This window comes from Neoarius graeffei, chromosome 24 (assembly GCF_027579695.1).
Source record: "Neoarius graeffei isolate fNeoGra1 chromosome 24, fNeoGra1.pri, whole genome shotgun sequence".
NCBI classification, from domain to species: domain Eukaryota; kingdom Metazoa; phylum Chordata; class Actinopteri; order Siluriformes; family Ariidae; genus Neoarius; species Neoarius graeffei.
In genome coordinates, this window is record NC_083592.1 from 47805573 (window position 1) to 47949751 (window position 144179).

Here is a 144179-nt window from a genome sequence, read left to right on the forward strand (position 1 = left end):
TCCTTGTTGACGTTTGGTTAGTTCAAGAGATGATTAAAAAGAAGAATCAATTGAGCTTGAATGCTTTGAGCAACATTTATGCTTACAAAACTCATTTCAGTCATCATTGTCTGTTGTTTTCTGCATCTACGCTGCTTCCTGGAAGTTAGAGCAGGTGTTTTATCACCACACTACGCCTGATGCATTGTAAACGTGTACGTGTATGTGGTTGAATGCACGGATAACCACAGTATGGAGTATTTGTCGTTGTTTTCCCATTCACACTCACACAAAAATGTTTTCTCAAAGCTTCATTGGAGAGTGGGGCAATTCCATGTAAATGTCAACCTCACCATGCAAAAATAAAGCAACATGTAATACATCAAAACCACTTCCAGAGATATCACTTAGGCCTGTATTTTACAGATGTGAATAAGTTGAACCGATTTGTAACCAACCTAATATGTCACTGTCAGTCTTTCTTTCTTATAATGTAAACCCCAAGCTAAAATCAACTTTGATCATGTACAATTCTATATTATTGCCACAAGCCACAGAAATGTATGCAAAAATCCACAAAACAGCAAAACAATAGCCATCCTAAATATTATTTAAGAACTTTGATAGTTTTAGCTGATATTTAGAGAGTTTTTCAAAGGGTTATGGTGGTTAAATTGCTGATTTTCTAAACATATGCCATGTCTATTTCAGACGCGTCACATCCGTAACGGAATTTCGTCACATCCATAACGCTGACTTTTCCTTCCGAAACTCTGCATGAAATACAAAATATTTTAAACAAAGATTTTTTTAATATTCACCTTGGACCCCTCTATCAAACGGATATCTCCATTTCGACATTAGGTTTACAATTTCACAGAGTTTGATAAAAATGTACAGTCACCCAAGAAAAGTGATACTTTTTCTGTCACATCCATAACGCATCTTTTATTGGCATTTTCTGGCATGTCCTAGATGTACTATGGGAATTGTTCTTGTTCTATCAGTTCTCCAGTATGGTACAGCCTTAAAATATGCAACACCTGTTTAAATACTGGGAGACAATAAAACATGCACTGGGTCATTTGTTGCCATTTTGAGTTCAAGTGTCACGTCCATAACGCTGGAATTGCTCAGTGGTGGCATGGCGGTGTAGTGGTTAGCGCTGTCACTTCACAGCAAGAAGGTTCTGGGTTCGAGCCCAGTGGCTGACTGGGGCCTTTCCGTGTGGAGTTTGTACGGTATGTTCTCCTTATGTTTGTGTGAGTTTCCTCTACAGTCCAAAGACATGTCGGTTAGGTTAACTGGTGTCTCTAAGTTGACCGTAGGTGTGAATGTGAGTGTGAATGGTTGTTTGTCTCTATGTGTCAGCCCTGTGATGACCTGGCGACTTGTCCAAGTTGGACCCCGCCTCTTGCCCATAGTCAATTGGGATAGACTCCAGCTTGCCCATGACCCTGCACTGGAGAGTTAAAGGGTTTTACTTTTAACTCTTTTTTTTTTTTTTAACTGTACATTTTAACTTGTTTCTGATTGTTTGGTTAAAACTTAAGTAAGGAATAAAACACTTCAGGGCATGCTGTTATAAGGAACTCATCAACAGTGTTGATTACTATACAATAACAAGTGTTCTTACACTACAACAGTTATAACACTGATAATTTGCCAGTGCCAAAGGTTAAAGAGTGACACTGTCTGTTAGATCTGTCTCTAGTTATATGTTTTGGAATATCTGTGCAAAGAAGTTAGCTTGGGTGGCACGGTGGTGTAGTGGTTAGCGCTGTCGCCTCACAGCAAGAAGGTCCGGGTTCGAGCCCCATGGCCGGCGAGGGCCTTTCTGTGTGGAGTTTGCATGTTCTCCCCGTGTCTGCATGGGTTCCCTCTGGGTGCTCCGGTTTCCCCCACAGTCCAAAGACATGCAGGTTAGGTTAACTGGTGACTCTAAATTGACCGTAGGTGAATGTGAGTGTGAATGGTTGTCTGTGTCTATGTGTCAGGCCTGTGATGACTTGGCGACTTGTCCAGGGTGTACCCCGCCTTTCGCCCGTAGTCAGCTGGGATAGGCTCCAGCTCGCCTGCGACCCTGTAGAACGGGATAAAGCGGCTAGAGATAATGAGATGAAGAAGTTAGCTCCTGTCAGCACTTATGGTGTAACAGCAAAAACCAGTCATTTCCTCACTAGCCTCTCGGTCTCTCTATGAGTTACTAAGCAAAAATGCAGCTTGTCATGATGTTACCAATTCCTAAGTTCTGAAGACATTCCAGAGTTGTAAAGCAAAAAATTACAACATCTTCACCTCTGACTGTTACAAAGCGCTGACACTGGAGACTCCTTCCAAAAACGCTAACCAAATGCTAATCTCATTCCAGAAAAAGTCACCATATGAACAATGACACATTTTCCAATCTGTTTATTGTAGTGTCTGCCATACAAATCATTATGCATGTTACTATTATATAATTGATAATGTATAACAAATAAGTGCATTAATATAAACCTATGAGTTGCCTTGCGGAAGGAATTACTGTACTATCAGAGCTGCTGTTCTAGAAAATTACACAAGGAGCAACAATATCTGACCATTCAGAACCAAGCACTGGCACCGAACAGAACTGGGGCATAGCAGCATTTAAAAGTTCTAGACTGGATTCATGTTGTACAAAGGTGAAATCAACCTTCAGCGCTCTTCAGTTTGTCCCTCTGGTGGAGGTGTTATAGGTTCTATGTAGAACCCTACATGTTGGGTTTCCAAGTGGAGTCCCTATAGTAAGCAAATGACCATTATCTATTGAAAGAGCCCTTGAGAACCCTTTCTTCTTTGAGTGAATATCATTTGGATCGAAGCATTAACCAAATAAATGAATGAATGAATGTAAATGTTGACAAAAGAGCAGCACTAAAATTTGAGAGGAGTGATATCATGAGAAACTGATATATTCCCTTCTTCTGTCAAAGTAATAAAGGCATTGTTTGGGTCATCTTTGAGATCCTTTTGGCGTGTGGGATGTGCTCATACTGTTGATACTGAATGTTGTACACATGATGTGGACCTCTGCGAAACAATTTATTCCCAAGTCTCGCCATGGCTTCAGTGGATAATTTCACCTGCTTACTGTAGATTTGTACCGATGACCTGCTGCTGTGATCATAACATCTGTTCTTTGTTCATCCCAGAACTTTTATTGATAATATACTCATACTGAACATCCTTCCAACACTCTTAGTACTGTTTGCCTTTACTCTTACATGCCAGTATACTGTAGTGATTTATCATCAGACTATTGGGTGTCACTCCAGAAGAGGATAGGTTTTATTTTGCATCTGGTTCCATGAAAGGTTTCATCTTCATGTCATCTCAGGGAGTTTTCCTCGCTGTTGCTTCTGGCTTGTTCAGTAGGGATCGAAATATAAATCTTCAGAATTCTATAAAGCTGCTTTGGTGCATCCTGAGAGACTAAAATCTCAAAACAGAAAATGTCTTTCTCGATCCATTTCAAAAGCATCTTTATGTCCTTTTGTTACACTCCATCGTCCTGGTCTTGGCATATTCCTGTGACCATGAAGCACTGATAGTTCCACAGCAGAAGCAGAACCATGACCAACAGAGCCAGCAGGACCAGAAAAACCACCAGGAGGCACTGTTTGTCCAGAGGAGAACCCAGACGTTTGCATAGCCAGAGCCCTGTTTTAAGTGGTGACTCAGAGGGAGGAGGTGGTAAAGTGTCAGAGATGTCTACAGCATGAGCTGAGCTCTGTGGCTTGTCCATGGTTTTCAGGTTTTCCATCTCACCTGCAGAGAAATCAAGAGATTATGTAGGCATATCAGGTGGAAATTCAAATTCAATCCAAATTGCTTGAAACTGCTTTCATTGAATTCAGAATTGAATGCTAAACAACATACTTTTTACAGAATTAAAATGTTTTTCCGTTCTTGAGATATTACAAATCAAAGATTGAAAAAACGACGTAATTTAAAAAAAAAAAAAAACTGCCGTAATATTCTGTATGAGGATCACATGGTCCAAAATGGGCCTCATTAACCAATGAGATCAAATGTTTTTTTCTTACTAACTTTTCTATTTTTCAAGATATTGACATGGAAATTGGCAGGCACATACATGGTTGTATACTGAATACAAAGGTTGAAAAATTAATAAAAACAAATTATGCAAATTAGTATTTTATTAGTATTAATTATGCTAATTAGGTAAACACATTAAATCTGAACACTCAAAAAAGTAATAAAACGTTATTTCTAATACCCTCTTTGTGCTCTGTACACCTTTGTATTTCTCAAAAATAGGGCCTACTCGTGTTTATATGAAAGAATATAAATGATAATATTCACAGCTTTCAAGATGAACCTCAAAAAAACTGCGTGAGCCACGTCCAGTAAACAATTCACATTAACTGAATTGAAATTGACACTCGCTATTTTCATCAAAACAACTACAGTTATATTCTAAAAGTTATTTATTTACAGGAACCAGTTTGATTTGAAAAAAAAATAAGTAGGTAAAGCGCTGAAAACTCACTTCAAAGTCTCCCATAAAGCATAACATCAAAACTAGGTGACGGAAAATTTTGCGAAATACTTCATCAGAAACAGTGAGAGCGAGAGAACATCCCTATACGAGTTATCTGATTGATATTCATGAGTAATCCAGTCAGAAACCCATCGAGAGAGAGAGAGAGAGAGAGAGAGAGAGCGAGCCTGACCGCTTTCCCGTGACTCAAAAATCACCGGCAGTTTCCCGACGTCCCGCGAGCAGAGAGTGAACTCTGTTGTACCAACTTCAACCTGCCGTTACTCCCAAAGAACTGAACAGATCTTAACAAGATAAATTTCTTTGGAAAGCAGAAATTATAAGCTTTTTAATGATAGTATTCACAATAGACAATATTCAAGAGTTAAGCAATGACAAATCTGGAAACTTTCATGAGCATCTGCATGCACCTTTTCCAGTTCAGTCTCTGATAATTTTTTTTAATGGCTTTTTTTTACTACTATAATTATTTTTAGGGAGATTATTTCAGTTTTGGGGCGGCACGGTGGTGAAGTGGTTACCGCTGTCGCCTCACAGCAAGAAGGTCCGGGTTCGAGCCCCGTAGCCGGCGAGGGCCTTTCTGTGCGGAGTTTGCATGTTCTCCCCGTGTCCGCGTGGGTTTCCTCCGGGTGCTCCGGTTTCCCCCACAGTCCAAAGACATGCAGGTTAGGTTAACTGGTGACTCTAAATTGACCGTAGGTGTGAATGTGAGTGTGAATGGTTGTCTGTGTCTATGTGTCAGGCCTGTGATGACCTGGCGACTTGTCCAGGGTGTACCCCGCCTTTCGCCCGTAGTCAGCTGGGATAGGCTCCAGCTCGCCTGCGACCCTGTAGAACAGGATAAAGCGGCTAGAGATAATGAGATGAGATTTCAGTTTTTCTGTTTTCTGTTATAACCTTTCTCTTTCATATATTTCTTCTGATATAGTCACAGTGTTCGTCCCAGATATCAAAGTCAGATTTTCAACAAAAACAGACAAGACAATGTGTCCAGGGTGTACCCCGCCTCTCATCCATAGTCAGCTGGGATAGGCTCCAGATTGCCTGTGACCCTGTAGAACAGGATAAGTGGCTACAGATAATGGATGGATGGACAGACAAGATAATGAGACAGATTTTTTTTTTTGCTCTTCCTATAGGGGTTCCATGCAAATGGCACACGCGTGTAAAAATGATCACACACTAGCTATCATTACTCACAGGTGAAATATCTGTCCAAAACCTCTGACCTGACGATTTGTACAGTTCACTGCTGTACATGTAGGCATTTTTCTTCTAATTTTTCTCACCAACTACATAAATAACTTGTCCAATTTTGTGTAACAGGCGCCACGGTGGTGTAGTGGTTAGCACTGTCGCCTCACAGCAAGAAGGTCCGGGTTCGAGCCCCGTGGCCGGCGAGGGCCTTTCTGTGTGGAGTTTGCATGTTCTCCCCGTGTCCGCGTGGGTTTCCTCCGGGTGCTCCGGTTTCCCCCACAGTCCAAAGACATCTGGTGACTCTAAATTGACCGTAGGTGTGAATGTGAGTGTGAATGGTTGTCTGTGTCTATGTGTCAGCCCTGTGATGACCTGGCGACTTGTCCAGGGTGTACCCCGCCTTTCGCCCGTAGTCAGCTGGGATAGGCTCCAGCTTGCCTGCGACCCTGTAGAACAGGATAAAGCGGCTAGAGATAATGAGATGAGATGAATTTTGTGTAGCTTCCAGTTGTCTAAATGATAGTTAAGCTCCACGGTGGGAGTGGTAAGATGGCGGCCAGCTGGCTTCACTCAGACGAGCCTATGGGCTCTCCAGATTTTATATAGAGCTCAATGATATGTACACATAAATTCTCTGCAACCAATTTGACAAAAACAGTGTGACGTATGCGCACGCCGCCATGTTGGATGATATACAAATCCAGAATGCAAGGACATGTACATCAGTAATATAATTTATTAACATATTTTAGTATTCTAATTATTCTTGTTTTTAATATTATTAACCCAACAATTCTTTACATTTCAAACAAAGATCTTTGACAAAATAGAGTCCAAACGCAGTCTAAAAGCATGCAATAAAAACATCACTAAGCAAGTAGTACTCTTATGCTAATTCTATTTTCTTTTCGTAGACAAAATAAAATCACTCCAATCAAAAGGAACAATCGATGGAGATAAATTACAAAAGACGCAGCATACTTTGGCAATCTTATCGAGTTAAATCAGCTTCCTTTTTTTTTTCTTAAGTTCCACCAATTCACAAGTCATATCTCTATTGCACTGTTCCATTTGAGATATTTGTAATCCAGTGAGTATTTAAAATTTCCACTTTTCAGCATTTTTTTTTCGGTTAATGCTTTTTGCATTTGTATACCTCAAGCACCATCAAAGGGGACCAAACTCAGACATTAAGATAACTAATGTGCTCATTATGTACGCCAACAGTCTACAGGTAAATAAAGTTAGTCAATATTTCACACAGCCATACCCAACTATCTGAGTGAAAGCGAAGCTTTCTTTTGTCACCACATCCTGTTTTTAAGAGAATGAAGATGCTGCCAGAGATGGTAGCAGATACAAGATCTAAGCATATTTCAAGCCATACTTCATTCATACGCCACTCATTACCCTAGCTAAGAATTGCCAGGCTTTTGCAACCTAAACACCACAAAAACAATCCTATTTAATTAATCTTTCACCAAAGACAAGAAAAAAACCCTTAACTTTTCCAACATTAAATACAAGTTTACAGATCTTGGGCTCAGATTCTCTGGAACAAGAGGTGCCCTTGAAGCAGTTGTCTCTTTTACACTCAGGGATGTAGCATGAAGCATGATTTCAGGGTTAGCAAGCTAACACTGGGTTAAACTCTAGCTCTGGACCACAAAGGTGGCTATATTTTCAGATGACTAGATCACTATGGCAACTTACTCTACATGCTTAAGGGATGGTTAAGTTAAACCAAACCACAGCCATGGAGAGAGAGAGAGAGAGAGAGAGAGAGAGAGAGAGAGTCATGTGATTCATGTAGCCTTCAGATGTTCCAGGAAGTTCTTGGCAGGCAGTTTAAGGCAGAAGCTGTGGTTTAATGGTTAGAGAAGCAGCTTTGGGACCAAAAGGTTACTGGCTCCATTCCCTGGACCAGCAGGAATGGCTGTGCCTTGAGCAAGGCACCTAACCCCCAACTGCTCCCCAGGCTGCTCTGGGTACGTTGTACATTGCTCTCGATAAGAGTGTCTGCTAAATGCCAGTAATGTAATATAATTTGAATACATAAATATGGGGAGACAGAACTGTAATTTTTGGTATTTAGTAGTCAGTAAATGCATTGATTTACAGTGGTGCTTGAAAGTTTGTGAACCTTTTAGAATTTTCGATATTTCTGCATAAATATGACCTAAAACATCATCAGATTTTCACACAAGTCATAAAAGTAGATAAAGAGAACCCAGTTAAACAAACGAGACAAAAATATTACACTTGGTCATTTATTTATTGAGGAAAATTATCCAATATTATATATCTGTGAGTGGCAAGAGTATGTGAACCTTTGCTTTCAATATCTGGTGTGACCCCCTTGTGCAGCAATAACTGCAACTTAACGTTTCCGGTAACTGTTGATCAGTCCTGCACACCAGCTTGGAGGAATTTTAGCCCGTTCCTCCGTACAGAACAGCTTTAACTCGGGGATGTTCGTGGGTTTCCTCACATGAAATGCTCGCTTCAGGTCCTTCCACAATATTTCGATTGGATTAAGGTCAGGACTTTGACTTGGCCATTCCAAAACATTCACTTTATTCTTCTAGAACGACTTGTGTGCTTAGGGTCGTTGTCTTGCTACATAACCCACCTTCTCTTGAGATTCAGTTCATGGACAGATGTCCTGACATTTTCCTTTAGAATTTGCTGGTATAATTCAGAATTCTTTGTTCCATCAATGATGTCAAGCTGTCCTGGCCCAGATGCAGCAAAACAGGCCCAAACCATGATACTACCACCACCATGTTTCACAGATGGGATAAGGTTCTTATGCTGGAATGCAGTGTTTTCCTTTCTCCAAACCTAACGCTTCTCATTTAAACCAAAAAGTTCTATTTTAGCGGAGCTCAGCAGAGCACCATACCTATAATTAAGAAAAAATGGTAAACCCATCTAGTCGATTTTTTGTGGTTTGTCCGTGTACCACCACTCATACACACCGCCTAGTGGCCAGTGTTAGTAATTACCAGTCATACACACGCCCTAGTGGCCAGTGTTAGTAATTACCAGTCATACACACCACCTAGTGGCCAGTGCTAGCCAGTAAAGAAATAAAACAAAAGAGACTGGCTATGATGTAAGAAAATTCTACAACCCAGAAACAGATGGGAGCTCCGCTTTTAGGCAGTGCCTAAATCTATATATTAGTCTCATCTGTCCACAAAACATCTTTCCAATAGCCTTCTGGCTTGTCCACGTGATCTTTAGCAAACTGCAGATGAGCAGCAATGTTCTTTTTGGAGAGCAGTGACTTTCTCCTCAAAACCCTGCCATGCACACCATTGTTGTTCAGTGTTCTCCTGATGGTGGACTCATGAACATTAACATTAGCCAATGTGAGAGAGGCCTTCAGTTGCTTAGAAGTTGCCCTGGTGTCCTTTGTGACCTCGCCAACTATTACACACCTTGCTCTTGGAGTGATCTTTGTTGGTTGACCACTCCTGGGGAGGGTAACAATGGTCTTGAATTTCCTCCATTTATACACAATCTGTCTGACTGTGGATTGGTGGAGTCCAAACTCTTTAGAGATGGTTTTGTAACCTTTTCCAGCCTGATGAGCATCAACAACGCTTTTTCTGAGGTCCTCAAAAATCTCCTTTGTTCGTGCCATGATACACTTCCACAAACATGTGTTGTGAAGATCAGACTTTGATAGATCCCTGTTCTTTAAATAAAACAGGGTGCCCACTCACACCTGATTGTCATCCCATTGATTGAAAACACCTGACTCTAATTTCACCTTCAAATTAACTGCTAATCCTAGAGGTTCACATACTTTTGCCACTCACAGATACGTAATATTGGATCATTTTCCTCAATAAATAAATGACCAAGTATAATATTTTTGTCTCATTTGTTTAACTGGGTTCTCTTTATCTATTTTTAGGATTTGTGTGAAAATCTGATGATGTTTTAGGTCATATTTATGCAGAAATATAGAAAATTCTAAAAGGTTCGCAAACCTTCAAGCACCACTGTACAATATTTATATAGCTCACTGACATGTATGTACAACCCCAATTCCAAAAAAGTTGTGATGCTGTGTAAACTGTAAATAAAGACAGAATGCAATAATTTACAAATCATGGAAATGCTATATTTATTTGAAAATAGTACAAAGACAACATATCATATATTGAAACTGAGAAACTTTATTGTTTTTTGAGAAATATATGCTCATTTTGAATTTGATGTCAGCAACATCTTTCAGAAAAGTTGGGACAGGGGTGTGTTTACCACTGTGTTGCATCATCTCTACTGTTAACAACACTCTGTAAACGTTTGGGAACTGAGGAGATCAGCTGCTGTAGTTTTGAAAGAAAAATGTTGTCCCATTCTTGCCTGATATACAATTTCAGATGCTCAACAGTTCAGGGTCTCCTTAGTTGTATTTTGCGCTTCATAATGCACCAAATGTTTTCAAAGGGAGACAGGTCTGGACTGCAGCAGGCCAGTTTAGCACCCGGACTCTTTTACTACAGAGCTATGTAGTTTTAATATGTGCAGAAAGCAGTTTGGCATTGTCTTGCTGAAAGAAGGAAGGCCTTCCATGAAAAAGATTTAGTCTGGATGGCAGCATATTGCTCTGAAACGTGTTTATATCGTGGACATGGTGTCCATGATTTCTAAAAAGAATTTCAACTTTTGATTCATTAGACAGTTTTCCACTTCACCTCAGTCCATCGTAAAAGAGCTCGGGCCCAGAGAAGGGGGCGGTGTTTCTGGATATTGTTTATATCTGGTTTTAACTTGCATTTGTGGATGCAGTAATGAAGTGTTTTCACAGATGATGGTTTTCTGAAGTGTTCCTGAGCCCATACACTGATTTCCACTACAGACATGCGTCTGCTTTTAATGCAGTGTCTCCTGAGGGCCTGAAGATCACAGGCATCCACTGTCAGTTTTCAGCCTTGTCTCTTGCATACAGAGATTTCTCCAGATTTTCTGAATCTTTTAATGATATTATGGACCATAGATGATGTGATCCCCAAATTCTTTGCAGTTTTACACTGAGGAACGTTATTCTTAAATTGTTGCACTGTTTGCCCACGCAGTCTTTTACAGAGCGGTGAACCCCTCCCCATCTTTACTTCTGAGAGACTCCGCCTCTCTGGGATGCTCTTTTTATACACAATCATACTGACCTGTTGACAATTAACCAAATTAGTGTTTTAGCATTACACAACTTTTTCAGTCTTTTGTTGCCCCTGTCCCAACTTTTCTGAAACATGTTGCTGACATCAAATTCAAAATGAGCAGAAATTGTTCGAAAAACAATAAAATTTCTCAGTTCCAACATGTGATATGTTGTCTTTGTACTATTTTCAATGAAATGTAGGGTTTCCATGATTTGCAAATCTTCTCATTCTGTTTTTATTTAGATTTTACACAATGTCCCAACTTTTTTGGAATTGGGGTTATAGTTACATCATTGTTTTTTTTAAAGGAAAATCATACTATTTGACAATTAGAATGAACAACTAATGTTACCTGCTTTGTTGATATATTTTAGCTAACATTACCTGACACGGGCGGCATGGTGGTGTAGTGGTTAGCGCTGTCGCCTCACAGCAAGAAGGTCCTGGGTTCGAGCCCCGGGGCCGGCGAGGGCCTTTCTGTGTGGAGTTTGCATGTTCTCCCCGTGTCCGCGTGGGTTTCCTCCGGGTGCTCCGGTTTCCCCCACAGTCCAAAGACATGCAGGTTAGGTTAACTGGTGACTCTAAATTGACCGTAGGTGTGAGTGTGAATGGTTGTCTGTGTCTATGTGTCAGGCCTGTGATGACCTGGCGACTTGTCCAGGGTGTACCCCGCCTTTCGCCCGTAGTCAGCTGGGATAGGCTCCAGCTTGCCTGCGACCCTGTAGAAGGATAAAGCGGCTAGAGATAATGAGATGAGATTACCTGACACATTGCTAAGTTTCTGTTCGTATTTAGATCATGAGCATTATGTACCATCACATGGGTTACATTACATTTGTCCAAAGGGCTTAAGAGCTTCACCTTCCTGTGTACTGTATGAATATTTATATGGATGTGAACAGTACAATATTAACTCAACATCTTTACTCATACTACATGGGATATTTCAGACAACTTTAGGTACCACATACTGTACTTCACTCCTTTTAGGAATAAAAGAAAATTTGGTTTAAAAAAAAGAGAAAAGCTTTTAAGTGTTTCTGGATATGGAGTCATCAGATGTCTCCAAGCTGACTATTGATCTACAATACACAAAGGGAGTGACAATTTTAAGAAAATAGTTTTAAAGCAAAACTGTATAGTACTGGTCAAAGGTTTAGACACATCTTCTACTTCAGTGTCTTTATTTTTATTAATTAAAAGTCACTTCATGTCTTAAAGTAATGGTGGATGTCGTTTCTCTTTACTTAGTTGTTCAGGTCTTGATATAATACCGTACAGATTACTACAGCTGTAGAATAGGGCGATTAATTAATTTATTTATTTAGAATTTTTATTATTTACTGTTTGATGATTTCAAACACATTAAAAAGGTAAGAAACTCATCCATTAATTAACTTTTGATGAGACGCACCTGTTAATTGAAAAGCATTCCAGGTGACGACCTCATGAAGCTGGTTAAGATAACGCCAATGGTGTGCAAAGCGTCATCAAGGTAAACGCTGGATACTTTGAAGAATCTAAAATATGAAACTTTTTGGTTTACGACACTTTTTTGTTTACTATATGATTGCATATATGTTCGACAGTTGTGGTCAGAAGTTTACATACGGCGACATGAATGTCATCTTGGATATGAATGTCATGGCAATATTTGGGTTTTCAGTAATTTCTCTGAACTGTTCTTTTTCTGTGGCAGAATGATTGTACAGCATACAGCTTTAATTAAAAACAAAAACACTAGAATTTGGTGCACAAGTTTTAATTTTTTGGGGGTTTTCTGAAATCAACACAGGGTCAAAATTATACATACAGGGTCAAAAATTTACATACGCTCACTTAGATTATTAATTCAGAGGTGCTGAAACTTCCAAAATGTCTCTTATCTTGCCAAGGCCAAGGTGTCTTAACTTCCTGTTAGTGATCATGATTGACTACAGCTGGTAGCTTCTCTGTGCCTTCATAAAAAGGGTTTGTTTGCAGCACTCATTGGATTGATCAGTGCACAGTAAAATGGAAAAGTCCAAGGAGCTCAGTGCAGATCTGAGAAAGAGGATCACAGATGTACACAACTCTGGAATGTCTCTTGGAGCCATTTCTAAACAATTGCAAATTCCAAGATTAGTTCAAACAATTGTATGCAAGTTATTGTGAGGTGTAGTCACTTTGCCAAGCCACTTTGCTTCAAGAAAACCCAAACTGTCACCCTCAGCTGAAAGGAAATTGGTTTGGATGGTCAGGAACAACCTGGGAACCACCATAGCACAGCCCTGCCATGAACTGGAAGCTGATGGAGCACTGTCTACAGTTCAGTGAGTTTTACATCACCATGAACTAAGAGGCTGCTATCCAAGAAATAACTCCCTGCTCCAAAATTGACACCTTCAAGCTTAAATAAAGTTTGAAGCTGACCACATGGACAAAGAAAAAAGCCTTCTGGAGGATAGCTGTATGGTCAGATGAGACAAAGATTGAGTTGTTTGGCCACAATGACCACCATGTACAGAGGGACACTGTACCAGCTGGTGGTGGTGGTAGGATCATCATGCTCTGGGGCTGTTTTGCTGCCAGTGGAACTGGTTCATTGCACAAAGTGGATGGAATAATGAAGAAGGAGGACTACCTCAGAATTCTTCAGCATAAACCATCAGAAACTTGAGCACGACTTGGGACTTGGGAGTTACAACAGGACAATGAACCCAAACACGCATCAGAGCCGGTTGTGGAGGATAAAGCAGGCTAACATTAAGCTTAAAACAAGTCCTGACTTCAACCCTATTGAAAATATATGGACCATGCTTATAAGTTGAGTCCATGCCAAGAAAAAAACAAATTTAATTGAACTCTACCAATTCTACCATGAAGAGTCATGAAATATCCAACCAGAATTCTGCTAGAAGCTTGTTCATGGTAAAAAAAAAAATGTTTGGTCAAGGTGAATCTTGCAAAGAGACAGTTTACCCAAATATGTATATTTTTGACCCTGTATGTTTAATTTTGACCCTGTGTTGATTTCAGAAAACCCAAAGAAAATTAAAACTTGTGCACCAAATTCTAATGTTTTTGTTTTTAATTAAAAATGTCTCATCTCATCTCATTATCTGTAGCCGCTTTATCCTGTTCTACAGGGTCGCAGGCAAGCTGGAGCCTATCCCAGCTGACTACGGGCGAAAGGCGGGGTACACCCTGGACAAGTCGCCAGGTCATCACAGGGCTGACACATAGACACAGACAACCATTCACACCTACGTTCAATTTAGAGTCACCAGTTAACCTAACCTGCATGTCTTTGGACTGTGGGGGAAACCGGAGCACCCGGAGGAAACCCACGCGGACACGGGGAGAACATGCAAACTCCGCACAGAAAGGCCCTCGCCGGCCACAGGGCTCGAACCCGGACCTTCTTGCTGTGAGGCGACAGCGCTAACCACTACACCACCGTGCCGCCCTAATTAAAGCTGTATGCTGTACAATCATTCTACCACAGAAAAAGAACAGTTCAAAGAAATTACCAAAAGCCCAGATATTGCCATGACATTCATATCCAAGATGACATTCATGCCACTGTATGTAAACTTCTGACCACAACTGTATATGTAATTTCATCGTTTTGATGTCTTCAGTATTGTTCTACAGAAAAACCTTGGAACGAGTAGGGGTGTACAAACGTTTGACTGGTTTTACACACTAAGTTAGTCAGCATTCATACTAAGCAATGATGTAGTGTAGATTCAGAGATCAAATCTGTGTTGTAAGGATGGGTAGAATTTATTTTACAGTAAAAGAGGTTCCTGGCTGCAAAAAGTTTTTGTCCCTATTGAAAAGGAAAAAAAAAACTCTGATGTCAGAGTTTCTCAGTGTTGATGTATCTCCTACTGGTCTAAAAATACACATGGAAATGAAATTTTCACAGCGCATGCCCATTAAGCATCCACACAAATGTGGTGTAAGTAGATAAGTGGCAACGCACTTTTTCACTTTCAGTATCTACGTACAGCACGAAATAACTTTTATGGCCGAAATTATTTGTCATCACTGGGTTTCAGTTTTTCATCTTGCAGCACATCTGTTGCCTGAGGAACGGCTCGGTCCTCTTGAGTGTCACTTTGACAACTCGGCCAGAGAGCACCACTCAGCCATATTGCCATGACACGAGCAGCCTGCACAGCTTGTGCTGTCACTTTACATTGCTGATTTATTTTACACCATCATCTATCTGCACTGAACATATTTAAGCCAGCATCAGAAATAATGAAGTCCTACCTCACTGCTTGTTTCCACACACAGATTGGGCTTGATCCTGTTTCTGTCTCTGCAGTGCAGGGAGGTGGTTGAAAACGTTTCCACTGTCTGTGCAGATTTGCTCTGATACATTTGGACTCTTCAGCAGGTCAAAACAAACACACACACACACACACACACACACACACACACACACACACACACTGACTCCACCCCTTTGATTGCTGTTGACTGCTCAGCTAGGACACATACTCTACTTCTAAACCTTTGATCATATCTGCATTTTATAATAATATTCAAATGAGACCGTCAATGACAGCATCGCTCACTCCGGCCCCATCTCGTCCAGAAGAAACGATCTAAAGTGGACCCCCTTGTGCAATAAAAGTTGCAAGCTATATACACTATATACAAGCTATATATAGAAGCTATATCCATCCTAGGAATACCGACCTATTTGCCAGAAAGAATCCAAAACGACAAGGAATTGACCAAGAAGAAGCGATTTTTGTTGAACTGCTCATTAAGGCTTAATTAATCCATAACTTCATTAATAATTGTAATTAAGCAAATGTGGGTAGAAGTTATATGCATCCTAGGTACCCCTACCTTCATGCCAGAAAGAATAAAAATCAGTGAAGAATTGAGGGAGAAGAAGCAATTTTTGTGAAATGTGGATGACGCCGGACGGACGGCAGACAACACATGATGGCATAAACTCATCACCTGTTGGCTGGATGAGCTAATAACAAGTATTGCCAGGCAAAACAAACCTCGCCCGGCAGCACTTATTTTATACCTATATGTTGATAATGGTAATATTTCTCAATCATCAGCTGTCAGGTTATAGTCCGATGAAAATCCATGACCTTGAGTTTGACATTTCAAAGTCATTCAAAGTCAAAGGTCATAGTGCCAAATGAAAGCCCATATGGCACTTCCTATAAGTTAATAATTGTAAATTGGCTGTCTACCATCAACCATTTTCAAGTTATAGCCCTCTGAAAATCCATGACCTTGAGTTTGACCTTTCAAGGTCACTCAAGGTCAAAGATCATGGTACCAAATGAAAGGCCATATGGGAGTTCCTATATGCTCATAATAGTAAACATTTATCTCTCGGCAACCGTTTTTGAGTTATAATGGAAAATGTTATTTTGACCAAAAGGTTGACCTTTCCAGTGACCTTGACCTTCACCTTGCCCCGATTACCCCCAAAATTTAATCAGGTAATCTACGGACCATTGCCCACCGACCCTGAAAATTTGAAGTCAATCGGTGCAACCATCTAGACGCTAGATTGTTAAAAGACAGACAAACAGACAGACAGACACAAACAAACAAGCAAACAAGGTCAAAGGTCATGGTGCCAAATGAAAGCCCATATATGACTTCCTATATGTTCATAATGATAAACATCTCTTTATCTCTAACCATTTTTGAGTTATAATGGAAATTATGCAAATTTTAGCAATGACCTTGATCCCCCTGACATTTGACCCCCAACCGCTAAGAAAACTATGAGAGATACCCCATCATGTAGCATATCAATGGAAGCAGAATTGAAAGATGGACATTTTAGAATTGAAGTAAATATGATGAATATGAAGGAAGATATCACGAAAAAAAAAAAAAACAACGATTTTGACCTTTTTGGTGACCTTGACCGGATGGCCCTCAAAATGTTGGAGGTTCTATTTGAGACCAATGCCCATCTATCCTGAAAGCTTCATGAAGATTGTTCCAGCCGTTTTCTCGTAATGTTGCTAACAAAAAAAAACAAAGAAACCCCACCGAAAACAATACCTTGCCCCCTGGTGGACTCCATCCTGGGGTGAGGTGATAATGACTCCAAAGACAAACTCAGTATAAATCGGGCCTAAAGACAAGTAGGTTTGAGTCATCTGCTTTGAGTTTTCTCAGATCAGCACTTCCTGGATAACAACATTATGTCTTATTGTTCCAAACTCGTTTGACAACACAATGCTCCCTAAATAGACCCAGGGTTGAGGGATGTAAATGATTGCTCACTGAAGTCCCTGGTGAAAAAAATTGTGCTTTCAAATTTAAATCAACACAAGCCATGTTGCAAATAGAGACTGTATTTGCAAGTAAGATTGCAACTGTTTTCTGTTAAAGTGAGAATAAAGCAACTAATTTGTGCTCATTTCTGTCCCTCTTCACATAAGTTACTTATTATATCTGTTTATGTGAACTTTTATCATTTATTCATTTATTTATTAGTATTCTCTATCATTTATCCATTGAGGGTCATGGGTGAGCTGGAGCCAATCCTAACTGATTTCGGGTGAGAGGCGGGAATCACCCTGGAACAGTCGATCATCTATCGCAGGGCTAAAACAGAGACAAACAACCATTCACACTCACATTCACACCTATGGGCAATTTAGAGTAGCCAGCTGACCTAATCTACAACCCCGATTCCAAAAAAGTTGGGACAAAGTACAAATTGTAAATAAAAACAGAATGCAATGATGTGGAAGTTTCAAAATTCCATATTTTATTCAGAATAGAACATAGATGACACATCAAATGTTTAAACTGAGAAAATGCATCATTTAAAGAGAAAAATTAGGTGATTTTAAATTTCATGACAACAACACATCTCAAAAAAGTTGGGACAAGGCCATGTTTACCACTGTGAGACATCCCCTTTTCTCTTTACAACAGTCTGTAAACGTCTGGGGACTGAGGAGACAAGTTGCTCAAGTTTAGGGATAGGAATGTTAACCCATTCTTGTCTAATGTAGGATTCTAGTTGCTCAACTGTCTTAGGTCTTTTTTGTCATATCTTCCGTTTTATGATGCGCCAAATGTTTTCTATGGGTGAAAGATCTGGACTGCAGGCTGGCCAGTTCAGTACCCGGACCCTTCTTCTACACAGCCATGATGCTGTAATTGATGCAGTATGTGGTTTGGCATTGTCATGTTGGAAAATGCAAGGTCTTCCCTGAAAGAGACGTCGTCTGGATGGGAGCATATGTTGCTCTAGAACCTGGATATACCTTTCAGCATTGATGGTGTCTTTCCAGATGTGTAAGCTGCCCATGCCACACGCACTAACGCAACCCCATACCATCAGAGATGCAGGCTTCTGAACTGAGCGCTGATAACAACTTGGGTCGTCCTTCTCCTCTTTAGTCCGAATGACACGGCGTCCCTGATTTCCAAAAAAACTTCAAATTTTGATTCGTCTGACCACAGGACAGTTTTCCACTTTGCCACAGTCCATTTTAAATGAGCCTTGGCCCAGAGAAGACGTCTGCGCTTCTGGATCATGTTTAGATACGGCTTCTTCTTTGAACTATAGAGTTTTAGCTGGCAACGGCGGATGGCACGGTGAATTGTGTTCACAGATAATGTTCTCTGGAAATATTCCTGAGCCCATTTTGTGATTTCCAATACAGAAGCATGCCTGTATGTGATGCAGTGCCGTCTAAGGGCCCGAAGATCACGGGCACCCAGTATGGTTTTCCGGCCTTGACCCTTACGCACAGAGATTCTTCCAGATTCTCTGAATCTTTTGATGATATTATGCACTGTAGATGATGATATGTTCAAACTCTTTGCAATTTTACACTGTCAAACTCCTTTCTGATATTGCTCCACTATTTGTCGGCACAGAATTAGGGGGATTGGTGATCCTCTTCCCATCTTTACTTCTGAGAGCCGCTGCCATGCCAAGATGCTCTTTTTATACCCAGTCATGTTAATGACCTATTGCCAATTGACCTAATGAGTTGCAATTTGGTCCTCCAGCTGTTCCTTTTTTGTACCTTTAACTTTTCCAGCCTCTTATTGCCCCTGTCCCAACTTTTTTGAGATGTGTTGCTGTCATGAAATTTCAAATGAGCCAATATTTGGCATGAAATTTCAAAATGTCTCACTTTCGACATTTGATATGTTGTCTATGTTCTATTGTGAATACAATATCAGTTTTTGAGATTTGTAAATTATTGCATTCCGTTTTTATTTACAATTTGTACTTTGTCCCAACTTTTTTGGAATTGGGGTTGTACGTGTATTTGGACTGTGGAAGGAAACCCATGTAGGCATAAGGAGAACATGCAAACTTCAGACAGAAAGGCCTCAGTCAGCCACAAGGTTCGAACCCAGAGCCTTCTTGCTAACCGTACTGCCCCATCTTTATCATTTATTATTTATTTATATGAAAAAAAGAGAAAAAAACACAATCATCTTCAACTTTTAAAGGAGACAAATTCAGTTGTGAAGTTTAAAGATTCAATATTTATGATTTATTTTTAAATCCCTGCACAGCATAACTCTAAAACACAAACCCCGAACCTCCTCTTCATCCGTTCTACCGTCAAGAGCTTCTAATTCACTGATTTTTCGCTATTCTCTGCAGTCATACAGTATGAGGTTTAAATGTGATTATGGAACAGCATTCCTCCATAATATACATTTTTAATCCAATTTAAAAGCATACTTTCCCCACAGTTATTTGAATCCCTTTAAGATCTGTAGCATTGAGTCTTCTATTTTTGGCCTCTTGTGCCATCTGTGGTTTTATCTTCCACTTTTTTTATTGTTTCATAAATGTATATAAATAAATACGAGTTAAATGAAGACATTATTTTTTAAAAATATTCTTAACATTGTATGTGCATTCATTTAAAATTAATTTTTACTTGTATAATTCATCTTATTTTATTTAGCATTTTTATTTATTCAATTTATCCTCACTGTTTGTACCTTCTTGTATTATTTTCTTATTTTATTATAAGAAACGAGCTGTCTTTTCCCACTCTCTTCCAGTTGAGCTTCATTAAATAAATAGTTTTAAAAATACTGGAAACAAAATCTGGAACAACTGGAAATAAAACATCCTTGACTTTTCTGTATATAGATGTAAACATACTGCATACACAAGATTTTCTATATTTTTACACACACACACACCACACACACACATATATGTATGTATGTATGTATGTTGGTGTAGTGGTTAGCACTGTCGCCTCACAGCTGGAAGGTTCTGGGTTTGAGCCCAGTGGCTGATGGGGGCCTTTCTGTGCGGAGTTTGCATGTTCTCCCTGTGTCTGCATGGGTTTCCTCCAGGTGCTCCGTTTTCCCCCACAGTCCAAAGACATGCAGGTTAGGTTAATTGGTGGCTCTGAATTGACCGTAGGTGTGAATGTGAGTGTGAATGGTTGTTTGTCTCTATGGCCAAGTTTACATTAGACCGTATCTGTCTCGTTTTCTTCGCGGATGCACTGTCCGTTTACATTAAACCGCCTGGAAACGCCAGGAAACGGGAATCCGCCAGGGTCCACGTATTCAATCCAGATCGTGTCTGGTCCGGTGCTGTGTAAACATTGAGAATACGCGAATACGCGGATACGCTGTGCTGAGCTCTAGCTGGCGTCGTCATTGGACAACGTCACTGTGACATCCACCTTCCTGATTCGCTGGCGTTGGTCATGTGACGCGACTGCTGAAAAACGGCGCGGACTTCCGCCTTGTATCACCTTTCATTAAAGAGTATAAAAGTATGAAAATATTGCAAATACTGATGCAAATACTGCCCATTGTGTAGTTATGATTGTCTTTAGGCTTGCCATCCTTCCACTTGCAAGTGGTAAGTGACGCGCATGCCCGATATGCGCTGGGATCACACACACAGCGGCTCAGTCCCGAATCACTGCTCGTGCACTTCACTCGCGCGCTCTGTGAGCTGCGCAGGGCCGGAGTGCGCACCCTCCAGAGGGCACTCGCTGTTTAGGGTGGAGTGATTTGGAGCGCAGGATGCCTGCGGAGCCGAGCGTATCCGTGTATTGGCGTTGCTGTGTGCACGCGAATCGTTTTAAAAATGTTAATCTGATGATCCGCTGATACGGTCTAATGTAAACCCCACCTATGGCTACATCCACACGACAACGGCAACGAGATGTTATTTAAAAAAATATCGCATCCAAATGGGCAACGATCAGTAAAATATCAGGTCCATATGGCAACGCAACGCTTGCTGAAAACGATGCAATACACATGCCACACCTCTAGGGGCGCTGTAAGACGGTCCCTTCGGAGACACCAGAACAATAGAAGAAGTAAGGACGCATGCGCATAAACTATTATGCGCGAGACTTCATATTAGCCACAAAGCCAGAAAAATCTGTTTGTAAAATTACATTATAATGACCAAATACAATGAAAAGTATTTTTCCAGTCTCACCTGTGAAAGGTAATCCCATGTGATCTCGTTTGGACGGCAAACCTGTTGGTACAGTTAAACGCAGCACATGAATGAGGCATCTTTATTCTCCGCTTTGACCCATCCAATATGGCGGCGAAGATGACATATGATTCTACGCAGAAGGCAGCGTCTTTAATGGTCCGGAATAAATTGAATGCTACACGTTGATGGATTTGTTCTTCTACGCCCTTTTTGAGGAATGTATTGTAGGACTTAAACCAACATCTGAAGCGGTGAGATCGCTCCTTTTTTTCCCTATTTTTGCTGGCGGGATTGACTCTGCCCTAAGGGCTATTCTCTCTCTCTCTCTCTCTCTCTCTCTCTCTCTCTCTCTCTCACTTTGCACCATTACACAATAAATATTCACAGTGAAAATATTTTGTAAGCGTGTTTCATGAACCAAGTTATAGGATTTGTTGACAACTCGCATCGAGTTCGTTACACTTCTACCCGGCGTGAAGCACTCACAGTCATGTGGTTGTGACGTCATCGTAAACAAATCCGTTCTACTCATCCAGACGACTTCGCAACGGCAACGTTGCCAGATCTTTCCACTCTGGAACCCGTTCTCAAAAGATTGCGTTTTGGGGCACCCAAAACGCCGGTGCCGTGTGGACGCCAGGCCGAAACGATAAACAATTGTATCGGAGTCACCTGAATCCGTTGCCGTGTGGACAGGGCCTATGTGTCAGCCCTGTGATGACCTGGAGACTTGTCCAAGGTGTACCCTGCCTCTCACCCATATTCAGCTGGGATAGGCTCCAGCTTGCCTGCGATCCTGCACAGGATAAACGGTTACAGATAATGGATGAATGGATATATATGGTGGCATGTTGGTGTAGTGGTTAGCACTGTCGCCTCACAGCTAGAAGGTTCTGGATTTGAGCCCAGTGGCCAACGGAGTCCTTTTTGTGTGGAGCTTGCATGTTCTCCCCATGTCTGTGTGGGTTTGCTCCAGTTTCCCCCATTGGTTCAAAGACATGCAGGTTAGGTATAAATACCCAGCCCAGGGTTGCACAAGCCAGTGCATACTTAGTGCTGGTCCCAAGCCTGGAAAGATTGGAGAGGGTTGCATCAGAAAGGGCATCATATGATGTAAAATTCATTGCCAAAGGGGACTGAAAATCAGCTGGGGCTTTGCCCTGTATTCTTCCCCTGTCACAAAACTATGTGACTATAGGAGCTAAAGGTGAAATAAAGCCACACAGCTTTTCATCATATCAGTAGGTTGTATGTTGTAAATCACCCCTTACACCCCACCCCCATTGATCCTCTCCTATATATCTGTACTTTTGAAACTCGCCTGTGGCATAAAACTGTCAGAAATTCCACACGGGCTTCATTATGAATTAAATATAGAACTGGGGTTGGTTTCCCAAAAGCCTCTTAATACGAAGAGCATCTTAACTAGGGGAGAGAGAGAGAGAGAGTGTTCATTGTGATGCTCGCGCTACCATTTAACAATGATCTTTGTGCTACGATGCTTTTGGGAAACCCACCCGATTTGTTCACTAGAACTACAAACTAGTTCCCTAAGAAAAGTCCAGGGAGCAGAAAATTCAGACCAGATTTTATCTTATATATTTTATTGGCACATGAGAGTATACGTTTTGAACATATATGTTTATTTTTTATCATTTCACAGAGTAGAACTGGCCTTCAAAAGCACATTTGGTGATAAAAAAAAACAATAAAAAAACAACAAGACCTGGATGTACTGTATCTATACTCAAATCATTTAGAGATTTCACACTAAATCACAATGTTTGTGTCGGATTGGACAGGTTACATAGCTGTTTTGTTTCTTATATATATATATATATATATATATATATATATATATATATATATATATATATATATATATATATAAAAAGCAAGTTATTCCTCAAATCTTTAGTGCATCCTGAAGGATTTCCATGATGATCACAATAAATCTCGTTTCTCCTATATGACAAATCAAGAAAGCACATATATCCATTGCTCGTACTTCATTTCAACTCACTATACTCAAACGCTTGAAGCATCGCAGGAAGTTCACAGTTCAAGCTTGGCAGCGTACTGACAGCACACAAAGATCCACTTGATACAGTCTCTACCATATGCTGTAGAACCTTAGCAAAAAATAAATTCATGAAAAAGAATAAATGAAACGCGTCATGTAATATTCCCAGACTACAAAATATACTTTCACATCAAAACCCTCAGAAAGATCGTTGAAGGACAGAAGCGCTATCCGGTGTCCTCGCGTTATTACCATTCATCGTGTGAACTAGTACAAGTCACAAAGTTCAAGCGATCTTCCTGGAGTTGAACGTTTAGCCCAGAAAACAAAAGCAGAAGCTGATTAAAAGAAGGTAGAAATGTAATATTATTTCCACTGTATCATTTATATCAATAAACAACCATAATACAACACTGATTACATTAACACATCATCCTGTATGTAATATGAAAGGTACTCTTTAAGTACAACAATGCGACAGAAATTATTACAGATTATTTCAAGTGGAATTACACTACCGTTCCAAAGTTTGGGGTCACTTTGAAATGTCCTTATTTTTGAAAGAAAAGCACTGTTCTTTTCAATGAAGATCACTTTAAACTAATCAGAAATCCACTCTATACATTGCTAATGTGGTAAATGACTATTCTAGCTGCAAATGTCTGGTTTTTGGTGCAATATCTCCATAGGTGTATAGAGGCCCATTTCCAGCAACTCTCACTCCAGTGTTCTAATGGTACAATGTGTTTGCTCATTGCCTCAGAAGGCTAATGGATGATTAGAAAACCCTCGTACAATCATGTTAGCACAGCTGAAAACAGTTTAGCTCTTTAGAGAAGCTATAAAACTGAGCCCATGTTTACATTAGACCGTATCAGCGGATCATCAGATTAACGTTTTTAAAACGATTAGTGTGCACACAGCAACACCAATACACGGATACGCTCGGCTCCGCAGGCATCCTGCACTCCAAATCACTCCGCCCTGAACAGCGAGTGCCCTCTGGAAGGTGCGCACTCCGGCCCTGCGCAGCTCACACAGCGCGCGAGTGAAGTGCACAAGCAGTGATTCGGGACTGAGCCGCTGTGTGTGTGATCCCAGCGCATATCACTTACCACTTGCAAGTGGAAGGATGGCAAGCCTAAAGACCATCATAACTACACAATGGGCAGTATTTGCATCAGTATTTGCAGTATTTTCATACTTTTATACTCTTTAATGAAAGGTGATACAAGGCGTAAATCCGCGCCGTTTTTCAGCAGTCACGTCACATGACCAACGCCAGCGAATCAGGAAGGTGGATGTCACAGTGACGTTGTCCAATGACGACGCCAGCTAGAGCTCAGCACAGCGTATCCGCGTATTCTCAATGTTTACACAGCACCGGACCAGACACGATCTGGATTGAATACGTGGACCCTGGTGGATTCCCGTTTCCCGGCGTTTCCAGGCGGTTTAATGTAAACGGACAGTGCATCCGCGAAGAAAACGAGACAGATACGGTCTAATGTAAACTTGGCCTGAACTTCCTTTGAGCAGATTGAGTTTCTGGAGCATCACATTTGTGGGGTCGATTAAATGCTCAAAATGGCCAGAAAAATGGCTTGACTATATTTTCTATTCGTTTTACAACTTACGGTGGTAAATAAAAGTATGACTTTTCATGGAAAACACAAAATTGTCTGGGTGACCCCAAACTTTTGAACGGTAGTGTACATCCTAAAACCTTCCGCTCAAAACATCCTGTAATAATAGCTGCATTATTACATTTACACCACTTGTTTTTTGTTTTTTTTTTCCTCCTTGGGTCTCAGTCATTTGTTCATTGAGTCTCAAAGCTTTTTTTGTAAAAAAAAAAAAAATTAAATAAATAAATAAAAGAAAATAAATCTGCTACATTTTGCACTTTCTGAAAAGATTCAATCGCTTGATTTTTTGTTAAGAAACATGGGAGCGCGTGGAAAAAAAATTACACAAAAAAAAACAGAAAAAATAAACTGATGCACAGTTTTGTTGGTTTAACAGATCCAGATCACTTCAGCAAAATGTTTTGGGATTTTTTTTCCTTTCTTTTTTTTGAGAAGGTGATGAAGGAGAGAGTGAAATGATTTGAAAAGATACAAGGACCTGAATAATACCCATAGCATTATTTACAGTAGTGCATAAAGGAAAGCTCCACCCTGAAACTTGGTGAATGGTTCGATCAAAATATTTGTGATGTGATTAGCGATTCTGGTGTTGGTTTGTGGTTGGGGCTGTACTTTCGTTATTTGTGTGGGAAATTAATGGATGTGTGTTGTGATGATGTCAGAGGAGGACATTGCGAGTGTGGTTATGATGGTGATGGTGTTTAATAGGAGAAAATATGAAACCTTTTCAAACATATAGTGGATATAAAAAGTGTACACACTCTGTTAAAATGACCGGTTTTTCTGATGTAAAAAAATGAGACCACGATAAATAATTTCAAAACTTTTCCCACCTTTAATGTGATCTATAACCTGTACAAATCAATTGAAAAACAAACAAATCTATTGGGGGGAAAACATTTAAAAAAAGGTACGATAAGCTGGCTGCATAAGTGTGCACACCCTTAAACTAATACTTTGCTGAAGCACCTTTTGATTTAATTACAGCATTCAGTCTTTTTGGGTTCACACCCACCATCAATTAAAATGACTCTGATTTACCCCAAATAAAGTTCAGACATTTACTCAGTTGCCTCCTCCAGCAAAAGCCAGGGTTCACAGAGAGCTTACAAAGCATCAAAGGGATCTCATTGTTGAAAGGGATCAGTCAGGAGAAGGGGACAAAAACATTTCCACGGCATTAGATATACCATGGAGCACAGTGAAGACAGTCATCAAGAAGTGGAGAAAATATGGGACAACAGTGACATTACAGAGAACTGGACGTCCCTCCAAAATTGATGAAAAGACAAGATGAAAACTGGTCAGGGAGGCTGCCGAGAGGCCGACAGCAACACTGAAGGAGCTGCAGGAATTTCTGGCAAGTACTGGTTGTGTACTACATGTGACAACAATCTCCCGTATTCTCCATATGTCTGGACTATGCAGTAGGGTCAAAGAAAAACATCCAGGCCCGGATAAATTTTGCAAAAAGATACATCAACTCTCCCAAAAGCATGTGGGAAAATGTGCTATGGTCTGATGAAACCAAGGTTGAACTTTTTGGACACAATTCCAAAAGGTATGTTTGGTGCAAAAACAACACTGCGCATCACCAAAAGAACACCATACCCACGGTGAAGCCTGGTGGTGGCAGCATCATGGTTTGGGGTTGTTGTTTTTCAGCTGGAACAGGGGCTTTAGTCAAGGTGGAGGGAATCATGAACCGTTCTAAATACCAGTCAGTTTTGGCCCAAAACCTTCAGGTGTCTGCTAGAAAGCTGAACATGAAGAGGAGTTTCATCTTTCAGCACGACAATGACCCCAAACATACATCGAAATCAACAGAAGAATGGCTTCACCAGAAGAAAATTAAAGTTTTGGAACGGCCCAGTCAGAGCCCAGACCTAAATCCAATTGAAAATCTGTAGGGTGACCTGAAGAGGGCTGTGCACAAAAGATGCCCTCACAATCTGACAGATTTGGAGCGCTTTTGTAAGGAAGAGTGGGCAAATATTGCCAAGTCTAGATGTGGCAGGCTGATAGACTCCGACCCAAAAAGACTGAATGCTGTAATTAAATCAAAAGGTGCTTCAACAAAGTATTAGTTTAAGGGTGTGCGCACTTACGCAACCAGCTTATTGTACGTTTTTTATTTTTTATGTTTTTGCCCCGAACAGATTTGTTTGTTTTTCAATTGAATTGTACAGGTTATAGGTCACATTAAAGGTGGGAAAAGTTTTGAAATTATTTATCCAAGAAATCCAACATAGAAATAGCAGAAACATTGGCGCAAATGTTAGACTCAGAGTTTCAGAATAAAATGCGATGCAACTCTACTAGTTTCAGCTCAGCTAGTCAGCCATATATGAGAATCACCTGAGCAAGCAATGACCTTCATATTAGCGTGAAAGTTAACTCTTTCGAAGCTGAGTGTACAGAGTGTACAGATGTGTGCAGATGTAAGAGAGCTAGACAGACTAAATGGCTAAAGCACCGCTGCATCGCTGTCTTTAGGTAGATTTGAAATAAGGGCTAAATCCCTTATCACTAGAATACTGTTAGCAGATTGTCAAACCAAAATGGAAATACTAGATGAACATGTCGATGAAAAAGTTAATTACAAGACATAATTGAAGATCATGTGAATTCTTCGTTTGCACGTGACATCATAGCTAATTATGCATGAGGCTTTGAACCGGAAGTGGGCCATGTTGAAGGATATACACAAACTCACGCGGTGCACATTTACTATAGAAGATATCCTCGAGAGGTTGTTACGCTCAAGAATTCCTTTTGTTTCTTCGCTATGCCAACTCTTTGTGCTGTAATTGGATGCGAGCACAACTCTATTCGAGACTTATAAGCGCTTTAGGATTCCAGCAATCTATATAATAAGTGGCAAAGTTTGTTTGTTTATCTTGAGCTAACATCGCTATTTTTCGATGGATTTTCACCAAATTTGGCAAGTAAGTCTGGGGATGACCTGGAATTTTGCAGATATAAACAAAATCCATGTACAGGCCCCAGGGAGGGCACAACATCCACCCACCCCCTCCCTCAATGCCTTTCACATTACATTTATCAACACAAACTCTCGACAGATCTTCACTAAACTTGGCACGTAGGTACAGGAGATAGCCACAATTTGGCAGAACTCAGAAATTCCATATTGGGGCCACAGAGGGTCCCTGGTGGGCCCCTGGGTGGTGGATGTTTGGATTTTTGTTTGTCTTGGGTTAACATCACCATTTCTCGATGGATTTTCATCAAATTTGACATGGAAGTCTGGGGGCAACCCCAGACTTCCGGGTTGCAAAACCCGGGCAACGCCGGGTAACCTGCTAGTTATAAATAATCAAGTAGAAAAAACAAGAGAGTTGTCCATGGAGCGGAGACGTCACTGGCTGTCCAACACAAACCGGGCTGATCTAAGCGATGAGAAAGCAAAAACCACACGAGTCTGCAGTGAACATTTTATCAACGGTAAGTGCTACGAACTAGTTATTAATGAAAGATCGCAATATATAAGAAATACTGGATCATTTAATCACCTGGTCATACAGAAACTCGCTGCGATCATCGAGTGCTTGAGCCGACAATCAAAGGCTTCGACGATTACTTCATTTTAAAAAGAGCTGTATATAATTTTTGATGCTGCTGCTTTTATTTTGCTTTTTATTTCCATTAGGGAAACCAGCTGATCGCTAGAATTTTACCGATCCAGACTGGGCTCCAACACAAAATATGGGCCACGACAAAATCAAAGATGGTACTAAAGCAGTAGCTCGAAATGCGAGGCTTACAGAGCGCTGAAAGAAACGCAAAATTATTGAAGAATCTTCCTAAAGAGTCAATCGAACAAGATTCACGTCAATCCACTTCCTCAAACACTGCGGCCTCCTCTCCCGGTGAGCGCTCTTTTATCACTAAATATGTTATATCGTAGTATGTTAGATATCTGTCTTTTGAATCAGTCAAAATTATTGTTTTTAAAATAGATTTGAGAAATGACTACAAGCTTCTAAATGTAACTCCTCTTTACGTTCCAGTCTGTACTCTTACCACTGCATGAGATACAGACGTGGATGATACTGAAGTTCAGAATGATACAGATAAATGCTTACAGATGCTGTTTACAGATGCCATATTGTTTGATTGTATATCCTCCAACATGGCGGTGGCCAATGAATAACGCAAGCAGTTTTGGTCACATGGTTGCAAATGAAGAATTATTAAAGTTAGTATACAAATAGTTCAGGGTGGATTTCTCCTTGAATCTACTCTACATGTACCATTTATCTATTGCCTAAGTTTAATAACAATACAAATACCAATAAGTGGTATAGTTTACATCAGCAGTATACAATATACAAAAAAAAAATGCAAATGAAACATGAAATTTAGCAAAAGTTAGTGTTTAAATCAGCTACATATATTTTAATATGCGGAGACATGGAGGTAGAGTGACCACTGAATGAAGCCAATGTAAGGATGATAGCCAAGCCGAAGATAACTAGAACTAAGTTTCGGATAACTTTATAACTTCTTAAGCTATGAGCATGCTTTATGAGCGTAGAAAATGTGGAACATGAAGCTGGGTGTTTTCATGTGAGGGCGTGTCGCGGCAGTACGTTTCAGCTCCTAGGACGTCTTTTTGGCAGTTTCTTTCACGTGTCACAGTCGTGTCCTGGGCATGTTCGCAGAGGCCTGGGAAGGAGGACGCAGGAGGAGAATGGAGGAAGAGGAGGAGGAGGAGGAGGCGCAGGATTGTGTGGGGTTTTGTACTGGCTCAGATGGTAATGTTGTTGATAGAAAGGGATCAGCAGGTCTGGTATAATTTCAGTCGTCCACCCCCACCAAACATCTCCTTTTCTAGTCTTCCTCTCATTTTGTCTAGCTTGCCTTTTTTTTCACTCTCTTGTCTGCGTTCACACCACCGTGCTGACGGAAGGGTCGGACAGGTTGAGCTGGCCAGTGATGTCCGTGGGATATGGCTACAGATGAAGAGGAGAAAAAAAGAACGACAGGAATAATAATTCTTCCTATTAACATTAATGCATTACAAAAAAAAACAAACCTTCATTTGGCCATTTAGTAGTCATTTTTCATTAGTGAGACACATCCCATTTCCACCACAGGCTGTGTTTGCCTCAGATTTAATGTAGAAATACTGAATGTCAAACATACTGAGGACGTTTTGGAGTTTTATTAGGGCGCTTTTTCTTTTTAATATACTGTAAACATTTAAACTTGCATAAGAATTCATTAACACAGCATCATACGTCTTGCACTAGGGCTAGAAATGTCTCTCAGAGGAATGATATAACATAAGAGCTCATGTCTCCCAGCCCTTAGCTAATAATTTACCCAAGTCAGAAGTATGATCACTATAGTAACCGTCTTCATTAAATACGAGAGCGGAAACACACAGCCATGAGATGTCATTAACAGCCAACGTAACCTTTTAGATTATTGATCTTTTTTTTATATCATTGAAAGTATTTCCTCTGACCATTTAGTACACTGATTATACACTCACTGGCCACTTTATTAGATGCAGTGACTTTCATTGTGGCATGGGTGTCGGTTTGAGCCAGACGGACTGGTTTGAGTGTTTCAGAAACGGCTGATCTCGTGGGGTTTTCACACACAAGCAACAGTCTCTAGAGTTTACACAGAATGGTGTGAAAAACAAAAAAACATCGAGTGAGTGAGGGACAGTTCTGTGGGTGGAAGCAAACGCCTTGTTGATAAGAGAGGTCAGAGGAAAATGGACAGATTGGTTCGAGCTTTTGTGCCAGGAAGGATATAGCAACTCTTTACAACCGTGGTGAGCAGAAAAGCATCTCAGCATCTCATTCTCATTATCTCTAACCGCTTTATCCTTCTACAGGGTCGCAGGCAAGCTGGAGCCTATCCCAGCTGACTACGGGCGAAAGGCGGGGTACACCCTGGACAAGTCGCCAGGTCATCACAGGGCTGACACATAGACACAGACAACCATTGACACTCACATTCACACCTACGGTCAATTTAGAGTCACCAGTTAACCTAACCTGCATGTCTTTGGACTGTGGGGGAAACCGGAGCACCCGGAGGAAACCCACGCGGACACGGGGAGAACATGCAAACTCCACACAGAAAGGCCCTCGCCGGCCCCGGGGCTCGAACCCAGGACCTTCTTGCTGTGAGGCGACAGCGCTAACCACTACACCACCGTGCCGCCGCATCTCAGCATGCAACAGAAAACAGAAAACCACATCGGGTTCCACTAGAGTGACCAGACGTCCCGGTTTTACCGGGACAGTCCCGATTTGGGGTTGTGTGTCCCGAGTCCCGACAAAAGTCTGTCGGGACACGGATATGTCCCAGTTTTCGCCACTCGCGACGTTTGCGACTGAGCAGCGTGGGAATCATTAGCGGAGAAATGTCTGCATTTACTATTTTGATGAATTGACAGGAATCGCAAACTTTCCTGGTTACTGCCCCCTGGCCCTGTGGCGTGGGTGTTTATTTAGCCACATTATTCCAGACAACAGAACGGGTTGCCATGCAACAATAAAATAAACATTAACTGGCGCGAATGTTCTTTGTCTAGCAGCTAGCAGCAGTAATGCCGCAGCAATTATGCCGAAAAGAAAATGTACCTTTTCCAAAGATTTACAGGGCACCTACCCCTTCCTCCGAGAGGTGCAGAACAATGCACACGAAGCCTACTGCACACACTGTAAGTGTTCCTTCTCCGTAGCCCACGGTGGTAACGCCGATATACAGGATCACATTAAAACGGCTAAACACAAGCGAGGCTACTTTTCCTACTGGAAAAGATTCACTCTTCTTGTAAATATACATAGGCTAATGCATTTTGTTTAGGGTGGGTGGATTGACAGTCGCCTTAGCTTTGTTCCTGTGCTTTGTTCTTGTACTGAGTTGGGTAGCCTATGCTGCAAATGCTGTGCACTCCTGTGGGGGCTTTCCTCGGCCTGTCGCCCCTCTCCTCCTTTACTGCTGTTTTGTTTGAGTGTATATTCTCAAATCACTTGTCTCTTTTTTGTTTCTGTTTAACATACCATTCTGACAGTTTGGCCATATTGCTGTGTTGAACAGTTTGTTGCACCTTCCATTAAAGTGTTCACTTTTGTGCACATCTTGCTTTATTCATTCAGTTGTGGGGAATGGTTAGTAAGGTTGATTCTGACCTAGGCTACGTTGAGGTCACATACCTACTTTTTAAGTTCATGCTATAGTGCATACAATTTTAGAGATATAGCCTACATGTGCATATGCATTCTTCTTGGTGTTCTCACAAACAGGTGAAATAAATCAGTGTAAATGTGGCCTATGGACATAGCCTGGCCTATTCTCAGCCATTACAAAATCTGTTGTCTGACCATAATTTAACTGATCTGTATACCACTATGCTACTAGATAACAAAATGCCTGTTTGTTTTATTTCATGTGAGATGTTGATAAATGTGAGCTTCAACAAAATAATAAGAGCACCTCTCTGAGTGTCACGTTTACGTAAAAAAAAGGTGTGCGTGCACGAGCATGGTCGCACGCAAAAGTGTCCCGGTTTCAGACTAGGGAAATCTGGTCACCCTAGGTTCCACTCCTGCAGCCAAGAAGAGGAATTTTAGAATCAAGAACAAGTTCCGATTAAAGTGGCCGGTGAGCGCATTGTACTTTTACTTGAGTAAAGAAGTTGAATCAGTACTTCTACCGTATTTTTACCAGAGTATTTTTTAACACTGTGCTTCTACTTAAATAATGAATGTGTTCTTTTGCAGCTTCTTTTGCACAGTCACACACCCAGTGATAAAAGGGTGTGCGCAGTTGTGTAACCAGTTTATGGCAAGTTTGTTTCCTCCAAAACACTTCTATTTGTTTTCACTTGTATGTTGTTACTGTATCACATTAAAGGTGGAAAAACTCTGACATCATTTATTTTCTTTTCATCCCTAAAATCTGCGATATTAACAGGGGTGTGCAGACTTTTTATATTCATTGTATTTCTATTTGGAACTTTTTCTGATCGGGAAACATGCTTACTTTAATGACATTTAGCAGACGCTCTTATCCAAAGCGATGTACAGCATACCTAGAGCAGCCTGGGGAGCGGTTGGGGGTTCGGTGCCTTGCTCAAAGGCACTTCAGCCATTCTTGGTGGTCCAGGGAATCAAACCGGCAACCTTTTGGTCCCAAAGCTGCTTCTCTATCCTTTAGGCCATGGCTTCCCATTATGCTGTTGCACCCACAGTACCAGCCAAAAGTTTGGACACACCTTCTAATTCAATATTTTTTCTTTATTTTTATTATTTAAAAGGCACTTCATGTCTTAAAGTAATGATTGATGTCATTTCTCTTTCCTAAGTTGAGCGGTTCTTGATATAATATGGATTACTCCAGTTGTAGAATAGGGCTATTTATTTATTTGGTATTTTTATTATTGATTATTTGCTCTCAAATGCATTAAGAAGGTAAGAAACTCGCCCACTAATTAACTCTTGACGAGGCACAGCTGTTAATTGAAAAGCATTCCAGGTGACTAGCCCATGAAGCTGGTTAAGATAACGCCAATAGTGTACAAAGCGTCATTAAGGTCAGCCCTGGATACGCTGAAGAATCTAAAATATGAAACTTTTTGTTTTTTGTTTACCACATAATTAACAGTTATTCCACGAAATCGAGTTGTACATGAGCTGATAGCTGACGAGGCGCGTAGCACCGAGTTGTCTATAAGCCATGTACAACCAGATTGAGTGGAATAACTGTTTTATTCTATCCACCTTCACTGGATTTGGAGAAACAGAGCATTTTTATTTTTATTTTTTGCAAATTCGATAAATGAAAACTTTATACACAAAATGTCCGACAAAATCATTTCCGCTTAAAATGTAAACAAACCGGCGAAATAACAGGAGCAATTTGTGAAAAATGTGATTTTTTTTTTTGTCCGGAGTTTTGTTTTTGAGTTGAGTATTTATTTCATCCTTGGTTGGTTCAGCAACACGCTCTGCCATTTTGTTTTTCTCTACTCACGGTATATGAGCTGATAGCCTAGTAGTAGAGTAGCCAATCAGAGTGCATGATTGCTCATATCCAGTGAATGTGGATAGAATAAATATATATGTGTTCCGGATATTATTTCATAGTTTTGATGTCTTCAGTATTGTTCTGCCGAGTAAAAAACACAGAATCAAAATGTAGAAAAACAATATAAATGAGTAGACGAGTCCAAACTTTTGACTGGTACTGTACGTCAAAAATTATTCGCCTCTGAGACAAACGTAAGAACCCTTTAGAGTGTGCAACCTGGCTGAACTATAACTATAAGGCATATTTGGATATTGGACAAACATACACTACCATTCAAAAGTGTGGGGTCACTTTGAAATGTCCTTATTTTTGAAAGAAAAGCACTGTTCTTTTCAATGAAGATCACTTTAAACTAATCAGAAATCCACTCTATACATTGCTAATGTGGTAAATGACTATTCTAGCTGCAAATGTCTGGTTTTTGGTGCAATATCTCCATAGGTGTATAGAGGCCCATTTCCAGCAACTCTCACTCCAGTGTTCTAATGGTACAATGTGTTTGCTCATTGCCTCAGAAGGCTAATGGATGATTAGAAAACCCTTGTACCATCATGTTAGCACAGCTGAAAACAGTTGAGCTCTTTAGAGAAGCTATAAAACTGACCTTCCTTTGAGCAGATTGAGTTTCTGGAGCATCACGTTTGTGGGGTCGATTAAATGCTCAAAATGGCCAGAAAAATGTCTTGACTATATTTTCTATTCATTTTACAACTTATGGTGGTAAATAAAAGGGTGACTTTTCATGGAAAACACAAAATTGTCTGGGTGACCCCAAACTTTTGAACGGTAGTGTATACTATACACTCAAAGGGTTCTGTAAGGCTTTTTTGATAAAGGAGGCATTTTAGTGGCTCCATTTGGAACCCAGCTAAGGAACATTCAAGATTTACGTTCTAAGGGTGTTGAATTTTAAATTTATCCCTTTCAGCCTTTTTATCGATTTCTGTTTACAACTCAGAGTCTGCACTCTCCAAAAAAAAAAAAGGTTTCTTTAAGGGTTATTTGTGTGGGTATGAGTTCTAGCTGCATGAAAGAGAACCCTTTAGCAGGCTACTATCACTGTTATCTAAGAATACAAGAGTGAAAGTACAAGCCTGATTCATCTCTGACCCTTAAACGTGAATTTTTATTTATTTTTTTCCTCAGCGTCTCGTACAGTGGAGGTAAAAGCAGGCAGGGCAGCCTGTCGTGGTGGGCGGCCTCACTGATGACCACGTTTGTAGTGTGAGCATTCCCAATCACAACCTACAGCGCCACCTGTCTACAGACAGGTGAACATCACGAGTCTACTTCTACAACAACAACCACAGGAGTCATGCTGATAAAGAGGAGAGAGGCAGTGTGGCATGTGGCGTAGACACCGACATTTACAAGTCCATTCAAATCCATTTATAAAGAAACACACTGATATCAAAGAAAAAGGATGATTAGGACTGAGATGGGTAAACGTCATTCGAAAGAAATAGGGTTTTCCTTCTTTCTTTTTGTATTGTTTGTACTTCTGACGAACTCTTTCCTGCGTCCTATGTGTGACCTGCATGAATCTACGTACAACCCTATATCCCTAGAAACATGATAATCCTTAAGATATATAAGTATGGCACATTTCTGCCTTGTCCTTATTTTCTATTCCTTGTATCCAGATGGGGGAAGGTGTTCAACGTATTTGACTGAGCTCTCAAACGATTTGAGAGGTTTCAAAGTTGACAGCAAAAAGGAACATGGAGACCACTCCTATGTTGGATGTTTTAATGGCAAAAGTAAAGCTGGCATCATTTCACATGTAAGTGTGGAAAATTCAGGGAAAATAAACAAATAAACAAATAAACAAACAAATAAATAAATAAATAAATAACAATGCTCCAGGATGTTGACAGTCAGAACCAGAACATCAAACCTAAAAACTGAAGACAGTGTCACCTAAAAGACAAAAAGAGTAGAGTAAAGCAAGAGAGAATCGGAAAGAATGATGATTGTTATCGGGAGATTTGTCCCATTCGGAACCTGTAGGAAAATTCAAAGATCGGAGCAAAAACATAAAGGGACGTCTATTCATCTGTAGAAAGAGCTGAAGGGTGGAAAGAGTTTGAGTCGATAACGCTGCAAAGAAAACACCTGAAGGTTAAAAACAAACCCTGCTTTGGGAATAACCAAGGTGATTTTATAGTGATGTATTCCTATTATTATTATTTATTTATTTATTATTATTTTTTTGGGTTTCCTTTAGCTGCTTTTCTTTAATTAACCATGAAATATGTGTGACATTGACCACATAAAATGGGAGGTGGAAAAAAACCATCGAAATACGCTTTTGTTAACAAGACTGAGCAGTGAAAGGGAAGACAAGGCACACAGATAAAGAAAGGACGAAAATGAAAATAAAACAAAACAACAGAAAAGTAAGAGCATCAACTTAAAGTCCCATCCAGGTTAGGCGCGGGAGAAAGTCCAGCACAGGCTTTCAAGTAGAGTCTAGCTTAGCCTCCTGTCGGAGGGACTAACAAGGACTACAAGGACATAACCCACAACCCCTAAACTCATCTCCTCCCTATGACCCTGCTCACTACATTCCCTGATGATTGGGCTTTCCCAAACAAATGTCTGGATGGAGCACTGATGGCTGACTGACAGACATGTGGCCATGACCGTAACTCCATGTGTGAGGGGTGAAGAGAGAGTCTGAGATGAGAAGGTTTTTTTTTTTTTTTTGCGAAGTTGGATGGAAGAGGTGACAGGAAGAGACGGAGCGAGAGAAGAATCCAGAGGAACAGGAAAGAGGAAAGATAGAAAGATAGAATCAGAAATGGTTAAGAAGTACAGGGCAGGGTGTCATTTCTTCATCTCCTTACCGTGTCTTTGGAGGACCTACGTCTCTTGATGTTGGAGGCCAGGTTGGTACTGATGGACCTAAAAGAGGCTTTCTTTTTGGGGTCGGGCTCTGCTCTACCACTTTTCCTATCCTAAAATAAATATACAGTATATGTAGAACAATTATTTGCGTCCAATCTACTACTATCACTATTATCCTACTATTACTACTAACCTCATACTAATACTAATACTACTACAGCTGAGTGTGTTTTTTTTCTTAACCGCCGTCATGTAAGAAATATGGCGTCTCCTGTTCACTCCATCCTGACATAGTGCTTTCATGCAGCCTCAGGCTTCTACAGAGCAAAAAAGGACACTTATAAGCACTATATTCAGACTTAAAAGTCTACTCGTACCATACAATCCTCAGGCTCTTGAAGGGGAAGAGACCACTACTGAGGATGGCATGATTCAGAATTAGAGCCCTCCCCAGTTATTTCTGAGTAATGGAAAGCAAAAAAGCATTAGCGAAGCAAATGAGCAAAATGAGAAGCAATAAAGACAGAAATAAGCACGTTTTGGTTTTTTTTTTTTTGGTAAGAGTGGTTCATTTTATGGACGAGGGGACGGAATGGACAACCAACTGAGGAAAAAAAATTTCAAACTGAAACTCAAGACAGTCCCATTGCATTATACCCAGGGTTGGTTGAGTGTAATGGCTGGGAGGACTAAGGAGGGGGTGTGAGGGCTTATAAGAGGGGGTAGGATAATACCAGGGACGAGGGGGGAGAGGGGGGGTGACTTCAACCAGAGGACATGCAGTACATGGAACCGAAAGGAAATGTAAAATGAAATATGACATGACAGTTGACCTTATCCGGTACTGTCCTTTACAGATTTCAGACTTGTCTTGGGGCCTAATGGACCCTGATTTCATCTAGTGGAACTCACGAACTTATACTTCCTTAGAATGAAGAATTTCAATTGCACTTTATTTCACAGGATTTGAGAACGCTAGTTATTATTATTATTTGCATAGAACTGACCTTGTCTTGGCAATTAAAGGAATCTTTAAATATTAAAGCTAGACTGCCTTTCAGATTTTTCAAGTGTAGGTCATAAAAAAATTTTCCCCCGACACCTAGCTATTTTTTTTCGTGGACCGAAAGCTATCAAACCCGAATCGTATACCTCCAAATTTATTCCCTTTTTTTTGTTCTTAATAACATTTATTAATGAATTTAGGGGCACATGCCTCTAAATTCTCCGCCATTCCTGTCTGCTTCGACGTGACCCATTTTAAATATACAAATGGTGGGCAAATTTTCCCGTTTTGCGCAAAGCATTGTGGGATAGACATTTGAAACAGAAGAGCAAAATGGAGGGCGTGAGTGTGCAAAAGAAACGTGGAAGACCGGCTACAGTAACGGAAAGCGAGAAGAAAAGACGCTGTGTTGCGAAGGAAAGGAAACGCAGGACCAAACTACTAATAAATATCGGCAGTCAGTGCCGTCAGCACGACCTGAAAATGAAATCGGGCCATCAAGATAAGTGGAGGTAAGTGGAGAGCGTCGCCATCGACAAACAAGCATGCAATATGCCTAAAAATGAAACTCAAAGTGGCTGCCAGAGCGCAAAATAAAAAATCCCTAGATCTAAATGTTACACTATGTTGATAAAATGACAGACTTAATAAAGGAGTGAACCAACCAGGGGTGGGTTTCCTGAAAGCCTCTTAAGGCCAAGAGTGTTTTTAATTACCTCCTAAGAGCCATCGTCAAGCTAACATGGTTTTCCTAAACAACATCGTAACCAAAGTAGTTCTTTAGTTTGCTCTGAATTTACGAGGGACCCGGACCACTCGTTCGAAACAAAGAGCGACTCGCTCGCGGCCGAATACACAGAATGCGATGCGCCTCCGAGGGACTCTCACAGTCAACGGGGGAAACTGGTGTTGAATCTGCTGCCTTTGTTAAAGTATTTTTCTTGTGCATTGCAAGTACATTGAGTTAATTATTAAATAAATATTCGCAAAACATTATGAATGTATTTCAATATGTTATGGAATTACATATGGATATCGTAATGTCACATTGATGTCGCTACATTTTAAACAAATTAAAGCAGAAACACGTCTGTAAAATAAAGTGCGCTTTTTTAAAATAAAATATTTATAGTTATACAACAGTATGAGCACGTTTCTGACTCAAAAGGGTCATACTTTTTCTTTTCATCATTATTTTTCTTTCTTTCAGGCAGAAAAGCAGGATTTTTTTTTTCATCACAATGCATGACAGTGTAACCAAAAAGTGTGACGTTTCAAGTCTATTTTTTTTCAGTAGGTCAGTGGAAGAACTTGGAGAAAGCATGACTGTCTTCCTTCTTTCATGCTCCTGTGCTTTCATCTGCTGCATTTCAAACCCCTCCCTCTGATGAGCCAGTGTCTCAGCGCTGGAGAGCCGACTCGGAGCGTACGGGTTCTCGATCTGCACCTGGTACGCGCTGTTTGAAGTGCAAATGCCAGAGGCAGATCGGAGCAGTCAGGCATTCAGAAAGCCACGGTGTGAGTGAGGCAAGCTGTGTCATATCGCACCATGGGATGAGATTTACACTTCTGGGTTTTGAGGCCAGGTTTTCTTTTCTTTTAACGCCCCCAAAAAAATCACCATGTGTTTCATCTCATGCACTGGTTTGGTTCATATAGCGTTGTGTTTATATGAAGCCACATATTGCCTTATTCTTTTATCTGCTAGTTTGTTGTCTTTTTCCTTTAGCTCATAGACCACAAGGAAAAAGAAACAATGAAATCCTGGTTTCCTCGCATCGCGGACCAACAGCAGTCTAATCAGTACATCCTCATTAGTGCTGGCCCTGGGTCTCCATGTGGGTAGAACTGTGTAGGCCAATATTAACCAGTGTGTCTTTGGTAGGCGCAAAAGAGCCTTCAAGCCAAAACATTTCGTGAGGAAGACAATCAAGTACAAACTTTTGAATATTTAAGCCTAAATGACCTTGAGAGAACAACTGTGGGCTTTGTTGCTGTGCAGATTATTATTATTTTTTTTTAATCTTTGCCTGATGGATAACAAGCAGAAAATAAGTCATATATCAATAACACAGTTTTAAAGTACCCCTGAACTCCAAAACATTTTTTCCCCTTCTAAATAATTAACTCTTTTTGACTGGCTAATTCTGTTAATGGACACATGGTGAGCACAGTATAAAATATTTTTATATTTTACAGACTTTCTTAGTACCTCTGTTAAAAAAAAAAGATTCTGGAGCATTACATGTAAGATCATTTTGTAAAAGGCTACGGATACGAACGCAATATGTAACTTGCTAAAGGACACAGGTTTTGAAGTGCCAAACCGACAAGCTAAGCTAAGCTAAGCTAGCTAGCTCGCGCATCTCATCTCATCATCTCTAGCCGCTTTATTCTGTTCTACAGGGTCGCAGGCAAGCTGGAGCCTATCCCAGCTGACTACGGGCGAAAGGCGGGGTACACCCTGGACAAGTCGCCAGGTCATCACAGGGCTGACACATAGACACAGACAACCATTCACACTCACATTCACACCTACGGTCAATTTAGAGTCACCAGTTAACCTAACCTGCATGTCTTTGGACTGTGGGGGAAACCGGAGCACCCGGAGGAAACCCACGCGGACACGGGGAGAACATGCAAACTCCGCACAGAAAGGCCCTCGTCAGCCACAGGGCTTGAACCCGGACCTTCTTGCTGTGAGGCGACAGCGCTAACCACTACACCACCGTGACGCCATCTTTTTTATTTGTCAAGAATTATTATTATAGCATTTTTCACAAATTGCGACTGTCATTTCACTGGTTTGTTAAGCGGAAATTATTTTTGTATAAACTTTTTATTTATCAGATTTGCAAAAAATAAAAATGCTCTGTTTCTCAAAATCCAGTGAATGTGGATAGAATAAAACAGCTATTCCACTCAGTCTCGGTGCTACGCGCCTCATCGGTCATGTTCATGTACGACTCGATTTAGTGGAATAACTGTTAAATAGGCGGCACGGTGGTGTAGTGGTTAGCGCTGTCGCCTCACAGCAAGAAGGTCCGGGTTTGAGCCCCGTGGCCGGCGAGGGCCTTTCTGTGTGGAGTTTGCATGTTCTCCCCGTGTCCGCGTGGGTTTCCTCCGGGTGCTCCGGTTTCCCCCACAGTCCAAAGACATGCAGGTTAGGTTAACTGGTGACTCTAAATTGAGCGTAGGTGTGAATGTGAGTGTGAATGGTTGTCTGTGTCTATGTGTCAGCCCTGTGATGACCTGGCGACTTGTCCAGGGTGTACCCCGCCTTTCGCCCGTAGTCAGCTGGGATAGGCTCCAGCTTGCCTGCGACCCTGTAGAACAGGATAAAGCAGCTAGAGATAATGAGATGAGATATTTAATAATTCTGCATTATTTTTAACATGTTCAAGGGGTACTTTAATATTTTTACTTTGAATGCATTTCGAGTCCAGCGAGCTCATGCAGTGAGCACTATACTAAACCAAACACTGTGTTGTCCCTCTACAGCACCACAGCTGGGGTTTTTTGTGTGAGTAGGGCAGGCCATGCTGTTTCACACCAGCTTTTTGCTATTGAATAGGCCAGTGACTCAGCGTGTACGGAGTCAGAGGCCAGTGGTGAAGGAACAGTGATCTGAACACACACAGGATGAGGTTCTGGTTCCTGCTTTGAACCCCACTGAGACATTCAGCTCGCATGGCCTTTTGGATTGAACACTGCCCAGTGTGCATCTGCCCCACTCCACCATTGTGTGTGTGTGTACTGCTTTACTTAGCGGTGGTTTATTAGATGTGCCTGAAGGAGCTGCTTCCTCACGATGCCCACAGTGGAAGACGGAGAAGGAATCAATCCTTAGCATGAATTTGCAGTGAACCACTCATATACCACTCATATGGCTATCCTTATTTGCCAAAATCTGTACTGACATCATACTGTTCATGATAATCAGGGGGTAAATTCAGATTTAAGGAGGCATTAGGTAAGAGCTCTTTTTCCTGTATATACAGGCAGTACTGTGTAAAAGTCTTACGCACATGTAAAGAAATGCTGTAGACCAAAAATGCCTTAAAAATAATGAAATGAAATGTTTCAACATTAAAAAAACCACTATAAACGGTAATCAGTAAGCCATAATAAATGAAACAAAGTCAATATTTGGTGTGAGACGACCCTTTGCCTTAAAAAAAGCAACAACAGTAGTCTCAGGTACAATGAGTGCAGCTTTATAAGGAAGGAAATGAGCTGTCGGTTTTACTGAGCATCTTCCAGAACCAGCCACAGTTCTTCTGGACGCTTCTTCGTTTTTGCACCAAAACCCAGTCGCCTTCATTATGTTTTCTTTTTTAATCCGAAAAGTCCTCTCTTATGTAATATGTCGCTCAGATACAAACATTTTTCCCCTGTCACGTTTAATTTTGTGCTGGAAAACGAACGTTTGGACTCTAAAATGTTTTTGTAATGTTTTGACTCGATAATGTAGATGTAATAAAATATAGCCTGGGCCCGCCCATCCTAAGTGTGACGCAACACGAGGGCCTGTTGCGAGCTTAGTCTGGCAAGGCAAGCTATCTACAGCATTTCCAAGCTCCCGAAAAATCGGGAGCCAATCAACTTTGAGCATCTCCAACGGCCCTGGGTAGAGGCGTGTTCAAGGCACTGACGTGGTAGAACTGCGACCGGAAGCCATAGATTGTTTACAGAATCTATGCCGGAAGCGCTTCATTCACGAGAAACATTACGAACATGGAGCAGTGGCAAGCCTTTGACACAGCGGTAGATGCTGTATTGAAAGCATTCAAGAGCAGCCCTGGAAGTATTTATTGAAAGGAAGGATGTTTTTGCCTTGCTCCTGACCGGCTTCAGTAAGAGTTTAATCTACCAGTTAGCCCCGTCGCGTCACATACGTCAGAGGAAAGAGTGATGTGATTGGTTTAAGCTTCGTCACAGCCTTTTCTGGCTTCGACCAGTAGCAAACTGAGGCATTTCAGGCAGGCAGGTCAACCACGCACTTTGGGAAACGGTTGGGCTTAATATCTTTGCCAGACCAAATGCTCGCAGAGCTTTGAAGTCGCGTTAGCCAGACTAAATAAACTAGAACTCTATAACAAAGTTTGTATGGAAAAAAAATAGAGGGCCTAAGACTTTTGCACAGCGCTGTATATTACGCACTAGAAAGTAAAGTCTTTAAACTTATGAACTGATAATATTTAATAGTCATAGACTCAGACATGTTTATAAGCTATAAAGCTACTATAGCTAGCTACATAACTAGCTCGGCTGCAAGTGTGCCTTTTCAGAACATTTAGCGGTAGCTTTTTTAGCCAAACAGTAAGCATTATAATTTCACAAACTGCCTCGAAAATTTATTACAAATCAATTCTCATGATATAAGCCTTGTGTATGAGGACTTTTTTCTTTCTTTTTTTTTTACTTTGCGAGCAAGTACAGTGGTTACGATTTATCTGGTCATTTCGAATATGCTAGCTAGTTATCATGCTAGCTAGCTATCATGCTAGCTAGCTCATGACAGAAAGCTTTGGAATTACTTTGAATAATGTTCAAGCAGGAAAAAAGAAAAATGTTGAAGAAAAATAGGTTGTGGCATCCTTAATTAATTTATACAGTGAGTTGTAGTACAAATAATAATACTAATATAGTAATAATGCTCGTACGGCAGGACTTAACAAAATTTTGCATTCTTCGGATGCAAGGTGGTGTTTCCAAGTATCGGAATACTATCTTAAAATGACCCGTACATACTGTATAATAACATCTATGGTTCATGATTTAGCAAAGTTAAAAATAATTGTTACTGCTGTTCGAAATAGATCATCAAAAAGTTTTTTTTTTTAATTATTATCGCACAAACAGAAAGTCAACAGTACATGAGCAAATAAATAACAAGCTGAGATACTGTGTCTGACCCAGTGGTTGCGTTAGACTTTTTCATTGTCCGTCATTTTGACGGAGAGGGTCGTAAAAATTCCGTCATTGTCCATTATTATCTGTCATTTTATTTTAACTTTTAAATGACAATGTATATAGGCTATAAATGCTATATATTTAATAACTTGTGTTTTCATGGACTCATTTTCATTTAAAAATTAATTCACAGAACAAGCTTGTATTATTTAATCATTTATTTATGTATTTATGATGCAAAAAGATGAACAGAGATTCTGACGTTCGGTCACTTGTGAACCCATTTTCCCTCCGCTAAAAAACATTGCGGCCGTTGTGCCTTAACGGGCATATGAACAATGTTATTTTACAACGTAGCAAGACAATTGCAGTTCAAATATGAACAGTCCACTACAACGATTTAAGTGACAATCTAATTTGACCTGTTTGCGTGAGCTCAAACCTTCCTTCTGGCCCGCATGGATTTAAATTGGGAGCTCGCTTGCGCATAATCAAAGTCGTCAATGGAGACTGCTGCCGAGGCAATTGTCATTAAATTTTGCGTCTTTGCCTCAGACAGACGACTTCTCATTGACGTTTTAATTTTATTCTGAAGGCTGAACCCGCGGCTCTGCTGCGACACTGGAGACTGGAATAACCAGCGCCACTTCAGCCAAAGTTCTGAAGTCGGGAAACATTTCTCCCAGGGAAGTGATCAGAAGCACCAGTGGTGCAGCTGCACCCCGCGGAGCCTGGAACCTGACACGGAAGGTCTTAAATAAAACGAAGTTATGTTTAAATGTTAGTTTGTCTACCCGTGCTCTCATTAAAATGATAGTTTAGCAGATATTCGAGCAGTGATGTTCCTAAGCTTCCTAAGCTTGCTGGGGAAGAATACAATAAATCGACATTTGTTTCATTTTAAAAACAAGAAAACAACTAGCCTAAATGAGCGCTATTGCATTAAGACGTGCAGGCAAGGAAACGACACAAACAACCCAATGCATCTCTTTTTTTAATAGAAAAATTACGTGTCTTCTGCAGAGAAGGGAAACATTAATACATCTCACTGTGCTAGTGGTTAGAAAAGTCAGAGCGCGGTCAGGAGCGCGATGGGGGGAACAGCCTTGCGCAGTGGCTACAATGTATGGAGCACTTGCATGTGACGTCACAGCCGATCCAGATTGTGACAGACGCCATCTTGTCGGTCAAACGCCATATTCCGCCTTCTACTTCTAGTTCTACTTCTGCTTTTACTTCTACCTTTTCTTCTGGAAAACCCTACTATATACAATTCTACTACAATGGCTGCGGCTACAAGCTCTCCCTACCTGTGCACGTTTTTTATGTTTTTTGTGTGTATTTTTGCGTGTTGTTCGTCTGTACCGGACTTCAATATCCACTACAACCGTATGGACTTACTGGACATTGGTTTCCAGCAGAAAATGACGGTTTGTAGCGATTTCCATCGCATGCACAACATTCCGGACGAGAAAAAAAAAACATTCCGGATGAGATAGCGAGACCAGCGGGGTCTCCGTGGATTGTTATCGGAAGCAAAGCGAAGGAGGCGGCGCCGGGAGCGGAAGCAAAAGCGAGGCTGCAGAGCCGGCCTGTTGACTAAGCTCAGAAAACAGCCACTCAAACCTCCACTGCTAAGCCTCTACCTCTCCAACGCCAGATCCATGGTAAACAAGACGGACGATTTGGAATTACAGCTGGAATTACCTTATTCTATTCTATAATTGGCTGGTCAGTGCTATACTCAATACTTAAGTGACTTACCCGTCCAATGAGGATTCTTGTTTACAAGATGCCATATCTGAGTCGCTGACAAATCCTGAATTTCTGTAGAGATAACTGTCCAGAGATTTATAGGCACGCAGTGCTTCACCACTGAACAGCGAGGGAAAGTTAATGAGGTAATTATACACGTCTGGGTATTCCGCTGACAGTTCAAAATCTGGTCGTGAAAATTCCGTCCGGTAAGCCATAAGGGTCACAAATCTGTAGATCGTTTATTTTAGACATATATCTAGTTATCTGTTCATTAGAAAAATGAGCCGTGTAGTCCGTCGGTTGAAATTGATCCATTCTGAACACGAGTGCAGCAGTATTCAGCGGTGTTTTTGACCGACAAGATGGCGGTTGTGTACTTTCCGGTCATGTGACTGCAAGATCTCTATACATGAGTAGCCTATGCACTGAACATCAAGACTGCCGCAACGTCGGCTCAGATTGAAAGTGACGGCAGTGAAGACTATGTATACTGTATATAAGAAAACTCTGCCACAACTTGCCAATAATTTCAATTGTGTGTTTCATTATGTGTTATTATTAGGCTATTATTGTTATTGGTAATGGTAACGGTAAACATCCGTCAAAATGACCGACGGCCTTCAGATTTTTCCATCATAGCTAAAAAAAATCCGTCAATGACGGACAATTGTCGGTTAACGCGACCTATGGTCTGACCACTCAGGATATAAGCCTTGGTTAAAATAAAAACATACAATGCCCACTAGAATTATTGGCACCCTTTAAATGTCAAAATGATTGTTTAAAAAACCCACACACAATAATTCCACTTTCCACTTAAACAATTGAATAACCCGTCTTTGTTCTCACTCTCATTAGAACTACCTTTTCAAGTTATTTTCTCTCAAAATGAACTTGTGCCAAAAATACTGACACCCCAAACTGTAGTTGCTAAATAAGACAACTGGACTTGTTTGAAATGCTTGAAGACGTTTCACCTCTCATCCAAAAGGCTTCTTCAGTTCTGTCTGACTAGTGGGGAGTTCCAGGTATTGCTGGGTTTCACGTGACGTCACATCCACCTCATTAGTTATTCAAAACTTTAGCTGGTGGTCTACCAAAGCTCAGCTGACAAAGCGTTTGTATGGAGAAGGTGCATTGCTAGCATGAAAAATGCCTTATGCTTGCATTGTTTTAGGTTGTTCGAATCAATCAAATCGTCAAACTGATAAAAGTTTCTTCAGGGTTCCCCGTGAACTAATAAAAAAGGGTGAACGAACACAGGTTTTCACAAAAAAGATATTGAGAAAGGTGACTTTCGAACCTCTCACTGAAATCAAAGGGAGCCGAGTTGAAGCACGCTCGAGTTTGCAGTGCTCACTTGGTGAAAGGTTTGTATTTCCCTCTCTGCTATGTCCTTAGTGTTTTACAAGTACTTTTCTTGCTGTGTTGTTATTTTATGGTACTTTTTTTAGTCACGAAGCGCTAAAGTCCCCAGCTGTTTCTTTGTTTACTCCTCACTCCTTACAAAGTCCAAATGCATGAAGGTCGCGACAAAATTCTTCCCCAGCCGCACAGTTACAATGCGCCGTGATCACTTCTCCGTCTTGTTTAACTAAGATCCAGGTCTTTAAAGGGATTTCTGATGATCTTTGTGAATGATTTACCTGAGAGATAAGAGCCAACACAAGTGAGAATCAAGCCAACTGTTCTTTGTTTACACTTCAACTTGCAGCGCTTCGTTGTAAAGATGCGAACAAAAAGCTTAAAAAAAACATACTTACATGGGCAAAAACAATACAGGATTCATTCGGCAGCGACTTGATAACGAGGTCCTTTACCCAGCTGCATACAAAAAAGTCATAAGCCTCCGTACTCTTCCACCTGTTTTGCGGTGTAGAAGGACGTCTGCAACACCGGATAGTTTGAGATGTCGGGGAACTCGACTGAAGGGTAGTTTTCGAGATTGTATGACAAATCCTTCTTTCCCAGACTGTAGGGGTCGATTCCATTGCACATAGCAATCTTCTGAAGATATTGAAAGCGAGCAGTGGCTTCTAGATTACGAGCATACTCTGATAACTTATCGCTAGCTGTTTGCACTACGGCAGCCGTTTAGACCACCAGCTATTTCACTTCTGGTAAAACCGTTACGAAAAGTCACGTGACTGAAACCCAGCAATTTATCCTCTAGTGGATCAAAAGCAACCCTAAGGAAAGTTGTTGAGGTCACCTGGGTCATTGAGTCTAACCCTAAAGACTCTCTAGGCTGGTTCACACCTGACCCCCAGGGACCTACACCTACAGGATGACTCAATGACCCATGTGACCTCAATGACTCTCTGTTGCTTTTGGTCCACTAGAGGATAAATACATGGAACTCCCCACTAGTCAGACAGAACTGAAGAAGATGATGAGAGGTGAAACATCTTCAAGAATTTCAAGCAAGTCCAGTTGCCTTCTTTAGCAACCACAGTTTACTATGACCTGGATGACTGAGAACCTTCACAGACATATGACACCCCAAACATTTGTAACCCATTTCAGCAGTCGCACACCAATTCCAGAAGGAAAATTTAAAAATAAAAATAATGTTTGAAGGTGTTCAGCTACTCATTTTGATTCAGTGAAACATATCTTGAGACTTGTGCTGTCTCTAAGTAACATATAATTTAAGTCACATGACAGTCTTACTGGAAGTGATGTACAGTACCGTATATGCGTTTGGATGAATTCCAGACTGCTCGCAATTTAAACATATAGTGCACTATAGGATAGAGAAACCACTTTATTGCTGATATGGGGGTAAGAAGGAAAAGATAAACATTCTGAATACTAAATAGAGAAACAAATACTGTACCAAAATGGCAAACGAATACTCAAGTGTTTGATGAATTTGGGCTAACCCTTATACGTAGTGCTGAAAAAAGCTAGAATGTAGTTTATCAGACTGAAAAGTTCCACAGATTCCATCAACATGTTCTATCACATGATAAGACTGTAATTTACTTCATATTGGAATAAACCAGTGGTGCTGGAGCTCCACTCCCATGCCTTCTCAAACCCTATTTAACCCCTGATTTTAATGACCTTAACTATACCCTTAACTATTATTGTAAGTGCAGTGCACATAAATAATTGCTCATTAATCACCATGCAAATTAATCTTACATGCATTAATACATAAACAGTTGGGCTAGGTTGTTAAATGTTGACCCTTATTAACTTGTGGCTTATATTCTTCTATGTGTGCAACATGCCTCTTACCAAAGCTGCACCTACTGTATATCCTATTTGCCTCAAAATGACCCAGCTCTCTAACTCAGTGCTGGAAGAAATCAATGATTTGTTCACATTCAGCATCATAAGCAGGAACATGGCAGGTAACAGCAGTAGGCAGCCGTCTAGAGACTCATGCAGAATCTTATCCTGTAGGAAGAAAGAGGACAAGGGAGGTCCATACCTGCAGGTTCTTCCTCCAGACATTAACTGCTGCAAAGGCCAACTGCATCTGCTTCCGGCGAGCGTCTTTGTGTCGCTTGTACGCAATCTCAATGAAGATCAGGAAGATCCCGGCGACGATGCCACCAGCCACTAGCATAAACACGCCTGAAAAACGAGTGTTGCAATATCTCACTATGAGGTCATAACCCTCATCTCTAAAAAGACTCTTTCGACAAGAAGTGGCCCATACCTGCCATATTCTCAAAGGTGAGTGTGGCTGGGGCATTGCTCCTGGAGTCACACTCCTGGTATCTCACCCAAGTTTTGTCCAGGTCCTCCATGAACCCATTCTCATGAGAGCTGTTGATTCAAAGAGCATAGATACTAAATTAGACTACTTAACCGAAGACAGAAATGGAAAGCACACCCAATGTGGCAGATCTGATGCATTATGATGATATTACCTGAGGATGGCCAGGGAAACATTCTGTTTCCATGGGCTGTCTTTGCGCATGCCGATGCCAAAGCCAGAACGGAAGAACAACTCTCCAGTGGTGACCAGGTCGCACTTCTGTGAGGCTTCAAACTCCAACACAGCTGAATCCCAGATAAAAGCATGGAGTTTGCTGAAGTAAGGAGAGGAACTGTGTGTTAGTGCTGGTTTTAATCCATCCATCCATCCATCCATCCATCCATCCATCCATCCATTATCTTTAGTCGCTTATCCTGTGCAGGGTCGCAGGCAAGCTGGAGCCTATCCCAGCTGACTCGGGGCAAGAGGCAGGGTACACCCTGGACAAGTCGCCAAATCATCGCTGACACATAGAGACAAATAACCATTCACACTCACATTCACACTTATGGTCGATTTAGAGCCACCAATTAACCTAACCTGCATGTCTTTGGACTGTGGGGGAAAACGGAGCACCCGGAGGAACCCCACACAGACACGGGGAGAACATGCAAACTCCACACAGAAAGACCCCCATCATCCACTGGGCTCGAACCCAGAACCTTCTTGCCATGAGGCGACAGTGCTAACCACTACACCACCGTGCCAAATCCTAAATCTCCAAACACAATTACTAACAACCATGAGTTATCCCAATGTTTAGTGTGTCCGCCTTTTGACTGGGAGATTGTGAGTTCTACTTGCTATCGGGTCATACCAAAGACCATCATAAAAATGGTACCTACTGCCATCTGGTGAGGTATACTGCAGTATAGACGTGAGTAAGGAGTTAAACTCTTGCGATTACCAGAGAACCAGCCCCCCGCTGTAACCCTAGCTATGTAACAGGCGTGAGGTCAAGGGCTATAGAAATGGAGATTCTGTCAATGCCACCCAATGTGCCTTATGGCATGGGAAGGACTTTGACAATTACCAACAAGGCATTTTTTTTAGTTAGGTTTTTACATGTTACTTCATTATTCCAATGAAAAAGGTATGTAAAAATGAATAATAAGAAAATAAAAATGAAATCATTTTGCATTTTATGTTCAGAATGTTATATGTTATGGGTTTGATCATGGTCCTGGAGAAACGACATTTCGTTCCACAAGCTATATAGAGGAATGACAATAAAAACCCACTTGACTTGATGGATGAGCAAAGAATAAAACATTTTAGTATAGGAATGATACAAATATCACAGGAAATGAATCAACTTTGGGGTGGTACGGTACAGCCAGACATGAAGAGGAGTTTCTGTTACCGCCACAAATTGATTATTTTTCTATAACCTTACGGGCATTTAGCAGACGTTCTTATCCAGAGCGACATACAACATACCCAGAGCAGCCTGGGGAGCAGTAGGGGGTTAGGTACCTTGCTCAAGGGCATTTCAGCCATTCTTGCTGGTCCAGGGAATTGAACCAGCAGCCTTTTAGTCCCAAAGCTGCTTCTCTAACCATTAGGCCATGGCTTCCCCATCATGTTCCAAGCTGTTTTATTCAACAACAGACTTACAACATTTACTTACTTACTATACTTACTCACTCACTCTTATACCACAGCGATGACATCTGCCCTAACACACAACAGCTATCAGTGGAGGAGGGTGAGGGCCAACACATGCTTCCTCCAAAACATGTGCAGGTCTGGCACTGAATCTTTTTAAACAGCTGCATCACAACGCAGCTAAACACACTTGGAGGAAGTGCTAATTGCACTCTTCCATATACATGAGCTCAAAGACGCCCACGATTGGCTAGCATTGTTCTGAGAGAGTAATGCCAGTAATGCTATTCCTCCTACACAGATCACACTGCCAATTTTGCTTTCTTGGATTCCTGGCTTCAGATGTCTCCAGTCGGGATTTGAACTCGTATCGCTTGACAGTAGACTGAATGCTTTTCTGTTGCACCACTCATCATATACTTTGTGATCATCTCTCATTATCGTTATCCTGTACAATAAGGCAAGCCAAATGGCGAAGCCGAATATGAGTACTTCTGTCTCACTGACCCATCTCGCACAGCCTGGATGGCCTCAGCGGCGCTCTCGTAGTTGTGCTTTTCCATGTGGCGGTACATGGTGCTCAGCTCAACTTGACGCCGGAAATAAATATCCACAGAGCTCTGCTTTACCGTGGCGTAGATGAACTTATCTGATGGGTTTCGCAGCTGCAAGACAACAACACAACACAAATGGTCGTCTTTAGCTGCACCAATCAGTGTTACAGTGGATATAAAAAAAAGTGTACACACCCCGTTAAAATGATACGTTTTTCTGATGTAAAAAACAAAATGAGACCACGATAAATAATTTCAAAACTTTTCCCACCTTTAATGTGACCTGTAACCTGTACAATTCAACTGAAAAACAAAGAACTCTGTTCGGGGGAAAAACATTTAAAAAAAAAAGTACAATAAGCTGGTTGCATAAGTGTGCACACACTTAAACTACAACCCCGATTCCAAAAAAGTTGGGACAAAGTACAAATTGTAAATAAAAACGGAATGCAATAATTTACAAATCTCAAAAACTGATATTGTATTCACAATAGAACATAGACAACATATCAAATGTCGAAAGTGAGACATTTTGAAATTTCATGCCAAATATTGGCTCATTTGAAATTTCATGACAGCAACACATCTCAAAAAAGTTGGGACAGGGCAATAAGAGGCTGGAAAAGTTAAAGGTACAAAAAAGGAACAGCTGGAGGACCGAATTGCAACTCATTAGGTCAATTGGCAATAGGTCATTAACATGACTGGGTATAAAAAGAGCATCTTGGAGTGGCAGCGGCTCTCAGAAGTAAAGATGGGAAGAGGATCACCAATCCCCCTAATTCTGCACCGATAAATAGTGGAGCAATATCAGAAAGGAGTTCGACAGTGTAAAATTGCAAAGAGTTTGAACATATCATCATCTACAGTGCATAATATCATCAAAAGATTCAGAGAATCTGGAAGAATCTCTGTGCGTAAGGGTCAAGGCCGGAAAACCATACTGGGTGCCCGTGATCTTCGGGCCCTTAGACGGCACTGCATCACATACAGGCATGCTTCTGTATTGGAAATCACAAAATGGGCTCAGGAATATTTCCAGAGAACATTATCTGTGAACACAATTCACCGTGCCATCCACCGTTGCCAGCTAAAACTCTATAGTTCAAAGAAGAAGCCGTATCTAAACATGATCCAGAAGTGCAGATGTCTTCTCTGAGCCAAGGCTCATTTAAAATGGACTGTGGCAAAGTGGAAAACTGTTCTGTGGTCAGACGAATCAAAATTTGAAGTTCTTTATGGAAATCAGGGACGCCGTGTCATTCGGACTAAAGAGGAGAAAGACGACCCAAGTTGTTATCAGCGCTCAGTTCAGAAGCCTGCATCTCTGATGGTATGGGGTTGCATTAGTGCATGTGGCATGGGCAGCTTACACATCTGGAAAGACACCATCAATGCTGAAAGGTATATCCAGGTTCTAGAGCAACATATGCTCCCATCCAGACGACGTCTCTTTCAGGGAAGACCTTGCATTTTCCAACATGACAATGCCAAACCACATACTGCATCAATTACAGCATCATGGCTGCGTAGAAGAAGGGTCCAGGTACTGAACTGGCCAGCCTGCAGTCCAGAGCTTTCACCCATAGAAAACATTTGGCACATCATAAAACGGAAGATAGGACAAAAAAGACCTAAGACAGTCGAGCAACTAGAATCCTACATTAGACAAGAATGGGTTAACATTCCTATCCCTAAACTTGAGCAACTTGTCTCCTCAGTCCCCAGACGTTTACAGACTGTTGTAAAGAGAAAAGGGGATGTCTCACAGTGGTAAACATGGCCTTGTCCCAACTTTTTTGAGATGTGCTGTTGTCATGAAATTTAAAATCACCTAATTTTTCTCTTTAAATGATACATTTTCTCAGTTTAAACATTTGATATGTCATCTATGTTCTATTCTGAATAAAATATGGAATTTTGAAACTTCCACATCATTGCATTCCATTTTTATTTACAATTTGTACTTTGTCCCAACTTTTTTGGAATCGGGGTTGTAATACTTTGTTGAAGCACCTTTTGATTTAATTACAGCATTCAGTTTTTTTGGGTTCACACCCACCATCGATTAAAATAACTCTGATTAACCCCAAATAAAGTTCAGACGTTTACTCAGTTGCCTCCTCCAGCAAAAGCCAGGGTTCACAGAGAGCTTACAAAGCATCAGAGGGATCTCATTGTTGAAAGGGATCAGTCAGGAGAAGGGGACAAAAACATTTCCACGGCATTAGATATACCATGGAGCACAGTGAAGACAGTCATCAAGAAGTGGAGAAAATATGGGACAACAGTGACATTACCGAGAACTGGACGTCCCTCCAAAATTGATGAAAAGACAAGATGAAAACTGGTCAGGGAGGCTGCCAAGAGGCCTACAGCAACACTGAAGGAGCTGCAGGAATTTCTGGCAAGTACTGGTTGTGTACTACATGTGACAACAATCTCCCATATTCTCCATATGTCTGGACTATGCGGTAGGGTCAAAGAAAAACATCCAGGCCCGGCTAAATTTTGCAAAAAGATACATCAACTCTCCCAAAAACATGTGGGAAAATGTTTTATGGTCCGATGAAACCAAGGTTGAACTTTTTGGCCACAATTCCACAAGGTATGTTTGGTGCAAAAACAACACTGCGCATCACCAAAAGAACACCATACCCACGGTGAAGCCTGGTGGTGGCAGCATCATGGTTTGGGGTTGTTTTTCTTCAGCTGGAACAGGGGCTTTAGTCAAGGTGGAGGGAATTATGAACCGTTCTAAATACCAGTCAATTTTGGCCCAAAACCTTCAGGTGTCTGCTAGAAAGCTGAAGATGAAGAGGAATTTCATCTTTCGGCACAACAATGACCCCAAAAAAGTTTTGGAACGGCCCAGCCAGAGCCCAGACCTAAATCCAATTGAAAATCTGTGGGGTGACCTGAAGAGGGCTGTGCACAAGAGATGCCCTCGCAATCTGACAGATTTGGAGCGCTTTTGCAAGGAAGAGTGGGCAAATATTGCCAAGCCTAGATGTGGCAGGCTGATAGACTCCGACCCAAAAAGACTGAATGCTGTAATTAAATCAAAAGGTGCTTTAACAAAGTATTAGTTTAAGGGTGTGCACACTTACGCAACTAGCTTATTGTACATTTTTTTATTTTTTGTTTCCCCCCTAACAGATTTGTTTGTTTTTCAATTGAATTGTACAGGTTATAGGTCACATTAAAGGTGGGAAAAGTTCTGAAATTATTTATCATGGTCTCATTTTTTTTTTACATCAGAAAAACTTATCATTTTAACGGGGTGTTTAGACTTTTTATATCCACTGTATATCCCAAATAATCATTCAATCCTCACGATTATTGTGACCAATAGTCAAATGTGAGCTTCTTTTTTTTTCAGTGGTTGTATGTGTGATTCTTCAAGTGAATAACTTAAGACTGGACAAGTATTTCCTAAAAAGCATGCAGTGATGTCACAGAATCCAGTTTGTTGAACACCACTGAAAAGAAAGCAAGCAACATGCTCTGATAATATTCAGTCCCAACACTGATTTGTCCTTATGTAGGGTATTTTCACTATGCCTAATAATTAAATTTGATATGGGGTCTGATTATGACAGATAACCCTGCAATTCTATTAACTGCTCATTTGAGTTAAACTGAGTGTAAAATGATGCTAGTCACACTAATGTCCTAATAATGTCAATATTGTATTAAAACAAGCATAAATGATGTCAGTTTGAAACAAACTGCAAGAATAAATTGAGAAATAAATGTTGTTATAATACAAAATGCTGGAAAAGAGTGTAACTAAACTGAATCAGGTAAAATAAAATATTCTGTGATCATATTTCAACATGTTATGCCCTGAAATTGCACATGTGAAGTCCAGAAAACAGTGTGACATCATGTTAAAACAAGAAAAGGTCAGAAATAAAATCACATCCTTCAGGTGAAAAATTAATACATAAAAAATAATAATTGAACATATAGAGGAGGAGGAGCAGATGTGAAAAGAAATTAAATATATGAAAATTGCATGTAATAGTAAACAAATCATTTGTTATATATATACACACAACCCCGATTCCAAAAAAGTTGGGACAAAGTACAAATTGTAAATAAAAATGGAATGCAATAATTTACAAATCTCAAAAACTGATATTGTATTCACAATAGAGCATAGACAACATATCAAATGTCGAAAGTGAGACATTTTGAAATTTCATGCCAAATATTGGCTCATTTGAAATTTCATGACAGCGACACATCTCAAAAAAGTTGGGACAGGGGCAATAAGAGGCTGGAAAAGTTAAAGGTACAAAAAAGGAACAGCTGGAGGACCAAATTGCAACTCATTAGGTCAATTGGCAATAGGTCATTAACATGACTGGGTATAAAAAGAGCATCTTGGAGTGGCAGCGGCTCTCAGAAGTAAAGATGGGAAGAGGATCACCAATCCCCCTAATTCTGCGCCGACAAATAGCGGAGCAATATCAGAAAGGAGTTTGACAGTGTAAAATTGCAAAGAGTTTGAACATATCATCATCTACAGTGCATAATATCATCAAAAGATTCAGAGAATCTGGAAGAATCTCTGTGCGTAAGGGTCAAGGCCGGAAAACCATACTGGGTGCCCGTGATCTTCGGGCCCTTAGACGGCACTGCATCACATACAGGCATGCTTCTGTATTGGAAATCACAAAATGGGCTCAGGAATATTTCCAGAGAACATTATCTGTGAACACAATTCACCGTGCCATCCGCCGTTGCCAGCTAAAACTCTATAGTTCAAAGAAGAAGCCGTATCTAAACATGATCCAGAAGCGCAGACGTCTTCTCTGGGCCAAGGCTCATTTAAAATGGACTGTGGCAAAGTGGAAAACTGTTCTGTGGTCAGACGAATCAAAATTTGAAGTTCTTTATGGAAATCAGGGACGCCGTGTCATTCGGACTAAAGAGGAGAAGGACGACCCAAGTTGTTATCAGCGCTCAGTTCAGAAGCCTGCATCTCTGATGGTATGGGGTTGCATTAGTGCGTGTGGCATGGGCAGCTTACACATCTGGAAAGACACCATCAATGCTGAAAGGTATATCCAGGTTCTACAGCAACATATGCTCCCATCCAGACGACGTCTCTTTCAGGGAAGACCTTGCATTTTCCAACATGATAATGCCAAACCACATACTGCATCAATTACAGCATCATGGCTGCGTAGAAGAAGGGTCCCGGTACTGAACTGGCCAACCTGCAGTCCAGATCTTTCACCCATATCTTTCACATTTGCCGCATCATAAAACGGAAGATACAACAAAAAAGACCTAAGACAGTTGAGCAACTAGAATCCTACATTAGACAAGAATGGGTTAACATTCCTATCCCTAAACTTGAGCAACTTGTCTCCTCAGTCCCCAGACGTTTACAGACTGTTGTAAAGAGAAAAGGGGATGTCTCACAGTGGTAAACATGGCCTTGTCCCAACTTTTTTGAGATGTGTTGTTGTCATGAAATTTAAAATCACCTAATTTTTCTCTTTCAATGATCCATTTTCTCAGTTTAAACATTTGATATGTCATCTATGTTCTATTCTGAATAAAATATGGAATTTTGAAACTTACACATCATTGGATTCCGTTTTTATTTACAATTTGTACTTTGTCCCAACTTTTTTGGAATCAGGGTTGTATGTGTATATATATATATATGAAAATAAATAAATCATGTAAAAAAACAATTTGTAAATACCAGTAGTGAACCGTTACTATTAGAGCTGGGACTTGAGCTCAGCCAAAACTTAGCCAGACACCAAAAACGCAACAGAGCAAAGGATTTTGCAAGGGATTAGCAGCAGGCTGCCAGATTGCTCTGTTGTGTGTAGCTGTGGATGTTGATTTTAAAAGTAACTCAGTAAATTACACAAGGAAATGAATACTTAAGTATGAGTGAAAAAGACTGTAGTGAGCGTGTAGCGTGGAAGAAGAGTCTGGAGACAGAAATCTTAGTTTCTCGGTCGTTAGCCTGTGCTACTTGCTCTCGATAACACTGGCTTGACCGCTTTATTAGCATTCGCTAACACTACTGATGAACGCTACACCGGATGGAAGGTGACTTCACTGCTGTGCTGATGGTGCTGACTCGTGGTTAAGCTCGCGTTGGCCTTCGAGAAGGCTGAGGGTGATAAACTTTTGGTCTCTCCCACTAAAAATCAAAATCTGATTGGTTAATTCATCTGTCACTTCCTACATAAACATACACTGCCATGGCCTTCTGTCCCAGCAATGAAGTCCTAACCAATGAGTGAGCAGCTCTAAACTCTTCTCAGCCTAGACACAACAAACAAAAATAAAATCTCATTGGATAACTCGATTTTAATGCTTTCAGGACAGTAACCCTTTCATTTCTGAAGCAAATTTGATAGAAAATGAGGCCAAATTAGAATTAGAAGAGAATGAAAGAAATTAAATATAACATTTGAAATGCTGATATGTTTAGGCCTTCTCTGAAAGCCTCGAAGGCCCTGATGGTTCCCCTCTGGTAAATGTGAGAAAAAAAATATGTGGAAATGTCTGAAACATAACATTTGAAATGTGTAAATTTCACGTACGAATTATCAGCCAGCTACCAATCCCATATGAAGGTCACATGACTTTTCTGTCAGGGTTTTATAGATGCAAGCATCCTGAATAAAAAGCTCAAATAGCTCCCGATGGTTCATATTTACTCAATGAGCTTAATATTTCAACAGTTTATCCTGATAGGAGTAGTCTGTGATGTGATTTGTGTGTCCAATACATATTCATTATACTAAACCGGGTCTGCAAAAAGTCTAAGAACCACTTCTCCTTTTCTGTTCAAATATCAAATATCATTTTAGGAAGGTAGGTAGGTTAGAGGTTTCCCTTGGTTCGAGAAAGGCATCTAAAAATATGCTGAAAAACAGAAAGGTTTGTCGTGTCCTTGACTGACTTCATTACTCGTCCTAATTCTGTACCATGTAGAACATGACATGAAATTCGTGAAGGGTGTAAACGTTGTGTCTGTTTTCTGTTCAGATTTGTGACATGCAAGGCCGCTCCATGCTCCATGACGGGCCATGTTCTCACCCTAGGGTCGTTGATGCCGGTAATACGCTCCTCAGGCCGATCCAACACTAGGAAAGCTGCCAAATTGGCAGTATAAGATGCAACTATAATCATAGCAAAACCAGCCCACACCATACCTAAAATCCTCGCCGAAAAACTCCGTGGGGCACCTGGAGGGAAGAGATGGAAGAGATGGAAGCAGTCAAGAGACATGTGTTCTAAAGAAAAAAAAATCAATCATATACTGAGTAAATTCTCATGAGACAGATTGAGTGAGTAATTGTGTTTGTTGTCAGCTACCTTCTCCAATACCGGAGTTCAGAAGTACCCCCCAAGAGAACCACATGGCGGAGGATAAAGTGAGGGCGTCCTCTTCTTCCTCCTCACTATTCACTTTAAACCTTCCAAATGGGCTGCAGGGCAGAGCAGATCTCAAATGAAGATAGTCTCACTGAAGATGTCTTCATCATTGGCATTATTTTATATACTGTGTATGGTATATAATCCAAAAGTATGTGGACACCCAACCATCACACCCATACAGTATGTGCTTGGTGAACATCCCATTTCACACCCAAGGCCATTAATATGGAGCTTGTCACCCCTTTGCAACTATAACAACCTCCACTCATCTTCAGTACCGCGAGTTGGCCTAGTGGTTAGCGTGTCCACCTCTTGACCAGGAGTTTTACTCACAGTTGGGTTATACCAAAGACTGTGATAAAAAAAAGGTACCCATTGCTATCTGGTCAGGCACGCCACACTACAGATATGAATAGGGGGTCAAACTCTTGTGGTTACCAGAGGACCGACCCCCCCCCCCCCCCCCATTGTAACACTAGCTATGTAATAGGTGAGAGGGCTATAGAAATGGAAATCAGTGCTGCCCGGTCCACCTAAAGGGCCTGGTTAATACTAGGACAGGAGACTGCCTGGGAAGACCAGGTCATGGCAAGAGAGGGACTTTGACTCATCTTGAATAGATTTTGATACACAGCTGTGGGGATTTGTGCCCTTTCAGCCACAAGAGCATTAGTAAGATGTTGGACAAGAAGGACTGGCATGCAGTTGGCATTCTGATTCATTCCAAAGGGGTTGAGGTCAGGGCTCTGTGCAGGCCACTTGAGTTCTTCTACACCAACCTTGGGAAACCATGTCTTTATTGAGCTTGCTTTGTGCACAGGGGCATTGTCAAGCTCGAATAGGTTTGGGTCTCTTAGTTCCATCCATCAATCCATTATTTATACCACTTATCCATCAGAGTCACTGGGAAGTTGGAGCCAGTCCTAACTGACATTGGGCAAGAGGTGGGGTACATCAAGGGCAGATCACCAATCTATCAAAAGGCTAACACAGAGAGACAGACAGCCATTCACACTCACAATCACACTTATGGGCAATTTAGAGTAGCCAGTTGATCTAATTCATATGTCTTTGGACTGTGGGAGGAAACCAGAGGAAACCCAGTGCTTACCACTACACCGCCGTGCCACCCCTCTTAGTTCCAGTAAAGAGAAATCTTAAAGCTAGACGGCCTTTCGATTGAATAAAATCGGTGAAATTTAGTTCTCTCTGAAATGTGGTCATTGTGATATATGTTTATTTCTGTAATATCTCACAAAATATCAGGCCATTCTGTGGCTGGGAAGTTATTTAATTTGAGGGGATTAAAGCAAATAATGTGCATGAAATCGCTCACTTTGCGCAGTCAAGCAGACAGAGGAAGTCCGTGTGCGCATGCGCAGGTTTACCTTCTTCTTCTTCTTTTGGGTTTTACAGCAGCTGGCATCCACAGTGTTGCATTACTGCCGTCTACAGGTTTACCTTTGAGTGTGCACTGACAGTTCCATCATTCTCTCATTAAACGAACAGCCGATCACACCGAGGTGCTCGCTGAGCGCTGATATTTATTAGTTTGGTCCTGCGTTTCCTTTCCTTTGTATATAACATAACGTCTTTTCTTCTCACTTTCCATTACTGTAGTCGGTCTTTCACGTTTCATTCGCGCACTCACGTCCTCCATTTTTCTCTCCTGTTTCAAATTTGTATCCCACAATGCCTTGTGCGAATGGGGAAAGCCCACCACGTGATGCATGACGTAATATCTTGAATTGGGTCATGATGAAGCAGGAAAAAATAGCGGAGAATTTCAGGCCATGTGGCCCGAAATTCATTAATTGTTCTATTTTTTTAAAAAATATTAAAATTAGAAGTCTGTGATTCGAATTCAGTAGCTTTAGGTCCACTAAAGAAAAGTAATCAAGTGTCGGGGAAAATTCTTTTTATGATCTACACTTGAAAAATCTGAAAGGCAGTCTACCTTTAAACCTACAGCATACAGAGACATCTTTTACAATTGTGTACTTCCAACTTTGTAGCAACAGTGTAGGAAAAGCACACATATGGGTCTGATGATCAGGTGACCACATACATTACTTCTGGCCATATTGTGTACATATTCAGTCATTTCAGAATGCCCAGCATGATGAACTGAACTGATAAATATAGTAAGCGAAGAGCTTCTGTTACCTGAAACGGTCTAATAGGTACAGCATCACTGCTACAACATGGACTGAAAGACCCACCAGTAACCACAGAGTGCTCTGAAAAGGCTGCATGAACGAGTCCAACGTACTCCGAGGTATTTCCTGCATTCAACAACATGGCATTACTCACAGCCCGAATACATAACACCCACACGGGCAAGCCTGCCACCGTACAGCTCTTCCAACATGTTCTGTAGGTGTATTATTAGATTCCTCAGAACGAAACAGAGTCACAAGTTTCGGTTTTAAATATAGTCAGAGGAGGAAATGTAATTAACAGAAGGAACTGTAAAACATTTCTGGGCAGATTTCTAGGCCTGCTCTCAGAGGAGTGTGAGGCAGAATTAATTACATTTCAATTACGATTTTCTGATGAAATTTCAATGAAACTGACCTCAAATCATTGGCACTTAGTTAACTTGGTGCATGTGGAATTCTGATACCTAATTATGCAGGACTGTGCAGAAGTCTGAGGCGCATGTAAAGAAATGCTATAGATGAAAAATGGCTGAAAAATAATGAAATGAAATGTTTCAACATTAAAAAAAATACCATAAACAGTAATCAGGAAGCCATAATAAATGAAACAAAGTCAATATTTGGTGTGAGACGACCCTTTGCTTTAAAACAACAACAACAACAGCAGTAGTCTAAGGTACAATAAGTGCAGTTTGATAAGGAAATGAGCTGTAGGTTTTATTGAGCATCTTCCAGAACCAGCCACAGTTCTTCTGGACACTTTGACTGTCACACTCGCTTCTTCATTTTGCACCAAAACCCAGCAGCCTTCATTATGTTTTCTTTTTGAATCTGAAAAGTGGACTCTTGTGTAATATGCTGCTCAAATACAAACTTTTTTTTCCTGTAACATTTAATTCTGTGCTGGAAAACGAACGTTTGGACTCTAAAATGTTTTTGTACGAACTCAGTAATGTAGAAGTCATAAAATAGAAATCTATAACAAAGTTTGTATGAAAAAAATAAGGTGCACAGTACTGTATTTTTTTTAAAAATTACTATTAAGTTGTTAATAGTATACTAGTACATGATACTTAACAGTTATTCCACGAAATCAAGTCGTACATGAGCTGAAAGCCGACGAGGCACGTAGCACCGAGTTGGCTATAATCCATGTATGATGAGATTGAGTGGAATAAAATGTTTTATTCTATCCACATTGACTGGATTTTCAGAAACAGAGCGTTTTTATTTTTAATTTTTGCAAATTCAATAAATAAAAATTTTATGAAAAATGTCTGACAAAATAATTTCCGCTTAGAATGTAAACAAACCGGCGAGATGACCATAGCAGTTTGTGAAAAATGCTATAATAATAATAATTATTGAAAAATGATAAAAAGATACGTTCTTATCATCAAATACTTTCATTCCATATTTTGTTGCTTATTTTTTGTACTTTTGGAGTTTTGTTTTCGAGTAGAGTTTATATTTCGTCCTTTGTTGGTTCAGCAAATCGGCTCCACCATTTTGTTTTTCTCTACTCATGGTATATGAGCTGATATCCTAATAGTAGAGTAGCCAATCAGAGCATGCGATTGCTCATATCTAATGAATGTGGATAGAATAATTACTAATATTTACTCATATTATATCAAAGGAACAAAATATATTCCTGAACATTGGCACTGCTGGGTGCGGCTTATTTATCTGGTGAGCTACTAAGCGCAGCATGCAAATAAACAGATTTATTTTTCCCTCCTATTTACTCCCTAATTTAATCTCGGATAATTTCTACACACCAGCCAGCTCTACCTGATCATGACAACTAGGCTACCAACTGACGAGGGTGAAGGCTACCACATGCTTCTTCCTTTGTTTCAAACTGCTGCTCATGGTGTATCACAATCCGAGAAAAGTGCTATCTACCCTCTTCCACATACATAAGCTCACAGATGTGAACGTTTCGCTAGTGTAGCTGTGATTGAAAGAGGAAGGAGGGTACGCCATCCCGCCAGCCAGAGAGGTTAATTGGCAAACTTTCATCCATGAATGGCTGTGGCATTGTCGCTAATCAAACTCGCGATCTCCGAATGATAAGGCGAATACGTTTTTAGTTTATCTCTTTATTATCTAATGGTTATATAATTATTGTTGTTTTTACAATACTGTTTAAGATTGTTTTTATTCATTTTCCTTTATTTAAGTTTTATGACTATAACTTGTTCTGAATTCAATGTCGAAGTCAGTTATAAAACACAGACAGCTCAGCAGAGAAGGCCGACTGTGACTGGAAAATGCAGACTTTGCACAACTCAGTTTGGTTTGTGGCTCCATACTGTTTTATATTCTTTCCAATAACATCATAATAATAATGTGACCTGGAAGATGATATGTTCGCAAAATGATAAATAGCCCATTCAGTGTCAAAGTCAATAATTATTATTACTAGCCTTGATAAATCACTGGATGGTTTACTGTGATAATTATAATAAGAACAACAGCATTTTGAGATGCAAACTCTGACAAATGCATAAGAAAAAAGGCAGTAATGCAAAGTACTAATGACTGCCACTTTGATTAATTTGCGTGAGCAGCGCTGGTGCAAATTGTTACTCTCGCTCAGGATCTTTCTACTTTCTTCTTCTTTTTATTATTATTCTTATCCTCCGAACATTTTTATGATGCTGTTTCTCCTTCAGTTTTCAACTAATCATCACCAAATTTCATATGAAGAATACCTCTGGGCTGAATTACGTTGCTATGACTTTTGGTGCTGATCTGGATCACTGAACCAGAATGATCCATGACAAACAGGTTTTTTCCTCACTAAGCATCATTCTCTATCTCTTACCGTTCTGGATCTATAGGGTACGGTGACCAGACGTCCCAGTTTGTAAGAGCTTGCACAAATCACTGTGACTTTAGTCACAGTATCTATCGAGTTGTTATTATTATTATTATTATTATTATTATTATTATTTTTATTCTCTTAATGTTTCTTGAGGATGCTATTTCTCCCTCAGTTTTCAAACAATCATAACCAAATTTCATATGAAGAAGACCTCTGGGCTGAATTATGTTGCTGTGACTTTTGGTGCTGATCTGGGTCACTGATCCTGAATGATCCATGAAAAATGGGATTTTTTCAATTATTTATAATTCTGTCAATTTTCATGATTTTTTTCAATCAGTTTTTTTTTTTATTTTGTTCAGGGCGACAGGGCGTAACTTTGCCTTGACCTTCAATTGACAAGGGTCAGGTAGCGCAAATTCCTGTGACTTTAGTCACAGTCTTTATCTAGTTTTTCTTACTGTCACAAATAACACATCTTCCAAGAACTCCAACACCGAGAATCCTTATACAACAGCCACACCCTGTTCCCATCCTATTTACTCAAGCACATTTGATGACAAAGTGATCTCACCTGGAGCTCATTCTAGTCTTATTTACTCCTGTATCCATATGCCTAGGTTTGCTTTGCTCATTGTTAAGTCTTGTTTGCACTTTATAGCATGCACTGCCAGGCTGGGTCCATGCTTGGTGCGCTGATATTACATACACAAATATGTAAATAAAGTAATGGTGAAACACAGGCAAAATGGCATTCATAGCAACCTACAGTATGAGTGGGTTTCAAATAAATACTTTAAAACAGTTAACAGTTATTCTGCGAAATCGAGTCGTACATGAGCTGATAGCTGATGAGGCGCATAGCACAGAGTTGGCTATAAGCCATGTACAACAAAATTGAGTGGAATAACTTATTCTATCCATGTTCACTGGATTTTGAGAAACAGAGTATTTTTATTTTTATGTTTTGCAAGTTCGATAAATAAAAACTTTTTATACAAAACGTCCGACAAAATCATTTCTGCTTAGAATGTTAACAAACCGGCGAAATGACAGGAGCAATTTGTGAAAAATGCTATAATAATTCTTGAAAAATAATTTTAAAAAGATATGTTCTTAGATACGTTCTTGGTTCAGCAACACGCTCCACCATTTTGTTTTTCTCTACTCACAGTATATGAGCTGATATCCTAGTAGTAGAGTAGCCAATCAGAGCACACGATTGCTTATATTCTGTGAATGTGGATATAATAATAATAAAAAGGGCCTGATGGTGTACGCCTCTCCGTGGTGGGCCTAGATAGTGTGGATCTATTCCCTTGAACTAAACGTACATCACCCAGTTAGGGCTAACCCCCCGAAGCTGGTGTATACTGGGTTACGAAACAAATAAACAAAAATCATTTCCAACTTCCGCAGCCCAGTCAGTCTCCTTCCGGTGATGAAACCAACCAAAATGGAGATGGGACTTGCCCCAGGGGGAGACGCAATATCCGGCCAAGAATATCTTGGACGAAAGAATTTAAGTCCACACTACTTGAGTGTGCAAAGGCAGCTGGATGGCCTGACAATCCACGCATCAATGGCAAGATGCTGAAGCAACATTGGGACAATGCCATGCCCATGTATGCTTACCTGATGGACCAAAATCTGCGTGATCAACTCCGGCGACTAAAAATTTACATGCGCCGTGAGTCAAGTGAGCTAAAATCACCAGTCCGTCAGGTACCTTTGCCAGAAGAACCCACTGCTCCAGCGGCAGCAGACCCGAAACTCCAAATGGATGTCCGCATTCTTCTTTCCCCAATCACCAATGAAATTAGCTCACATGAGCCAAGTGGCCTCGGAAAAACTTCTGAAAAAACTTTCATCTGATTCTGCCCCATCTTCTGTTACTGACCTTTCTGATGATCCAATGTATATTTTGTTTCATTCCATTTATAATGACATTCTTGATTTGCCTATTGATAAACGGAGGCCACTTCAACATTCCAAGCAATCATTCCCTAAAAATGAAATTGATAAATTAAATGAAATTATTTCTGCAACTTTATCTGCGGACAGTTCATTGGAGGAAATCAACTGTTTTCCTGAAAAAACAGTTTTATAGGCAACTTAAATCAAAAGAAGGTGATGATGAGACACGATCCCCCATGGACTCCAATGAAAGGTTCTGGAAACAGTTGTGGTCTGTACCTGGCAATTGCAACCTTGAGGAACCATGGGTCCAAGATTATGATCATGCTATGCATGAGAAAATTAAAAGGCCGTGTATATCATATATTACACCAGATTGCCTTAAAACTATTATAAAAAAGTCCAAATCTAATACGGCACCAGGGCCTGATGGCATAAGAAACCAGTACTGGAAACTGTTTCCCTGCGTCCAGCCACACTTAGTGACCAATTTTAATTTGCTTCTGGATTCAGGGAATGTTCCTCCATGGTTCTGCAAAGGACACACAATACTTCTTCCTAAAAAAGGTGACTTGACTGATCCCAAAAATTTCCGGCCAATCACTTGTTTAAACACTCAGTATAAGTTTTTTACAGGGTGTTTGACAAGTTTAGTGTCAGCGTACTGCTCAAACAATGATATAATTTATAGAGAGAAGAAGGGAGCGAGAAAGGGATGTTGGGGATGCAAGGATCAACTCCTTGCTCAAAAAATGATACTTGAAGAGGCCAAAACTTATCACCGTAACCTCTCAATGTGCTGGATAGACTATAAGAAAGCATATGACTCAGTACCTCATGAGTGGATTCTGAAGTCTCTGCAATGTGTTGACCTGCCTGAGCGACTGCTTGTTTTACTCAAGTCTTTAATGAGTTGCTGGTCAACTCAGCTTGAGATGTACTCGCAAGGGCAAGTGCAGACTTCAGAATCTATTCCAGTTAAACGAGGAATATTTCAGGGTGACCCTTTTAGCCCTTTGCTTTTTTGTCTGTCACTAAACCCTTTGTGTTTTTTTGCTCAATAGGGAGGAGGGATATCACCCTGGACCTCCTCAGCACAGGTCCCCAACACCCCTTACTCATCTCCTTTACATGGATGACATTGAACTGCTTGCCAAAGGAGAATCAAACTTAAAAGAACAGGTTCTCCTTGTCAAGTCCTTTTCTAATGATATAGGTATGAGTTTCGGACTCGACAAATGCAATACTCTTCATTTGAAACGTGGCAAGGCAGTACAAGGTGGATCAGTTGAGTTGCAAGGGGGAGGAGTTATTGAGCATCTAGTGGAAGATCAGGCCTACACTTACTTGGGAATGCAAGTTCGAGACAAACTCCAGAATGCCCACATCAAAGACAAACTTAGGGCAGAATATAAATCTCGTCTAAAAAAAGGTCTGGAGTTCAGGGTCTTGACCACCTCACTAGAAGGATCATGTCCGATAATAGAGCTCACCACCCTCGTTCCTCTCTCAATCGTTTATATATGCCAATTAATTCTGGAGGTCAAGGTTTGATTAATGTGGAAGCTCTCCATGATAGAATTTTAGTGTGCACTTTTGCTCACATTTATTTGTCGGATGATCCTCTGGTGAAGCATGTCAAGACTCATGATGAAAGCAAGGAAATCCACAGCTATTTTAAGCGTGCTAAGGTTGTTGGACAAAATCTCAATTTTGATGTTGATTTTATTGATGGTGATGTACTGCTGGATGGTACTGAGATGGGCGTCAACCAGGTGAAGTCGTACATCAAATCAGCGCAGAGTCGGTATTTCAAGGAGAGGCTTTCTGAGAAACCACTGCATCATGTCTACATGCAGTGTGTGGAACAGAACAGTCATCTTACCGATTCCTTTGCCTGGATGAAGTCGGCTGGTCTGAAAAGTGAGACTGAGGGCTTTCTTTTTGCAGCCCAGGACCGGTCATTGCCCACTCGTAATCGCCAAAATGTGATTTTAAAGCAAAATGTGAATTTTAAATGTAAATTATGCAATGAATTTAATAAGACTGTCCAGCACCTTGTCAGTGGCTGCCCTGCTTTGGCACAAACGCAATATCTAAAACGACATGATGGCATGGCTCGTTCTTTTTACTACCGTCTTCACCATGCCTGTGGTTTTGACTCCGAGGTCCATCCATGGTATGACCCTGAACATGTACAGGGCGTCATGGAAAATGATGATTTTAAACTTCTTTGGAATAGGCCTATATACAGCCTGCGCAAAATTCCAGCCAACAAACCTGATCTTGTCCTTTTTGATAAAGCCAATGAAGTCATTTACATAATTGAATTTTCTGTCCCTTTTGACAGCAATGTGATTGACAAGATTCAGGAAAAACATGGAAAATATGCGGACCTCGCATTTGAAATGTCTCGCTGGCATCCCAAGTACACGGTTGTCCGACTCCCCATTGTTCTCGGTGCCCTTGGTTTGGTACCTCCTGATCTCTTGACGCAGATCAAGAGTGCCCGGGTTTTCCAGCGGGAGCACAGCTCTTCTGACAATCTGGGTAATGCAGAAGGCTGCTGTGTTGGGGAGTCTCCATATTCTCCGAAAGGTTCTTGGTGGGTTCGGCTAGGCAGCGCTTCCTGGGAGAAGTCCCATTCGCTGTCTGGGCTGCGTGTAGAGAGGGGGAGGGCCTTGAGCTGATGATGAGCCTTACCAGCCTGACTGTGCCAGGATCACCCATTCTCTCTCTGCTGCATATCTATTTTATTCTGTAAATCATAATAAAAAGATCTACAACTCGATTTAACTCCACTTATTTAATATAGACATTGACATACTGCAAAAACCTTGTGAATCTGCCATCCTGTCATACTTGAAAAATCCTTTATAGTGAGTCATGTATTATAAGGTATAAAAAATATACATGAAATATTTTGAATATTATACAAGTCAGATCTTAAAAAGGAAATTGCATCATCCAGATTTTCTGAAGATCATGGGAAGAAGGGAAAAAAGTCTCAAATTGCTGTTATATAATCTTTTTAGCTTTCTTTTTTTATTGTCTGCTTTGTGCTTCCTTTAATAAAGGAAAATATTTATTTTCTACCTGAGCGCTCTCTTTGCTATTCTGTGTCTATCTGACAATTCTAGGTTTTCGTGCATTAAAGTATGTTAAATATCTGCTTTAATCATTGTGAATGATAGGGAGTGATGAGGAAATGTCAAAAGCAAAGTACCTTTTTGACAAGGATAGTGAGCCCTTGGTACTTAAACGGTTTGGAGAACTCGATGTACTGGGCTCGTTCGTTATTGATGGTAAGTGGAGCCACAATCATATCTGCCAGGCCACCCAGCAGCTCCCCCATCATGCCGTTCCACTCCTTCTTATTGCTGTTATTCACCTAATAACACAGAGGAAATCACACTCCGCAATATGTCCAGCTTGAATTGTTCCCAGTGCCGTAAGGCCCGTTTGTAATTACACCTGTGAGCAATGACTCTGCAAATTGTAAATGTCCAGAGAGAAGCAGGCGTTTTACGGCTCTTCAGAGTGTGACCTTGGTAAAAGACGAATGGGAAATTAGGGGATGGAGGAAATCAATAAAATGCTCTGGTGTATAACTCACACGCTCCTGAGTGCCAAATTTCCCATCAGCCACGAGGTGTACTTCATAGGTGAAGTTCATCGTCATTGCGAGCTTGATCAAGAGGTCGATGCAAAATCCGTAGCAGCATTGAGGCACTATAGGACGACCTGGAGGTATACCAAAGATAATAATTATGTACAGATCTGGACCACAAATACTTCCTCAAAAAATACATATATAAGTTTATGTGCAACTCCCCCTCCTCCCATGCCACATGCAGAATGGTTTCTGAATGGAAAAAGGAAAATTTTATTTTATTACTTTACAAAAACTGAATTCCAAGAACGTTGAAATTGAATTGTGGATGGATTTTGTAACCAGACACCAATCCAAAATAGAACCAGGATTTGCTATGACCCTCTACCCTCTCAGTCTCCAGACCTTACTTTCAGTGTGTAAAAGCTGGCAGAGTTACAATAAAAGTAGGATGATGAATGGGCAAAGATTGGCTGATATTGGGGTGAAAATTACACCTGCAAGGATCCAGAAGCTCTTCAGAGGATATAAAACAGGTTGATAATTGTTACAGGAGCAAAGGCTAAGCAGATTTTATTACAGAATGTTTATATCATATCAAGAAAGAAAGATACAAATGCTTGAACTGATGCTTCTTTTCCACTTACAATACACTATATGGCCAAATACCCTATGTGGACACCTGCCCATCAGACCCATATAAATATTTTCCCCAAACTGTTGCACGGTGGTGTAATGGTTAGCACTGTCACCTCATAGCAAGAAGGTTCCGGGTTCAAGCCCAGTGGCTGACGGGGGCCTTTCTGTGTGGAGTTTTTATGTTCTCCCCATGTCTGTGTGGGTTTCCTCTGGTTGCTCCGGTTTCCCCCACAGTCTAAAGACATGTGGTGAGGTTAACATGGGGCAGCCTGAAGGTTGGACTGAAGTGTCCCTGAGCAAGGCCTTACCCCCAACTGCTCCCTGGGTGCTGTAGCATAGCTGCCCACTGCTCTGGGTATGTGTGTGTGCTCTTTGCTCACTTGTGTGTGTTCACTGCTTCAGTTGGGTTAAATGCAGAGGAGACATTTCACTGTGCGCTCAAGTCTGTGCTTGAGTGTATGTGTGATAAATAACGGCTTGTTGTTGTTCCAATGTTAGAAGCACATTTGTATAGGATGTCTTTGTATGCTGTGAGTTTACATTTATGGCATTGAAGTTTACATTTATTTCTATTCTTTTAGTCTTGGGTGTGACTTTAAACTGCAACCGGTGGTGAGTCTCAGGTCCAGGAGAACTTGAGTAGTGGGGAAAGTGGATTTACCCCTTAATCACCATTGCTCCCAGGTCTGCTCTGGCCCAGAGTGGTAGCACCTGCCTGGGTTCCAGCGATGGATTAAATAGTACATTACCAATAAGGTGCTGGTAGCAGGGTGCTTTTCGGTGCAATGTGGCAAATGAACCCAATAGGGTCAATGGCACACCACCAGATGGCATGTGGAAGAGCTACTCAAATGGCCAACAGATGGCATCACTCGGCAAGTCAGTTGTCACTGCGGGACAACTTCCATACCCGTCAGGTCTGTGGCACTTTTTGTGCACCACTTGGCATCAGGTCTAGAGGTCCAGAGAGACAACACGATGGGGGCATAACATCATTTGTCTTACTTTACTGTGCAAGGTGCTTCGCTAAGAGAGGAGAATAGTATGCAAGAGCTCATGAGCCCAGGCATTCCATGGCAGCCGTGTCACTCTGGTGCGGGCCTCGCGGCCCATCTGTATTTCTGCAGATCCTAATGAAGCAGTCATCATCGCTAGCTATGGACAGCCACCGCTGCCGACATTTATGGCACTTATCCCAAGCAAATTGCATTCATCTCATTTATACAACTGATCTGTTGTGGGTTAAGGGCTTTGTTCAAGGGTCCAGCAATGGCAGCTTGGCTGGGCTGGGATTTGAACTCATGACCTTCCAATCTGAAGAAGTCCAACATCTTAACCACTGTATTCCAATTTCCATTCACTAGAACTAAGATGCCCAAATCTGTTCTAGCATGACAATGCCCCTGTGCACAAAGCAAGCTCCATGAAGACATAGTTTGGCAAAGTTGGAGTGGAAGAACTCGAGTGTCCTGAACCGAGCCCTGACTGAACTCAACCCCACTGAACACCTTTAGGATGAACTGAATCGCCAGATGCACCCCAGGTCTCCTCACCTAACATCAGTGCCTGACCTCATTAATGCTCTTTTGGTTGAATGGACAAATTCCCACAGCCATGTTACAAAATCTTGTGGAAAGCCTTCCTAGAAAAGTGGAGGTATTTATAACAGCAAAGGGGAACTAAAATCTGGAATGGGATGATCAACAAGTACATATGCATGTGATGGTCAGGTGTCTACAAGCATTTGGCCATATCGTGCATATTAGCAGATATTAGCTGACTATATATTTTTTCTTTTTTCCACCCATTTTCTCCTGATGTCTTGCCAACATCTACCCATGAGCTCACTTTCCCCATTGCATGACGACTATCAAATGAGGACGGCGGAACAAACACATTTTTCTTTCCGCCAAGAGATGTGAAACAATCCTCCCCATTTTTTTGCTGCTCATGCAGCATCACAGGGCAGCATAAGACACTTAAAGGAAGGTGCTATCTACCCTCTTCTGCATACATGAGTTCACAGATGCCTATGTTTGGCTAGTGTTGCTGTGACTGACAGAGATACCATCCTTCCCATCAAGAGAGCACAGCCAATTTTGAAATTTCATGATTCCTGACCACATTTGAATGCGCATTCTCCTCAAAATAGGTTGAACGCTTTTCTAAGGTGATGCAAAACTTTTGCGCTCCACTTTTTCTTTCATAGCAACTTCCATTACCAGGAATTGTCTCATTGGGCCCAGTGCAGATCACTTTTTTGATCAGGACTCCGTTCACAGTGTATTCCTCTTTACACGTCCCATCTCGCAGTGTTGGTTTCACGTACACGAAGGGCTCTTGATGAATCGTGACAATCTTTAATGACATCAAAGGTAACATTTCAGGACATCCCAGCATAAATGAGAAAAAAATCTGTCAGGAATGAAGTGAAAAATAATCAACACTAAGCACCTTCAATCTTGTTGACATCTGATAGCCTCTTGGCTTCTCAGTGTCTCCTCCTGGCCAAATGATCTTCCTCTGTGTGTTCATCATGACCTGTAAGTTGATCAGTATCAGATGTATTTAGCATTTCAGATAGCCTTATTTCTTGTACATGACAAACTGTGGTACGTTATTGTTTAAGGCGTACTTGCGAGCCATTATAGACGCCCACTTGGACCAACCGGGTCTTCTGGTAGTTGAGGATGCTGTAGTGGGCGAACCTCCTGTCTCCGTCATCATTAAACTCCACACGGCCTGTGAGACCATCTGGATACTTGGATGACATCAGTACTCTAGCACATTGGAGGGGGTTGAGTGAGAGATTACGTCAGCCATTACCATTGCTCTCTCTCCACATTTATGACAGTGAAGAATGACACTCAGGGTGGATGCATATTGCAAGATGGAGAATAGTGCAACATGATGGGGGAAGGAAGCATGTATGCTTACAACACACAGAAAAGGATGAAATGAATAGAGATACTCAGGGACTGTGGGTGTGATATTAGACGGAAGGGCTAAAATGTACTATTCTATCCACATTCACTGGATATGAGCAATCATGTGCTCTGATTGGCTACTCTACTACTAGGCTATCATCTCATATACCGTGAGTAGAGAAAAACAAAATGGCAGAGAGAAATGAGCAGCATCTCAGAATGCACAACATGCTGAAACTTGTAAAATTTGGATTTGGCTACAACAGTAGACGATAACATCAACTTCCACTCCTGTCAGCCAAGATCAAGACTCTGAGGCTACAGCTCAGCAAAACAGGACAGTTTGGAAAGCAGATTAGAGATTAGTGAGATTTATGCCCGTTCTTATGTTTAATGTGAACGTGATTGGCTGATTGGATAATTGCATGATGAACAGGTATCCAGATGCTCCTAAATTAAATTGGACAGTGAGAGTATCTCGAATTATTCTGTCCATGTTCACCGGATATGAGCAATCGTGTGCTCTGATTGGCTACTCTACTACTAGGCGATCATCTCATATACTGTGAGTAGAGAAAAACAAAATGGCAGAGTGTGTTGCTGAACCAACCGAGGACGAAATAAAAACTCTAGTCGAAAACAAAACCCCCAAAATTGTTGTCAAGAATTTAAAAGAAACAGAAACAGCTAAAAGACTATAGCTTTTTATCCCCCCCCATATCTCCTGTTCCACTCTCCAGCCCAGTCGGTGGCAGTAATGCACCTTTAATTTGGTTTGCCAACTGCCAAAAAACCCTAAAGAAGAAGAAAAAAAAACCCAAAAATAAAAAAAAAAGCAACAAAATACGGAATAAAGGTATTTGATGGTAAGAACATATCTTTTTTATTTTTCAAGAATTATAATTATTATTATTAATGATCCATCCATCCATCCATCCATTATCTTTAGCCGCTTATCCTGTCCTACAGGGTCGCAGGCAAGTTGGAACCTATCCCAGCTGACTATGGGCGAGAGGCGGGGTACACCCTGGACAAGTCGCTAGGTCATCGCAGGGCTAACACATAGAGGCAAACAACCATTCACACTTATTATTATTATTATTATTATTACGGCATTTTTCACAAATTGCTCCTGTCGTTTTGCCGGTTTGTTTACATTCTAAGCAGAAATGATTTTGTCAGGCATTTTGTATAAAATTTTCATTTATCGAATTTGCAAAAATTAAAACTAAAAATGCTCCATTTCTCAAAATCCAATGAATGTGGATAGAATAAAACAGTTATTCCACTCAATCTCATCATACATGGCTTATAGCCAACTCGGTGCTACGCGCCTCATCGGCTATCAGCTCATGTACGACTGGATTTTGTGGAATAACTGTTAAATATCCATCAACAGCTACACAGTGAGCCACCCCTGTCTGAATGTAGCATTGATAAAAGCTGTGCATTCCCAATGTGCACATACAGTATCGTGCAAAAAGGATTTAATCCACCCTTAATTGATTCAACCCTTGTTAATATTCTTCTGCATGAATGTATCATTACAAATTTTACGTTGATACACATTTCCTTTCCATCTAGAAAGAATTGCCTTGAGATAAAATAACAACATGTTTCGCAACAGATGGTATGGCTTCCACAGGGCCGTGATTTCATCCTCATGGAAGCTGGTCTTTTTTTTTTTTTAACCTGCAGAGACAGAAGAGAAAGCCAAAGTCTGTGGAGGAACTGTGGCACATTCTCAATGATGCTCGGAACAACCTAGCAGGCGATTGCTTTCAGTGCAGTTCTGAAGGCAAGTGATGCAAACACCAAATATAGATCAAATATCATTCCGTTGATCAGTGGCGTGCACAGACATTTTGGGGGGCAAGTGCTCTGGGGGGAAAAAAGGGCACTTTTTTGCGCATGTGGAACACCTTATTATAAAAGTCTGAGATTTAACCCTCCTCTTGTGTTCGGGTCGCCACTGACCCGTTTTAGTTTTTAAAGGTGTAAAACAACCACTTAATGTTAATTTATTACATCAAGGCTTTTTGACTTTGCCAGGAATCTCTAGTTGAACAAAATAGAAAAAGAAATTTTAGTTTTCCTAAATCTGAAAATGGTCTAGCAAAAAATATAATACTTATGTGCAGTTGTTTCTGTATGCGACGGGCTACTTCACGACAAAATAATTACAGCTTGGGCTTAGAGGGCAAACAATACATTTTCACTCGATTCATGTGTTACCTGGCTGGTGGGGCAGGGGAAGAGCTGACTGACTGCCCGATGTGTTGTCTGCGCTACGACAAGGCCGTGGCTTCCAGGACGCTATGCTGCTGCAACCTCATATTGAATGCACTGCACGCTTGTTCACGTGACAGAGCAAGAGAGACAGAGGTCCGGTGTGTGTACGGAGGGGGCACACATCGGGACATTATTTTCACACACGCTTTTAATGCCGCGGCTTTTCTAAAAGATCATGTCGACATTGGCCTCAGTAAACTGTAAAAAAAAAAATTCAAAAGGGCACTTTTTTGGACAGAGGGCAGAGGGACAGGTGCTTGAGTACCACCTCGTGTCTATCTGTGCACGCCACTGCCGTTGATAGTATTTTCACCTTTCTTTGGCACAGTATTGTTGGAAATATGACGGGGAGTAGTTTGAACTCAGTAACCTCAATAATGTGAAAAAAAAACATATACACAAAAGAATATAATTTAAAGTTAACTTGGAAGAAGGTGGAGCTTCATTCGTGGTCTTTCTCCCAAACTTCTGTTGTTTTATAACTCCATTAAATAAGTTTCTTCTGCAAGCAGAAAGGAGATATATTTTCCCCTTGAAGGCACCGGAAGCTGTAAAAGTTTCTATTTATATGAGTTTCTATTACCGTACATGAAGCTGTACTGTGTGATGTTTCTCTTTACAAAAATATATTTTAAAAAAATACAATCATCCCGAGTGTAATCTAATCTATACTGGGTTGAAATCAAATCATGGTCTCAAATCCTTCTCACATCCCAACCAACAAAACAAATCACGATCAAGTCATTTAAGCTTATTATATACCTTCAAGGTGTTTGCACAAATGCTGTTTGGAACCTTTTGGATGAAACCTTATTTCTCCTTCATGTGGTATGGCACTTGCTTGCTTCAATATTTAGAGTGCGAAAGCTGTCAGCATTCTCACCGCTAGCTGTAATGTATGGTAATGTATGGGAGCAGATGGAGAATGGATTCAGCGCTGAATGACTCACCGTTTGAAAAGCGGGCCAGTCTTCCAGATGTTGGTGTTGCCCACGCAGCCTTTAGGAGGTTCGGTGATGTTTTCCTTCTCAAAGAGCTCTTGGATGGACTGGGCCACGACTGCCACAGCGTCGTAGATGTGCGCCGACTCGTTCTTGCCGTTGATCAGCTGGAGGCCAAGCAAGCCTGCCCAATTGACGATACGACACAGGGGTTGTTGTTGTTTTTTTTAATTGTAAGACGCATTTTTTCAATAGCGACATGCAGAGAGCTTGATTAGCAGACAGGATAGAATGGGGTGAAGTAGACAGTGCACACTGATATCACTGATGTGAAGAAGGAGGGACAGTAATATACGGAATGTACAGTAATGTACAGTAGCTTACCATCGTGTTCGCACGTCAATGCGGACAGCGCGTTTATTATAAATAAATAAAACTCAAAGCACAACAAATGCATGAGCATTGAAATCATTTATAGATTACCACAACTCTCTATTGCATTGTTTTGTAGTCTATGGAAAGAAAGGAAACACACTTAAAAGATGAGATTAAGCGTTAGACAGAGAGCACAATACAATGAAAAGAAGAAGGTCACAGGGTTTAAAACCTTTAAACGTAGACATGTTTAAACGTTTAAACACATCTAAGTATAATACACATACACACATTGGTTTGCTGATGTACAGTGGTGCTTGAAAGTTTGTGAATCCTTTAGAATTTTCTATATTTCTGCATAAATATGACCTAAAACACCATCAGATTTTCACACAAGTCCTAAAAGTAGATAAAGAGAACGCGGTTAAACAAATGAGACAAAAATATTATACTTGGTCATTTATTTATTGAGGAAAATGATCCAATATTACATATCTGTGAGTGGCAAAAGTATGTGAACCTTTGCTTTCAGTATCTGGTGTGACCCCCTTGTGCAGCAATTACTGCAACTAAACATTTGCGGTAACTATTGATCAGTCCTGCACACCGGCTTGGAGGAATTTTAGCCCATTCCTCCGTACAGAACAGCTTCAACTCTGGGATGTTGGTGGGTTACCTCACATGAACTGCTCATTTCAGGTCCTTCCACAACATTTCGATTGGATTAAGGTCAGGACTTTGACTTGGCCATTCCAAAACATGAACTTTATTCTTCTTTAAACATTCTTTGGTAGAACGACTTGTGTGCTTAGGGTCGTTGTCTTCCTGCATGACCCACCTTCTCTTGAGATTCAGTTCATGGACAGATGTCCTGACATTTTCCTTTAGAATTTGCTGGTATAATTCAGAATTCACTGTTCCATCAATGATGGCAAGCTGTCCTGGCTCAGATGCAGTAAAACAGGCCCAAACCATGATACTACCACCACCATGTTTCACAGATGGGATAAGGTTCTAATCCTGGAATGCAGTGTTTTCCTTTCTCCAAACATAACGCTTCTCATTTAAACCAAAAAGTTCTATTTTGGTCTCATCCGTCCACAAAACATTTTTCCAATAGCCTTCTTGCTTGTCCACGTGATCTTTAGCAAACTGCAGACGAGCAGCAATGTTATTTTTTGGAGAGCAGTGGCTTTCTCCTTGCAACCCTGCCATGCACACCATTGTTGTTCAGTGTTCTCCTGATGGTGGACTCATGAACATTAACGTTAGCCAATGTGAGAGAGGCCTTCAGTTGCTTAGAAGTTACCCTGGGGTCCTTTGTGACCTCGCCGACTATTACATGCCTTGCTCTTGGAGTGATCTTTGTTGGTCGACCACTCCTGAGGAGGGTAACAATGGTCTTGAATTTCCTCCATTTGTACACAATCTGTCTGACTGTGGATTGGTGGAGTCCAAACTCTTTAGAGATGGTTTTGTAACCTTTTCCAGCCTGATGAGCATCAACAACGCTTTTTCTGAGGTCCTCAGAAATCTCCTTTGTTCGTGCCATGATACACTTCCACAAACATGTGTTGTGAAGATCAGACTTTGATAGATCCCTGTTCTTTAAATAAAACAGGGTGCCCACTCACACCTGATTGTCATCCCATTGATTGAAAACACCTGACTCTAATTTCATCTTCAAATTAACTGCTAATCCTAGAGGTTCACATACTTTTGCCACTCACAGATATGTAATATTGGATCATTTTCCTCAGTCAATAAATGGCCAAGTATAATATTTTTGTCTCATTTGTTTAACTGGGTTCTCTTTATCTACTTTTAGGACTTGTGTGAAACTCTGACAAACTTTCAAGCACCACTATATGTGGCAAAGTACAAAGAAGTTATATAGTCTATAGTCTATGAGATAAAGTAGAGGAATGGAGTTCGAGGAGAAAGTACGTACCGTCTGGAGCTTCACTCAGTGCTTTACCAGACATCTCCCTTTCTCCCACCAGCCACACGTAACCAGAGCCGGTCATATTGAGCTGGCGAGCTGCTTTGTAAATGGCCGCTGCTTCATCCTCGCTGTGATTGGACAGAGAGTTTCACTGCTGACATTGTTCCAAACGCTATCAAGCTGATGGTTGAGCTACAAACGCCGGAAGCGCCTTCTCACATGCAGTGTGACATTTTGCACAAAAAAAATCTCCTACTGATCCAAAAAATGGATGTCAGATGGTATCAGTGAATAACACAGATGGTAAAAGTGTTGTGTAGTAGTGTGAAAGTGTCTACGCTCTGCCAAATCACTGGCATTTGCAAGTGTTGTGCTGAGAATCATTAAAACACACCAGAAAACAAATTATACCACAATAATAATAATAATAATAATAACTTTGATTAACAGTCTACTCGACTTTACATTCATATACAAATAAGAGGACTTCTTATATGCAATGCAGTTGTGGTGCAAAAGTTTGTATACCCTTCAGATAAAATAAAGAGGACAAAAATTTTAATTGACATCAATAAGACATTTAGTATGTTTGGTTTTTCTTTCGAAGGACAAATTGCAAAATAAAATGTCTTTTTTTTCTGAATGCAATATAATTATTCTCTAACAACGTCAATGTCTTCTATCATCTGAGCAGCTTTTTAATCCTCTCATTTGCACATTCTAGTTAACAGTTATTCCACGAAATCCAGCCATATATGATGAGATTGAGTGGAATAACTGTTTTATTCTATCCACATTCACTGGATTTTGAGAAACAGAGCATTTTTATTTTTATTTTTTTACAAATTCGATAAATTAAAACTTTACACAAAACATACAACAAAATAATTTCCGCTTAGAACGTAAACAAACTGGCGAAACGACAGGAGCAATTTGTGAAAAAATACGATAATAATAATAATTCTTGAAAAAAGGATACGTTCTCACTATCAAATACTTTTATTCCATATTTTGGTGCTTTTTTTTTGTATTTTGGGGGGTTTTGTTTTCCAATAGAGTTTCTGTTTCGTTCTTGGTTGGTTCAGCAAAATGCGCCACCATTTTGTTTTTCTTTACTCATGGTGTATATGAGCTGATGTCCTAATAGTAGAGTAGCCAATCATAGTGCACGATTGCTCATATCCGGTGAACGTGGACAGAATAATTCAAGATACTCTCACTGTCCAATTTAATTTAGGAGTATCTGGATACCTGTTCATCATGCAATTATCCAATCAGCCAATCACGTTCACATTAAACATAAGAACGGGCATAAATCTCACTAATCTCTAATCTGCTTTCCAAACTGTCCTGTTTTGCTGAGCTGTAGCCTCAGAGTCTTGATCTTGGCTGACAGGAGTGGAAGTTGATGTTATCGTCTACTGTTGTAGCCAAATACATGTTTTACAAGGTTCAGCGTGTTGTGCATTCTGAGATGCTGCTCATTTCTGCTCAACATGGTTGTAAAGAGTGGTTATTTAAGTTACTGTAAACTTCCTGTCAGCTTCAACCAGTCTGTCCATTCTCATCTGATGTCGCTCAGATTTCTGCCTACAGAACCGCTGTTCACTGGGTGTTTTTTTGTTTTTTGCACCAGTCTGCATCAAGTCGAGAGACTGTTTTGTGCTCAAACCAACCCTTCTGGCACGAGCAAACATTCCACTGTCACTAAGATCAAGTTTTCGTTTCCCATTCTGGTGCTTGACGTAAACATTAACCGAAGCTCTTGTTTTTCAATGTAGATGTCGAAACCCTCGACAATCTTGATGATAAAGAAATCAAACAAGCGTCTGATGAGTCTGGTGACCAAGGTTTTAAATATCTTTGAAACTGATGTGACAAAGAAAAGGATATTTATACTAGGAACGCACTAGCTTGGAAATCCATCCATCCATTATCCATAACCGCTTATCCTGTGCAAGGTCACAGGCAAGCTGGAGTCTATCCCAGCTGACTATGGGCAAGAGGCAGAGTACACCATGGACAAGTCGCCAGATCATCACAAGGCTGACACATAGAGACAAACAACCATTCATACTCACATTCACACCTACAGTCAATTTTAGAGCCACCAATTAACCTAACCTGCATGTCTCTGGACTGTAGGGGAAACCAGAGCACCAGGAGGAAACCCACACAGACATGGGGAAGAACATGCAAACTCAACACTGAAAGGCACCCGTTGGCCACCGGGCTCGAACCCAGAACCTTCTTGTTGTGAGGCGACAGTGCTAACTAACCACTACATGAAATGAAGAAAGTGTGGACGAGCGACCTTTCGAATTCAATCAAGCTACAACTATTTCATGCAACAACAGAAGCCATCCTATTCTATGGTTGTGTCAGCTGGCCACGAGGACAACAAGAGGAAAAATCACTCAATGGCACATATACAGTACATGCATGCTAAGAATGGTGTCCAACATCAACTGGATAGACAGCGTTAATAACACAACACTTTACGGCAGCTTGAGCAGAATTTTGGAAGTTGTCAGGGAACGACGTCTTAAACTTACTGGTCATACATTCCACAACACGTCATCTCCTGCACACCTGACGTTTACCTGGCTACCAAGTCATGGCTACACTGAGAGAAGACGACCACCATCAACTTTCATAGACACTCTTCTCTGCGACACTAACATCAACAACGTCAGTGAATTAGAAACCTGCATGAAAGACAGAATGGTTTGGCATCGGTTGTCTCGCTGTCAAAACAAATGACATCGACCGGAAGCAAGGAAGCAAAGCTCTTGACATGTATCTACATGACTGCCATGCTGCTACACGATTGGCTCATTAGATAATAACCTCCAAGCATAACTTCGTCGTCACTTGTTTATCGCAATGCATTATGGGGGATACCCAGGGTCGGTAGTTGGGCGATATAGCAGATGTTAGATTAATTTTACGTGAGAGCAATATGAGAGGAGTGATTTTGCCGTGCTCTGTCATGGAAGACAATGAAATTGGTGATTTAAAGAGGTGGTTAACATGTCGAGGGTTTACAGGAGGAAAATCTGAATCCAAATCAAGCTTGGTGAGAAGGTAAGACATAAGTGATGAATTCGTACAACCTAAAGATTGACCGAGTCTACCACACTGTACAACAACATCAAATCTCAGAATGTCTTATCAAAACATTTACATATAAATGAGTGATTAGGTAAATAAAACTTGATATCAGGAAACATTACAAAAAAAATCTTTGGAAGCCCGCTGATCTGCTGTGTCATGTTTAGTATAAATGCATTTACTTCAATAAACACCGCTAATGAGGTGCACTGAACATTATACATTATACCCAAAAGAGAACCCTTCATGGTTTGGGAGTTTTATCAGTCCGACAGGCTCGTTCGGCTGCCGAGCGCTTCGGTACGTTGAGAGGCAAAGGCCGAAGAATGCTTCTGTGTTTTACAGGCTTTGGAATATCGCTAGTTTCAGACGATAAACAGTGTCAATTGTTATATAATATAATTATAATCTATATAACAAGTGGCAAAGTTTGTTTGTTTGTTTGTCTTGAGCTAATGTTGCCATTTCTCGACGGATTTTCACCAAATTTGGCAAGTAGGTCCGGGGATGACCCGGAATTTTGCAGATATAAACAAAATTCATGTACGGGCCCCAGTGAGGTCCCTGGGGGGCACAACATCCAATGCCTTTCACATTACATTTATCAACACAAACTCTTGACAGAGCTTCACTAAATTTGGCACACAGGTACAGGAGATAGCCACAATTTGTCAGAACTCAGAAATTCTGTTTTTGGGCCCCAGGGGGTCCCCAGTGGGCCCCTCGGTGGTGGATGTTTGGATTTTTGTTTGTCTTGGGTTAACATCACCATTTCTTGATGGAGCTTCACCAAATTTGACATGGAAGTCTGGGGGCAACCCAGAATTTTGCAAAACCCAGGCAACGCCGGGTAACCTGCTAGTCTTCTATAACCGAAGGCCATTCCACAGACCATGGAAATATTGCTGGGCCACAGTTTAAGTACGTCTTTTTCCCACCAGAGAAATGTAAGCTACAAACACTTGTCCGTTTCAGTTCAGTTTGAAGATTTTCGTTGCGGATTAAACTTATCCATTTCTTCTCGACTGGCAGCTGATAAAAGCTCAAATTAGGTGTTCTGTTTGTTGTGAAGACACAGCTAGGCATACAGCAATTCAAGTCAGGCATGGTTACAACCAGTTAGACAGAGCAATGCAGTGTTTAACAAAGGTAAAAGTAAACAATATGCTGGAGCAGAGCTGACACCAGGTATCACCCATAACGCATTGCAGTAAACAAGCAATGCGTAGTCAGGGGTTAGGGGTTAGTGTTTCTAATAAAGTGGGAGGTAAGTGGAGCTGATATAACACTATCAGATGTCATACATTGCCTTTTTCACATCAGATCTGGATTTTTAACATCTTGGACTCCCATTTTTAAAAAAAAAAGATAAATCCTTTTGTCCAATAAACCTTTGCTCTCAGCTGGATGGTTGTTTCTACACTAGGGTGCATCAGTTGCCCCCTAAAAATAAAAAGTTCCTCCGATCATGATGCATTTTTGTTTTTATGTTCCTTTTGGTAAGAAAACACACTGGGTGAAATATTTTGACAAAATTCTAAAGTTTAATGGTGGCACCAGGAGCTCAAAGTTATGGAAAAAGCTGCTATTTTATGACTTTTATGACAAAATTTCGATCACTTTTCATGAAACATTATGGCAGCTTATAAAGTATACCAAATATCTTAGATACACATTTTTAGTACATATTCTAAATATATTATCAAGCACAGTTTGAGTTTTAGCTGTTCATTGAATCATTGTTCAACTACTTTTAAACAATACAAATGTATTATGAATCACATTAATGCTTCTCAATCCCTTCAAAGGTTCTTAACATGATCTCTGGGTCACAAGAAATCAATAAATGGAGTCCAACATTGTGATTCAAACCTTACGCGAAAACATAAAATAAGCGTTTTTTGGCAAAAAAAAAAAAAAAATGAACCTCATGGTGCCACCATTAGACTTTTGAATATGGTCAAAAAATTTTACAGGATGTCTTTATTGGTAAAAAGGAACACCCAAACAAAAATGCATCAGATTTTATGAAAGTGAGGGCAACTGATGCACCCTATTCTACACTCTCTAACAACATTGACAGTGTCGATAATGCGTCAGGAGGATCGTATGATCTCACCTGGCAGATAGAATGATGACTCTGGCCTCCAGCTCTCTGGCCTCCTGGAGCAGTGCAGTCAGGTTTGTGTCTTGGCTGAACAAGAGCACTTTCTCTGCCTGGGATTGGGACACAACATCAGTCAAGACGTTGCCTCATCATCACCAATCTGAACCATGCTCTGTTCAGCGTTCTCACATCTTTCTTTTTTCTTTCTCTCACATTTTTTCTCTTTTTTTTTGAAGGGAATAAAAAAAAATGGATTAAAAAAAGGTTTCCGTGACAATCTGATTAAACTGAAAAAAAAAGTAAGCTTGGAGGAGGAAAAAATAGTTTTGCATTGTTTTCGCATGCAAACTGAAGGGAAACAAGACTCCAAAGAACAGCGTGCATGTTAGAGGAACAGGGAGAAGAAGATTGATGCAACCGGAAAACAAAAACTGGGTGGAGGAAAGGGGGCAGGGTGGTCATGGTGGCTTCTTTCCCAAAAGTAAAAAGTAAAACCAACAAAATAACAACCAAAAGGCAGTAATGCTGCAGAAAGGTGGGAGTAACATCTGGATTGTGCCTGTCCCACACGACCAGATCTCCACGCACTGTGTCAAAAGAATAGACTTGCAAATCTTGCTGGCTTCAGTACATGCAATTCCTTTACACAAAAATAAAAAAGTGGGAGGTAAAGGGAGCGATTCTGTTGTTGAAATTATACGTTTTCAAATAAAAATTAAATCATAAGAAAGAAAGAAAAAAATAACCCATTCTCGAGAGAAATCATAAAAAAAATAGACGTGCTAACAGGTAAAGAATTTCTGGAATCTGGTTGTTGATTTTTTTTCTTTCTTTTTTTTTTGGACTGGTTTCTAGTTGCTACGTTCAGATAACTGTTGGGCGGCGTGCATTGACCATGCAAATATACCTTGGGTCCTCGCTTGTTGTCATAGGACAGTTGGTCGAGGTTTTCATAGTTCCTGTTTTTACTCTGATGAATAATGTGCACAGAGAAAATATGCAGACACAGAAGAATATTATAAACAGGTATAAATGGTGTGCAGTAAAGCATTCCAACAAATCTCCACTTTTCTGCTTCAAACTGGGAAACTCTAATCCTGGGGCTTGCAAAAAATATCAAATGTACAAGAACTACAGTGAGCACATTATATCATAATAATCCTTTATAAATGGGGTTGAAAATCTCTTTCCCACGCATGGACATTTTTAAAAAATCGATTTAGCTAACAGAATAGTTATCGAGCCTAGTTTCATGTGTAGCTACTTATTAAAAACACGTTTAATATCTCAGCGCTGTCGAATACTTGAATACGATTGATTGTTGATTCATTTCCTAGAACAGCGGGCCTGACAATAGTTCTTATGTTCACATGCTCATGCTAACATGCTACTCTCGCTATAGTAGCATCTATAGACAGGGGTTTGTATAATGGACGCTACACATGAACAGATAAAAATAACGTGTAATCATTGAGATGTTTATTTCGCATTTCTGGGCGGAGTCTCCAGTGCACACACTTTGTAACAGTCAGAAATAAAGCCGCGAAGTCATCAGAACAGAGGAATTTGCGCTTTGTGGTTTGTCAGTAATATGACAATCTGCGCTTTTTGTATTCAGAGAAAACAATAAGAGGCTAGGGAGGGAATGAGCGTTTATAGCTGCTATAAGCAAAAACAGGAATTAGTTTCGTAGACGTCCTGTAATGGATAAAAAGTGTGTTGTTCCCCCAATAAATAAAAATATATAATTATTAGCTAATTGCTGTGGAGTAAGAGGAATAAAACACTTCAAGACATACAACCCCGATTCCAAAAACGTTGGGACAAAGTACAAATTGTAAATAAAAACAGAATGCAATGATGTGGAAGTTTCAAAATTCCATATTTTATTCAGAATAGAACATAGATGACATATCAAATGTTTAAACTGAGAAAATGTATCATTTAAAGAGAAAAATTAGGTGATTTTAAAGTTCATGACAACAACACATCTCAAAAAAGTTGGGACGAGGCCATGTTTACCACTGTGAGACATCCCCTTTTCTCTTTACAACAGTCTGTAAACGTCTGGGGACTGAGGAGACAAGTTGCTCAAGTTTAGGGATAGGAATGTTAACCCATTCTTGTCTAATGTAGGATTCTAGTTGCTCAACTGTCTTAGGTCTTTTTTGTCGTATCTTCCGTTTTATGATGCGCCAAATGTTTTCTATGGGTGAAAGATCTGGACTGCAGGCTGGCCAGTTCAGTACCCGGACCCTTCTTCTACACAGCCATGATGCTGTAATTGATGCAGTATGTGGTTTGGCATCGTCATGTTGGAAAATGCAAGGTCTTCCCTGAAAGAGACGTCGTCTGGATGGGAGCATATGTTGCTCTAGAACCTGGATATACCTTTCAGCATTGATGGTGTCTTTCCAGATGTGTAAGCTGCCCATGCCACACGCACTAATGCAACCCCATACCATCAGATATGCAGGCTTCTGAACTGAGCGCTGATAACAACTTGGGTCGTCCTTCTCCTCTTTAGTCCGAATGACACGGCGTCCCTGATTTCCATAAAGAACTTCAAATTTTGATTCGTCTGACCACAGAACAGTTTTCCACTTTGCCACAGTCCATTTTAAATGAGCCTCGGCCCAGAGAAGACGTCTGCGCTTCTGGATCATGTTTAGATACGGCTTCTTCTTTGAACTATAGAGTTTTAGCTGGCAACGGTGGATGGCACGGTGAATTGTGTTCACAGATAATGTTCTCTGGAAATATTCCTGAGCCCATTTTGTGATTTCCAATACAGAAGCATGCCTGTATGTGATGCAGTGCCGTCTAAGGGCCCAAAGATCACGGGCACCCAGTATGGTTTTCCGGCCTTGACCCTTGCGCACAGAGATTCTTCCAGATTCTCTGAATCTTTTGATGATATTATGCACTGTAGATGATGATATGGTCAAACTCTTTGCAATTTTACACTGTCAAACTCCTTTCTGATATTAGAAGAAGAAGAAGAAGAAGAAGAAGAAGAAGAAACCTTTATTTGTCACATGCACACTTCAAGCACAGTGAAATTCATCCTCTGCATTTAACCCGTCTGAAGCAGTGAACACACGCACACACTCAGAGCAGTGGGCAGCCACACCAGAGCGCCTGGAGAGCAGTCAGGGGTTCAGTACCTTGCTCAAGGGCACCTCAGCCCCAGGCCGCCCCACGTCAACCTAACTGCATGTCTTTGGATTGTGGCGGAAACCGGAGCACCCAGAGGAAACCCACGCAGACACGGGGAGAACATGCAAACTCCACACAGAAAGGCCCTCGCCGGCCGCTGGGTTCGAACCCGGAACCTTCTTGCTGTGAGGTGACCGTGCTAACCACTACACCACCGTGCCGCCCACTATATTGCCCATATTGCTCCACTATTTGTCGGCACAGAATTAGGGGGGTTGGTGATCCTCTTCCCATCTTTACTTCTGAGAGCCGCTGCCACTCCAAGATGCTCTTTTTATACCCAGTCATGTTAATGACCTATTGCCAATTGACCTAATGAGTTGCAATTTGGTCCTCCAGCTGTTCCTTTTTTGTACCTTTAACTTTTCCAGCCTCTTATTGCCCCTGTCCCAACTTTTTTGAGATGTGTCGCTGTCATGAAATTTCAAATGAGCCAATATTTGGCACGAAATTTCAAAATGTCTCACTTTCGACATTTGATATGTTGTCTATGTTCTACTGTGAATACAATATCAGTTGTTGAGATTTGTAAATTATTGCATTCCGTTTTTATTTACAATTTGTACTTTGTCCCAACTTTTTTGGAATCGGGGTTGTACTATTATTAGAAATTATATCCCCATCAAAAAATTCCCGTGCAGGGATTGGCCAAAGATGGGTCACGTGACATAAAATAGTTCCACCACTGATGAAGCAGACCGTGAGTTGGCTTTGCAGTTAGTGTGTCTGCCTCTCGACCGGGAGTTCTACTCGCGGTCGGGTCATACCAAAGACCATCATAAAATGGTACCTACTACCATCTGGCAAGGCACGCTGCAATATAGATGCGAGTGCGGAAGTCAAACTCTCGCGGTTACCAGAGGACTAGCCCCTCACTGTAACCCTAGCTGTATAGGTGAGAGGCTGAGGGCTGCCGAAAAGGAGATCGGTGCTGCACCCATATGCCTTAAAGAGTTGGTTAGTACTGGGACAGGAGACTGCCTGGGAAGACCAGATTCTGGTGTGAGAGGGAGTTTGTTTGATGAAGCAAAAAAAAAAATGGATATGCAGGGTTCTCCAGGAAATCTGAAGTAGCCAACTAAAAAAAAGTAGTTGGCAGCTAACCTTAATGTGCTAATGCTGGGGGTCTGGGAACATGGCTCCCCCAAAACATTTTGAAATGTACATGCCTTCTGGTGGCTTCTGGTGCATTCTCAGCTCATAAATTACTCACCATTGCCCTGTAAAATACTTGCAAAATATGTATGAAATTTCCCTCCAGATGTCTGCGTGCTTGGCTTTCTCAGTTACCCTCTGTAGTATGCTGCCTGGCTCTGTAACATAACTACATGGTGTAACATATCTACATATGCTACAGCGGGGTCATGTGGTCCAGCTGAACCAATCAAAGCACGAGAATTGATCAACAAATGTGGCGTCGCTTCAGGTCATGTTAAGCCCGAATCAAAGACAATTTTGTGGTGAAATAATTGGATTTTCAGCAAATTATGGGCAGCACAGACAATATAAATCGCTTGAACATTGAAAGGCAAGTTTTTATTTTTTTCTGGGATCGAGTAGCCGGTGCAGACCATCTATGTAGGCGGAGAAAACCGCCAGTTGCTGGTGCTTATAGACATCTCTGGATATGGTGTGAGTCAGTCATGGTATATCCTGGATATATCATGAACTGATGTCACAATTTCAAGCTATACAGCTGACTTGAGTCACAGCTGTGGCTCCGTGAGCATTTCTGTGTGTGTAGATCTGCGTATCATGATCATGCCTAGCGAAGCAGGCGATAGCATGGTACACTGCACATGCGCAGATCGAAGGTCGCTCTGATGTAAACAACAAACATGGCTGCCTCCAGTGAGTTTTTGCCGAGATTCAATATTAACACTTTTAGTTTGGAATTTTTTGATGACGGATATAAATCAAATATACCATGCACTGAGAGGCGTGGGCCCCTCAGAAACTTGTACAATATCAGTCACCTCAGAGAACCCATCATTTCAACCGGAGCCTCTCAGTGCATGGTATAACTCCGGTTAGCATCCAGCTACAGCACAGCACCCTCTCACTGATTATTTTCCAAAAAAGATCCTTCCCCAAAAGGGTTTATTCCTTACACAGTTGTGTGTCAGACTCTATTTTCACTATGATGTCTATTTAAAAGACGATTTAAATACAGTAATGAGTCTTAAATAGTAACCTGACATGAGCCAACCAAGACAAACCCTACAACAAAACACAGAAAAGCTTTCCCAAAGCTCAAGCTCATCACTGCAACATCTATAAGATCTGTGCAAGAAGAGAGAAGACGAACGAGTTTCTATATTTCTCAGCTGCAGGCGCACTTTATCAACTCCACACTTCACGGCTCTGGATGCACATCTCTCTGCTGTATCAGTCCTCCATATTTCATGCATTTAAATGGGAAATACTGAAGTGCGTTTAGAGCTGCAGCTGTGCCTGACTGTCTAGTGCATTAAATATGCGCATTGGGTCTAAGAGAGGACAGGTAGGAGGACAAATGTGTGCTGACAGCTTTAATTCCAAGCTAGAAATTATTCCCGGGTAATAATCCGTGTTTATTTGCGTAATATTACTTGGAATGATTTCGTTTAAAAGTGGTGCAGTTTGGCGGTTTAGCATATGGCCATTTTGTTATTTGAAGCTGGGGGTTTTTGGGGTCGTTTTTATTCCAAGCACTCACTTAACTTGAGGTTGAAATGTGCCAGATACTGTTTAGCTTAATAATCTTAGTTTTATTTTTAAAAAATATATGACAGTCTCATAATGAGAAATATAACCCTAATTCCATAAATTTGGGACACCGTGTAAAACGTAAATAAGAACAGAATATGATGATTTTATAAATCATGGAAACCCTATATTTCATTGAAAATAGTACAAAGACAATATAACAAATGTTGAAACTCTCTCTCTCTCATTCTCTCATTATCTCTAGCCGCTTTATCCTGTTCTACAGGGTCGCAGGCAAGCTGGAGCCTATCCCAGCTGACTATGGGCGAAAGGCGGGGTACACCCTGGACAAGTCACCAGGTCATCACAGGGCTGACACATATGCCGCTTTTCCACTACCAACGCGGCTGAGTTGGGCTGAGCCGTGCCGTGCTGAGTCGAGCTGAGCGGGGCTGTTGGAGTTGCATTTCGACTACAACCGCGCTGAACCATGCTGGCTGGAAGTGGGTGGACACATTGGGTGGAGTTAGCAAAAGTGGGTGGACGTCACGTGATGTCGTTAGGCGGCGCAAACAGTGACATCAATGATCTTTTAAGCGGTAGTCTCACGACCCGGATAGTAAACAATAAACATGGAGTCGTTAGTGTTGCTGGTCTTGGTGCTGTGGCTTGTTGTCACCGACAACGCCAACAGATACTGGCAAGAGCGTATAGATGAGGCGAGGCGCATAAGGCTTCAGAAATTCTCGTAATTCGTAATTCTTCTTCTTCCGGGTTTACGGTGTTTACAGATCCCAGCGTGCTCGCGGGGCGTGTGTGGGCGTGTGAGGACACTCCTCCTCACCAATCAGTGCACAGGGGAGTGTCTCCTCACGCCCCTAGCCCCACTCGGCTCGGTTTGGCTCGCTTCAGCCCCACTCCAAAACCGTGCGAGTTTTGGGGGCTAAGCAGGGCTGAAGCGAGCTGAGTCATGCTGCTCTAAGGTAGTCGAAACGCGAGCCGTGTCGGGCTGAAGTGAGCTGAAGCGAGCTGAAGTGAGCTGAAAAAGGGTAGTGGAAAAGGGCCATTAGACACAGACAACCATTCACACTCACATTCACACCTACGGTCAATTTAGAGTCACCACTTAACCTAACCTGCATGTCTTTGGACTGGGGGAAACCGGAGCACCCGGAGGAAACCCACGCGGACACGGGGAGAGCATGCAAACTCCGCACAGAAAGGCCCTCGCCGGCCACGGGGCTCGAACCCGGACCTTCTTGCTGTGAGGCGACAGTGCTAACCACTACACCACCGTGCCACCCCAAATGTTGAAACTGAGAAATCTTATTGGTTTTTTTTTCCTTAAATATATGCTCATATTGAATTTGATGTCAGCAACACGTTTCAGAAAAGTTGGGACGGGGCAGTTTACCACTGTGTTGCATCAACTCTACTTTTAGCAACACTGTTTTGAAAGAGAAATGTTGTCTCATTCTTGCCTGATATACAATTTCAGTTGTTCAACAGTTTGGATCTCCTTTGTCATATTTTGCGCTTCATAATGCACCAAATGTTTTAAATGGGAGACAGGTCTGAACTGCAGGCAGGCCAGTTTAGCACCTTTAGGGTTCTTTTGTGACAGAACCCTGAAGTTTTAATATGTGCAGAAAGCGGTTTGGCATTGTCTTGCTGAAAGAAGGAAGGCCTTCCATGAAAAAGATTTTGTCTGGATGGCAGCATATTGCTCTGAAATGTGTATATATCATTCAGCATTAATGAGGCCTTCACAGATGTGCAAGCTACCCATGTCATGTGCACTAATGCACCCTCGTACCATCACTGATGTTGGCTTTTGAACTGTGCACTGATAGCAAGCTGGATGGTCCCTCTCCTCTTTAGCCTGGACAACATGGTGTCCATGATTTCTAAAAAGAATTTCGACTTTTGATTCATCAGATCTCGGGACAATTTTCCATTTCACCTCAGTCTATCCTAAAAGAGCTCGGGCCCAGAGAAGGTGGCGGTGTTTCTGGATATTGTTTATATCTGGTTTTAACTTGCATTTGTGGATGCAGTAATGAACTGTTTTCACAGATGATGGTTTTCTGAAGAGTTCCTGAGCCCATACAGTGATTTCCACTACAGACATATGTCTGCTTTTAATGCAGTGTCTCCTGAGGGCCTGAAGATCACAGGCATCCAATGTCAGTTTTCAGCCTTGTCTCTTGCACACAAAGATTTCTCCAGATTCTCTGAATCTTTTAATGATATTATGTACCATAGATGATGTTATCCCCAAATTCTTTGCAGTTTTACAACCCAGATTCCAAAAAAGTTGGGACAAAGTACAAATTGTAAATAAAAACGGAATGCAATAATTTACAAATCTCAACAACTGATATTGTATTCACAATAGAACATAGACAACATATCAAATGTCGAAAGTGAGACATTTTGAAATTTCATGCCAAATATTGGCTCATTTGAAATTTCATGACAGCGACACATCTCAAAAAAGTTGGGACAGGGGCAATAAGAGGCTGGAAAAGTTAAAGGTACAAAAAAGGAACAGCTGGAGGACCAAATTGCAACTCATTAGGTCAATTGGCAATAGGTCATTAACATGACTGGGTATAAAAAGAGCATCTTGGAGTGGCAGCGGCTCTCAGAAGTAAAGATGGGAAGAGGATCACCAATCCCCCTAATTCTGTGCCAACAAATAGTGGAGCAATATCAGAAAGGAGTTCAACAGTGTAAAATCGCAAAGAGTTTGAACATATCATCATCTACAGTGCATAATATCATCAAAAGATTCAGAGAATCTGGAAGAATCTCTGTGCATAAGGGTCAAGGCCGGAAAACCATACTGGGTGCCCGTGATCTTCGGGCCCTTAGACGGCACTGCATCACATACAGGCATGCTTCTGTATTGGAAATCACAAAATGGGCTCAGGAATATTTCCAGAGAACATTATCTGTGAACACAATTCACCGTGCCATCCACCGTTGCCAGCTAAAACTCTATAGTTCAAAGAAGAAGCCGTATCTAAACATGATCCAGAAGCACAGACGTCTTCTCTGGGCCAAGGCTCATTTAAAATGGACTGTGGCAAAGTGGAAAACTGTTCTGTGGTCAGACGAATCAAAATTTGAAGTTCTTTATGGAAATCAGGGACGCCGTGTCATTCGAATTAAAGAGGAGAAGGACGACCCAAGTTGTTATCAGCGCTCAGTTCAGAAGCCTGCATCTCTGATGGTATGGGATTGCGTTAGTGCGTGTGGCATGGGCAGCTTACACATCTGGAAAGACACCATCAGTGCTGAAAGGTATATCCAGGTTCTAGAGCAACATATGCTCCCATCCAGACGACGTCTCTTTCAGGGATGACCTTGCATTTTCCAACATGACAATGTCAAACCACATACTGCATCAATTACAGCATCATGGCTGCGTAGAAGAAGGGTCCGGGTACTGAACTGGCCAGCCTGCAGTCCAGATCTTTCACCCATAGAAAACATTTGGCGCATCATAAAACGGAAGATACGACAAAAAAGACCTAAGACAGCTGAGCAACTAGAATCCTACATTAGCCAAGAATGGGTTAACATTCCTATCCCTAAACTTGAGCAACTTGTCTCCTCAGTCCCCAGACGTTTACAGACTGTTGTAAAGAGAAAAGGGGATGTCTCACAGTGGTAAACATGGCCTTGTCCCAACTTTTTTGAGATGTGTTGTTGTCATGAAATTTAAAATCACCTAATTTTTCTCTTTAAATGATACATTTTCTCAGTTTAAACATTTGATATGTCATCTATGTTCTATTCTGAATAAAATATGGAATTTTGAAACTTCCACATCATTGCATTCCGTTTTTATTTACAATTTATACTTCGTCCTAACTTTTTTGGAATCGGGGTTGTACATTGAGGAATGTTGTTCTTAAAATGTTGCACTGTTTGTTCTTTCACAGAGCGGTGAACCCCTCCCCATCTTTACTTCTGAGAGACTCCGCCTCCTCTCCGGGATGCTCTTTTTATACCCAATCATGTTACTGACCTGTTGGTAGGGTTTTTTTTTTTTTTTTAGCATTATGCAAGTTTTTCAGTTTTTTGTTGCCCCTGTCTCAACTTTTCTGAAACGTGTTGCTGACATCAAATTCAAAACGAGCATATATATATAAAAAAAACCGATAAATTTTGTTTTGTTTTGTTTTTTTAACGTTTTACACATTGTCCCAAATTTATGGAATTGGGGTTGTATTACATTTACCTATGTTCAAGATACCATTTTGTGCAAAATGTTATTTTTTTATATGAGTTGCATAAAAAGCTGCATGCTCAATCACACACACACACACACACACACACACACACACACACACACCCCGGAAAAAAGAAAGAACCCAGCTTTATTTATTTATTTTTTTTAAAGCATATTATTCAGTAATGAGAGTAAAATGAATTTTTAAAAACTGAAAATGAGGAATGTACGTAGGTCTAGATTTGAACACTAAATTACTCATAATATTTAATAATAAATCAATATGAATACAGGAAAAAAGCATAGTGTCTAAGATCAGACTGAACTCTTTTATGAGCTTCGGCTCCCTGATGAGGATTTGGGAACTGAATTAGAGGCAAAATGTAAAAGGAGAACGGCTTGAGGCTGCCATTACTACAAATGACATTATAATGACATTGAAGTTATTCTAAATATACACACGGGGTGAAAACACAGACACACCAACCCCGTTCCTGAAGGAAGCAGGTCGTAGATTTAAATGGCTATGACTCCAGTCCACTGTGTTATTGTGATGCGCTCCGACAGGCAAATAAACAAGAACAGTCCTTCTCAGTTAAAGGCTGAAAGGCAACTGACATGCAGCCATTAGTTTTCTCAGAGAGAAAGGCTCGAAAGGAAAACATATCCCACACACTACACCTACGCATCTCAGGTCTTGGCGCACACTGTAATTAAACCCTCCTGCTACTGATTTTTTGCACAGCCCCAGGTTAAGTCCCTCATTTTGCTCCTTGTTGTGGATCGAGAGACACGTAGGAGAATCTGACTATGGCAAAAAGCAATGTGAGATGAGTAGAAAAAGTACAAAATTTTGCAGATAAACCACTTAAGACGCTGTTGATGCCTCTGGCATAAATAATGTTAGCCAACGGAAAGAAATGCGTTTCCACAAACAGAAAAAGGAAACAGTTAACATACATAGACGACCTTTGAGGTGCCGGTTACAGGAACACACGCAGACACAAAACAATCTGTGCGCACGCTGTAGACGAAGCGCCCGAGCGGCCAAAGGTCTCTCACCTTCGTCTCCCTCTCCTCCAGCAGCGTCTCCAGCCTCTTCTGTGCCGCTCGGCCCTCGTGGTCATCACTCACGATCAGGATAATGTGATTCCAGCGGAACTCACGCATCATGTCAAACCACACCTGGGCCTGGTGGGAGTATGGAGGCACCGTGCGCAGGAAGGACAGGTGGATGCTCTGAGGAAAGAGAGAAGGAGGGAGATGAATCAGTTACTCTCCTGTGCTTCGTTTTTAAGCACCTCTCATTTCTCATTCAAGAAAACACAAGAAGGTTTCAAGTGCTACACGTTCAGAGTAATCACATGAACCACTTCATACTGTATGTCATGCACGTGGTTTTAATTTCACACAATTCGGTTACATTCACATGTGAGTCTTTAACATTATTCATTTATTTTCATGGGATTAAAAAAAACACGATTCATTCATTTTCTCATCAGATTCGTTACACATGATTCATTTATTTTGACAGGAGTTTTTTTCACGTATGTGATTCTTTACAGGTGATTCATGTCTTTTCACATGTGATTTTTAAGTTAGGTCATTTATTTTCATGTGACTTCTTCAGACACTTCATTTGTATTTGCATGTGATTTTGAGATGATTTGTTGATTTCCACATGTGATTTTTGTGCAATTTGTTGATTTCCACATGTGATTTTTGGACAAATTGTTGATTTTCACGTGATTTTTTTTTTTGCAAATTGTTGATTTTCACATGTGATTTTTGTGCAATTTCTTCATTTTCACATGATTTTTTGGGCAATCTGTTGATTTCCACATGTAATTTTTGGACAATTCGTTGAGTTTACATGTGATGTTGAGATGATTTGTTGATTTTCACATGTGATTTTTGTGCAATTTGTTCATTTTCACATGATTTTTTGGACAATTTGTTGATTTTCACATGTGATTTTTGTGCAATTTGTTGATTTTATGTGATTTTTGTGCAATTTGTTTATTTTCATGTGTGATTTTTGGACAACTTGTTCATTTTCACATGTGATTTTTGTGCGATTTGTTGATTTTCACGTGATTTTTGTGCAATTTGTGATTTTCACATGATTTTTGGACAACTTGTTTATTTTCATGTGTGATTTTTGGGCAACTTGTTCATTTTCACATGTGATTTTTGTGCAAATCGTTGATTTTCACATGTGATTTTTGTGCAATTTGTTCATTTTCACATGATTTTGGGGCAATCTGTTGATTTCCACATGTGATTTTTTTGACAATTCGTTAAGTTTACATGTGATTTTTGTGCAATTTGTTGATTTTCACATGTGATTTTTGGCCAATTTGTTGATTTTCACATGTGATTTTTGTGCGATTTGTTGATTTTCATGTGATTTTTGTGCAATTTCTTTATTTTCATGTGTGATTTTTGGACAACTTGTTCATTTTCACATGTGTTTTTGTGTGATTAGTTGATTTTCACATGATTTTTGTGCAATTTGTGATTTTCACATGATTTTTGGACAACTTGTTTATTTTCATGTGTGATTTTTGGACAACTTGTTCATTTTCACATGTGATTTTTTTTTGACAATTTGTTGATTTTCACGTGGGTTTTTTTTAGACACTGTTAATTTTCACATGTGATTTTTGGACAATTTGTTGATTTTTACATGTGATTTTTGTACACTTTTTTGATTTTCACACGTTTTTTTAAACAATTTGTTTATGTTCACATGTGATTTTGAGACAATTTGTTGATTTTCACGTGATTTTTTTGAGACAATTAATTTATTCTCGTGTTATTTTTAAGGCAATTAATTTATCTTAATGTGATTTTTTTTCAGATAATTCATTTATTTTCACATGTGACTTTTAGACAGTTTGTTGATTTCACATGATTTCTGGACAACTTGTTTATGTTTGCATGTTATTTTTGGACAATTTATTTATTTTCACATGTGATTGTTGAGACAGTTTGTTGATTTTCACGTGATTTTTAGACAACTTGCTGATTTTTCACATTTGATTTTTAAGGCAACTAATTTATCCATGTGATTTTTTTAAAATCATTTATTTATTTTCACATGCGATTTCGACAATTAGTTTATTTTCATGTCATTTTCAGACAATTTGTTTATTTTCACATGTGATTTTTTGAAAGACAATCAATTTATTTTCACATGTGATACTTTACAAGTGATTTATCTATTTTCACATGGTCATTTCTCATGTGTAGGACATGTAGTTCTATTCATCACATGATGCAGTTTTCTTCACACACTCTTTAAGGGCATAGCATTTTGAAATGCACTTTCACGTCATCACATTATCACTCACATAATCACCTGAAATACATGTGATTTTCCCTGAAGGGATACAGCTTGAGTGAATGAGTGAATATCAACAGTTTTATCCCAACTAGCAGACTGGGCTGATGTAATAAATCTGCCTTCTGACTGAGTCGCAGCTTTGTGTGTGTTGGAGGACATTTGGTAGCTGTCGTGTCAAAGGTAAGAATTAACTTGTGGGTGGAAATTGTTCAAATCAGACAGTGAAGTTGATGAAACTGGCTTTAAGGGTCACTTAGACACTTATTTAACCAGCCAATTTTATCCCTGATTTATTCGCAGCCAATTCCCACCCACCACACAGGTCTCTGTCTCTATTACACAACAGCTACCAACCAGGGAGGGCGCGGCACGTGACACCAGCCGAACGCATCTTTTTGAACTGCTGCTCATGTGGCGTAACACCCTCAGAGGAAAGCGATATGCATGAGCTCACAGATTGGCGAGTGTCGCTGTAATTCTCTCTGAGAGCACAGCCAGTTTAGCTCCATACACAGCTGTGGCATCATCGGGATTCGAGCTAGTAATCTCTGCATGATGACCGAACGCTTTTCTGTTATGTCACTCTGGAGCCCCAGTTTCTCGCACCACTCTGTATAAATTGTAAAAGGCTATTATTTGTGAAAATCCCAGACAATCATTTCTTTCTGAAATAGTCGACTGTTTGGTACATTCAGTCATTGAGAAAACTTTTATGATTTTTTTTTCCATATTTGAAAATGAACTGAAACTAGTGACCTGTAGGTGCATGATGCTGTACCTTGCACTGCTGCCACATGAATGTCTGATGGGATAATTATGTGTAAAGGATATATTTTACATACTGAATTGATGCATTTATTCTACAGGGCTCTAATTATATAACACACAGATTGGTGTGGCTCATAAAGATCGCAATTATATTTTAAAGCAAATAATTACAAACTAACATATCCTTGTGCAAAATTATATTATTAACCCCTTAAACATCCATTCTCACATTGCAGGCATTTAGCAGACAATCTTATCCAGAGTGACGTACAATGTACCCAGAGCAGCCTGGGGAGCAGTTGGGAGTTAGGTGCCTTGCTCAAGGGCACTTCAGCCATTCCTGCTGGTCCAGGGAACTGAACCGGCAACCTTTTGGTCCTAAAGCTGCTTCGCTAACCATTAGGTCATGGCTTCCCATATTCTAGCAGCTATTCTAGTACTTGTTATTCTTGTTGCTAAACACCTTTCCTGGGGGTGGTGGTGTAGTGGTTAGCTCTGTCGTCTCACAGCAAGAAGGTTCTGGGTTCGAGCCCAGCAGCCAATGAGGGCCTTTCTGTGTGAAGTTTGCATGTTCTCCCCATGTCTAAGTGGGTTTCCTCCACAGTCCAAAGACATGCAGTTTGGTTAACTGGCTACTCTAAATTGTCCATTGATCAAGCTTGGAGACACACCAATGATGGACTGTTAAAATATCATCAGTGTGGTGGCCCTTGCCAGCTATGGGATGAAGAAGAAGAAGAAGAAGAAGAAGAAGAAACACCTTTCCAAGCATAGTAGGTTCACTAGTTGCTGAATAATATGATTTAAATCAAAGCTGGGAGTTAAACAGAAATCAGTGTAATCCCCTTCTCCGTCTACTCTAATATAATACACACAGAGCTCTGGTTTTTGTTTGTTATACATGAAAGATGACAAATTCTTACAACAAATCAAAGACAAGTGCAGACAAAATATGCAATTTTAAATTTCAGTTCACTGTTTCAAAACTTAATTTTCCTTTCTTCTTCCTTTTTTTGTAAATTTGGATATGCAATCCAAATCGGGCACATTAAAAAGAAACAGTACTGACAGTGTTTTTGACATGGAGGGCAAAACACTAGAGGATTTTCATGGCTGTGGTTTGAGCTCACCTTGTCTGAGTAGATGGACATGCGCGTAGTCAGTCCCACTACAGGGATGCGATAGAATCCAGCTGTGTAGGACACTGGTGTCGGGGTTAGATGGTCGTTGGATTGGGGAGGATGACTCACCAAAATGGCATAGACCTGAGAATGGGGGGGAACAAAATATTCAGACATCAATGTTAACAATTTCACATATTTGCTGAAACAAGAAAAAGGGATGCTGTCTGAAAATTTCTTATTTGCACATGGTATCTCAAGTAATATCTTCGTGTGTGTGTGTGTGTGTGTGTGTGTGTGTGTGTGTGTGTGTGTGTGTGTGTGTGAGAGAGAGAGAGAGAGAGAGAGAGATGGTATGCTAATCTCCTTTGATGTGTTGGAAGCTGCTGCAATCTCTCTCTCTCTCTCTCTCTCTCTCTCTCTCTCTCTCTCTCTCTGTATCTCTTCACCAGAACAAAGCAGCTGTTATCTGGAGGGCTTACGCCATGTTGGCCTCGTTTTCTGTTAAAAGCAACTGGTCCAGCTCATGCTGACCACTTTTGGTGTTCACAAAAGCATGTCCATAATGTTGAGTTAACAACTATAGTGCTGTATTAAGTTCAATTAAATTATGACTGTGTGTGTGTGTGTGTGTGTGTGTGTGTGTGTGTGTGTGTGTGTGTGTGTGTGTGTGTGTGTGTGTGATCAGTCTGTAAGTAAAAAATAATAATTCAACTCTTTTCATTTGCATTTGAAAACGAAATAACAATCATTATCTGTATCCGCAGTGGTGCTCACTAACACCCGCTGTGTTCCAAACCAAGTGTCCTCTTTCACCCTTCGATATAATATGTACATGGCCACTATGGCAACTTTGGTAACCTGGATGTCCTGGGGCACTCTTTTGACAGTTTATTTCGTGAGATTTTGGATGAAGTCAAAAGTGAAATTGGCTCTGTGTGTGCTATTAAATGTTTTACTTGTTATAAAATACAATGCAGTGGACATGAATATAAATGAGGCCAGTATATGAATACTTTCAATAAGAGTCCTGGAGATATATTGTGATTTACATAAAGATAAATTTCATTAAACTATAAATGCACTTAAGGCACTTTTTTTGAAGCTCAAATGTATTTACTTTTAAAAATACATATAAATGAATAGATAGATAGATAGATAGATAGATAGATAGATAGATAGATAGATAGATAGATAGATAGATAGATAGATAGATAGATAGATAGATAGATAGATAGATAGATAGATAGATAATGTAACAGAATAGCCTATGTTTTTCAACAGTATTGAAAAAAACAATATACTTAGGGTTTAAGATTAAGATGCTTAATTCTTAAAGAAAAAAAGTCAATTAAATACCCATAATTCTATGGAGATACTATTTGTACTATTTGTTTTGGGGTTTTTTAAATGTATAATATCCCTCTTTTCTTTGCATACAGTATATTTTCTTGAAAGCAAATATATTTACTTTTTTTTAATTCACAGCTAAAGAAATGAATAGACAGACAGACGGACGGACGGACGGACGGACAATTTGGCTGTCAGAGAATAGTCTATGTTTTTTTAAACAGTACTAAAGATAGATAGATAGATAGATAGATAGATAGATAGATAGATAGACAGACAGACAGACAGACAGACAGACAGACAGACAGACAAAAACCCAAATTGGATAAGAGAGAATAGCCTATGTTTTTTATAGTATTGAATAAAACCTCATCATATTTACAGTTTAAGATTAAGATGCTTAATTCTTAAAGAAAAAAAGGAAATTAAATATTGATTATTTGCTTGGGCATTTTTTGGAAATGTATAACATCCCTCTTTTCTTTGTGTCCAGTGTATCTTGTTGAAAGCAAATGTGTTTACTTTTTAAAATTCATGGCTAAATAAATTAACAGACAGACAGACAGACAGACAGACAGACAGACAGAGAAACAAACAAATTGGCTGTCACAGAATAGTCTGGTCTTTTTTACAGTACTGAAGGCAGACAGACAGACAGACAGACAGACAGACAGACAGACAGACAGACAGACAGACAGACAGACAGACAAATTGGCTGTCAGAGAATAGTCTATGGTTTTTTATAGTACAGACAGACAGACAGACAGACAGACAAATTGGCTGTCAGAGAATAGTTATGGTTTTTTTTATAGTACAGACAGACAGACAGACAGACAGACAAATTGGCTGTCAGAGAATAGTCTATGTTTTTTTATAGTATTGAAGACAGACAGACAGACAGACAGACAGACAGACAGACAGACAGACAAATTGGCTGTCAAAGAATAGCCTTTTTTAAATAGTATTGGAAAAAACAACAACATATTTAGGGTTTAAGATTAAGATCTTAATTCTTAAAGGGGAAAAAGGTCAGTTAAATATTGATTATTTGTTTGGGCTTTTTTGAAAGTGTATAACATCCCTCTTTTCTTTGTGTACAGTGAATTTTGTTGAAAGTAAATGTATTTACTGTTTTAAATTCACACCTAAAGAAATAGATAGATAGATAGATAGATAGATAGATAGATAGATAGATAGATAGATAGATAGATAGATAGATAGATAGATAGATAGATAGATAGATAGATAGATAGATAGATAGATAGATAGATTAGCTGTCAAAGAATAGTCTGTTTTTAATAGTACTGAAGACAGACAGACAGACAGACAGACAGACAGACAGACAGACAGACAGATAGATAGATAGATAGATAGATAGATAGATAGATAGATAGATGTACTTTGGATGCACTCAGATTCCACAGGTAGACGCATTTTTTTTTTCTTCTTCTTTAAAACCGTCCCCATTAGCCCCAGTGTACACTGTATTTTTGCGGGATGAGTGCGCAGAGCTGGGTTTAGTCACTACCTGGTTGGAGATGAGATCCTCACACACGGACAGTGCCATCTGAATGGCGTTGGGTTTGTGCGTGACGGAGATGGCGTTCATCTTGAACTTGTCTTTGCCGTAGATGTTGTTGGCCTGGGTCACGGCGTCCTTGAACACCTGTTCGTAGCGCTTCTGACTCAACACGGCGCCGATGTTCACGATCTTGGGCTCGCAGCCTCCCCGCGCGCACGAGCAGGACACGAGGAAGGCGAAAAGAACCAGACGCATGTTTGCGTGTTTGCCTCTGGAGCCGCCGCGGATCACTCAGCTGTCATGCGCAGGGTCCGTCAGTGAGGCAGCCTGATGGAGCAGGGTTCCTAATGAACAACTTCGGAAGCACAGGAATGCGATCACATTGATCTGATCTGTTTAGGTATGTGTGTATTTTTCTCAGTCTGTTTTTGATGATCAGAAAACGCTGTATTTAAAAAAAAAAAGATTAAAAAAGAGAGAGACGCGTCTTGGAATGGTGACGCTCCTGTTGATACTATTTCCCCTCACAGATTCATTCTCCTTTTATAAACAGGAGGAAAAAAGAAAAGAAATAAGACGGATATGATTTAGAAAACGTCCAGAGCGTTGGTTTATTCGGTTTAATTTTTCCTATTTCTAATAAAATCTCCTGTTTTCCCGCTTTTGGCGTGGCTCCATTCGGGTCCGGTGACCTAAGGCTCGTCGAGATCTCCGCTGTCCTTGGTGCTGAACGCGTGCGCGCTCTCGGATGCGCGCTCCCGCTCAGATTCCGCCTGATTAACGCGTACGTTTTATAAATCATCAACCCAACAGCTTTGCTGCTTACCAGTGTGTGTGTGTGTGTGTGTGTGTGTGTGTGTGTGTGTGTGTGCGTGCATGTCACACTAGTACTTTTATTAATATATTTTCTGTATTAATTACTGCTTCTATCATTAGAATATTTTTTTCTTCATTTCATCAAAGGTTAAATTAATTCACATTCATTCCCTAGCAACGTTACTTACTAGATCCAATATGTCAGTCCCAGTTTTAAAGTAAAATTAGGTTAGTTAAAGCTGTCTCTTTTTTTTTTAACCTTTTAATGATTAGCTTTGTGCTTCATTTCTTCCATGGCAGTAAATCAGTCAATGCACCTTTTGGACATTATGGACATAATGGATGGACGGACATTGTTTTGGGTTGTTGTTTTTTTTTTGCACCCCCCCCCCCCCCCCCCCATTTTCTTTCTTTTCTTTCCTTTTCTTTTTTTGAGTAAAATATGCTTCTTCTTCTTCTTCTTCTTCTTCTTCTTACAGATAATCAATAATCAATAAGAGCCGCGCTCCGTCCATCACTCGGCGCGAGAACGCGGATATGCCACGGCAGCGCGCAAAAAAGAAGAAAAAAAAATCACCGAGACCCTCGTTACCAAGGAAACTAGCATCTCTATGTCTTTCTCTTTCTCTCTATCTCTTTCAACCAACCGAACTTAGTGTTATGAATCCGCCTTTGGTCCTGATAAAGAGGTAAGTTTAGTGTTTCAGTGATCTTAAACGCGCCATTTTCAAATAAAAAAAAAAATAAACAAAGAAACAAGAACTCATTTGTAATCAATTGCTATGGATATTAAATAAATCGCTTTTTTTAGGTTGCAATTTGATTACATCAGTAGTTAGGCTACTCATGACTGAGAATGCATCACCCACATCCACAGAAAGAAAAAAAAATAATCTACCTAAAGTCAGACATGGATGGAATTTTGATGACATGTTCTTTCAGTCCTTCATCCCACAATCCCCTGGTACAGCAATAATCCTCAAACTACCAACTGTCAGCCATTCTGTTCTCCAAACCTCACTTATTCCCTGATTGCGTAATCAGTACTGACTGATGAGATTTTGTGGAATAATGTTCAAATGTGAGTGGCACGGTGGTGTAGTAGTTAGCGCTGTCGCCTCACAGCAAGAAGGTCCTGGGTTCGAGCCCCGGGGCCGGCGAGGGCCTTTCTGTGCGGAGTTTGCATGTTCTCCCCGTGTCCGCGTGGGTTTCCTCCGGGTGCTCTGGTTTCCCCCACGGTCCAAAGACATGCAGGTTAGGTTAACTGGTGACTCTAAATTGACCGTAGGTGTGAATGTGAGTGTGAATGGTTGTCTGTGTCTATGTGTCAGCCCTGTGATGACCTGGTGACTTGTCCAGGGTGTACCCCGCCTTTCGCCCGTAGTCAGCTGGGATAGGCTCCAGCTTGCCTGCGACCCTGTAGAACAGGATAAAGCAGCTACAGATAGTGAGATGAGATGTTCAAATGTTCATGCAAGACAAAATGTGCATGCATGCACAGATGGAAGGTAGATTAGTCATATGAAAGAATAGTGCACATGGTGCACATGTGCTTGCTTGTGTACTGCAAATTAGTCATGTCGGGGTGAAGAAGATAATGCATCAGACAGTAGGACTGTCACTTTGTCTTTTTCTTCCACTTCATTATCCATTGAAACTGGTCTCCCTGAATCATTTCTGCACTCATTTGGACATTTTATTACACCCCCCCCCCCCTTTTCTCTGTAAGGCCACACCAGAAGAAACTGAAGCAAGGATAAGAGAAGATGGCAGCTGAGCTGCTCCTGCCCTGAGATGCTTCCAGTTTCCAATAAATGAAACGTGCACAATCATTTTGAAATTGAGTCTCAGCTCTCAAAGTGTCAGCTTGGATAAGGCAACATGGATTCACTCCCTGTACGATTTCAGCAACTCACAGATCTATTCATAGCGACTGCAGCAGGAATATATTGCACAGATGAATTCCTAATACATTACATTACTTCTTATTTACATACAGTGATTACTGTATCAGAAGCATGGGACAGATTTTTTTGGGGGATAGATATGATGCAAATAATGTTTAGAGGCTGGTGTAATGCGCATAATAATAATAATAATAATAATAATAATAATAATAATAATAAATCTCCTGCAGAACTGACAGGAAAGCACAACTGCATGCAGCTGAAGAGAGAGAGAGAGAGAGAGAGAGAGAGAGAGAGAGAAGCAAGCCTCCTACTTTGCATAGGAAGCATGCTTGATTGTCTTTTTGTAGCATATGTTATTCTGCATGCTTAATTTAAACTGCTCCGCCCAGTGTAAAGGCTAAACCTGAATATCTGTTTAATTATTCCTGAGTGCACCTCATGAGGAGGCTGCTTCTCGATTGTCTGGCACAACAAAAGACAATCACAGGTCATGCTATCCTTTTAGCAGTAGGCCTGAAAAGGAGAAAATGCAGCCTGAAGCCGTGTCTTCTTTGCAGCTGGCATGGACACCTTCTCATTACTGTAAATAGTCAAGTCAAGTTTATTTGTATAGCGCTTTTAACAGTAGACTGTCGCAAAGCAGCTTTACAGAATTTTAATGACTTTAAACATGAGCTAATTTTATACCTAATTTATCCCCAACGAGCAAGCCTGTGGCGACGGTGGCAAGGAAAATCTCCCTCAGACGACATGAGGAAGAAACCTCGAGAGGAACCAGACTCAAAAGGGAACCCATCCTCATTTGGGTGATAACAGACAACGTGATTATAACATTAACAGTTTTAACATGAAGTCAATTTCATTGACGTGTTAAACTGTTCATTGATGGAAACTTGAGTGCAAAACTGTTCATGACAACTGCAGTCCTAAAGTTAGCAAGTCAACTGGAGTCCTCAGCCATAAAAGCATTACTGTAAGAGTCCAGAGCGTCCTCCAGGTGTGACTTTCAACTGTCCTCATGGGGCCGTCCTCTACAGGAGCGATGTGATGAGACTCCAGCCAGATGTAGGGCATCAGGATGGATCAGGCAGGTCCGAGGAGCAGAAGAGGTCAGCATCTCGATCTCAGGATTGACGTGTAACTCAGAGGGACAGACAGAGTGGAGGGGGGAAAAGAGAAAGATAGAAAAACTATGACAGCATAACTAAAAGGGCAGAGCCAGAAGGTAACACAGGCATGAGGAGCCCCGGGACATAAAGCAGCAGCCACTACACCGTCAACAAACTTGAGTGAGCAAGCGAATGGGGGACTGACAGCATCCATACATCCCAGTTTACCAAAATACTGTATGTCTGAGGATTCTCCAGATCTACTCCTTTACCTCATAAACACTATTAACAAAAAGATACATATGAAATAGATAACTGGAAGCTTTTCCTGAGCATGCAACAGGAACATGTAACAGTGCGCACATCCGACTCCAGAAGAACCAGAAAGATGTGGTACCTTAAGTACAACAACGAAAAACACACACTGGGGCTGGTAATTAAATGTGAAAATATAATTGGAAATCAACAAATAAGAGGCATCTCATTACATTTTCCTCTTTTAAAACAGAAAGCACTTTCCGAATATGCACTACGTTTGATATTGCAGTTATACTGTCCTGTATACTCACCGGCCACTTTAATAGGAACCTGTTCTTGGTTGCACGAGTGGAACCCAGTGTGGTCTTCTGTTTTCTGTTGCATGCTGAGATGCTTTTCTGCTCACCACGGTTGTAAATAGTTCCTATGAGTTACGATATCCTTCCTGGTACAAAAGCTCGAACCAATCTGGGGTGGGTTTCCCAAAAGCATCGTAACACAAAGATCATCGTTAAATAGTAGAGCGAGCATCAGAATGAACACTCTGTCTTCTAGTTAAGATGCACTTAGCGTTAAGAGGCTTTTGGGAAACCCATTTTCCAGAGAGGTCCATTTTCCTCTGATCTCTCTTATCAACAAGGCATTCGTTTCCACCCACAGAACTGTCGCTCGCTCGCTCACTCGATCTTTTTTGTTTTTCGCACCAGTCTGTGTAAACTCTAAAGACTGTTGTTTGTGAAAACCCCAGGAGATCAGCCGTTTCTGAGGTGGTGTTTACATTAGACCGTATCAGCGGATCATCAGATTAACGTTTTTAAAACGATTCGCGTGCACACAGCAACGCCAATACACGATTCGCGTGCACACAGCAACGCCAATACACGGATACGCTAATCACATGACTAATTAGACGGCACGTCACATGATCCCAGTGCATATCAGGCATGCGCAAGTCACTCACCACTTGCAAGTGGAAGGATGGCAAGCGAACACCTTCTCCAGCAGATAAACACACCTGGCTGTGATGTTCATGTTCTCACTGAGTTTAAGCGCCTGAAGGAAGTTGAAATGTGTAAATAAACCTCAGTGCGGCTCAGCGCTTCCTCCTGCGCTCCAAATCACTCCGCCCTGAACAGCGAGTGCCCTCTGGAGGGTGCGCACTCCGGCCCTGCGCAGCTCACAGAGCGCGCGAGTGAAGCGCACGAGCAGTGATTTGGGACTGAGCCGCTGTGTGTGTGATCCCAACGCCAGCGAATCAGGAAGGTGGATGTCACAGTGACGTTGTCCAATGACGACGTCAGCTAGAGCTCAGCACAGCGTTTCCTCGTTCCTCAATGTTTACACAGCACCGGATCAGATACGAACTGGGTTGAATACGTGGGCCCTGGCGGATTCAAGTTGTTCCGCCTGTGGAGTCGTTTCCCGGCGTTTTAATGTGCACGGACAGTGCATCCGTGACGAAAATGAGACGGATACAGTCTAATGTAAACACCACCTGAAACACTCAAACCAGTCCATCTGGATCAAACCGACACCCATGCCACAGTGAAAGAATGTCACACTTTGAGATCACAATTTTTCCCATTCGGATGTTTGAACGTTGTGAACGTTCACTGAAGCTCTTGATTTGTATCTGCATGATTTGATGCATCAAGGGATCGGCTGATTAGAGAACTGCATCGAACAGCAGGTGGATGTATGGTGTTCATAATAAAGTGACCTGTGAGTGTATGTTAGGACTTACGGGTATGTGATCATGGGTAAGGTGTGTGTGCCAGTGAGGAAGGCAGGTGATTCAGAGAAACAGCTCCACCTCATGGATATGCACTACAAGCTAAACACAAGTCTTCATAGGAGCAAGAACAGACTTTATAGGAGAATGTGGATCGAGCAATCTAGTATATGATTTTGCATGAGTATGGAATTTGACTTCTTTTTTTTGTATGTATGTATACCTTTTAATGCCAATCAAAAAAAATTTTATGCTGAAACAATGTACATCACTGTGCATCTATTAATTAAATGTCCTCACTTAATGAAAGTATTGGTCCACTTTCAAACCTTGAGCTTGTCCTTTCTGCCTGCCAGGCCATCACAAGGCATCACATACAATCACGCTTTAATTGTGTAGCAGTCAATCCAGATATACTGATATGTTATTGGGAGGTGGGAGGAAACCAGAGAACCTGCAGGAATCTGAATCAGACATAACAAGAACATGCATAACTCCTGAGCTATGAAGTGACAACGCCAGCTTGATCATTTACCAGTCAAATGAAAAGTGATTGGTCTTATAATGGAAGCATAATGGTTTTATTATTATCTCATCCAGCCAAATATAGCCTCTGACAACCAAGTCCAGCTCCTGGCCTTCCCGTGGCAGAACTGTTTAAAACTGACAGGAGAAGGGGCGAAAGGCGGGTTACTGGCACCTTTAAAACCAGTTTCCTATTGCTATTTCCATCTATGGCTGCCTCCATCTACTGGTTTTCGTCTCCTGATCTTTTTCTCAACATCTTGCAGTTCACAACAAGATCCCATCAAGATAGCAACCCTCAGAACCCAGTTTTCCTGGATGCTGTTGAACTCTGGGTTGGCGAGAGGAAGGGCATCCAGCTGTAAAATCTTGCTCCATCACAAGTCATGGTAGTTCGTAATATTATTGATAGTAAAAAGCCTACGAACGCACCATGCAGCGTCCAACCCACCGGTGGTGGATGACGGACGTTAAACCGGATAGTGAGTGAGTGAGCTGACAGGCAATGAGTTTATGTCATCAAGTGTTGTCTGTCGTCGTTCACATTTCACGAAAATCGCTTCTTTTCTCTCAATTCTTCACCGATTTTTATGCTTTTTGGCAGGAACGTAGGTCTGCCTGGGGTGCATATAGTGTCCACCCAAATTTGCATAATTGCAATTAATAATGAAGATATGGAGTAATTAATCAATCCCTAATGAGCAGTTTCCACACAACTCGCTTCTTCTCCCTCAATTCTTCACCGATTTTGATTCTTTCTGGCATGAAAGTAGGGGTACCTAGGGTGTATATAACTTCTACCCAGATTTGCTTCATTACAATTATTAATGAAGTTATGGACTAATTAAGCCTTAATGAGCAGTTCAACAAAAATTGCTTCTTCTCAGTCAATTCCTCACAATTCTGGATTCTTTCTGGCAAATACAGTAGGTCGGTATTCCTAGGGTGGATATAGTTTCTGTATATAGCTTGCAACATTTATTGTGCAAAATGGCCCACTTTAGATCGTTCCTTCTGGACTAGACGGGGCCCGAGTGAGCTATTACTACTAACTACTTGCAGTTGGGAGGAGCTGCAGGCTCATTCCTCAACTTCTATTTAATAGAAATGATCTTGATGCTAAAGATCAGGAATTTGGTTTTCAAGTTTCACATAGAACTGTAAATGAAGTCAAAGTGAACAGAACATGATGCCTGATGATGCCGCACATGACATTACAGCTGGTCCAGTAGATTCTGTGTCCTTGTCATTGTCCTTGTGATCCACCAGGATTTATCAGATGTACTAAATACGATCATTTCCAAGGAGAGTCACTGGGCATTTACATGTAATTTTCTGCTGGCAAAGAGGAAACTTTCGAAGTACTCACAGCTCAGTACAGTGTTGTGTGGGAGAGTACAACATACGGTTTGGTGGCTTTCTGGTTAATTAAAGATAAATCCCTGCCAAAAAAGAAATGGCAGCCTACGCAATTAGTGGCAAAGACATAGACAACATTGGCAGCTTTATGAAACAGTGTGCAGGAGTGAGCTGAGAGAAGGTCTGCTGCAAATACAAATGAGAGATCCAAATGATAGACGACGCCTCGAAGCAGGATTCACAGTATGAGCAGTGAACTGAAAGACGAGTGAAATAAATTTTATAGCACCACCTAGCTGTGATTCAGCCATCAGGCAAAAATCCTATTAAATATGTAGAGCCCTGCACCCTCAGACAATTTCTCCAGAGCCTGTATGTCTCTTTTGAGCGATCCAGATCACTGATCTGAGAGCAGCTGCCAAGCATCAAGTAGCTTTATACTGTAACTGAAATATGCACATAAATGGATCAGAGAACCACATGATCAAGATGTTCGAGCATCTTTAGATCTGTCCAGTCTATTATTATTATTATTATTATTATTCTCATCTCATTATCTCTAGCCGCTTTATCCTGTTCTACAGGGTCTCAGGCAAGCTGGAGCCTATCCCAGCTGACTACGGGCGAAAGGCGGGGTACACCCTGGACAAGTCGCCAGGTCATCACAGGGCTGACACACAGACAACCATTCACACTCACATTCACACCTACAGTCAATTTAGAGTCACCAGTTAACCTAACCTGCATGTCTTTGGACTGTGGGGGAAACCGGAGCACCCGGAGGAAACCCACACGGACACGGGGAGAACATGCAAACTCCGCACAGAAAGGCCCTCGCCAGCCACGGGGCTTGAACCTGGACCTTCTTGCTGTGAGGCGACAGTGCTAACCACTACACCACCATGCCGCCCCATTATTATTATTATTATTATTAATAATAATACTTTAGGATTTTTTTGCAGTGCTGAGAGCCTGAAAGATGACACAAGCCTTGAGACAGAACTGAATGTTGCTCTGCAGCATTATATATATATATACGGTATATGTGTATATATATATATATATATATATATATATATATATATATATATATATATATATATATATATATATATTTAAAAAACTGCAAATGGCTTCAGCTATTTTTTTTTGCATACAAACTTTGTTACAAATTTCTATTTTATGACTTGTGCCCATACCATCTCAGTCTCATCTCTCTTAGCTTAATTCCCAAGCTCTCCACATATGCTGCCCCTCTGATGTGCTCGTTCCTTATCCTGTCCAACCTCCCATCACAAACCTTAACATCCTCAACTCCGCCATCTCCAACTTTGCCTCCTGTCTCTTCGTTAAGGGTCCGGTCTCCAATCCATACATCACAGCTGGTCTCACTACTGTCTTATACATCTTACCTTTCACTTTTGCTGGGACTTTCCTATCACAAATGACTCCCGAAATCCTTCTCCAACTGCTCCACCCTGCCTGCACTCTCTTTCTCACCTCACTATCGCAGCCCCCATTTTCCTGCACAGTTGACCCCAGGTACTTGAATTCACCAAGTTTCTTTACATCTACTCCTTGCATCTTCACTACACTCTCATCCCCATTCTCACTGATGCACATGTATTCTGTTTTGCTACCACTCACCTTCATTCCTCTTCGTTCCAATGCATACCTCCATCTCTCCAAACCCAACTCAACCTCCTTTTTACTTTTACCACATATCAAAATATCATCCGCAAACATCATGTTCCATGGTGACTCTTGCCTCACTTCATCCGTCCATCACTATGTAAACAAGAAAAGACTCAAAGCAGATCCTTGATGGAATCCCACCTTCACCTTGAACCATTCAGTCATTCCAACTGCACACCTAACTGCTGTTTCACTGTTCTCATACATGTCTTGCACCACTCTAATATACTTCTCATTCACTCCACTCTTTCTCATACAATACCATATATACAGTGGTGCTTGAAAGTTTGTGAACCCTTTAGAATTTTCTATATTTCTGCATAAATATGACCTAAAACATCTTCAGATTTTCACACAAGTCCTAAAAGTAGATAAAGAGAACCCAGTTAAACAAATGAGACAAAAATATTATACTTGGTCATTTATTTATTGAGGAAAATGATCCGATATTACATATCTGTGAGTGGCAAAAGTATGTGAACCTCTAGGATTAGCAGTTAATTTGAAGGTGAACTTAGAGTCAGGTGTTTTCAATCAATGGGATGACAATCAGGTGTGAGTGGGCACCCTGTTTTATTTAAAGAACAGGGATCTATCAAAGTCTGATCTTCACAACACATGTTTGTGGAAGTGTATCATGGCATGAACAAAGGAGATTCCTGAGGACCTCAGAAAAAGCATTGTTGATGCTCATCAGGCTGGAAAGGGTTACAAAACCATCTCTAAAGAGTTTGGGCTCCACCAATCCACAGTCAGACAGATTGTGTACAAATGGAGGAAATTCAAGACCATTGTTACCCTCCCCAGGAGTGGTCGACCAACAAAGATCACTCCAAGAGCGAGGTGTGTAATAGTCGGTGAGGTCACAAAGGACCCCAGGGTAATTTCTAAGCAACTGAAGGCCTCTCTCACATTGGCTAATGTTATTGTTCATGAGTCCACCATCAGGAGAACACTGAACAACAATGGTGTGCATGGCAGGGTTGCAAGGAGAAAGCCACTGCTCTCCAAAAAGAACACTGCTGCTCATCTGCAGTTTGCTAAAGATCACGTGGACAAGCCAGAAGGCTATTGGAAAAATGTTTTGTTGATGGATGAGACCAAAATAGAACTTTTTGGTTTAAATGAAAGGCATTATGTTTGGAGAAAGGAAAACACTGCATTCCAGCAAAAGAACCTATCCCATCTGTGAAACATGGTGGTGGTAGTATCATGGTTTGGGTCTGTTTTGCTGCATCTGGGCCAGGACAGCTTGTCATCATTGATGGAACAATGAATTCTGAATTATACCAGCGAACTCTAAAGGAAAATGTCAGGACATCTGTCCATGAACTGAATCTGAAGAGAAGGTGGGTCATGCAGCAAGACAATGACCCTAAGCACATAAGTCGTTCTACCAAGGAATGGTTAAAGAAGAATAAAGCTAATTTTTTGGAATGGCCAACTCAAAGTACTGACCTTGATCCAATCAAAATGTTGTGGAAGGACCTGAAGTGAGCAGTTCATGTGAGGAAACCCACCAACATCCCAAAGTTGAAGCTGTTCTGTACGGAGGAATGGGCTAAAATTCCTCTAAGGACTGATCAACAGAGACCGGAAATGTTTAGTTGCAGTTATTGCTGCACAAGGGGGTCACACCAGATACTGAAAGCAAAGGTTCACATACTTTTGCCACTCACAGATACGTAATATTGGATCATTTTCCTCAATAAATAAATGACCAAGTATAATATTTTTGTCTCATTTGTTTAACTGGGCTCTCTTTATCTACTTTTAGGACTTGTGTGAAAATCTGATGATGTTTTAGGTCATATTTATGCAGAAATATAGAAAATTCTAAAGGGTTCACAAACTTTCAAGCACCACTGTGTGTATATATATATATATATATATATATATTGCAGCGGGCGGCACGGTGGTGTAGTGGTTAGCACTGTCTCCTCACAGCAAGAAGGTCTGGGTTCAAGCCCCGTGGCCGGCGAGGGCCTTTCTGTGCGGAGTTTACATGTTCTCCCCGTGTCCGCGTGGGTTTCCTCCGGGTGCTCCGGTTTCCCCCACAGTCCAAAGACATGCAGGTTAGGTTAACTGGTGACTCTAAAGCGAATGTGTGTGTGAATGGTTGTCTGTGTCTATGTATCTTGTCCAGGGTGTACCCCGCCTTTCGCCCATAGTCAACTGGGATAGGCTCCAGCTTGCCTGCGACCCTGTAGAACAGGATAAAGCGGCTAGAGATAATGAGATGAAATGAGATGAATCTGAGCAGGTGGGTGGAGCACAGAAGCACAGCAGGCCAGAACTGAGTTTGTAAAGCTATTTATTTTAACACTTTTCAGCGTTTGCAACTTTTCCCAGACACTCAGACACACACACACACACACACACACACACACACACACACACACACACATCTGTCGTCTGGTTGGGGAGAGAGCTCCCTTCCACTGCTCTGTCTCTCTTTAAATAGGGCGCAGTCACTAGGGAAGACACACACACACACACACACACACACAAACACAGATTAATAGACATCAGGTGCAGTGATTCTGCCACTTACCTTCCCTGACTCTGCCCTCTGGTCACAGAGCGACGCTTGACCACGCCCCCACTGCCACAATATATATAAAGAAAGAAGAAACCTTTATTTGTCACATGCACACTCAAGCACAGTGAGATTCATCCTCTGCATTTAACCCATCTGAAGCATTGAACACACACACACACACACACACACACACACACACACACACACACACACACACACACACACACACACCCAGAGCAGTGGGCAGCCACACTACAGCACCCGGGGAGCAGTTAGGGGTCAGGTGTCTTGCTCAAGGGCACTTCAGCCCAAAGCTGCCCCATGTTAACCTAACTGCATCTTTTTGAACTGTGGGGGAAACCGGAGCACCCAGAGGAAACCCACGCAGACACGGGGAGAACATGCAAACTCCACACAGAGAGACTCCTGTCGGCCACTGGGCTAAAACCCAGAACTTTCTTGCTGTGAGGCAACAGTGATATATATACACACACACACACACAGTTAGGTCCATAAATATTTGGACAGAGACAACATTTTTCTAATTTTGGTTCTGTACATTACCACAATGAATTTTGAACAAAACAATTCAGATGCAGTTGAAGTTCAGACTTTCAGCTTTAATTCAGTGGGTTGAACAAAATGATTGCATAAAAATGTGAGGAACTAAAGCATTTTTTAAACACAATCCCTTCATTTCAGGGGTTCAAAAGTAATTGGACAAATTAAATAATTGTAAATATAATGTTCATGTCTAATACTTGGTTGAAAACCCTTTGTTGGCAATGACTGCCTGAAGTCTTGAACTCATGGACATCACCAGACACTGTGTTTCCTCCTTTTTAATGCTCTGCCAGGCCTTTACTGCAGCAGTTTTCAGTTGCTGTTTGTTTGAGGGCCTTTCTGTCTGAAGTTTAGTCTTTAACAAGTGAAATGCATGCTCAATTGGGCTGAGATCAGGTGACTGACTTGGCCATTCAAGAATATTCCACTTCTTTGCTTTAATAAACTCCTGGGTTGCTTTGGCTTTATGTTTTGGGTCATTGTCCATCTGTATTATGAAACGCCGACCAATCAGTTTGGCTGCGTTTGGCTGGATTTGAGCACACAGTATGTCTCTGAATACCTCAGAATTCATCCGGCTGCTTCTGTCCTGTGTCACATCATCAATAAACACTAGTGACCCAGTGCCACTGGCAGCCATGCATGCCCAAGCCATCACACTGCCTCCGCCGTGTTTTACAGATGATGTGGTATGCTTTGGATCATGAGCTGTACCACGCCTTTGCCATACTTTTTTCTTTCCATCATTCTGGTAGAGGTTGATCTTGGTTTCATCTGTCCAAAGAATGTTCTTCCAGAACTGTGCTGGCTTTTTTAGATGTTTTTTAGCAAAGTCCAATCTAGCCTTTTATTCTTGAGGCTTATGAGTGGCTTGCACCGTGCAGTGAACCCTCTGTATTTACTTTCATGCAGTCTTCTCTTTATGGTAGATTTGGATATTGATATGCCTACCTCCTGGAGAGTGTTGTTCACTTGGTTGGCTGTTGTGAAGGGGTTTCTCTTCACCATGGAAATTATTCTGCGATCATCCACCACTGTTGTCTTCTGTGAGTGTCCAGGTCTTTTTGCATTGATGAGTTCACCAGCGCTTTCTTTCTTTCTCAGGATGTACCAAACTGTAGATTTTGCCACTCCTAATATTGCAGCAATTTCTCGGATGTTTTTTTTTTTTCCTGTTTTCGCAGCTTAAGCATGGCTTGTTTCACCTGCATGGAGAGCTCCTTTGACCGCATGTTTTCTTCACAGCAAAATCTTCCAAATGCAAGCACCACACCTCAAATCAACTCCAGGCCTTTTATCTGCTTAAGTGAGAATGACATAATTAAGGAATTTCCCACACCTGCCCATGAAATAGCCTTTGAGTCAACTGTCCAATTACTTTTGGTCCCTTTAAAAACAAGGTGGCACATGTTAAGGAGCTGAAACTCCTAAACCCTTCATCCAATTTTAATGTGGATACCCTCAAATGAAAGCTGAAAGTCTGGACTTTGTCCATGTCCATTATATAACTATAACTTGAATATGTTTCAGTAAACAGGTACAAAAAGAACATTTGTGTCAGTGTCCAAATATACATGGACCTAACTGTGTGTGTATATATATATATATATATATATATATATATATATATATATATATATATATATATTGAGAGGAACATACTGAGAGGAAATATGACTCTATATCTATGATATAAGGTCATTATCAGGTTACCTGGCACTCCCACTCAAGCCTGCAGGTGATGAATAAACATCATCCATCCATCCATCCATCCATTATCTGTAGCCGCTTATCCAGTTCTACAGGGTCGCAGGCAAGCTGGAGCCTATCCCAGCTGACTATGGATGAGAGGCGGGGTACACCCTGGACAAGTCGCCAGGTCATCATAGGGCTGACACATAGACACACAACCATTCACACCTACGGTCAATTTAGAGTAAAGAGTTAACCTAACCTGCATGTCTTTGGACTGTGGGGGAAACTGGAGCACCCAGAGGAAACCCACACAGACACGGGGAAGAACATGCAAACTCCACACAGAAAGACGCCTGTCGGCCAGTGGGCTCGAACCCAGAACCTTCTTGCTGTGAGGTGACAGTGCTAACCACTACACCACCGTGCCATATATATATATATATATATATATATATATATATATATATATATATATATATATATATATTTATGACTCTATATCTATGATATAAGGTTATCATCAGGTTACCTGGCGCCCCCACTGAAGCCTGCAGGCAGGTGATGAATAAACATCATCCATCCATCCATTATCTCTAGCCACTTATCCAGTTCTACAGGGTCGCAGGCAAGCTGGAGCCTATCCCAGCTGACTATGGACAAGAGGCGGGGTACACCCTGAACAAGTCTCCAGGTCATCACAGGGCTGACACATAGACACAGACAACCATTCACACCTACGGTCAATTTAGAGCCACCAATTAACCTAACTGCATGTCTTTGGACTGTGGGGGAAACCGGAGCACCCGGAGGAAACCCACGCGGACACGGGGAGAACATGCAAACTCCACACAGAAAGTCTCCTGTCGGCCACTGGGCTCGAACCCAGAACCTTCTTGCTGTGAGGTGACAGTGCTAACCACTACACCACCATGCCATATATATATATATATATATATATATATATATATATATATATATAGGGAGAGAGAGAGAGAGAGAGGAAATATGACTCTATATATATGACAGAAGGTTATTATCAGGTTCCCTGGCACTCCCACTCAAGCCTGCAGGTGATGAATAAACATCAATGATGTCATTTGTTTTTAATTTGGCGCATGCGCACTGGGCTCCTGTCAGGCTGAACTCCGCTCCATTCTTTCCTTTTGATTTATTTGCTCTTCTTCGCCTCAGTTACACACCCAAAACGGCAGCTATAACACTGTCAGGTCGTGACTGTGAACTCTGCGATTGTTTTTGTGAAATAATCCTGCACTTTATTTGCACTTGGACTTGTATTCGGAACGAAAACGCTGTGTGTGTGTGTGTGTGTGGGACTATTTTTTTCTCCCGTCCGCGGAAGGAGACTGCGCAGTGCAGGGCGTCCAGGGTCGTGAGGTGTCCAAGATGGCGGCAGCGTGTGAGGTCTAGGTTTATTAAAAGGTAATAAAATAAAGTGTTTTAAAATGAGCTCATGGGTTGTAACGTGGTGGGTTTTGTTGAAGATGTTTTAGGTGGTCGGAAGTGTTCGAGGTGGGAGCTTGTCATTGCTGTTAGCGCGAGTTAGACGAGGTGTTTTGTGCTTGTTAGCCAACTAGCTAATGCTTACCATTAGCTTGGATGTTGCTGTCAGTCAGTCAGTCGTTAAGCTGCATTCTTAGACAGAGTGTTTAAAACTAAGTGCTTGGTTATAACATCTTAATATCTTAACATCTGTTTTCCTGTGTCTCAGTGATCAGCTGTAACTGATTGTGTAATACGGTGTAACTACAGATATGGCGTTTTTTAAAAACAACTAACTACCATGAGCTCCATGCTTTGCTTTGCACTGCATTGCATTGCTGCACGTCCTGCTTTGTTGAAAACAAATTCATGGTTTAACCTTTAACCTCATCTAGTATTTATCACCACCCTGATACATGCACAACCTGAATCAACATGTTTTGCCCAGGCACTCCATGTTGACCCAAGAGAGCCTCAGGATCCACTGTGACAAAGCCTGTAGTCCTGCCATCTGTCCTGCACTACCATGGCCAAGGACCAGCCAAATGTGTTTGACCTCCTTCCGCTTCTGGAATCCACAGATCTGCATGACCTGGAGCAGGTTAGAAGTGTCTTACAGGAGAACCTTAGTGCAGGTTTGTCACCTTCGCATCACACTGCTTGGTTATTTTACAGTACACTTTACCATACCGGGCGGCACGGTGGTGTAGTGGTTAGCGCCGTCGCCTCACAGCAAGAAGGTCCGGGTTCGAGCCCCGTGGCCGGCGAAGGCCTTTCTGTGCGGAGTTTGCATGTTCTCCCCATGTCCGCGTGGGTTTCCTCCGGGTGCTCCGGTTTCCCCCACAGTCCAAAGACACGCAGGTTAGGTTAAAGTGCCATTCCACCATTGGATGTATTCTTTGGCATAAAATACAATATATTTTGACAACATATATAAATGGTATCACTAGACAGAGAAATCTTTTAGCTTCAAAATGATATATCAAACACAATTTTTTGACAACGACAAGTATATTAATTTTGCGACCAAAGTCACCTACCCTTTTAATTTCCGCGCGTGATGTCATCGGCAGGTTCCCCTTCTTGTGTACTGTGTGACGTGGCACATATTATCAGCAATGGCGGATAGAACGCGATAAAAATAATACCAATAAATCTAGCTAATACCAATGAATCTAGCTAACTGAAAGATTAACTCAAAATATTTTGCAATTTTTTTGGCCCCCATATACGAGGAGAAATGACTCTCTCACTTTGGGGGTTTCCTGGTCTAAAAATAGACTGACACGTGGTACACAAGAAGGGGAACCTGCCGATGACATCACGTTTCACTACCGCGCGGAAATTAAAAGGGTAGGTGACTGGTCGCAAAATTAATATACTTGTCGTTGTCAAAAAATTATGTTTGATATATCATTTTGAAGCTAAAAGATTTCTCTGTCTAGTCATGTTGTCATAAAATATATTGTATTTTATGCCAAAGAATACATCTAATGGTGGAATGGCACTTTAACTGGTGGCTCTAAATTGACCGTAGGTGTGAATGTGAGTGTGAATGGTTGTCTGTGTCTATGTGTCAGCCCTGTGATGACCTGGCGACTTGTCCAGGGTGTACCCCGCCTTTCGCCCGTAGTCAGCTGGGATAGGATCCAGCTTGCCTGCGACCCTGTAGAACAGGATAAAGCGGCTAGAGAGAATGAGATGAGAATGAGACTTTACCATACCTGCTGCTGGAACTCTGATTAACCCTAACTGTAGATTTCTGGTAATATCCTCCAGCTTGTATTTCTTCACGCTCAGCTTCGATGTACCGTACACTCGGTGACCGCTTTCAGATTATACGTACGACGTGTTTCGAGCATTTTATCTGTCATGTGCTGCAATCAGTGGTACCGGTATTTAACTCAAATCTGTCAAGGTCTAGTTATGTAAGTCTTGCTTGGAGATGTTACGTGATGCCTAGAAGAACAATGGATGCAAAAATGCTATTATGAGGCGGCAGGAAAGGAAGCATTTGGGTAAACATGCTGACATCCACAACATACTGAGGAAGAGAACGCACAGCTCTCATCTGTCCAGTCATTCAGCAATAAGCTGGATGATCTCGCACCCAGGATTAGATACTAACAGGACATCGGGGACTGCGGTCTTCTTTGTTTCACTGAAACATAGCTGTCTGTCTCACTCCCGGACCAAATGGTGGCTCCGTCAGAGTCCTTCTCTATCTTTCGGATGGACAGAACAGAGGAGTCTGGTAAATCCATAGGCGAAGGCGTCTGTTTTATGACCGGAACATTACTCCAGTTCAGGTTTCACTACACATCGTACTTGTATAACTGTGTATATGATGAATCTTGTTTGAATCCAGATAAACTACGAAAATGACTGAATGGGGACAACAGTTAGCTTTTAATTCTTAAGTATGAATGATTGGTTTATGGCGACGATAACAGTAAAACAGTTTGAAGTGGTTGTTTTGTAAAGCATCTGATATATGCTCTGCATATAATTTTAGTTTAGCAATGGTTCTATGGCGAGTCTTAGTGAGGAATATGACAAAACAGACATTCGTAAAGCTATTTCTATAGTCGAGTCATTCCATGAAATCGAGTCGTGCATGAGCTGAGTTGGCGATAAGCCACGTATGACGAGATTGAGTGGAATAACTGTTTTATTCTATCCACGTTCACTGGATTTTGAGAAATGGAGCATTTTTATTTTTTGCAAATTTCATCAATAAAAACTTTTATACAAAACGTCCAACAAAATCATTTCCGCTTCGAATGTAAAGAAACCAGCAAAATGACTAGCAATTTGTGAAGCATGCAATAATAATAATTCTGGAAAAATAAAAAAAAGATACGTTCTTACCATCAAATACTTCCGTTCCATGTTTTGTTGCCTTTTTTTTTTCCAGGTTTTGTTTTCGAGTAGTTTTTATTTCGTCCTCGGTTGGTTCAGCAACACGCGCTGCCATTTTGTTTTTCTCTACTCACAGTATATGAGCTGATATCCTAGTAGTAGAGTAGCCAATCAGAGCACGTTTGCTCATATCCAGTGAATGTGGATAGAATAATAAGCCATATACATCACGATATATATATATATATATATATATATATATATATATATATATATATATATATATATACTGTAGGTTTTCTAACAAACTGTGAGCAAAAGAGTCGTGCTGCATAAAAACAAACTAATTTTTCCAAAAGTAATTTGAATGGTATAAAATTATCATCTGATATCTGTGTTCAGAGTTTGTAACTGCTAGAAGAGAGAAAATGTAATATCTCAAAGGTGTCTTTATAATTTATCAGAATCTTGATGATACATCGCCGCCAGCTCTCAATTATATACCTACAAACTACATAGTATTTGAACGTAACTCGATTCTGTCATGTCTTATTTGTCGACGTTTGTGTCAGATAAAGGGTCTGTGCTTCTCAATGGCCTTGTGGATTATTACCTGGACACCAGCTCTCCTCAGGCTGTGGACCTTCTGTCCTCCATCAGGGAACCTCACGACAAGGTGAGCACAGAATTAACGCTCTCTATTCAAAGTGCAAAATACTCTTCTCCACCTTCAGGCTCTTCTTTTAAAAAGGCCTTGCTGTTCACATTCAAACCAGTTAGTTTTAATGCCTAGGAACGGTTTGCTTCATTACTTTTAAAGCCAAGTTTTTGTGTCTTTTCTCCCTGAAGCACCTTTTAGACAAGATGAACGAGTGCATGGCCAAGCCGAGCAGCAGGCTCCTGACCCTGACGCTTCTCGGTCATGTTGTTCGCAAGCAGCCGCCATGGATTCACAAGATCACTCGCTTCCCTCTGCTCACTTCACTACTCAAATGCCTCAAGGTACTGAGCGAGAAGGAATGCAAGCAGAACTAACTCTGAACTGCTGGGTTTTGAAAACGGAGATTGTCCTAGAGCTGAGCATAATTTTATTTTATTTATTTTTTTTAAAACACTGGTGACCTCAACATGGGTTATGTATAATGAATACATGAATAAATGCTGTATGTCGGTCTTTAATGAAAATCATCTTTTCATTTGGTTATATCTGGATTTAATTACGTTTCTTCTGATCTGTGTTGCTCTGTAACAGTTTCTCTCTCTCTCTCTCTCTCTCTCTCTCTCTCTCTCTCTCTCTCTCTCTCTCTCTGTGTCTGTCTGTCTCTGCTTTTGTGTTTCTCCATCAACAGACCGAGTCTGATGTTGTGGTTCTGATATCTGGAGTGTTGGTGTTAGTCATCCTGCTACCCATGATACAACAGACCAGCAAACAGCTCCTGTTTGAGTTTTTCGACATCTTTGGACGACTTGCAGCTTGGAATCAGAGAAACCCAAGTAATACACGATAATCCCTTTTATGTTTAAGTTATTCCACCAAATCGAGTCGTACATGAGCTGATGAGGCGCTTAGCACCGAGATTGAGTGGAATAACTTTTATTCTATCCACATTCACTGGATTTTGAGAAACGGAGTTTTTTTTCTTTTTTTTTGCGAATTAGATAAATCATTTCCGCTTCGAATGTAAACAAACCAGGGAAATGACAGGAGCAATTTGTGGAAAATGCTGTAATAATCATTCTTGGAGGGGGAAAAAGATATGTTCTTACCATCAAATACTTTCATTCCATATTTTGTTGGGTTTTTTTATTATTTTTTTCATTTTTTGGGTTTTGTTTTCGAGTAGAGTTTTTATTTCGTCCTCGGTTGGTTCAGCAACACGCTCCATCGTTTTCTTTTTCTTTAGGGGTTGTTTTTTTTTTGTGGTTGGCAAACCATCTTAAAGGAACAGTCCACCGTACTTCCATAATGAAATATGTTCTTCTCTGAATTGAGACGAGCTGCTCCGTACCTCTCCGAGCTTTGTGCGACCTCCCAGTCAGTCAGACGCGCTGTCACTCCTGTTAGCAATGTAGCTAGGCTCAGTATGGCCAATGGTATTTTTTGGGGCTGTAGTTAGATGCAACCAAACTCTTCCGCGTTTTTCCTGTTTATATGACCAGTGATATGAAACAAGTTCAGTTACACAAATTGAAACATGGCGATTTTCTATGCTATGGAAAGTCCGCGCTATAATGACCGGCGTACTAACACCTTCTGTGCGCTTCGACAGCGCATTGATACCTTCACTCCTCTTCGGGCATGGCCAGGCGGGCGAATGCCCTGGTCCGTCCGCCCTGTCTAAAAAAAATGGTACAACTCGAGCCCCATGGTAAAATTGGGACTTTGTCATTTTTCTGCATGAGGCCCATAGTAAAACCACACTTCCAGGAGGGGCTGCCGTCTGCCTCCCAAGCCGGCCGAGAAAAATGGTACAACTCCGAGTGAAGGTATCAATGCGCTGCCGAAGCACGCAGAAGGTGTTAGTACGCCTGTCATTATAGTGCGGATTTTTCATTGCATAGAAAATCGCCACGTTTCAATTTGTGTAACTGAACTTGTTTCATATCACTGGTCATATAAACCTATGTAAACAGGAAAAACGCAGAAGAGTTTGGTCGCATCTAACTACAGTCCCAAAAAATACCATTGGCCATACTGAGCCTAGCTACATTGCCAACAGGAGTGACCGCGCGTCTGACTGACTGGGAGGTCGCACAAAGCTCGGAGAGGTACGGATCAGCTCGTCTCAATTCAGAGAAGAACATATTTCATTATGGAAGTACGGTGGACTGTTCCTTTAAAGGAATACTCCGGAGTGAAATGCTTTTTAGGGCTATTTTCGCATGATTGGGAATGCATACGTTGAGTTAGTAGCACAGTCACGTCAATCGGTTGTGTTTTGAGAAAGTTGTTTTTTTGTGATTTAAACCGAAAGCGCTAACACGGCAGTGCGAGGGGCATGTCATTTCGCCGATACAAAACGCTGTTTTTAAAACCATCGCCAAGGTCCAAACAACATTACAGTTCAGTGGAAGTGAGTGCAGGGTTCCTACACACAAACCGAAGTGTCCCTGGCTCTGCAAGTGTACGGACAGATCGTCTAGAAGACTGAATACAAAACATGTACCTTCCCGAAATGTTCTCCAGACGCCATCTTCAGGTGACAGTCCGTAAAAGTCGAGTGCCAAGTGCAGAGCTAAATCCTCTGGAAATAACCAAGTTCATAGCATCACATGACCTCCCATTCAAAATTCCAACCCGCTCGGACTATAATGTTGTTGCATGCAGTTTCCTTTTAATTTCGAACTACTGTGTTTCCATAAAATGCTACGAAATTGTGTAGTTCCAGAGGATTTAGCTCTGCACTCGGCACTCGACTTTTACGGACTGTCACCTGAAGATGGCGTCTGGAGAACAACTACTTTCGGGAAGGTACATGTTTTGTATTCGGTCTTCTAGACGATCTGTCCGTACACTTGCAGAGCCAGGGACACTTCGGTTTGTGTGTAGGAACCCTGCACTCACTTCCACTGAACTGTAATGTTGTTTGGACCTTGGCGATGGTTTTAAAAACAGCGTTTTGTATCGGCGAAATGACATGCCCCTCGCACTGCCGTGTTAGCGCTTTCGGTTTAAATCACAAAAAAACAACTTTCTCAAAGCACAACCGATTGACGTGATTGTGCTACCAACTCAACGTATGCACTCCCAATCATGCGGAAATAGCCCTAAAAAGCATTTCACTCCGGAGTATTCCTTTAAAGGTGCATTACTGCCACCGACTGGCCTGGAGTGTGGAACAGGAGATGTGGGGGGGTGAGGAAGACACGGACTATATTCTTTTAGCTATTTCTGTTTCTTTGAAATACTTGATAAAGTGATAAATCTGACTTGAAAGTAGACGGCCTTTCGATTTCGTAAAATCTGTGAAATTTCAGAGGGAACTAAATTTGGTCATTGTGATATGTTTACTTCTGTAATATCTAAAAAAAAAAAAAAAAAAACCAGGCCATTCTGTGGCTGGGAAGTTATTTAATTTGACGGGATTAAAGCAAATAATGTGCATGAAATCACTCGCTTCACACAGTCAAGCAGACAGAGGAAGTCCGTGTGTGTGCGCACATGCGCAGGTTTACCTTTGAGCGTGCACTGACAGATCCATCATTCTGTCGCTAAACGAACAGCTGATCACACCGAGGTGCTCGCTGAGCGCCGATATTTATTAGTTTGGTCCTGCGTTTCCTTTCCTTCGTATATAACATAACGTCTTTTTCTTCTCGCTTTCCGTTACTGTAGTCGGTCTTTCACGTTTCATTCACACACTCGCGTCCTCCATTTTTCTCTCCTGTTTCAAATTTGTATCCCACAATGCCTTGCGTGAACGGGGAAAGCCCACCATGTGATGCATGATGTAGTATTTTGAATTGAGTCATGGTGAAGCAGGAAAAAATAGCGGAGAATTTAGGGCCACATGGCTCTAAATTCATTCATTGATCTGTTTAAAAAAAAAAAACGAATAAAGTTGGACGTCTGTGATTCAAATTCAGTAGCTTTCTGAATTCGTCACTTAACAAAAATAGTGTGTCGGGTAAAATTATTTTTATGACCTACGCTTGAAAAATCTGAAAGGCAGTCTAGCTTTGATGCGCACCGCCATTTTGTTTTTCTCTACTCACGGTATATGAGCCAATTGGAGTGCGCAATTGCTCATATCCAGTGAACGTGGATAGAATAATAATGTTTGTTTGTTTGGAACATATAAGGGTAATTTTGTGACGTCACGTCTATCCTCTAGGCCATGCTCAGGGAGTGTATGCAGTTCACCTGCACGCCAGCGTGTACTCATTCTTTCATCGCCTCTACGGCATGTACCCCTGCAACTTTGTGTCCTACCTGCGCTCCCACTATAGCATGAAGGAGAACGTGGACACTTTTGAGGAAGTAGTTAAGGTGCGTGTCTTGCGGTGTTCACTATTATGCACCGTTTTGCCCAAAATATCCACGTTTCGTTTAAACACACCTGGTTCTGTTTCCATCAGCCGATGCTTGAGCATGTCCGGATCCATCCGGAGCTTGTTACCGGAACCAAAGACTATGAACTGGACCCGATTAGGTGAGCCAGAGTGACCTGAATATCAGTCATGTTCACATATCAGCATGTTATTCCTGTTGTTAAGTGTTCTGTCGCTTTGCTCCAGGTGGAAGAGGTTCGAGACCCACGACATTGTGATCGAATGTGCCAAAGTGTCCCTGGACCCTAAGGAAGCGTTCTGTGAGGAGGGCTACACGTCCCTGCCTGACCGTGTGCCACGGCAACTCGGAGACAGCAGCAGGTCCTGCTCAGATCTCAGCACCCATGGTTAGAATGCACTCGTTTCTATATCAGTCCGATTTTTTTTTTTTCAGGTTAAAGAATTTACATCGATTACACAGGGGCGCGCATTTTTTTTTTTTTTTTGTGCATCTTTACAGGAAGTTCATCCGTCACCTCAGTGGCCACAGTTCGCCAGTCCCTTTGCCTTTCCTTACCCCAGCTGACAGTCACTCAGCACCCAAGCCTCAATCCACAGACCCCCATTGTACAGGTAAATCATCACGCACAACTGGATATGAAATGTAGAGAGTGTGGCAAGTAAAAAAGCACAGAGGTGGTAAAAGTTCTGCAGTTCTTTACTCAAGTACAACTTAATCAAAGTAAAATTAGGCTGAAATACAAACGTGTAAATACAACCCCGATTCCAAAAAAGTTGGGACAAAGTACAAATTGTAAATAAAAACCGGAATGCAATGATGTGGAAGTTTCAAAATTCCATATTTTATTCAGAATAGAACATAGATGACATATCAAATGTTTAAACTGAGAAAATGTATCATTTAAAGAGAAAAATTAGGTGATTTTAAATTTCATGACAACAACAACATCTCAAAAAAGTTGGGACAAGGCCATGTTTACCACTGTGAGACATCCCCTTTTCTCTTTACAACAGTCTGTAAACGTCTGGGGACTGAGGAGACAAGTTGCTCAAGTTTAGGGATAGGAATGTTAACCCATTCTTGTCTAATGTAGGATTCTAGTTGCTCAACTGTCTTAGGTCTTTTTTGTCGTATCTTCCGTTTTATGATGCGCCAAATGTTTTCTATGGGTGAAAGATCTGGACTGCAGGCTGGCCAGTTCAGTACCCGGACCCTTCTTCTACGCAGCCATGATGCTGTAATTGATGCAGTATGTGGTTTGGCATTGTCATGTTGGAAAATGCAAGGTCTTCCCTGAAAGAGACGTCGTCTGGATGGGAGCAAATGTTGCTCTAGAACCTGGATATACCTTTCAGCATTGATGGTGTCTTTCCAGATGTGTACGCTGCCCATGCCACACGCACTAATGCAACCCCATACCATCAGAGATGCAGGCTTCTGAACTGAGCGCTGATAACAACTTGGGTCGTCCTTCTCCTCTTTAGTCCGAATGACACGGCGTCCCTGATTTCCATAAAGAACTTCAAATTTTGATTCGTCTGACCACAGAACAGTTTTCCACTTTGCCACAGTCCATTTTAAATGAGCCTTGGCCCAGAGAAGACGTCTGCGCTTCTGGATCATGTTTAGATACGGCTTCTTCTTTGAACTATAGAGTTTTAGCTGGCAACGGTGGATGGCACGGTGAATTGTGTTCACAGATAATGTTCTCTGGAAATATTCCTGAGCCCATTTTGTGATTTCCAATACAGAAGCATGCCTGTATGTGATGCAGTGCCGTCTAAGGGCCCGAAGATCACGGGCACCCAGTATGGTTTTCCGGCCTTGACCCTTACGCACAGAGATTCTTCCAGATTCTCTGAATCTTTTGATGATCTTATGCACTGTAGATGATGATATGTTCAAACTCTTTGCAATTTTACCCTGTCGAACTCCTTTCTGATATTGCTCCACTATTTGTCGGCGCAGAATTAGGGGGATTGGTGATCCTCTTCCCATCTTTACTTCTGAGAGCCGCTGCCACTCCAAGATGCTCTTTTTATACCCAGTCATGTTAATGACCTATTGCCAGTTGACCTAATGAGTTGCAATTTGGTCCTCCAGCTGTTCCTTTTTTGTACCTTTAACTTTTCCAGCCTCTTATTGCCCCTGTCCCAACTTTTTTGAGATGTGTTGCTGTCATGAAATTTCAAATGAGCCAATATTTGGCATGAAATTTCAAAATGTCTCACTTTCGACATTTGATATGTTGTCTCTGTTCTATTGTGAATACAATATCAGTTGTTGAGATTTGTAAATTATTGCATTCCGTTTTTATTTACAATTTGTACTTTGTCCCAACTTTTTTGGAATCGGGGTTGTATTTAAACTGCTTAAATTCACTTAAAAGCACAAATGTAAAATTGTACTGATGGGATTGAACCCATTCTGGCATATAAAATGATTTATGGAACGAATCGTATTACTCAGGAGAACGTTCTTAGCTGATTGAAAGATTAGCATTTCCTCCGGCTGGGAGGTTACATTTTCTGTGCAGTTTATTTATCTGTAAGCAGGATTGCACAAAACTTACCAATTTTCATGGAAATCGCACTGGTGGAAGTGTGTTACATGGACTATGGAGGAACCCACTAAATATTGGCGCGGTGTTCTGATAAAGTGTCCTACACGTCAGTGCGTCCTACAAAGCCCCACTGCGCATGCGCAGAACACAAAACGTCATTTCTTGGCATTTGAACAGATTTTTGTCCTACATCAGCTGTGCTGTAAACGGTGCAGATTAACAGCGTGCATTCAATCTTTTACTACTTAATCTAACATAATGCTGATTTCTAACCATTGTTAATGTAAAGGCATATTCTGATGGTCATTGAGTTGTCAGAAAGTCCTGCATTCATATATTAAAGTAAAAGAATATTCTGACGAGGTCGTTTGAACTGTCAGAACGTCCTACACTCCTATTTTAATGTAGAAGCATTATGTCAGAACACCCTACATTCATATATTGTAAAAACATATTCCGATGGTCATTTGAATAGTCAGAACGTCCTACTTACTGTAGAAGTATATTCTGACGTGGTCATATGAGTTGTGAGAACGTCCTGCGGCGTCATTTGAATTGTAAGAACGTCCTACACTCATATTTTAATGTAGAAGCATATTCTGAAGGGGTCTTTTGAATTGTCAGAACATCCTACGTTCATTTATTAATGTAGAAGCGTATTCTGGGGTCATATGAGTTGTGAGAACGTCCTGCGGCGTCATTTGAATTGTAATAACGTCCTACACTCATTTTAATAGAGCAAATGGTACTTGTGAATAGTGACAAAAAAACTAATTCTACATATTCTGACAGGGTCAATTGAAGAGTCAGAGCGTCCTAGATTCATATGAATGTAAAAGCATATTCTGACGGAGTCGTTTGAATTGTCAGGAGGTCCTACATTCATATGAATTCTGACAGGGTTGGTGGACGCTGTATCAGTGTAGAAGCATGTTTTTTGCAGAGGGAAAAACCTCGAACTATGACTAAAAGTTCAAGTTGAATCACACTGTAGGATTTCCTGCAATGTAGGACTGCTCGACAGACATGTCTGACATCCCCTCCTACCGTAGGACGCTTCGCGGATGTAGGACCGTTTATCAGAACAGCGGCTCCAAGTCACAGGGTGGATCCCTGAATTTATTTTCACTCTTCTTAACGTTTCAAGATACGACCTTGACAGAAGTCTGTGCTCAACGACGCCATACATCAGGAAATCCAGTAGATGGCAGAAAAGCTGAATAGTGATGAAACATAGCCGATGTAGAAATATGATGATTCCATTGGACATGCGTCCAGATTTATTCTATCCGCATTCACTGAATGTGAGCAATCGTGCACTCTGATTGGCTACTCTGCTACTAGGATATCGGCTTATTTTGCCGGTTTGTTTACATTCTGAGCAGAAATTATTTTGTTGGACGTTTTGTATAAAGTTTTTTTTTAAATATCCTCACTCCGAGGGGGGGGGGATACTGGTTTGTTAACCTCTGTATTTCCATCCGTCTGAAACGCCCTTTTTCTCAGCAACCACAAATCATAGCCACTTGGTACCGAGTTTCAGCTTGGGGTTCTATACCGTGTATACCGTTTTCAGGTCTGTCACACATCGACTTCCTGTTTACCGACTGAATGCATTTACGAAACATATAGTGTGGATTTACAAAATTTTCGTAACACTTTTCTAAGCAACTACAAATCACAACTGCTTGTTATTTGGTACCGAGTTTCAGCTTGGGGTTCTATACCATGTATTCCGTTTTCAGGTGTGTCGCACATCAACTTCCTGTTTACCGACTGAATGCATTTACGAAACATATAGCGTGGATTTACAAAATTTTCGTAACACTTTTCTTAGCAACTATGAATCACAACTGCTTGATATTTGGTACCGAGCTTCAGCTTGGGGTTCTATACCGTGTATTCCGTTTTCAGGTTTGTTGCATATCAACTTCCTGTTTACCGACTGAATGTATTTACGAAACTTATAGGGTGGATTTATACAATTTTCGTAATACTTTTCTCAGCAACTACAAATCACAACCGCTCGATATTTGGTATTGAGCTTCAGCTTGGGGTTCTATACCGTGTATTCCGTTTTCAGGTCTGTCGCACATCAACTTCCTGTTTACCGACTGAATGCATTTACAAAACATATAGTGTGGATTTACAAAATTTTCGTAACACTTTTCTTAGCAACTACAAATCACAACCGCTTCATATTTGGTATCGAGCTTCAGCTTGGGGTTCTATACCATGTGTACTGTTTTCAGGTCTGTCACACATCGACTTCCTGTTTACCGACTGAATGTATTTCTGAAACATATAGTGTGGATTTTGACGCTATTTCAAAATGACAGTTTAGCAGGATGCTGTTTTTGAAATCCCTGGGGAGAGACACTGCGCTTTACTTGCTTGTTTCAGGGTTCATTATTTCTTGAAGTCAACATTCATAATAAGTGTCCTATTCCTTCTATTGCTTGCATTCTGATATAAGCGAGAGCGGGGGGTATATGTAAGTGAGCAGTAGCTCACAGTTGATCTTATTTATCGAATTTGCAAAAAATAAAAATGCTCTATTTCTCAAAATCCAGTGAATGTGGATAGAATAAAACAGTAATTCCACCCAATCTTGTCATACACGGCTTTTAGCCGACTCGGTGCTACGCGCCTCATCAGCTATCAGCTTGTGTACGACTTGATTTCGTGGAATAACTGTTAATTATAATGTGATGGAAGATTTGCAGATCATAGAAGAGTCAGCTATTGTCTTTGGCTGAGATCTGCCATCTCCGAGTGTTCGATCATCTGCCAGTTCAGTCTCATGGTCTCCTGCGAGATGAGTGAGTTCTTTGTGAAACCGTTCTTCGTGAGACCATCTTGCAAGACGACATTAGATGAAACGAAACGAGTCGTTTTGTGACTTTAAACGAGCCGTGCACTGTACACTTGTGTCTACAGGGTCTTGAGGCAACGTCCTCAGGGATGAAGGAGGCCGTGTGGAGCCCTTCCTCTGTGTGTGGGATGAGCACCCCTCCCAGCTTCAGAGGAATGTCCCCCACCACCGTCTCTGATCTCTCACATAGTGCCTCCCACTTGTCAGGGCGGGTCCCGAGCACACCAGGTCAGCGAACTGAAGTGCTGTTTTGTGTGATTTGTATACAGAGTTTTGGTTTTAATGTTTAAAGACTGAATGACATATATTTCTTTCACAGTGGATGGGAAGTGGACTCCGTTTGCATCCACGCCCTCAGAGTCCTCCCCTCTCCCGTTGCTCTTGGGGGAATTTGAGCACACTGCCCAACCCACCAGCATTACTCTCCCACATCCTAAGGTATAATATTAAATCTTATAATTACGTTTAAATTCCTACGGTTTGTAGGTTGTCACATTCTGAATGATCTGCATTTTCATCTCTCTTGTTTTGAAAATCCCTGCATTACATGAACTTGCCCAGACAAATCAGGAGATAAAAAAAGGCGCGACTATCAACGGCAAAGGTGAGCATACAGAGTTTTCAGTTTAGGACAGTCATCTTGCTTTTATTCTTCTCTTTCAGAGTAAAACGTTGACGCTCTGTGCTATTTCTCAGGTACAGGCGACAGTCTTGGTCCTTTTTCATTGATGGAGCTCTCTGACATTGTGAAGAGGACCGAGAGAGAGAAAGAAGGTGGGTGGTTTTAAAAAAAAAAAAAGCTAATTTTTGAGTTAGTTATATTTTAAAGTGTCCCTCTTAATTGTATCCCATTAAAGCTAGATGGCCTTTCGATTTCATAAAATCGGTGAAATTTAGTTCCCTCTGAAATGTGGTCATTGTGATGTATGTTTATTAGTGCTGTCAAAAATGTCGCGTTATTATCGTGTTAACTTGACTCAATTTTAACGGCGATAATTTTATCGCGAGATTAACGCTCTGTGACATGATGTAGGTTTTTCATAAGCTTTTGAAACTGCCAGGAACTTGGAACAGAAACTTCGCTTAAAAAAACGATAGCAGCTAGACTGTAATGCCACACCCCGCACAGCCAGAGTCCTCTGCCCTCCCCCCAAAGAACCAGCGCGGGCAGGGCGCGCTAGCCCTGCGCCTCGGGACGAAGAGCCACGGTGCTCGGCTTAGGTTTCGTTTTCCCATCGGCGGCTCCAGCCTGACTTTGCAGTGGCTGTGACAAGACGTGTTATGCTCTGCAATAAAAAAAAAAAACCAACAACATTGGTACAAAGCAAGCCCATTCACTTTTTTTATGCTGATAAGAGAATTACAATGGTTTTTCATGTGACAAAAATGTGCGATTAAATTGCGATTAATCGCGAGTTAACTATGACAGTCGCGACATTAATCGTGATTAAATATTTTAATCGCTTGACAGCACTAATGTTTATTTCTGTAATATCTCACAAAATATCAGGCCATTCTGTGGCTGGGAAGTTATTTAATTTGACGGGATTAAAGCAAATAACGTGCATGAAATTAGAGCCCTGCACTCCCGCGGGAGTCCCGCGGGATCCGACGCAAAGCAGTGCAGCGCGGGACAAATTTTGAAAGCTCATTGCGGGCGGGAGGGGGGGGTGCACAATGCGGGAGCGGGCGGGAGAGGTGATAAACAGCAGTCCTGCTAACTAAAAATGTGTTTAAAATAAAATTTATGAATTATTAATTTATGTCTATCATATATAATTTGTGCTGGATATTTTATTTGGCATTAATAAAAACATTTTAAGATGCCTAAATTTGCGGATGTGGTTGTAGCAGTGGGGGCGTGGCCAAGCAGCAGTCTGTGAATGGGGGTCGGGGAAGGTAAGTGGCTAGGTCATTACACCTGATGTCAATTTGTGTGTGTGTGTGTGTGTGTGTGTGTGTTTGTTTGTTGCAGGGATGGAGTATAAAAGGAGGGGGAGAGGAGAGAAGAGGGATTCGCTCCCTGACCACAACACGTGTGTGAGTGAGTGAACGAAAGCGAAAGAAAGCAAGCTGAAAAGCTCAATAAAGTGAGTGGTGTGCGTCCCGGGTTTCAGCACCACTGTAGTAATCCCCGATGTGGGTGGAGTACAGAAGCACGGCAGGCAAGAGTTTGTGTTCACACCCACTCACTTTATTGAGCTTTTCAGCTTTCTTTCTTTCACTCACTCACTCACTCACTCACACACACGTGTTGTGGTCGGGGAGCAAATCCCTCTTCTCTCCTCTCCCCCTCCCTTTATACTCCATCCCTGCAACAAACACACACAAATTGACATCAGGTGTAATGACAGCCACTTATCTTCCCCGACCCCGCCCTTCATTCACAGACTGCTGCTTGGCCATGCCCCCGTTGCCACAGTGGTCTAATCTCACGTACGTTTCCGATTCCTTTCCGCTCTTCCGTGTTTGAGATCTCCGATCATGGCAGAAGAGCAGAGCTCCTCTAGTGAAGCTCACAATGGGTATCTCTGTAAAGCCTCAGCTGCGCATGCCGCCTGGCAATGCGCACCCTCGCTATGTGCACTAGGTGAAGGATCGGTCAGTGGAGAGCTCAGCTAAGCTCAGCATGTTTAATTCCCCAAGCCAATGACCAGAACATCCGTGAGAAATAACGCGAACGTCTGCATCATGCGGGATTTGCGGGCGGGAGCGGGACAAAATATGGCAGGCGTGGGCGGGAGCGGGACTGAAAATCATAATTCTTTGCGGGCGGGAGCGGGACTGAAAATTCTGTCCCTCGCAGACCTCTACATGAAATCGCTCGCTTCGTCCAGTCAAGCAGACAGAGGAAGTCCGTGTGTGTGTGTGTGCGCATGCGCAGATTTACCTTTTGACCATGCACTGACAGTTCCATCATTTTGTCGCTAAACGAACAGCTGATCACACCGAGGTGCTCGCTGAGCGCCGATGTTTATTAGTTTGGTCCTGCGTTTCCTTTCCTTCGTATAGAACAATGTCTTTTCTTCTCGCTTTCCGTTACTGTAGTCGGTCTTTCACGTTTAATTCGTGTCCTCTGTTTTTCTCTCCTGTTTCAAATTTGTATCCCACAATGCCTTGCGCGAACGGGGAAAGCCCACCATGTAATGCATGGCGTAGTATCTTGAATTGGGTCATGGTGAAGCAGGAAAAAATAGCAGAGAATTTAGGGCCACATGGCCGGAAATTCATAATTGTTCAATTAATAAAAAATAAACTAATAAAACTGGAAGTCTGTGATTCGAATTCAGTAGCTTTCGGTCCACTTAACAAAAATAATTGGGTGTCGGGGAAAATTCTTTTTATGACCTACACTTGAAAAATCTGAAAGGGAGTCGACCTTTAAATGTATCATCTGTAAAATGACATTTTATATTTATTAGTGCATGTCGAAGAAAATACTAAAAATGGCCTAGGAATGTTGATCCTCGTTTAAAATGTTACGGTCTGTGAATATGTGCGACGGTGCACTTTGAAAACATCACCATCAGTGATCACTGAAGCCCTCGTTTTAAGATTGCTTTGAGAATCGGGCTAGTCTAGGCAGGTTGTTTCAAGTAGTATATTAAATCTGTTAAATCCCAAAGCTGAATTCATTGCCAATTTAAAGAAACTTCGTCACTGCCCAGTTGAAGCACAGGTGTCGGTTGATAAAATGTTTTTATAATAATTTTTTTTTTTTTTAATATTCCTCTTTCACCACTGTTGCACTTTAGATGCCATCGCAGCAGAGCTGCTGACACTAACCCAGGGCAAACCTGACCCGCTCCCCACGCCAGCCCTGGATACATCCTTCTCCAGCACCACAGACACATCCCTCCCCTTAAACTCCAACATTTATACCCTGCCTCATAACCTGGTCTCCACCCCAGACAGGGTGGTGAACCACACTAAAGGAGCAGACCAGCAGCCTTCCTGGAGCTTGTGGCCCTGTTGGACTCCCATGGAGAACTCCTCCTTGAGCCCTTCTGCAGCTGAAAGCACCTCCGTGGAGCTGTTTAAGGGCTCGTTCTCTTACGAGCATCTCTTTGACCTGGCCTTGCCAAAGCTGGCGTCTCTGTTTGTGGAAAGGAGGACTGTCGAGTCTCAACAGAAGGCTGGCAGAGAGGAGGTGGAGGTGGGGGATCTGCCTGCTACGTCCCCTCTGGAGGTGCTGGATCGTCTCATTCAGCAAGGTCATGACCTTCATGAAAAAGTCTTGAAGAGGTAAGTCAGATTATAGGAGTACAGGATTTCTTACGAAGCCAGGTTCGTCACGAATAATGTTAAATCACAATGAGATTTTCGGTCTTTCAGATCTCCTTCGTCAAACCCCTCAGCTGAGCCGCACTGTGGAGGTAAACATCACAGCACTAAAGGAAAAGGTATACAGTAATATAATGTACACACTGACTCTCTGCAAACTGTTATGAAGATCTGTTCTCCAACCTGTCATTGGGTCCTCTCCTACCTGTCTGTGTGTATTCACTTCTCTTTCCTCCTAATCTTTCCTTTAAAATGATTCCACACACTTTTATATTTATTTTCGTAATTCTCTGATTTTTACATTTGGACCTTTTTATTTTTGTTACTTTTAAAATCAAAATATAAATTGTATTGCAATCTGGTATTGTATGATTGTAGTAAATTGGGTCATGTAAACTCTAGATATATGTAGAATAGGGGCGTAACAATCAGGGGCTTCAAAGTTTGGGAGAATAGCAGGGTACAAATAATTTACAGCAGGGTGCAAAATGGTAAAATGTCTGCCAGCGGCAGACATAATGCATGCAAAGCGTGCAGAGATAGATAGATGGATGGATGGAAGTACGAATTTTTCATGGGGCGGGATGGTTTGGAACAGGCCATCTAAAATTGGGATAACATTTACCCGGGACGGGTATTTGAGGCGGGTCGTCTAGCTTAAGCTTGATTAGCATTGTTACGCACGCCAGTGTTTCCCACAGAAATTTTGGAGACTATGGGGGCAAGCCATGGGGGAGGCACGGGGGTTGTTTAAAATTGAGTGATATGTTAAATATTAAGTTATTACTGAAAAACTATTGATTAAAAAAAGACACTGAGAAATGGTCCTATAAACAACTTTACCAATATAAAAGATTACCAGAACTACAAAAATGCAGAAAAATAGGCTTTACTTATCCAAATGCACCTGTTGGTTCAAAAGTTAAAGTGCGTAGAACCTCACAGCACAACATGAAGTTACCTTAAAATATAATATAAATGCCTCAGCTTTCATGTAAGAAAAAAAAACTATTAATACTAGTACTGTGTGCAGGCAGTCTCTCCTGAAGACTAAATTAAACAATAATTATAAACTAATAAAATAAATGGCTCAGGCTTCATAGAAGAAAAAAAACAATTTGAACAGAATCTCACAGTATGATGCTGAAGCTGCCTAAACAATGGAAAATAAAATACCATTTTGGCAAAAACGTTGGCATCCATTAATTTCTTGTATTAAGTAAAAAAATATGTTGCCAGATACTGCTGATGTTTTACAGCCCAAAATATGTTCAAAACCCGCCAAAATGCACTTAAAACCGCCCAAATTGGGCGGGAAAACGCGCAATCTGGCAACACAGGGGCAGTAATGGCTGCACTCATGTCGAGGATGTAAACACCCTTGACACGGCAACGGATATACGTGACATAGTGGATGTAATTTACGTTCACAACTTTTTTTGCCGTCAGAAATATTTAATATTAAATTTTGTGACTCGACTGACAATAGCCGGCGGCATAACAAGCCATAGCCGGCGATTTGCCGCCGGTGACCGGCTACTTTTGAGACCGCTGAACAATGCACTCTGGTTGCAATTCGATTCAGTTCGTGATACTGCACTCATAAGTTGCTTCTCAGAAAATGTAAGCAAAATTTGAAGGAAGTAAACTTGACGGTGTGCAAGTTGCTACAAACAGAGGTTTAATTTTGTAAACAAAATGTACTACAGGTTCACTTTATCCGAAATAAATTCTCCCCAAAATCTTGATTGAATAGTGTCTGACCTGGTGACTTTGAGCAATAGAAAACATAATGAGCTCTGGAACAGAAACAGAGCTCCAAAGTTGGCTAAACTGACCGGTTTCTGCAGCTCAAAATATAAATTGCATTATCTGGTATTGTACAATTGTAGTAAATTATGTCCTGTAAACTCTAGATATATATGTAGAATAGGGTTGTAACAATACACTCTGGTCACGAGTCAATTCATGATACTGCATTCATAAATTGTTTCTCAGAAAATGTAAACCATATTTTGAAGGAAGAAAAATTGACTGCATGTGCATTCTTATCTGTATAAATTAAAAGTTGCTACAAACAGAGGTTTAATTTTGTCAACAAAATATACTACAAGTTCACCGTATCTTAAAAATAAATAAGTAAGTAAATTGTCCTCAAAATCTTGATTGAACAAAGTGTCTGACCTGGCGACTTTGGCCCAATCCCAATTCTAATTTCTACCCCTCCCCCTTCCCCTTGGCCCTTCCCCTTGAAACTGAGCTACAAGGGATAGGGCTTGAAATTCAACCCCTACGTATTGGGATAGCCCTTCAACGATCGCATACGTCATCGCGTACCTCCGTCAGCGTTTACGTTAGCAAAACGCGACCAAATGCGTCATTGGCTGCGACCAGCCGCTACAGTCAGAGCCAGAAATCTCTGCTGGCAGGGTGTGATTTGTTAACTAACACCACTGAATGGGATATCTTTGGCGCTTCGTGCACCACATCCGACAGAATGAGGTGTCAGAACACTCATGTAAACAATAAAAGCGAGAATAACAGAACAAAACGTACGCAGTCAAGCAATACTCACTCCCAAAGCTTTTTAGCAGCAGCTTGGATTTCAGAAATCGCTGCTCATTCTCAGCTCGAAAGCGAATCAAGCGGCGTGTTTCCTCTGGATAACAACTTAAAACACGTAAATAATGGAGAAAATACATTTATGTCAATCTTTCGCCGCGGGAACCGCCATCTTTCTGAAATCCGCATGAAATCTCGCTGAAATCCGCATAGCATTGTGGGAAATCACTCAAACCCCTTCGTTCGGAGTCAGCTCCAGGAAAATCTCCGTTTGGAGGGGTACAGAAGCCCTACCCCTTCCCCTACCCCTCCGCGTTAACTGGGATTGGGATACCCCTACCCCTTCACGTGAACGCGCAAAATGGAGGGGAAGGGCCAAGGGGTTGGTCCAAGGGGTGAAATGGGATTCGGCCTTTGATGATGAGCTCTGGAGCAGAAATGGAGCTCCAAAGTCGGCTAAACTGACTGGTTTCTGCAGCTCAAAATATAAATTATGTTATCTGGTATTGTACAATTGTAGTAAATTATGTCCTGTAAACTCTAGATATATATGTAGAATAGGGGTGTAAAAATGCACTCTGGTCACTATTCGGTTCAGTTCATGATACTGCATTTAAAAATTGCTCCTCAGAAAATGTGAACAAAATTTGAAGGAAGGAAGAATTGACTATGCATTCTTGTCTGAATAAATTAAAAGTTGCTACAGAGGTTTAATTTTGTCAACAAAATGTACTACAGGTTCACTTTATCATAAATAAATAAATTCTCCCCAAAATCTTGATTTGAATAAAATGTCTGACCTGGCAACTTTGAGTGATTTTTAGAAAACTTTTTGATAATGAGCTCTGTAGCAGAAATAGAGCTCCAAAGTCGGCTAAACTGACCGCCTGCTGCAACCTAATCATCAGGCACTGTAAATCATAGAGGCGCAGGGATGGTATCGTTTCAAAGCTAATGAGTTATTTTTAATTTTTATAACCTGGTTATGTAAGTACATAATGTATAATGTGTGTCAGTTGTGATCTGGAGCCCAGTGTGCTCTCTGTATCTCTGTATATAACTCTATGGGTTGCGTAGATTGGGATCTCTGGTGTTCAAATAGTGCACGTTTGTGCACATTATCTCACGTTTCCGTAATGCACATCGTCACATTTTAGCATTGAGTCACGATGTACTGTTACGCCCCCGAACGTAGAACGGTTATGTAACTGAATATTAGTTGAAAGAAGTGCGACATGGTATTGATAATGGTGTATTTTGCACACGTAGGCTCCGGAATCCCTGATGAACTGGCACTGTTGCGCAGTCAGCTGCTGCTCCTGCACAATTATCTGCTTTATGAGAGGCACAAAAGAGAGCAGCACGCACTGCGCAACCGCCGCCTACTCCGCCGTATCATCAACGCCACTGCGCTGGAGGAACAGAACAACTCGATGGTAAAGGAGCTCAATGTTACACATGTTTAAAAAAAAAAAAAGAAGGGACTGAAGCATTGTTTTATATATATATATATATATATATATATATATATATATATTAGGGGTGGCACGGTTCACAAAAGTCGCGGTTCGATACGTATTGCGGTTTGAGGTCTGCGGTTCGGTACGTATTGCGTTTTTTTTTTTTGTTTGTTTGTTTTTTTTTTAAATCTTAAGTATTTGGGCATATAGCCTACTATTTACCTTAAGTAAACATAGTTTAGGATACAGCATTTAAGAGAGGTTAAAATTATAGTTACAATGAAATAATCATGCACAAACTGAGTTTGAGTTGACCTCAGCACATTTTATGAACAATCTCTGATGAAAAGCCAGGTAGTATTTTGAAACAGCAAGAGGGAAGACATGGATGATTTCAACAGCTTTTTTATTTACTACAGTATTTATACAAAGTGTCAGGAGTGTTTGCTGCCATGTTGTGGCATCTAGAGGAACCAGGTGTCTTTTGTCACATACAGAGTTTTCATAATTGGAAGAAATAAAAATGAGTTCTTAAAGCTTACTTTTGAACAGATGTGTGTGTTAAAACTTAAACTTTTATGTGGCGACCAACCAACCACCTATATACAAAAACCGAATCAAAAACTCTTCTAATCCCTGAGAGTGAGGATGTATTTTTTCACTTGAAATTAAAGTGCAGTGTTTTGAAACGTATGGCTGGATTTCTTATCTAATCTTAAAGTGCCACTGTATTCTTAGAACGATTTATAACAAAATACACACACAGCCAATATAAAATATTGCAATAAAACCAATCACTGCACCGTTTAAAACAAACCTCCCCTCCCCTCGCCGGAAAAAAAAAAAAATCTCGTTCGCCCATTATCCTGTGTCATTCTGAGATGCGCAGATAGACAGTAAAGGGAATTCCGAATTCCCTTTACTGTCTATCTGCGCATCTCAGAATGACACAGGATAATGGGCGAACGAGATTTTTTTTTTTTTTTCCGGCGCCGCGCCGGAACGCTATCACCCCTGTTCGCGCGAAAGAGAACCACGTGGTTTCATACGGGCATTCGGCTTTTTTTTTTTTTTTTGGCGAACGTCTTAAATAGGGGTACCGCGGTTTATACGCGTATTGCACCGCAACAGGCGTATCGTACGGTTCGGTTTTTTTCCCATAACCGTGCCAAGCCTTTTATTTATATAAATAAAATATACACAGTGCAGTGCAATAATGAGTACCCCCCCCCGAAAAACGACATTTTTCACAGTATTAAAATGAACACAAACAATATGTCCCAAACAGTTCCTTGATGATGTTTATTGCACTATGTTCTTACATTATAACTCAAGCAGAAAGGTGAAAAGATGCCTTAAATTACATATTTTTCTGTTTCCGTGAAAGTGGGGTGGAGCAAAAGTGAGTACACCCCACAACAAACTCAATTACATCCAGTACATTTAGTACTTTGTATGGCCTCCATTATTTGCAATGACAGCCCCAAGTCTCCTTGGCATGGAGTGCACAAGTTGACAACATTTGGCTACATCAATCTTTTTCCATTCTTCAAGGATGACATCTTTCAGAGCCTGGATGTTGGATGGAGAGTGATGCTCAACCTGCCTCTTCAGTGTTCCCCAAAGATGCTCTATAGGGTTCAGATCAGGTGACATACTTGGCCATGGAATCACTCTCACCCTGTTCCTCTTCAGAAAGTCAGCAGTGGCCTTAGATGTGTGTTTTGGGTCATTGTCATGTTGAAAAATGGCACGACGACCAACAGCCCGAAGTGATGGAAGCATCTTAGCTTTCAGTATAGAGCAGTACATTTGAGAATTCATGATGCCATCAATGAAATGCAGTTCTCCAACACCCGCAGCACTCATGCAACCCCACATAAGAACACTACCCCCTCCATGTTTCACTGTGGGCACCATGCATTTTTCCTTGTACTCCTCACCCTTGCGACGCCAGACTGTTTTGAAGCCATCAGTTTCAAAAAGATTGATTTTGGTCTCATCACTCCAGAGTATAGAGTCCCAGTAGCCTTCATCCTTTTCAGCATGTGCCCTGGCGAACTCTAGACGGGCTTTTTTGTGACTGGGCTTTAGGAGAGGCTTCCTTCGGGGACGACACCCATGCATGCCATTCCGCTGCACTGTACGGCATATTGTGTCACGGGACACATTCACTCCAATTTCAGTCTTTACTTCCTTAGATACCTGTTGTGCACTTGCATGCTGATTTTCCTCAACTTTTCTCATTACAAGCCGCTCCTGCCTGGGTGTTAATTTTCTTGGCCGGCCTGTACGTCTCTGTACTTTGGCTGCAGTTCCATCTGTCTTGAATTTTTGGATCACTTTTGCAACCGTGTTCTTACTGATGAGTAAGGCTTTACTGATCTTCTTGTAGCCCTCACCTCTCTTGTGTAAAGCAATAATCCGCTTTCTCAGATCCAGAGACATTTCCTGGCCATGAGGTGCCATTGCTGACAGCAGGAAATGGGAAAGGGTGGTTTGCTTTAGGTAACAGCCTTTTGTAGCCAACTGCCTAATTATACACCTGTGTAATGACTAATTAGACTCACCTGTGGTTAATTGTTTGTTCAGGTCCACATTGGTAGCCTAAAAAGTTGCTTTACTCAGAGCCCTTCAGTGGGGTGTACTCATTTCTGCACCACACAGATTTCACTAAAACTGAAATAAAAATCTCATCTCATCTCATTATCTGTAGCCGCTTTATCCTGTTCTACAGGGTCGCAGGCAAGCTGGAGCCTATCCCAGCTGATTACGGGCGAAAGGCGGGGTACACCCTGGACAAGTCGCCAGGTCATCACAGGGCTGACACATAGACACAGACAACCATTCACACTCACATTCACACCTACGGTCAATTTAGAGTCACCAGTTAACCTAACCTGCATGTCTTTGGACTGTGGGGGAAACCGGAGCACCCGGAGGAAACCCACGCGGACACGGGGAGAACATGCAAACTCCACACAGAAAGGCCCTCGCCGGCCCTGGGGCTCGAACCCAGGACCTTCTTGCTGTGAGGCGACAGTGCTAACCACTACACCACCGTGCCGCCGAAATAAAAATCATTTAAGTTATATTATTAGCCTTTGTTTTGAGTTCAAAAGCTCAACAGAACCTGTGTTTAACTTAGTCTGGGAACATTTTGGAAATATATCTTTGTGTTCCTTGTCATATTGTGTGAAATGTTAGTTTTCAAAGAGGGTGTACTCATTATTGCATTGCACTGTATATATAGGACATTGTGTAGAATCATTTTTGCTAAATGATCTAGCAGGGCGCGGTTTTGTCACGTTCATGTTACTTTATCAGCCGATGAGCATCATATCGGCTCTCCATACTGGTAAATTATCGAGCATTTATGTACGGCGATATTGCAGAAGGCCCAGCTGCGGTTGCAGGAGGTGGAGATCCAGACTCTGCGGGTGAGTCTGCAGGAAGAGCAGGCGCGCTCCAAACATCTGCAGCAGGAAGGAGAGGCGCAGGTGCAGCAGCTCCACAGCCAACTCCAGAAGCTTCAGCACGAGAGGCATGACTACTGTACCAAGACTCAGGAGCTCCAGGTCAGTACATTCACTCAGGACAAAATAACAGAAGAAGCAGCTGAGCGAGTCATGTGCCTGAGGTGCTCTTCGCTTTTGGGAAATGAATAAATGGACATGAGTGACTGCTCTTTGGCAGACTGGCTTCAGAAAATGTTTGAAGATCATTGAATATGCTTTAGGAAAAAAAAAATCTGTTTCAAACAGTGTACTTTTGTTTTTCTTGATTCCGTGTCAGAGTGACTTGCAGGAAAGTAAGAAGAGAATGGATGAGATGGAGGCGGAGCTACAGAGAGCTAATAACAAATTGTGCAATACGGGACATCTGCTCAGCCAGCTGACTATCAAGGTAAATGGAACATCTGGACTAAAATCAGCTGTAATATATTGTATAATTTTTTTTTTTTTTAAACCTTAAGCAAAATGAGAGATTTAGTTTGTCTTCTCTACATTGTAGCTCAACAACAGTGAAAGCCTGGAGCAACAGATGGCCTTCTTGAACAAACAGCTGTTACTGCTGGGCGAAGCCAATAAACTGTGTGTACAGGAAGTCCAGCGCCTCGGACCGGACTCGCATAAAGTAAGCCTCAAAATTGTTTTATATAAAGGTACAGTGTTCATTGTACTAACAATCCACTAACAGGGTTTTAAATCATTTACTTAATGGTTTCTGTCATGTAGACACTTGAGTTCAAGTATCAGAAACTTTAACATGTATACTATCCCAACCTCCATATCCCCTACCCTAGACTCTTCACTGGTACCATAGACGGATAAAACTTTCATTGTCATACTGGTACGAGGTAGTGAAATACCATTTAACCGTGACCAGAAAGTGCTTAATAATACTAGTGCAAATAAAAATAATAATAACAGAGTTGTATACAAAGATTAATATACCTGTATTAGAATTTATTCTATCCACATTTACTGGATATGAGCAACCGTGCGCTCTGATTGGCTACTTTACTACTAGGCTATCAGCTCGTATACCGCAAGTAGAGCAAAACAAAACGGCAGAGTGTGTTGCTGAACCAACCGAGGATGAAATAAAAACTCAACTCGAAAACAAAACCCAAAAAATAAAAAAAAAAAGCAACAAAATATGGAATGAAGAAAGTATTTGATGGTAAGAGCTTTTTTTTATTATCGCATCT

At 41.1% G+C, this 144179-nt stretch overlaps 2 protein-coding genes across 4 annotated transcripts in view; one reads left to right on the forward strand and one right to left on the reverse strand.

The window, feature by feature from the left end:
- Positions 1–29949: 29949 nt before the first annotated feature.
- grin1b (glutamate receptor, ionotropic, N-methyl D-aspartate 1b) lies at positions 29950–102395 on the reverse strand. 2 transcript variants are annotated; one of them, XM_060906726.1, is made up of 22 exons: positions 102147–102395; positions 99278–99412; positions 95093–95269; positions 84788–84850; positions 83893–83990; positions 78666–78787; positions 76349–76523; positions 72815–72959; positions 72634–72720; positions 72393–72537; positions 71640–71648; positions 69544–69659; positions 69154–69318; positions 61182–61300; positions 58953–59065; positions 58674–58822; positions 51541–51698; positions 49538–49699; positions 49324–49433; positions 49093–49238; positions 36970–37080; positions 29950–30015 (listed from the first exon to the last, which is right to left on the reverse strand). In XM_060906726.1, the coding sequence occupies exons 1-22, from the start codon at positions 102393–102395 to the stop codon at positions 29950–29952; spliced, it is 2820 nt and encodes a 939-aa protein (XP_060762709.1). The 2 variants fall into 2 exon arrangements, with proteins under 2 accessions (XP_060762709.1, XP_060762708.1); XM_060906725.1 differs by lacking the exon at positions 71640–71648 and having other exon boundaries at positions 69544–69671; positions 72402–72537.
- A 15098-nt stretch (positions 102396–117493) lies between these two features.
- Positions 117494–144179, forward strand: part of tsc1a (TSC complex subunit 1a) — a 38832-nt gene continuing 12146 nt past the window's right edge. Inside the window, exons 1-19 of one of the 2 annotated variants that reach the window (XM_060907406.1) lie at positions 117494–117785; positions 118294–118480; positions 121280–121383; positions 121557–121709; positions 122057–122201; positions 125543–125697; positions 125787–125860; positions 125946–126106; positions 126220–126332; positions 131225–131387; positions 131479–131597; positions 131721–131763; positions 131856–131933; positions 134915–135404; positions 135495–135562; positions 139275–139441; positions 142861–143043; positions 143261–143371; positions 143480–143602. In XM_060907406.1, coding sequence (XP_060763389.1) covers positions 118372–118480; positions 121280–121383; positions 121557–121709; positions 122057–122201; positions 125543–125697; positions 125787–125860; positions 125946–126106; positions 126220–126332; positions 131225–131387; positions 131479–131597; positions 131721–131763; positions 131856–131933; positions 134915–135404; positions 135495–135562; positions 139275–139441; positions 142861–143043; positions 143261–143371; positions 143480–143602 — 2559 coding nt within the window. In that variant the 5' untranslated portion in view covers positions 117494–117785; positions 118294–118371. The remainder of the gene's footprint in view (positions 117786–118293; positions 118481–121279; positions 121384–121556; positions 121710–122056; positions 122202–125542; positions 125698–125786; positions 125861–125945; positions 126107–126219; positions 126333–131224; positions 131388–131478; positions 131598–131720; positions 131764–131855; positions 131934–134914; positions 135405–135494; positions 135563–139274; positions 139442–142860; positions 143044–143260; positions 143372–143479; positions 143603–144179) is intronic. The other variant, XM_060907407.1, reaches the window with a different exon arrangement.

Excerpts from the sequence above, each read along its gene's own strand:
- grin1b (XM_060906726.1), bottom strand. The coding sequence starts at position 102,395 with ATGCGTCTGGTTCTTTTCGCCTTCCTCGTGTCCTGCTCGTGCGCGCGG. Across the intron at positions 84,851-95,092 it reads TGGAGGAGAGGGAGACGAAG|AGTAAAAACAGGAACTATGA; the intron begins GTGAGAGACCTT and ends ATTATTCATCAG. Across the intron at positions 49,239-49,323 it reads CACCTTTGAGAATATGGCAG|GCGTGTTTATGCTAGTGGCT; the intron begins GTATGGGCCACT and ends CTCGTTTTTCAG.